Source organism: Macaca thibetana, chromosome 18, assembly GCF_024542745.1.
Source record: "Macaca thibetana thibetana isolate TM-01 chromosome 18, ASM2454274v1, whole genome shotgun sequence".
Taxonomy (NCBI): Eukaryota; Metazoa; Chordata; class Mammalia; order Primates; family Cercopithecidae; genus Macaca; species Macaca thibetana.
In genome coordinates, this window is record NC_065595.1 from 5826749 (window position 1) to 5970927 (window position 144179).

A 144179-nucleotide genomic window follows, 5' to 3' on the forward strand; every position below is an offset into this window, starting at 1 on the left:
GGGTACATCAGAGGTAACGAAAACAGAGATCTAGAGAGTTACACATCACATTCTCCTGTGGCTATATGGAAGAATCTCTTACAGATACCGAAATTTTTCCTTTTGAAAAAGTAATTTAGTTTTATTTTTAATTATAAAAGCTGAATTTTTTCTTTTTTTTTGAGATGAAGTCTTGCTCTGTCACTCAGGCTGGAGTGCAGTGGCATGATCTCAGCTCACTGCAACCTCTGCTTTCTGGGTTCAAGCGATTCTCCTGTCTCAGTCTCCCAAGCAGATGAGATTACAGGAGTGCGTCAACATGCCCGGCTAATTTTTTTTTTTGTATTTTTAGTAGACAGGGTTTCACCATGTTGGCCAGGCTGGTCTTGAACTCCTGACCTCCAGTGATCCACCTGTCTTGGCTTCCCAAAGTGCTGGGATTACAGGTGTGAGTCACTGTGTCTGGCCAAAAGCTCAGATCTTAAAGGGGCATGAGCATATTGTAAAATGGGAGGTACATAAAAATGAATCTAGAAAAAGCAAACGGTCTTAAGCCAAATGACAGGGCCATGGAGGGTGGCTAAATCCCCACCTGCCCTCAGATGCTGGGCTTCTTCAGCAAGCTACAGTTTGAGCAGGTCCTTTGAAGAGCAGGGCTGCTGTTTTGAGTTTAGGATAGCAAGTGGAACTTCTCAGCCTGTTAAATGTTGACATTTCAGTGAATACTGAAACTGAACATTCTATAGCAAAGGAAAAAATGATTAGGAGAGAAAGTCTAAGTTAAGGACTCATCCAGTCAAAGTGTGTTACATCAGGGAGACAAGAGGCTCTGCTATGATATTTTCTATACTCCTCAAATGTTGGAAATTTCATCTAAAACAAGCAGTCAAACCAAGAAACTAACTAAATTAAGTAGGGAGATAAAGTAAACAAGCAAGATAGATTGCCTGGAGGTCTCTCTATCCTGAATATCCCAAAATTTCAAGAACACATCTGAAATTCCTCTACAGACAGTTCTAAGGGAGATGGAACAAACACATCAGAGGGGATACCTCACAATGAAGCCACCACAGATAAACATGGTTCTAGACCCCTCCCAATGCACATAGGACTTATACAGATATGGAATTGGGATCTTGTAAGTGAAAGTCACTTTTTGCCAAATCTCCAGCAAATACTTCAAATAAAATAGAATCCCCCCCCCTTTTTTTTAAAGGGGGCCTCACACACATATTTGAGTATGTCTGTCATTCACTCCCATGCTCTTTTGGCAGTCAGAAGTATCAGTGCAAGCAAGTTCTAAATGGGATGAGAGCACTTCATGGCCGCCTTCTATGGTCCAGGCTTGTACCTCTCATCACACTGCCATCCTAACAACCCACACAACGGGGACGCCTGATGAGGCTAAGGTGCCTGCGCAGGCCCACACCCTGTTAGAAAAGGTGGGATAGGTGCCCAGGTCTACCCGACTTGGGAGTGTGTACTTTTCCTGCTATGTACAAGGCCCTTAATTCACAGAGGGGGAAATCTGAGTCAGATTCCTAAAACTCACACAATTTTGAAGAATGTATTTACCATCTGGTTCCCTATGGTCCTCAACCATTTTCACGTTTTTTTTTTTTTTTTTGAGACGGAGTCTTGCTGTGTCGCCCAGGCTGGAGTGCAGTGGCCGGATCTCAGCTCATTGCAAGCTCCGCCTCCCGGGTTTTTACGCCATTCTCCTGCCTCAGCCTCCCGAGTAGCTGGGACTACAGGCGCCCACCACCTCGCCCGGCTAGTTTTTTGTATTTTTTAGTAGAGACGGGGTTTCACCGTGTTAGCCAGGATGGTCTCGAACTCCTGACGTCGTGATCCGCCCGTCTCGGCCTCCCAAAGTACTGGGATTACAGGCTTGAGCCACCGCGCCCGGCTTTTTTTTTTTTTTTTTTTTTTTTGAGACGGAGTCTCGCTCTGTCGCCCAGGCTGGAGTGCAGTGGCGCGATCTCGGCTCACTGCAAGCTCCGCCTCCCGGGCTTACGCCATTCTCCTGCCTCAGCCTCCCGAGTAGCTGGGACTACAGGCGCCGCCACCTCGCCCGGCTAGTTTTTTGTATTTTTTAGTAGAGACGGGGTTTCACCGTGTTCGCCAGGATGGTCTCGATCTCCTGACCGCGTGATCCGCCCGTCTCGGCCTCCCAAAGTGCTGGGATTACAGGCTTGAGCCACCGCGCCCGGCCCATTTTCACGTTTATCTCAAGTCAGATTCCAAAGTATGTGGAAGGCAGCTGCTAACGACATATTTGTTAATTTTATTCTGCAGACATTATACAGTTCTATAATATAAAATGAATACAATACTAAAATCTATTTCCTTTATTTACATGGCATAAAATTTTCAATAACAAACATCTAATCATGAAAGATGGTGTTAAAGCAGAAATACTGTCATGATTGAGTCAATAGGAGAACATAAAATATGCTGTATTTCATAATTTTTCCATAAGAAAATGTCTAGTTTGTTTAAATGCAACAAATACTGTATTAGATTCACTTTATAAACCATACACTCCTTCCTGTCTTTTGAACACATTCTGGAAGACAGTTGTGAAGAACAGAGTAGTGAGTCCACGCCATTCAACATCCGTCAGAAACCTGCTTGCTTGCTTATTTTAATCATCTTGGGATCGATTATCTTCAATGATAATAGTTCTTCTAGGATAAGATTCAATTTCTACAAATATATATCGAAAATCATATTCACCACTTTCTCGGTTCTGAAAAAAATGTAGTGTTTCCAGGTATTATTTTCCTTTCCAGAACTTAAATAACACCGCGCTCAGAACCTCTGACCCCACGACCCACAATTCCCACACCTCTTTTACTTCCGCATACACCGTTCCTTGCTTCCCTGGCTCAGAGCCCTCAATGTAGAATTTCACACGTGTGTGTTTCAGCTCATCTTTTACATATTCAGTGAAACTGTCAAGAAAACGAAATATCAGTCTAAGTTCCTTTCATTTAAAAATTTCCCCAGAGCTTCCTCTGAATTCAAGCCACGGTACCTGACGTGCTGCCGGCGACCCCGCCTTGTCACCTCCCCATAGCCTTTAACAGGCTCACCAAAGACAGCGATTACCTGCAGAACAAGGACAGTGCTTTATTTTGTGTTATTTTTTAAGCTTACTAAAGAAATAATTTCTAACAATCCAAATGATTTTAGGAAAAAAAAAATCAGAAAGCATAGGACCTTTACAAAAATGACTACTCCTGGCTCACGCCTGTAATCCCAGCACTTTGGGAGGCCGAGGCAGGTGGATCACGAGGTCAGGAGTTCAAGACTAGCGTAGTCAACTAGGTGAAACCCCATCTCTACTAAAAAATACAAAAATCAGCCAGGCGTGGTGGTGTGCATCTATAGTCGCAGCTACTCAGGAGGCTGAGGCAGGAGAATCGCTCAAACCCAGTGGGCAGAAGCTGCAGTGAGCCAAGATCGTGCCACCGCACTCCAGCCTGGGTGACAGTGAGACTCCGTCTCAAAAAAAAAAAAAAAAAAAAAAAAAAAACAAACAAAAAATGACCACTCTAATAAGAAAACTGAAAAAAGGGTTATTATACAAAAATCATCCCATAAATGATTGAAACAAATATTTCATGCACACAGATTAAAATAGGTAGCTTTATGGTGTGACTTGTAGTTTCAGAACAATGTAGGTTGAAATGATGCAGTTCCTTCTCCCCTTATAGAAAACAAACATAACAACACAGAGTTCAGATGTTTCTCTACTAACCCCTTATGGTTTGAAGATAAAATATATGAATATTTTTAATGAAATTTAATTAATTAATAACATCTAACACTAAAATATGAGATAAAAAAATTTTAAAGTCACTAAACACAGTGAAGAAAAAGAAAACAGATAATAATGACATTTAAAATAAATCAGAGCTACAGGTGTGAATCCATTATTTCTAATGAGAAAATCCACATGAAGTAGAAATGTAGATTTTATTGAATTCAAAATGCAAATACTGTGGAACCCCCCAAAAAATATAAATTTGATATTAAACTAAAAAAATTTGACCCTCAACTCTATGAAATTTATCTTATTTTGTCCGTTTGTGGAGTATCTTCAGTATCACATTTTCCAGGATAAAAAGAAGTAATATGTAAGATGATATTTCAGAATTGTGTAGCACAAACAGATAGAACAATTTACTTTTAATCTATTAAACATATAAATATCAACACCCATCAAGATTTTCTGTTTTTCAAGCAGACACGGTACCCAGCAAAGAGAAGGGTACCCCTTAAAAATGGTGACAAAATTGTTAAAGTTTCATTATTATTTGTAGAGCTTTTTCAGGCAGCAAATTAAGGTATGACTTTAATAGTATCTCACTATTGTATATTCTGTTTGTTCAAAATGCTGAAAAAATCTATGAAAGGCTGAGTTTGTGAATAAAACAGCAACTCTTCATCTCTTTCCAGAGACGCGTCCTAACATTTAATAAGGTTACACCCATAGGTACTTCCGGAGTCTGTAAAGAATGTTTCTTGTCAGATATAATTTGGATTCCCAATAACTATCATGGGAACCTTCCTAATTTCCTGGTTTTCACCTCTGAGATACTTTACCCTCCCTGCCTCTTTTTCCATGGTTACCACTGACTGTCCAGAGTTCAATGAAGAGAAATCAGTGGATTTAAAAGGAAAGATGCCAGAGATCCTTAGCTTCTGAGGTTTCCACCCTGACATGATTAGAAAAACTGGTGGAACATTCAGAGCCAGGGCCCCAGGGCAGATCAGCACTGGGCTCTATACTGAGCACACTGTGGATTCAAATCTTTCTCCTCTTCAGGGGCTGCAAATGCGAGCTAGGATGTTACCCCCTGGTCTGTGTGAAGAACACCCCTAATATTTATGATGATAATGGCAGACAGTTACCGGCTGTTATCTTTCAATGTGAATGAAGTTGGATTTCAATGAGTAATATTTTCAGTGCTGAAGCTTTCCATCAGGGAGTAAGAAATCTGGCACTTCCCAGGCCACACGATCATGAGGTCATGCATCAGGCTTTAAAAAGACTAGAAACTTACCATGAGTTTGGTATTTTGGTGTATTCTAAGAATTTAATATCTATGAACAACCAGCAAAATGACTCTCTTGTACAATTAGCATGAAAACATCTGTACACTGAGTTTTGGGTTCTCTTAAAGAACAAAGACCTAATAATGTAATGATAAGTCAACCATTATGTATTATTATGTGAATTTCACTAGCGTGAGAACTGGTTCTTGAATTCTGCCCACTTCCTCCTCCCAACTCATCAGAGTTCATGTAACTCAATCTTGAGAACTAACCTCGGGATGTGATCTGCATTTTTCTAAGGCTCTCCCATATATCTTGCTAGGACTGGATGAAGAAAAAAGTTCTTTGAAAATCGTGTAAAACAAGCCACCTGAAATCACAGAAAACAAAGATGAAGCAAAGCAAGGACAACAGAAAAAGGCCAGCTGAAAAGACATTCAAGGGCTTATACTTGCTGTTTTTTGCAACCTGTAATGCTGATTCCAAAAAGCACCACTATTAAATAGGTAAAATCTCTTCCGGCTTCTTTCACTGTAAAGAGAAAACACCAATGGGTTACGTGTGCTGGCTGGGAGCAGGCGTGCTTGTATGCTGCTTTTTGCTTCTTGTGAGAGAAAGGCAGCCTCCAGATCAAAGCAAGGGCTCTGCGTGTGCTCAGGGGCAGCTGTTCTGAAAACTCCCTGTGTGTCGGCGCCTCAGCAGAATTCTCAGAGCAGGGCTTGGGAATCTATGTTTTAATTCAGGATGAAGAAATCCTTTTAACAAGTGATCCAGTTCACAACTGCCATAGGTTAAGCAACACTGAACTAAGGTCTGCCACTCCCAGATTAGGAAGAGTGTTGGCTTCTGTCAACCGAACGGGTAAGGGACTGAATGGACCAAAATGGGTGTCAACTCTTAACAGTCAGTAACTAGCTTGAATGCCAGTCCCATCCCACACTGACTGGTGCATGAAAACAGAATTGTGTTCGGAACAGGAATTTGGTTGGCCAGAAAGATTTATGAATTAAACTTAGAAAATGAAGAATATACACAGACCAGACATTTGTTTTCCCACACTAATAAAATACGTGCATATGGGTTAAACAGATGCACTGAGAGCTAGAGAAACTCAATCAAGACAGTGTCAGGGGACAGCGTATATACGTATGTATAGCTATAAATAAATGTATTTGTATTATACAGAAATACATATACAAATACCCTTATTTGTCCCTATTACCCAAATCAGGTCATTGGTCTCAACACCCTAGATTCCCGATTGTCCCTCCCAACATTTCATTCCTGCCTTGCTTAGCATATCAGATGAATCTTTCTATTTTTTCACTTACCAACAGCTACTGTGTATCTACTATGTGTATCTTCATATATATGCAAAGAGCTATAACATTACACTTACACTACCTTAACATTACAATTATGACTATGCTTTTCACTGATGCTGAGAAAGTGAGTCACCTCCTGGCATTATGTTTATAGACTAATTTATTCACCACATTAGCAATTCAGACTTCAGAAATATAAATCTTTAAAACATTTTTAAGAAAAAAACTTTTAGAAGAAAATTTTAACAGAGGTTGCTGCTATTTTCTATTCTATATAAAAAGCTTCTATTACGTTTATAAAACAAAATTGTTTAAAATAAGTCTTTAGCTAATACAACGCTTGTTTAAAAGTAGTCTTTAGCGTATCACGATCCTTCAAGTTTTCAGCAAGGTTCCCAACTTTGAAGACATTATTCAAAAAATAAAAAGACCTCATCTGCCAAAGTCTGTGTAATTCATGGGACTGACTCAAACAGCTGTCACAAATCCAATTTCCCTTCCGAGGTTCAGGAGTTGGGGCTCACTACTCATTCCACTCTCAGTGTGGAATTTCAATAAATATTACCTGCCAGTTATGTGCCAAGTCCCAGGTTGAGAACACAATAACAACTAATTAGTTCTCGTAAGTATCCTTATTTGTCCTTGTTACCCAAACCAGGTCACTGGCCCTAACACCTTGGATTTTTGACTGTCCGTTCCAAAAATTCACTCCTGCCTTGCTTAGGGTATCTGACAGGTCTTTTCCACTTATTTGGATAAACAACAGCTCCTGTATATCTGTTATATATAAAGCCCTGTGCTAAACATTCTCCATATTCTACACATTTAAAACATTTCTGTTTGTTACTTTATAGCTGTCTCCAACAGAAGCTGCTCACTGTCTAACTTTCTCAACCCTATCAGACCTAATAGTTTCATGCAAAAAACCCTCGTGCCATTTATTTGCTTCTGCAATTCTCTACCTCTCCTGTAGTGGGTGCTGTGGTATGGGTGCTCCCAGCTGCAGGGAACACTGGAAGCTGACAGTTGTCAGCTGAGGTCCTCTCTGGGCATTCCATAAGACAGCTTCCTCACTTAGGTCACGGCACATCCCTGGACCAGCCCACACTCAACGCCTGGTTGATGCAGAAGCATAAGACTCAGCCCCCACATTAGGCAGAAGGACAGTGACTGGCCAGCTCAGCCCCAGAGGTCCCCAGAGCAGCAGCTGAGGCCCCAGCTGCAAATGTACTTCAGCTTCTCCCTCTCCCCAGTCCGGCTTCCCTCACTCCCAAGATGTATTCTGAGAGCACTCCCTGATAAACCTCCTTACGTAAATCCCACTTCCCTGGGAAGCCAACCTACAACGGTGCTACTGGGAGTGGTAAGCAGCTCTCAATTTGGATTTTGGAGCTGGCTCGCTGGCCACTGGCTGGCAGTGAGGACCCTGTCCCCGGTGGTAGGGGGCTACTGACAGCACCTGTCATATAGCTGTAGGGCAGCTGATGCAGCTCTCACCAATGGGGACCTGGGATGGAACACTGGTGGAAGGGAATGTACTGGCTGGTGTGTTATTCTGGGAGTTTAGGGGGAATCAGCAATTTTAAGGACTTATATCAGATGGCTGTGGCTGGGGCCATGGATAATCTGGGAGAGGGACGGTGAGATGATGTGTGTAACTAATCATCAGTGAAGGTGAGTGCCAAGGGCAGGAGCCTCCTCTCGGCAGAACAAGACTCAAATTACACCCAGAGGGCAGAAAATGCGGGGGGTCAGGTCTGGGGCATAAGCGCTTCAGGGAGTTTGGCATTTCAAGCACATGAGACCTCCTACACCAAGGCCAGGGTCCTGATTTGGGAGGAAAGGCAACCTAAAGCTGGGTAGGGGGCCCTTGAGGTCAATGTTGTAAAAAAATCTTGAATCCTCAGATTCTCCTGACCCCTCTAGCCCTGAAGAAGCTGCTCATTGTCTGGTTGACACTTCCTCCATCTTGGAAACTGGGTGAGGGGTGGGTGGGGGCTTCTGCCTAGCAAGATACGTGCTGCTCTCAGGAGGTCTCTCCACCTCCCCCCCGGCCAAGTTACAACACAACCGGGCATGAGAAGGATGAGAAGGAACAATACTTGGAAGGAGCTGGAGGCCACCCCAGCAGCAGCCAGGGGAACATAGACCCCACTGCTTCTTAAGGGTGGTGTGTCAAGGCACAGAACACAAAAACGGCTGAGAGTTGATCAGCATGGGGCACACTCCTGTGATGAATTTAGCAAACAGGCAAGCACCCTGGGAACTGATATGCAGCTGGCTAGGTTTGCTCCTGGAAACTTCGAGACAGTGATGGTCCACATTAAGTAAAAGTGACAGAACAGCCATGGCAAACTAGAGGAAAGGCTCAACAGCCTCCAAGAATGGGGATGCTACCACAGATATAAGATATAAAGCCCGAAAACCCACCAGCTGACGATGTTCTTAGGAGCGACAGGAGGACACTGTATACCAAAGCCACAAGGAAGCCACAGTTACATCTTTACAGAGCAGGATGCCCTGACAGAAATGGAGATGAAAGAATTCTGAAGCAGAGACCAGGTTGGGGTGTTAAACAGAAGTCAAGATGGATGCCACCATCATAACTAACGGCAAGGCTGGAGTAGCAGTCGGGAGTGTCTGACTTACAGAGGGCAACAGAGCTGATGACTAGAACAGTGTTCTCAAGGGGAAGACTCAAGGGCAGCGGACAAGGCTGCTTCTGAATTACACAGTCATGAGAAATTAACCTCAGATGACTCCTGAGGCTGAAGGCAGTTGCTCTAATGCAAAGCTCTGAACATTGCCCCGGTTTCTGGACCTGAACCAGTTTTCAGACCTGGAACCCATTTACTGAAGGAAAGTGTATGTGACTGACTACCCCGGTCCTTCACCAAAAGGACCTATAGTTATCAACTTGGACATAGTCTGTGCTGACAGTGATATCCAAGGACCCAAAGAGTCATGATGACCCCCCGACCACTCCCCACCCCCCCGACAGCATGTAAGAAGCTCACAGCTGGGTCCAGGGACTTATCTGGTAATAATTTCCTTGATTTCCAAATGTATAAATCAAGGGGATGTACTGAGTAATTGGCAACAATAACTCCCACTTTAGTTCCTTTGGAAGTGGGTTAAGAGCTATCAGAGTGGGAAAAGTCAAATGGAAGCCTCTGAAACTGCCCCAGTGACCAAGGTAATAAATTAAAAATGGTATCACATCCATGGGGAATGGCAGAAAGAGTGCAATTCTTAGAGACCTTAGATACAGGCATGGTGGCCCCTATCACAGTCCCTTGTAATTTACCAGTCTTCCTTTACAAAACACAAATAGGCGCTGGAGAATGACAGTGGTTAACTGCAAACTTAACCAAGTGGCAGCCGGGGTACACATGCAATACCACACATGGTAACTTTACACGGCAGTGCATTAACACAATCTCATGGTATTGGCCATTGATTTGAAGAATGCCTTCTATTCAGAAGCAGCAGCAGGAGTAGTGTGTAGTAACATGAAACAGATAATAACAGTGTATGTTTATGATCCTGACCAGGATTTGCTAATTCTCTCACCCTCTGTTGTTACAGTCTTAAGGGAGTGAAACTTTCTGGATCTGGGCTGTCTAATACAGTAGCCACTCGCCACTCATGGGTATTTCAGTTCAATTTTAAATTAATTAAAATTCAGTTCTTCAGTAACATAATTTAGCAACATTTCAAGTGCTCAAAATAGCTACAAGTGGCCAGGAACTACCCAAATGGACAGCATAAATATAGGACATTTCTATGACTGCAGAAAGTTTTATTTGAATAATGCTGTTCTGGACATTCAGCAGAATATCACATTTGTCTACTATGTTTACACTATCGTGTTAGAGCCCAGAAGTAACAAGTGGCAAGTGTGTTAGAAGGCTTGGTCAGACAAGCTGCAAGTGTGAGAGGTGGGCCCAACAAAGATGCAGAGGCTCACCAACACATGAGCCGACCTCATGGGGCTACACTGGGGTGTGCCAGGACATGCCCTCCCAAGTAAAAGACAATTGTACCCTATACCTACTACCACAATGTTTCTTTGAATTCTGGACACAGCATATTCCATATTTGGGAATGTTGCTCCCATCCATTCATTCAGCAACAAGGACTGTCACCTCTGAATGGGGTGCAGATCAGGGAAGGGGTCCCTAAGCAGGCCTGGCATGCAGTGCAAGCAGCAGCACTGTTGCCTGAGCCAGATTACCTGACACACATGCTCTTTGCCACTTCTATGCCTTTCACCTCTGCATACGGATTGTTCCTTCGTGCTGAACTATTACGAATGAAAAACTAGGTTTTTGGCATATTCAGCAGATTACAAAACAATTGGTAGAATATGATTCAATTTTTTGGGTTAAAAATTATTAAAAGGTATGTGTATGAAAGTGCAAAATGTTAAAAATAGTCATCTTTGTGTGGTATAATCATGGGGTCTAAATTGCTTTGTCCTTTTTTTCCTACAAATCACATGCGAAATGAAGAAATTAAAAAAAAATCTTAAAATATCTGTGAACACATCTCTGACTTTCCCTGACAAATTACATTCCATCCTCCCTAGTTTATGTTTTTCTATTATTGCTGGTAACATACGAAAGTTTTCCCTATTGATTATGAGTCAATAATCTCTCTCTCTCTTTTTATCCTATCCAATTACTCTTTATTATATGTAACAGAGCCAATACAACTTGAGAAAAATTTCCCAAACATAACGAAAGAAAGTTATATCAAATTCAAGATCAACTTTCAAATCTGAGTTCCAATCTGTGAAGAAAACTGTAGGTCTATATGTTCTAGCTCTAAATTATGTTTAAACGGCTTTTAAAAATTCATGTTAATTGCTTTTTCACCTTTAGTAGTGAACTTGGTGTAAAAGAGCATTGGCAGCTCTTGTCACGTCTGTTGAAAGACCAATCACTGAAGTACTCCTTTTTACCTTTTTGTGATGTTGGGACGGCGGTTCCCTCTCTTTGACTCCTGTGTACAGACACTTGTTTGCTGCTACCCTCCTTTGCTTTCCGGGGGCTCGGTCCCTGCGTCCAGATGGTTTTCTGAGTGACTCCAAGAATACATCTAGGTCGCACTGTTTTCTTTTGATATTGAAGCCCCCATCTCAAACTGGGCTCTGTCTTCAAGCACGCTTTGTTAAGCACAATGTGGGGCAAAAGCAATCGCTTTGCCGAGGACCTGTGCAGCTTCTCCGTATACTGTATGGCTCGTAGAAAAGTACAAATCATGTTCACAGAAAATCGTTCCGCTTAGGGACGATGCTAACTACAATTAGGAAAGTTTTCGGGTTCACTACACATCTGGCCGGACACGTACTCAAACCTATACGTTTACATTACATGGCGTGTTAGGCAAAAACGTTGGCTTCAGCAGCGTAAATGAAAACGAAAAATCTCCAGGGAGAACCTGATGTCTACCTTCCCTTCTGTTTTCTTTGAATCAACACGCTCTGATTACCTTCTGGGCTGACATTCACTGTGTCCCCGCCATGTCTTCGCAAAGTCACCTGGGAAACCCCCCGTCTTCCTGGGAATAGTAGTTTGAAGACCTCGCTCTTAACTGGGATGCGGCAATGGGGCGCGCACAAGAGACTACATCTCCCACAATTCAAGGCGGCCAGAGCACGGCGCAGGCCGTTCCCGCGCCCCCAGGCGCTTCCGTGCCCAGCGCCTGCGCAGACGCTGCGCGTCCTTGGAGAGGCGGGAAGGCGGGGAGTTGGTGGGGTAATTGGTACCACAGACCCTACGTAATTCAAGCGGGACTTGCAAAAGCCAAATTAGCAGTTACACACTACGTGTTTTCCTTATCCTTCTAGAGTGGACTGTGCACAGTGGGAAGTACTCCCTCTGACTGTGGTCTTTTCTATTCCGCGTGGGCAAATGATTTCGTTTTTGCATTTCACTGTGTTTTCAGAAAAGCCGGACAAAAAAGAGTCAGCAAGTGGAGATGAACGAGGCCGCTGCAAAGCAGGCACCGGTTTCCTAAATGGTTAAGCCGAGGACTTGCTTAGCGCCCTTGGTGGCAGAATGTAGGGGTGGGGAAAGAAGCTGGGGCCCGGAAGTTTCTAGAAGCCCGCTTTGCGAGCGGCTGTCTGGCGCGGTGCCGTCTGCGCACGCGCCAGGCCAGCGGTACTTTTGTGAACTTGCGCATGGGCGTAAGGGGGTGTGGCGACGCGCGGGCGTGGGGGCGGTGCGTGCCCTCCTAGTTTCCGCCCTTGAGCGGGTCTATGGTGAACTCGTCTCCATGGCGACTGGACGCGGTCGGATCTTGCAGCAGCACTGGCTCGGCCTCCAGACGCTGCGCGGGCCCAGCAGGGGAGGTGGCGCGGCCCGGGGGCGCGCCAGGACCTTTGGGTTCAGGTGACTGTAGGGCCTGCGGGTGGGGTCCGCTGGCGGGAAGCCCCTCACTGCGCGGCCCCACTCTCTCCACCGTGTATTTTATTCGTCCAGCTTGGCACAAGGCCCGCGGCCCTCTTCAACGTGAGAAGGGTCTGGAAGAACGACCGGAGGAAATCCTTTCTACCCTGCAATGTGGGGTTCCCTAAGTTGTAACACAAGTAGAGTAGCCTCTCGGGGAAATATTTTTTCTCGCGGCGCCTGTGGTCGGGGTTACGCTCACTTGCCACGACAGCTGCCGGTCCAAGAGGTTGCTTCTCCGGGGTGCGTGCCATAGATTCACGTGTGCCCCGCCCCTGCCTTCGTATTTTTGCTCTTCTGTGACCAAGAATCTCCCTTCGTCTTTTTCATGACCTTACAACTTAGGGAAGTAGAGTCTGCTCATCAAAACCTTATAAATTTACACCCTCATCCCCCAAGCAGATACCTCTGGCAGGCAGGTTGGTCTGGCGGGTGGGGGGTCAGCACTTTGTCCACCTCCAACATCAAGGCCAAGTTGCCATCTACATCACCAGGTCTTGCTCAGCTCCTAGTCCCGTTCTGCCTGTCTTCCTGTCTACATGCAGGAGCCTGTGGTATTCTTATTCTGCTCCCTAGAGGGTCGTCTCTCCATTTCTCTTGGGGTTTCCTGGAACTGAAGCGTGGTCCTCTCCTACAGTGAGAGAGAAGGCAATTTTGAAGACTTAGGAAAGGAGCAGGAGGCTGCATCTGCTTTCCAGAAGCATCTTCAGCGTGAAGAAGTAAAATGATCCAGTGCATCAGAAGTATCAGCGTGCATAATGGTACCTTATGAAATCCCTCTCATTATATCGTGAGCTGTTCACTAGCTGTGGACCCATCTCTGCAGTTAGTTTACAGATGGAGGGATAATGCTAAGAATGGTTTACATTCTTGAGGATTATCTTTCTGCTTGTAAGACTCCTTGATTTATAAGTATGGAAAGTCATACATATTTTGCCTTCTAATAAATCAATGGTGTATGTTTTAAGCATACAAAGGGAGTCTATTATGTACTAGTTGAACTACTTGTTTTTTTCCCCCCTCAATCTCCAGAACTATGTCCTCACTAGGTCTCCATTACTTCCACTTAACTGTTTTCAGAAGCCCATCCCTGTTGCTTAGTGCTATGATAATAGTTCTTTTTTTTTTTTTTTTTTTTTTTTTTTGAGACGGAGTCTCGCTCTTTCGCCCAGGCTGGAGTGCAGTGGCCGGATCTCAGCTCACTGCAAGCTCCGCCTCCCAGGTCTACGCCATTCTCCTGCCTCAGCCTCCTGAGTAGCTGGGACTACAGGCGCCCGCCACCACGCCGGGCTAGTTTTTTGTATTTTTTTAGTAGAGACGGGGTTTCACCGTGTTAGCCAGGCTGGTCTCGATCTCCTGACCTTGTGATCCGCCCGTCTCGACCTCCCAAAGTGCTGAGATTACAGGCTTGAGCCACCGCGCCCGGCCCGATAATAGTTCTTAATTGAATACCTATAATGCTAGATATACCACAAATCTTGTCACAAATAGAATGGTGACAGTGCCTGCAAAAATTATTTCATGTAGGAGAAAAAGCAGGAATTTAAATAGGAAACTTGAACTTTTAATAAATTTGCTGCTGTTACTAAAATTAGTCTTTACATAGTGCTCTATTGGAGGAAGCAGAATGATTTTTATATGATGAATCTTATCCTTTGTAAGTTGAGTGAATTTCCTGGATTGATATAATTAGAGGGCCTGTCATCATGCCTGGAATGGGAACCTGCATTTCAAGCTGATTTGGAAATGTATGCATTATTTTTGGTAAAGAAAAGTCCACTGCTAAAAATAGAACGATTGGCTATGGTCAAAGCAGGTGGTTATTTTAATGTCTTTCTGTGGAAAATTAGATGTTGTTAAGAATCAGTGTTCCCTTTTTAACACAAAATGTGAATAAGTATAACTGTCACAAACTGTAAGAAGTGTAGCAGAAAGCATATTAAGTTGGCTTAATTTGTACCTGGTGTAATTTATTTGATTTGCCAGATATTTAAAATGAAGCACAGTCTTTAGGTTTTTAAAATATTGGACTTATTCAAAGCTATCAGACAAAACCTATCACTTGAAAGAAAGTATTTTCAAACTAAATTTATCTTGCTAAATGTATCAGTGTATGTCTGCACTTAACCTTGTAGATATACAGATCTGTATAGAAACATAAATGGAGCTTGCTGATTTGTTAATTCTGTGGCCCTTAAAAATGTGCAATTGGGGCCGGGCGCAGTGGCTCACGCCTGTAATCCCAGCACTTTGGGAGGCCGAGGCGGGCGGATCACGAGGTCAGGAGATCGAGACCATCCTGGCTAACACGGTGAAATCCCGTCTCTACTAAAAATACAAAAAAAAATTAGCCGGGCATGGTGGCGGGCACCTGTAGTCGCAGCTACTCGGGAGGCCGAGGCAGGAGAATGGCGTGAACCTGGGAGGAGGAGCTTGCAGTGAGCTGAGATCGTGCTACTACACTCCAGCCTGGGCGACAGAGTGAGACTCCGTCTAAAAAAAAAAAAAGTGCAGTTGGTTTATTTTATGGAGAAATAGAAATGTGTTTTCAATAGTGTTAGAAGGTACATTGATGAGATATATGATCTTATATAAGACATGGTAAAGAGAGCTCTGACAGGACATTAAGGAGATGAGGGTGTCAGAGACTGTCTTTGCTTCTAGCTGGTGACCTTACGTCCCTTTAGTTGCCTTGTTGGAGCCTTAGTCTTCTAAACTGAAATGAGGGACTCAATGAGATCCATTTTAATTGTGAAAAAACAAAACAGCAAGAAATAACTTTGACGTTTTAACAGTGTGAAAACATGTTTGTAATAAAATAGCGTTCATATTCCAATTAAATAAAGGATGAAGTGTCTTAAAGCACTTATACATTACCTTGTGCAGAGTGTATGACTAAGAAGTATTTGTAGAATTGACCTACAATAAGCCCTGTTCAATGTTTTAGTCAAAGATAGAGGCATATCCATTCGTTACTGAATTAGGGTTTCAGATTAGGGAAAAGGATTTGGTACTTAAAAAAATTAACTAGTACCAAACAGGATTTATTTGCTTAATCATTATTTTAAACTATCTTTGAATGGGGAGAGTTACAGCATGATTTTAAGGAAGTTACTAAGATAATTTTATTTACATATATTTTATATGCATATATATTTACAAAACAGGTGACTTTATTTAATATCTTAAATATCTTAATTTCTTAATATTTAATATCTTAAATAAATTTATATTTGATGAACTGCAAGAATATTTATGTTTGAAGTATATACATATAATTATTCATATGATGCTTAGGGTATGTGTGGACTCAGACTCTAGTACAGCCAAGCCCCACGCTTCTATGGGGTTAAGGGTTACAGGTTTGGAGCTCCTGATAGGAATTGTTATTATTTGATGGAGGAATGATAGAAATTCCCTTTATTCAAAGCTTAAGTGTTAGAATCCTCTGTCAATTGTAGATATTTTATCTTTGAATATGTAGCATAAGTCTATGTAGACTTTATAAGAATAATAACCATTTAAAAATGTCATGCTTTTAAATAATTTTAGAATGTATTACAAATTTGTTTACTGTGTTGACTAGTGACAGTAAACAAAGTGTATTATACCTTCTAAAAGTTATCTGTGTCCACCTGGAACCCCAGGATGTGACTTTATTTGGATATAGGATCTCTGCAGGTGTAACTAGTTAAGATGAGGTCATACTGGATGAGGGAGAGTCCTAAGTGCAATATGAATGATATCCTTATAAGAAGAGGCACAGAGACAGATATGCCCAGAGGGAAGATTGCTCTGTGAAGATGGAGGCAGAGATTGGAGTTATGCTGACACAAACTAAGGGATACCAGGGATTTCTGGCAACCACCAGAAAAAGGAATGATCCTCCCTAGAGCCTTCAGAGGGAGTGCGGTCCTGTTGACAACGTGAGTTTTGGACATCTGGCTACTAAGACATGAAACAATACATTTCTGTTGTTCTGAGTCACCCAGTTCATGAAGGCAGTCTTAGGAAACGAATGCAATTAGAAAATGATATTTTACTTCTGATTACTATTTTAGGACCACATTAATGGAGCCTAAGCTTTTCTCCTGTGGAAATCTGTGTTTAAACAAAATTTCCAACAGAAGTAGAAAAATACATAACACAGGCAGAATTATCTGATTAAAGGAAGAGAGGGTATTGCAAAAATTTCCAAATTAGCATTTCTTCCTGTCATTTCTCCCTGTCTTCCTGCCCTGCAGAGCACAGATTGAAAACAATTGGCTAGAAAGTCATATAAGACCAAAAGTACATTAAGCACCTTTTACTGGAGCTGGAATGGAAAGGCATGTGGAGGCAGCATTTTTTTTTACTTGGTGCATTTTTACTCTTCCAGGATCTGGAAAAGTTTACCTTATGCAACTTCTTCTTTGTTGAGATGCCAGTGGGGCAGCTGATCACTAGTATTCGTGGAGGGCCTACCCTGTACCAGCTACTGTGCTTTTTTCTAGAGAGAAAGATCTGCAAAGGGAAGAGGAATTTACTCTGTGGCTGCTCGGAAGCATGGGGGGAATTGTGCCTGTTGAGCAGGGCAGGCAGGTGCCAGTGGGTGCTTTGAGTGCCTCCTGGCGTATGCATATCATGATGCTGTCTTGCGGTAGGCTCCAGGCTGTACTATCACCTGGCCAGCTGAGGCCTGGGTAAGGGCTCCTTTTTCACCACTTGTGTCATCTAATAGGTTGTGCTTAGAGTTGAGGGTCATCCTCTGTGAAGACCAGTTGTGTGTGGATTTCATACTTCAGCTTTCTTCCAAGTTCTTAGGACACCTCTGTTTTGCTCCCAATTGTTGCCCTCCTCTATGAATGTTCTTTCAAATATATCTGGGGAATTAATGTGTTATGAAAAACTGAAGGTGGTCACTGCACAAAATACGTATTTGAAGCAATGGTGTTGGTGAACTGAGCGTATACCTAATGTACCCTCTAGGATTTAGCCACTTCTCAAATAGCACACCTAGAAGGAGGTGCGTCAATAACCAATACCTGTGTGTTGTACGTTGCTTAAAGCAGAAGCTTCCAAACCTTTCCTAGAGAAATAGTGTAACCACTCGTGACTCTCCGGGTGTGCTGTTGCCTAGATATGGAGGCTGTGAGCTGCATGATTTTCTGGTGTTTCGGATTCCCTCAAGGTGCTGTTGAGTACTGCTGGTTTTGAGGACTGATCTTAATAAAATTTATTTTAGGAACCTCTGAAAAAGACTCGCTGCATAAAAATATTATATGCTATTTCATTGAATCTATAAAACCATTGATTCTAAGATGTACTACTGTTTTCTGTACCACTAAAATAAAAAGATGGCCAGTGAGGTTAAAATGTAAAAGTCTGTGGATGAGTATTTGGTAGTTTGTCTGTGACTGCAAAAACTAGAGTTGGAACCCTCAAAGATCAGAAAAGTTGTAGATTATGTTGACAGTTCTAGTTCACTAATTTCAAGTTTTTTTTTTTTTTAAAAAAAAAACCTTTAATGGTTTCTGTTATATCCAAATTGGCCAATCAATACACTAACTTTATCCTTTTTGTTTCCATTAAATGTATCTGATAGCACCTCTTTGATATGTTGAAAGCCTATAATGAGAGCATATATTTCTAAACCTTAGGGTGAAAGCACATCAGAGTAAGTACGGTCTTCAGGTTTCCTTACCAGGACACTAAAGGTTTCACTGTCTCTTCTTTCCTTCTCCCTCCCTTTCTTCCTTACTTACCATCTTTCCTTCCTCCGTTCCTCTTTTTCTTTGCAGAAATGGAGTTTTTCAATGAGTAATCTTTGGAGTTTAGGAATCCTTTGGAATTCTGTAGAAGGGAATAGATAATTCACCTCCTTTGATAATTACATAATTTGAATTTCCCACATTTACTTTCAGAAAGGGGCCAGGGGTCAAGTGTTCTGCAGGCTCTGCTGCCCCGAGATGCCATGCCAGAGGCGGACGGCACTGGGAGAGCTCTTTCTCCTGCTGTTCTGGGGTCCTGGATGGGTAAGTAGCAGAAGTAGACTGTCTCTTTTGGGGGCCTCTAGGCATGGGGTTATTAGAGAAAGTTATGATGCTGTATATACCAAGTTGCTATTTTGAGCTTGCTAAGAATAGGATTGTGTGGGAAGACAGTACAGCATGGAGCGTTTCATGAGTCATGGGCCTGTCACCACTATCCTTATGAGATGAACTTTATGAAACGAAACTTCAAGAAGTGACAAGTAAATTGAATTTTCCTTTTATTAAAATATTCTTCAAAAATATTCACTTTTGAGTTGATAAAGACCCTTGAAAAAGGAGAAAGAAGATTAAAGTGTGTTTTCCTGAAAGCTTAAGAGCTCTGTTCATTTCTCAGCTTTCAATATCTGGGAGCCCATTTGCCATGGCAAGATTCTGTACTGTGACCCTCAGCACCAAGATCCACAGAAGCTTTAAAAAATTATTATTTGTAATTGATGCTCAGAAGTCCATAGATTTGTACTGTAGTAACATTTATGGAACACCAATTATATGCTAAGCATCGTGGGGAGCCTGAAAGCTTGAGACGATCACAGAGACATTTTACACTGCAGGAAGCTAGGCCCACGTAGTCTGCATATTGCAGAACTGTGTGATTCAGATATAAGTTGCCTGATTTCAAGTTCTGGGCTTTTAACACTGTATCATAGCTAGCTCAGCTAACAATGTATGTATTTGTATACAAATTTCAGTGTGTTTTAAAAAAGAAAAAGCAAAAAGGATTTTTAATTCAGGTCATTAATTTCAGCTTAAAACCCTAGCTCTGGGAATAGGCTGTTTTACAGTCATCTGATATGAGAAACGGAGCAAATATTCAGTTGGTTAGTCCATCCATTAAATATTTGAGGACCTGCTCTGTAGCAGATACCGTTCTTGGTACTGGGACACAAGTGGTGAGCCCCTCACATGTTCTCACGAAGCTGATGGTTAGTCGGGGAGGCAGATTTAAAATACAGTGAGTTGGGATACCTGTTGTCGAGAAAACAAATGGATCCCCAAATCCAGAATAATGGGGTGGCGTGGTGAGGAAAGACTTATTTGAGGAGGTGCATTTGAGATGAGAACTGAACATTGAGATTCGAGAGCTCTGAGAGGAGCTTGCCAGTGAGGGGAGACCACAGGTGTGGTGGGGGCTCCAGATGCTACAGGAGCAGTGTGGGAGTGGGGGAGCCCATCAGGCTTGGCTACCGGGCTCTGGAGAAGAGGGTGGATGTCATGTAATTTCCCAGATTATCTTGTTTACTTATTTACCTCTCTTCTCTAGAAGTAGGGAAGATGCAGAGACAAGTGGCAGATATATTTGGAGGCATAGCTGACATGGTTCGTTTATGAATTAGATGTAGGTGTGAGGGGGAAACAGACAAGTAGGAATCCGAAGCTGTTGGCTGAAGCAGTAGCACAGATTGAGGTGCTGTTAGCTGAGATGGAAGAGAGGTGGGGTCGGGGCAGAAGAGAGGGCCGTGATGGTGACTTTGGACTGGTTACAGCTGAGATGTCTGGGATGCGTTCGAAGGAGGATGCCAGATGGATTATGGATGTGTCAGTCTGGCTCAGGATGAGGCCTGGTGGGGTCAGCAGTCATGGAGCTGGGTGAGGTACTTAGGGAAAGGGTGGGGAAGGGAAGGCAAAGGTGACTCAGGAGCAAGCTTGGAAGACCCGGGGCAGTGAGAACCAACCAAGCAGGCCAGGGAAGAGCCCTGAGGTCCAAGAAATTGAGGAGAGGCTGTGTGTGAAGCAGAGGAGGAGACAGCCTGAAACACAAGAGCAGTCAGTGACCTGCGGCCTGGGGAGGCAGGGGGAGGAGGCAGCAGGGCATGGTGGCCCCTCAGAGCTGTTGCAGGTGAATGCAAGGGAAGGGGCTGGCCACTCGTTTTCATATTTGTGTGTGTTCTATTCCACACTGAAATGTAAAAAGCAAAAAAGGGGGCATGGAGGTGGAGGCAACAGGTGTAGACAACTGTTTTGTTTTCTTTTGTTCTTTCCCAGAGCTTGGCAGCGCGAGGGAGCCTAGAAATTAGGTGGTGGCTCCAGAGAGATCAGGGTGGGGAGAAGCAAAGGAAGAGTGTGGTTTCAGGATGAGAGATTCGGGGTGATTCAGAGGCTCATATCAACAGTGTGGAAGAGGGAGGCAGGAACCAGAGACTGAGGTCCTTGTGCAGAAACCGTGAGGACCTAGAGCACAGGTGCTTGGATGCAGGGAAGTGAGCGTTCTCCATCGGAATGGGGAAGACAGTGAGGAAAACAGGAATATTGGGATAGATCCACAATATGAAACAGGGACAAGGACGTGTTCACATTTGAATTCCCACAGTACTGAAAATGAACATGCACAAATTAACATTCTCAGGGAAGCTCGTTGGTTCAAAGCAGTTTCTTTGTTCTACATTTTGAACGGTCCTGCCTCTCACCTCCCCTTTCCCTTATCTCCCTATCATCCTCTCTCCTTACCCCATACAAAGTGAAATAACTAGAATCCAACAGAAAGCAATCCAATATGGGTATAAACATTGATTGTACCAGGTTAGAAGAAATTGTTTGAACAATAATTAAGAAGGCATTCTATCTCCACTGTCTTAACTGTAAAGTAGAGATCTTCTCCTTTTGCTAGGACACAGAGAAACCCCCTTTTCCTTAGGTTAGTCCAGTGGGGAGGAAGGTGAAAACCTGCTGAATGCCTGTCTTGAGTGGGATTTTATTCCAGTTAAATAATTCTGGTAGTTGCTGGATACTTTTCTGAAATGTCGTTAAGCCCAACTCTGGTTTTTTTTTTTTTTAATTGTACCGATTTAAAAAATAATAGATAGGAAGTTTTGGGAAGTAGTTAAATCAAAATATGAAAATTATATGCAATGAATAATCCAAATGGTCACAAAAATGTTTTCTTGCAACTTTGCTGTCTCTAGCATTAGAGACTTTTTCTCATTGAAAGTATCTAATTTACTGACTCTGAATGGGAGGGATTTGATTTGGGGGACTGATCTAAGTAATGCTTAAGCAAAGCTTTTTGTTTAAACTCTCAGAACGTCTCTGGTTAACTGTAGCTGGGGCTTTGAGCAGTGGGGACATTTACATGGTGATACATATCCAACAGGCATGGCGTTAACTGTCTTTTTTCTGAGAATCTGCTTTATTCCTTCTCAGTATTATCAGGATTTTGGGACTGATAACCTGTAACCTGATTTTCTTGAAAAAGAAACAAATTTAAAATCATAACAATCACAAGTAGACAGTATGGGCAAGCTCTTTTAAATTGGACAAAAGATTTCTCCCCTTACTCCTTTATCCCTAGAACTGCCCGCCACCAACCCTTGATACAATCTGTGGTAGCTCTCACCTGCCCTTTTGCTGAAGATTCATAGAGGCACACTCCTGACTTCTTGACACTAGTGATACTTTCTAGTCACTTTCAGATTATTACTGTGTTTTATAGAATTTTGAGGTCATAGAAATAGGTGGAGTATAGAGACTACATCTCAATATCATATTTAGGCATACAAATAAAACAGACACTTCAGAAAAAATTTATGGCCCTTGGTGTCTCCTTGAAGCCCCAGAGGAAGCAGTCAAAAGCCCAAGGGTGCTCAGAAGGCGACGCCTGGGATTGGTGTGGGCGAGGTCGGAATAAGCTGGTATTTCCCATTATACTTACTTTTCTGGGGAAAGGGATTCTGTGTTTTTCTTATTAATACCTACGAATATGTTATCTGATTCTCTTTATCTCACTAAAGAAACATACGTAGTTTAGTCCAGGTTTAGTGGTAACATGGTGAAACAAAAAATACAAAAAATTAGCCAGGCGTGGCAGCATGTGCCTGTAGTCCCAGCTGCTGGGGAGGCTGAGGTGGGAGAATGGCTGGAGCCCAGGAATTCAGGACTGCAGTGAGCCCTGATCATGCCACTGCGTTCTAGCCTGAGTAACAGAGCAAGACTCTATCTCTACAAAAATAATAATAAAAAAATACATAGTTTCATGGGGGACACTGAAATTCTGCCTGTTGATTCACAGTGTGTGAACATGATTAAAATGCGAGGAAGTTAGCTCTTCCAACCCTTGACTCTATTTATGGTTTATGTCATGAGAATTAGAATAACCAGAAAATTTCAATAAAGAAAATAATTGAAGATGAGGGTACAGTTTGCCTTTTGTACAGGAGGAGTCTGTCTATGGCCTTCTATTTACAGATGAGCAGCCAGTTGTTTTCTGGGTAATCTGTAGATTAAGCCCTGGTCCACTCTGGTGATTTGTTTTTCCTTTTTCTGTTTTTGCAGAATGCCTTCAGAAATCTTGCTGAAGATATTTTCCTACTTGGATGCTGTGAGCCTGCTGTGTGCTGGATGTGTGAGCAGGCGCTTTTACCATCTAGCCAATGACAAGTAAGCAGAAATCCAAGTCTCTGTTATGTTTTGATGACAGTTTGATGGAAGTCAGGAAGATTAGTAACTTTTTAACCATTTTTAAGAATTTAAGAGAATTCAGGAGTATTTTTGCACACGTGGAAATGTCGAATGCTTTAACTATGAAATTTTCAAATATTTGCATTTATATGCTTAAAATGAATATACTTTGCATGGAAAAAAATCAAACTTGTTATTGCTGTAGCTGTTAGAGAATGCAGCTTCAGGTCTGTTGTCAGGAGGTCTTGGCTGTATTCCCCACAGAATCAGACCTAATCACAGAGTCTCAGGCAGCACTGCAGGGACTTGCTGGCTTTGATCCTGGCGCTTCGTTTGCAGAGCAGAATGAGTGCTCTCTGCTGATGGCCAAGCAGATTCTAAAGAAAGAGAAGGAAGAGGCTAAGTTAGGTGTACTTAGCTTCTCCTCCCAAACATGCCAATCAAGTTAACTTACTCTGTGGGGAGAGCAAAGTGGACAGAGAGCGGCCAAGACTGTCCTCTCCTGGAGGCTGTACCCTTGGAAGCAGGGAGCCAAAAGTGAGGGGTTCACCTGTGGTCATCTGGGCTTGCAGGGGGCAGATCTAGGAAGGAAGGGGAGAAGCCTGTGCTTCTGTTTGTCACTGTAATCTTAGCCTGCATCTCAGAATTATATCTTGGAGGGAGAGGTGGTGAAATCTGGCTTTTTAGGCCCCTCTCTCATTCAGCATCAAAAGATCAGACAAATATTGTTCCTACATAGAACCTACATGTCAGCTGGGGAAATCAGCAAGATGAGAGGGAATGCAGGTTTTAACTGGTGGTTTTGTTTACTAGGTAAGGAGATGGAGAATGGCAGAAGGAGGGCTGTCATATTAGTTAACCCTGGAACATGGTGGGCAAGAATGTCATTTGGTGCAGTGGTTCTCAAATGCCATCCAGAGAAGACTACATATGAACCACCTGGGAAAGTTTAAAAAATTTCCATCCCTAGTCTGCATTTCTAGAGATTATAATTTAGTGCTTTGAAATCTGTATTTAAAAAATTCTCTGGTTGGGTGCGGTGGCTCACGCCTATAATCCCAACACTTTGGGAGGCCAAGGCGAGTGGATCATGAGGTCAGGAGATAGAGACCATCCTGGCTAACATGGTGAAACCCCGTCTCTACTAAAAATACAAAAAATTAGCCGGGCATGGTGGTGAGCGCCTGTAGTCCCAGCTACTCGGGACTTGGGAGGCTGAGGCAAGAGAATGGTGTGAACCCGGGAGGCGGAGCTTGCAGTGAGCCGAGATCGCGCCGCTGCATTCCAGCCTGAGCAACAGAGCGAGACTCCGTCTCAAAATAAGTAAATAAATTAAAAAAAAATTCTCCAGGTCATACTAATGAATAGTCAAGTTCTGAAATGACTAATCTAGTCCATCTTTGATGTTAGGTGTATGCCACTTAAGTGAGGAACTCAGAGTAAGCCCTCAGATCTCATTAAATCTGTCCTCAACCACTGTCATACTCTGAAGAGGACATACACTGTTCCCTAGTTGGAAAGGTGATTTTTCTTTTAATTTAAAGAGATGTTTCCTGTATGGAAGAATGTATGTCTGTCTATGTCAATACATGCACGTACACACACACACACACGTACATATCAAAGAATGAACTAATAATGTTCTTCACAGTAGTTACACAATGAATTAGAGCATTTTCTACATTTCCCTTACTTAATGATTGTTGTAGTTTACATAGTTGAGATTTATTTGTTTTACCAAGCCTCATGTGGAAATTTGATCCCCAGTGTTGGAACTGGGGCCTAATGGGAGCCGTTTGGGTCATGGGAGCAGATCCCTCCTGAATGGCTTGGTGCCTTCCTTGTAGTTCTTGCTCTAGAGCTGGTTGTTTAAAAGAGCCTGGCAGACCTCCCTTCCTTCTCTCTTGCTCACTCACTCTATTTCTCTCTCTCTCCGCCACGTGATCTCTGCACAGTTGGCTTGCCTTGGTTTTCTGCCATGTGTAGAGGCTTCCTGAGGCTTCACCAGAGGCAGATGCTGGTGTCGTGCTCCTTATACAGCCTGCAGAACTATGAGCCAAATAAACCTCTTTGCTTTACAGATTACCCAGCTTCAAGTATTCCTTTGTAGCAACACAAAGAGACTAAGACAATGATCTAATAAGAGATGAAGGTGGTCACTAAAAGAAAGCACAGCAAGGCATTTTTCAAGGAAGGAGTCAACCAAATGTCTAAAACTGTAGCATTCTGGGGGGTTCCCACTTTATTTAACGGTAGAATTCAGACTCTTCAGATAAGCTAATAAATTGTATGTTTCTTTACTGTCTCCGCTCTTCACTTCACCTGCATGGTGAAGAAACCAGGCCTGGAATCAGATTTGGAGCACAGCTGTAGTGATGTTTTTTGCATACTTTTAGTATTACTCGTGTGCCCTCCTCACTTTCTTGGAAGTTGCCGTTTGGAAATAAGAGCTTCTGATGAAATTGCACTCACATTTCTTTTCTTTTTCAAAGGACATATTTAATTGTGCTAAGTTGAGTTGCACTTTTTAGGTCCTGCAAAAGGACCTAAAGAGGCATAGTCTGACTCTTAAAGTCAACGTCTGATCATGAAGTCAGACTACAGAAAAGGATGTGTGATAATTGAACGAGTAATCAATACGTGTTTTTGAAAAGTTTACAGTGTATTCTAAGCGTTGCTTCTGAAGAGAGGGCAAGCACACATAGTGTAGCAAGTTACGCTCTGATGACTTGTGGGCAGACATGCTTGAAGGGCAGGGGGCTCCCCAGTGCCCCATCCTGGGGGGGCTACTCTCTTCTGCATGAGTGCCAGTCTCTGCATGGGAATAACAAGGATGTGTGGATGAGGTGGCCTCTGGTTTATCACAAGGGGGTTTTATTTGCCATGTACTCTGGCAAACACTATTTATCTGAACATTAAATTGGCCCCATTTTCTAAACAACTTGGTTGAGTTTCCCTGAGCCTGTTGGTAGTTATATTGGATAAATATGCTCTTGTCCTTGAATCTGACTAGGCCTTCTAACAGGATGGAGCATTTGGGGATCAAGAAGTAAATATGTTTGGGTTTTTGAGACTGTGAAAGGCATCTGAACCTTAACATTTGTGTATTATAAAAAATCAAGGGGAACCATCTGCAATATAAAATGTTTTTACTTAGGTTCATTTACAGTAAGTAATATATGATCGTGTGTGAACATAGTTTATCATAGGAATGTTAGGTGTGGTTATTGTTACTAGCTTCATGTGGAGTTTATGCTGTGATTCCCATCTCTGCAACAGTGTTTGTTTTTGCAGTTGGTAAGTGCTAACACATGTAAAAATAGTATCAGAGGTTGTTTAGATAGTGCTGATGTGAGGAATTCAAGGCTCCATAAAGGTCCTGCTAAAGGAATACTTACATAGAGTGAAATGCTGAGTAAAATAAATGTGAAGAAAACACAAGCAAGCTTTTATGCAAAGGAAGTTTTAAAAGTGTCTATTCAAAGGATTTTGGTGAAACAGTTTCAGCTTTACTTAAATGTACTCAACTCATCATCACATTGCATCTATCCGCTTACATAGGAAAGTCTAGAAATTTCTGAATTGAAAACACTGACACTTTAATATAAAAGCTGGGCATGAAGTGATTTTTCGGATTTTTCAGAGTGAGAAATGACTTGAGAAACCCACACTAGGAAGAGAATTCAACCAGGGTCTGACTATGTGTGAGCTTGCATTTGTTGGGAAGTCCATGTAATGTCTGAGTCAAGGAGGTGGCGTTCTGAAGTCATGTGTTTGAGAAATGGTCCTTTTCTGCTGCAGTTAAGGCAATAGTCCTGCCTCCCCAGAGCACCCAGGCTTCTCCCCAGGGGTCCTGCTGCAGTTCAGGACCCCCGCTCTGTGGGAGAATTGCTTTCTCCCTGCAGCCTCCAGGCCATTGACTGCTTCATCCCATACTGCTCTGAGTAGTAATGTGGAGACATAAATGAGCAAATCATTCATGTTTAAAATGCAAAGTTTGCCTTTCAGGTAAGGAATTGATTTTAATCCCTGACTCAGTTTTCCCTGTGTCTTCCTTCTCTTTCCTGGTGGTGGTAGAGAGTACTGGCTGAGAGGGAGGAGCCCTCAGGCCAGCTCACTGCCACCACTCGTGGGGCTTCTCCCGGCCTCTTAGAAGAGATGAGTGGAAGGAACAGACTTTGAGTCAGAGCTGAGTTTGAATTCCCAGATTGAGGCTTATTGACTCTCTGAATTTGGCGAGCTTATTCAGTTTCTTTGACCCATTTCTTTGTGATTGAAGAGGCAGTGAAACCCAGGTGATAACAGTGTGAGCTATGGTTCAGATCCCAGCTTCACTATACACTTGAGTGCACATACCTGGGCCAGCTCACCTTGCATCTGAGCCTCAGTGACAGCATCTGTGCAGTGGGAACAGGAATACCAGCACCTCTTGGTTTCTTTGTGAGGAATAAATGAGTAACGTATAATACATAAAGTGGTTAAACAATGCTTGACACATAGTAAGTGTTGAAAAAACTTAATGTTAACTATTGTTTAGTTGTTACCATTAAAAAATCTTCACTTTTTTTTTATCTTTGTGAAAGCCTATTCCTTGTTGAAAGTTAAAAAATAGCAAAAAGAATGTACAATTCCAATGTTCCCTATTGAAATTTCTTGGTGTGTGTACATACATCCTTTCTGATTTTTTAAAAAGCATGTATATATTTAAAAACAAGAATCATATTACATATACTTTCTGTTACTTTTTAAATACTAGATTTCCTATTCCATTACTGATATAAGAGGCAGTGGTTTTTGGTGGTGTTTTTGGTGGTGTTGAATTTAAAACACTAAATCTGAAACTGCAACTCACTTTAACAGATGAACGTTCAACTGTAAATATTCAGCTTGACTTATTCATGGAATTGGATTTTTTTTTTTTTTTTTTTTTTTTTTGAGACGGAGTCTCGGTCTGTCGCCCAGGCTGGAGTGCAGTGGCCGGATCTCAGCTCACTGCAAGCTCCGCCTCCCGGGTTCACGCCATTCTCCTGCCTCAGCCTCCCGAGTAGCTGGGACTACAGGCGCCCACCGCCTCGCCCGGCTAGTTTTTTGTATTTTTTAGTAGAGACGGGGTTTCACTGGGTTATCCAGGATGGTCTCGATCTCCTGACCTCGTGATCCGCCGGTCTCGGCCTCCCAAAGTGCTGGGATTACAGGCTTGAGCCACCGCGCCCGGCCGGAATTGGATTATTTGAGAATATTATGCATCTCTAATTTGATATATTATGACTAAGGTAGGTGACAGTGTCTCTTAGTTAACATATTTCCTCTTTTCCCTCCAGTTTTATTTGGATCAGAATCTACTCAACCGCATTTTCACCTACAAGATCAAATTGGAAAGTTAATTCAGTAGAGAAGATAGCTGTGTCTGTGAGCTTTCTGTCAGTTCAGGATAAAGAAGCTGGTTATTGGAAGAAAGAATATATCACAAAACAAATAGCATCTGTAAAAGCCGCACTAGCTGACATTCTCAAACCTGTCAACCCTTACACAGGCCTTCCAGTTAAGACCAAAGAGGCCCTCAGGTACGCAGTGTGTTCCAAAAGAGAATGATGGCATCAGCTCAAAGTATCATGTACATAGGACATATGTGCAATTTAGATTGTGTGGGACCATCTCTAGTATTTTTGTGTGTTTTGTGCATCTATAAAATATGTAGCATTTTCCTATTCCACATAGCCTTCTGCATCGCCAGTTCAACCAATTGCAGATCATAAGTATTGGTAGGGGCGGGGGGAACCTGAAACAATAATATCAGTGTAAAATACAAATAAAACCAGTACATTATACATAGTAACAGTTTGCACAGCATTTACATTGTATTAGGTATTATCAGTAATCTCAACATGATTTAAAGAATACGGGAGGAGGAGCTTAGGTTATATGCAGATACTATGCCATTTATATAAGGGATTTGAACGTCCACAGATTTTGGTATCACAGGGGTCCTAGAACCAATTTCCTGTGGAGACAGAGGGATAACTAGTAAATAGCCTAAAGTTTTAATGAACAGCAGAAGTAACCGACTTATCTGCTGTAGTACAGTGAGAATGTTCAAGGTCTCTTTTCCGGGCAGAATCTTTGTCTTATTTATATATTGCCGGTACCTGGAAGATCATGGATGTTCAGTGGGTGTTAGGTGAGGAGACAAAGTCTGAAGAGAGTACTATTGTTGAAATGAAAATTGAACTGGGCATGTTCTGAGAATTTTGACTTTGGATTTTGAGGAACTAGATGCTTTAGAGAAGATACGTGAAATTGCCTTTAGAATTTTTTTTTTTTTTTCCAATGAGGCAAACATTGTTAGTTTTTTTTCTTTCTCCAGAATGTTTGGTTTAGGTTGGGCAATTATACTGAAAGAAAAAAGTGGAAAAGAATATATCATGGAGCATGTTGATCTTTCCGTAAATGACACATCAGTTACTGTTATATGGTATGGCAAAAACTGGCCATGCCTAGCGTCATTGTCAACCTTAGATTTATGTGGTGTGACACCAGTTTTTATGGACTGGTATAAAACTCCCACCAAACATAGGTAAGTACCAATCAGCAGAACTGTTGAGTGAGAGCATCTTATGTGTAAATATTACTTGGCATTACTTTTGTAATTAAAAAATAAGAGCAGTGTTTTTAAATTTTATCACATATTAAATGTACATTCTGCATTACTGTAGAAGAGGAAAATAATGCATTTTATCACATTTCTGATTAGGTCTAAATTTAAGTTCCTCATATCTTGGTTGTCTTTAATGGTAGAGAATGATATTCTAGTTAACAACATTTCCTGGATGATTGATGGCTAACCTTTGAGGTTTTTCATTTTAACCATCTTAACAGAAAGATATGTGGTATCTTCCTTCTTTAGTAAATGGAATACTAATCGTAGTCTAAATATGAGGAAACCAAGTCATAATGATCAGTTATTTTGTCTGCCTTCTGTTGAACTTACTAGATATGTGATCTTGTGCAAGTAATTTACTCTTTTTATGTCTCCATTCTCTCCTCTCTGAAATAAGATGATCATTATACTGGCATAGTATTTAGCATATATGACTGCAGTGAATAAGACTGATCAAAAGATATCACTGTAGAATGTGTAGATAGCTAAGTGTGCAGCACATGGGTAATGCTTAGTGAGCCCTTTACTATTCTGTTGTCAGGTGGCTTTGCACTGAGTCCATATTCACTATGAGGCTGGCATCTGCCTTTGAGCAGCTCTCTCAGGCTCTCTTTTTCATCATTGATTGCTTCCTCCTGAAAGCTGGATTATGGCATGCTTAGCATCCTCATCTCTGGAGCAAGCTAGCATAGCTTTATATAAGATATATTGCAAATATAAAGGTAATGCCTGCCTTCTTCCACGTTGGTTTCCTGCCCTCCCAATTCCTTCACTGTCTCAGTATTCTTTGACTTTTCAGGAATATTTACCATGTTGTTTTCTTACCATCCTTGCATGCTGCAGTTGCACCCACTGGTTTCTCTCCTGTCTGTCCTTGCTATGGAGGATGCTGTGATATCTGACATTAGTGCCTGCCGTCTCCATGGAGGGACAGCATTCTTTCATGGTTTCTCTGGATACAGGCACTTTTCTTTTCTTTTTTCTTTTTTGCAGCTCTGTAACTGGGGACCCTGTTTTTGGCTCCTCTCCATGGCGCCTGCTCTTTGAGCACTGTTTTAGTGATTACTGAGCTCTCTTTCCATGCTCTGAATGTAAGACTTTTCAGACCTCTTGGTGCTGGCAAACCCAGGTTTTATTGTATTCTAAAAATATTCTTGACATTATGACAACAAATGAATTATTCTTCCTGAATATATTATGGAGAATACTTTGGAAACAGTTACCTTTTTAAAAAATTGTACTTTTATTTGGATAAATTTTTGAAATTTCTTGTGGTATCATGAAGGAAGTCAGCTTTTTCTAATGTGGTAATTAGACTTTATGCATTTCAAAATTACGTTTGGAGAATAAGTCCACAAACTGTACTAGTTTTGCTAAACAGTATGTTACTTGGCATATCATGAGATGTTATTTACAGATATTAGGACAAAATGGCTAACACTAATTCAAATGATCCTGAAGAATTAAGTTAAATGGATAATGTTGAGTTATAAAGCTCAGTTAAAGACAGTATTTCCCTAAAATGGTCATCAAGGTCAAAAGTAATCGATACTGTAGACTGCCAAATGCTAGAGTTCATTGGGAAAATTCATTTGATGTAATTTATTTCCATGGGACTTCAATGGACTTCAGCCAGCCTTTGATAAACTGCGATAAACAAAACTAAAAGTGTTTTTTAGGAATTTGTTTTGATCGGCACTTTTATTGCAAGTTTGTAACTGAAGCTTTCATCATGCAGGAATATAAACCCTTGTACGCGTCTGTGTGCCAGCCCAGAAGAGACTCTGTGGTTTTTATTTGGGTCTTTCTTGTTTCCTCTATGAGAAGTTTTTCAACAACAGTGAAAGCCTTATTGATGTAATTTGGATTCCCCTGTAATTTATACCTTTCTAGTCAGATTCTCAATTTTCTTCCTTGCCAGCATTTTCTGCTCTGCAGCTTGTGCTATCCCACCCTAAATTTGTGAGAACTGCTGGGGAAACTTCAGCCTTAGTTTCTGTGTCTGTGGCTGTGAGGCCAAGCACATGAGGACTCAGCACATTCTCAGAGTCTATTTAATAAGTACCTCTACAGCCAGATTTTCAGAGAAGAAGGTTTCTCACATCCCCACCCAGCTGCCTCTGTCCACACTAATGATACTAGCAGGGACTGCAATTTATTGAGCACCTGCCCCACACCCTGTGCTCTCGTCCCCACTGAGCAGGCTGGTGATTTCATACACGAAGAACCAGCCTGTGATAGTCACAAAGTCACTGTAGGTTGAAGCTAAGGTTTTACCTCAGGTTTCTCTGACTCCATGGTGAGGTTCCTGACCCTGCATTTATCCTCCTCCAAGTGTATTCTGCATTTTTGCTGGGTTTATTTCTAATTTCTACATCACACACGCTCACCGACCATCTCTCCTTACCCAGCTGTGGTTCTCTGCACAAGAAGTTATTTTGAAAAGTTGAACATGGGACTAAGGTCATGTGGTAGCTGCAGATCTGGTTTTGATGCCTCACAGTCCCTTCCACTTTGAAACAGGACTGCAGCTGGTGTCCTTTTTAACTCGCTTATTTAATGTACCTTTGAATACCTATTGCCTGCTGACTGTGCTTGAGGTGCTGGGCACCACCTGTTGAATGAGATGTGACCCCAGCTCCTTAGGGATTTCAGTTTAATGCTGTATTAGTGTCTCCTTTATGAAAACACTGGTGATTTAGTTTCAGTTTATTTCTGATGTGTCAACTTTCACCTTCTCTGAGTTATCCTTGATAATAACTGTAAAAGGCCCATCTGCTTTCCAACCACCTCCTGAGACCACCTATTCTTATGTCACTTGAAATAGTGTATCTTTGCTTCTGTGGCGTTTCACTCACTTGACTAGGAATGCACAGTGAGTGTCTGCTTTAGATTGTATTGTGCTGGGTTTTGAGGGAATAGAACAGGAGACAGTTCTACCACTTCACCACTTTCCTGATACTTCAGCTTCCTCCTGGCTGGGTCATTGAGTTGACAGTAAGAGCAAGATGGAGGGGAAGAAAAACCGATTTGGGTTGGAAATCTGAATGTATCCATTTGCCTTTTATTCATTTGTGTCCCCACCCTGCCAACGTGCCACTTAGTTTGAGCACATCATTAACATGCTCTTCAAACACATTTGTGATACGCTAAAGAGAACTGGCAACACTATAGACAGGAAAGCTCACTTCTCTCTCTCCTTTCCTTGGCATAACGTTCAAAGACTCCGATGGCATTCTTTAATTGCAAAGTACAATCTGAGTCATTTGACCGTATCTACCATGATTGGCTGTGACAGACTCATTCGGATCTTCTGCCTGCACCCTGGCCTCCTGGTGGGAGTGTGGAAGGTAAGACTTGAGTGCCTGTATGTACTGTGTCATTTCCCCATCACAATACCACGTTTACTTACCATTGTGTGTGACATCAAATGTAAAATGCTTTAAGTCTTTTCACTAACTGCAATCCGTTTTACATCTCACCAACCTCATTTTTCCAAACTAACCTGGCCCTCTGCTCCACCGAGGCTGTTCTGCTACTCTGGTATCATAGACAACTGTGCTATCTGTTGTTCTGCTGTTCAGCTGTCATAGACAACAACCTCTTCCTGCCTTCATGTTTTCCTTCGTGTTACTCCTTTAATGTCATGTGGCTTTCCCATTTCCAATCAGTCCATGTTCCTTCTCTTCCTTTCATGCTCTTTCTTTGACAGCGTCTCCCCTTGCTATGTGTTCAGCACGCTCGTCTCCCAAGCACGTTTCTGATCCTGTAGGTGCGGCTTTGAGTGAAATCTGCTCTTCAGGGTCAGGTGTCTAAGATGTTATCCTTTCTCTCTGCATAAGATTTCTTGTTTCCCCACGTCTGGCTGATATTTTAAGATAGTAGTTCACAAATCTGATTCTGCATTGGCATTATGCATTGGTTTCCAATGACTAGATGGAATTAAGACCCCAGCTTCAGACAACGCAACCCTCTAGTCCCTTTTCCTTTCCTCAGCCGACTGTGGCCGTCCGTTTTTCTTTCCGTCCTCCCCTTTCCGTGTGAAGGTGGCTTGTGGGTGAGACTGCAGCTTGCCTGCTCTGCATTCTGTGACTCGCATGCATTCAGCTGTGTCGGGTGCAGAGTTGTGAGCACTCTGGTGGCTTCGATTGTCCTCTGCCTGGCTACTGGAGAGTGGCACCTTCGGATTTACCATTTGGGGTCACCTACGCCCATCAGTGTCAGCTGTGAATCTGGGGAGAAATAGAGGTCAGTCCCCAAATAGTCGCATTTTCTGCTATTCAACCTGATGGACAAGTGAAGAAGTTGAATCTAATCATTCGCACCACGTTGGCCAAATCAGGCAGTTACTTGCAAGAGGAACGTTGTGTCAGTGAAGTTCAGTATTTGTGAAATTAATATGGTATCTGTGAAGGTCTTTGAAAAGAGTTTGAAACAGCCTGGAACTAACTGCGTAGTTTCACAACTGTCATATACATCTTTTGATATTTCGCAAGCTCTGGGCTGTGAGTTCTTTTGGTCCTGTGTGCTCTGCATATTTGGGTGAATTGTGGTCCTGCTGTCAATATGAAATGTAAGTCTTATTAGAGAGTAATAACATATTAGCAGTAATAATGCATTAGCACTGTGGTGATCTTATGGTTGGAAGAAACTGCATCTATCTGCAAGATGAATGTGCTGTGATCTTCACAATGACCTTGTGAAAAATTTAAACATTTTGGTTGAAATATATATTCTTCTTAATTAACTTTTCAGAAGGAGGAAGAATTGGCTTTTGTTATGGCAAATCTTCATTTTCATCACCTTGTGGAGAGAAGCACATTAGGCTCGGCCACTATGTATGTATTTATATGTGGGTGTGTTGAATTTTTGTACAGTAAATATAAAGTATTAGAAGTTGATGCCATCTTAATATCCTGAGAATAGCTGCAGAGATATTCTGTTTTTAATCAGTAAACACAAACCAACAGGCATAATTATTTGGCTGTTGCTAAAATAATTGGATTATTCACAAGTACATATTTGCTGTATTTATTCTGGGTTAAGGAATTTATACCTAGTAGGATGTTATTTATATGGGTAGGACAGCTTCATTACTTTAAGATGCCACTACTGTCCTTCAAGTTCTTGCTCTTATGTGAATTTTCACATCTCGTGAGGCACGTAGATGCATGGCCCTTGGGCTGACCCTGGCCTGCGGATGATTCTGTCTGGTGTGGACAGTGTGTGTCTTTCAGTGAACTGTGTCTTTAGGTGGGGCACAGGCTTCCCATTTCACTACAGCTCTCACCCTTTTCCTGTGGACTTACACTCTTCCTTACTCACTGTTGTTTTTTTTTTATTACCTGAGAAGCTCCTGAATATTTTTGAATTTGTCACCTTATGTAGTCATGTTTTTCTTGTTGAATAAAACTTTGTGTTGGCTTTGGGTCTGCCTGGATGTCTGTCTGTCCTGCAGATCGGTGTTCAGTGCCTTTTCCTGCTGAGCGCTTCTGTCCACTGGACACTGAGAACAACATGGGGGCAGAGTGGCCTTTGTAGAGTGGCCATCCTGGGATCAGCTGCAGAAACACGTGCACCCGTGCTGGGCTGTGGCTGCCTACAGAACTCACATCATTGCCTGTTGTTACAGAAGTTGGTAAAAGGAACATTGAGCAGTCTTTTAAGTTCCTGGTACTGAAGATTATAGGGAATCCTATGGTGTTTCATTTGTAGGAGGTAGTGCTTTCATATGGATGGTAATTTTTTAAAAAGTGTTTTCAAACCAAGAATTTTGTCCCTGGCACTGACAAATTTGCATGTTTCTTTTGTTTTGCTTTTCAGTCCCTATGAACTACCTCCACATAGCCCGTTTTTGGATGATAGCCCCGAGTATGGACTGCACGGCTACCAACTCCATGTTGATCTGCACAGTGGTGGAGTTTTCTACCTGTGTGGTACATTTCGCAATCTCTTCACCAAGAAAGGTGACATTAATTGAGTTTTTATTTTATTATGAAATTAAAGGTTGAGATGAGGGAACCAATTTTTATGTCTGAGTTAAGAATTGCCCTCACTGGTCACTTTATAATTTTTTGGCACCAGGGTCCTCCTAGACCCGTGTGTCATCCCAGGGCTTGTGAAAGTCCTCACCGGACCAAGTCTCTTCAGCGCTGGCTCTGTCTCCTTCACCACCGTCACTCTCAATGCCACCTCCTGCGGGTAGCCCCTACTCATCTTCTCTACCGTGTCATTATTTTTCCATGCAGTCTGCTTTCCCCAGACTTCTTCCCTTCTTTCTCAAAGGAATGTGGTAAATTTGCCAGCAGGGCCTGTGCCACTCCAGGATGAGAGTAAAGAGAAACCTGCCTTTCTCCTCTACATACTGCATTGGTGTTTGCCAAGCCTGCCAAAGCCAGGACGGAGGCTGGGCAGACAGAGAAAAGGAGGGGGCTTAGGCCAAGCAGGAAAAGAGTCAGAATGCCCCATTCTGACTTGTCTGATTATTTCCTTTTGGTTTCATTCATCTATAGCCAAGTTTCTTACATGAAACTTAGAGTTTCATGTAAGAACTTGGTTAGATTCAAGTTTAACATTTCTGGTAAAAATATTTTAAAAGGGAAGTTATGTACTTCATTTTGCATTATATTGAGAGGTATGTCATGTCAGGTTGTCCCATTATTACTAATGCCAGGTTTTATCATCTGGTTAAGATGGTGACCACTAGATGTCTTCATTATTAAAAGTATTCTTTTCCAGATACCCTGCTCCTCCGAAGTCTTTCATCTAGTGGACTTGACACCCATTAATGATCTTTGCCTAAATCAAATATTTTGTTTAAAAATGTTGATTTTCTAATTATGTCACTATTTCTATATTTATCCACTGAGCTTTTGTAAATAACTTTCTCTTATCCCCTGGGTGAACTTCTAAAAAGGCAGAGAAAATGCTTAATTCTTTCCTTTTAACTGCCAATTTTCAGATGAAGAAATTGATGTTACAGAGCAAAAGGGGCTTGCTGCCCGATGTGCTAGAACCCAATGCTGTGACACCAGGTTTTTGAGAAAAGAAAAGCTTTTTATGGCTGGTCCACTAACAAGGAGACAGGAGTCCAGCTGAAACCTATCTCCTCATGCTGGCTTTAACGCAAGAATTTTTTTAGAAAAGGTTTAGGGCGTGGATTCTGGGATTAGTAGGTGATTCGTGGAAGGAAAGGGGAGGTCCAGAAGGTCCTCAGGCATGGTGCAGTTATCTCTTCATGCCCTCATGGGTCACTTGCAAATTCAGGAGGAGTTAATATGAAACGTGGTGGGAATTCGGGCTGTGATGTCAGAAAGCTCCATCTGTGAAAACTCCAGTTGGCCATATTGGTTCCGACGGATTTCAGCTAGTTTTGTCTTACAAGTGGAGGGAGTTTTAGTATTTCAGTAAGTCGCTTTTTTTTCTTATCTGCTATCTTGCAAACTCAAGCATTTCTGTCAGTCATTAGTTTCTTTAACTCTGTGGAACATGGTTTCATTGATGCAGTAGTCATCTACTGTGGTAGAAAAAATTTGAGCTCTTCTTCTTTCCTCCTCGGCCCCACCCTTGTTTAGTGTCACTTTGGACTCTGGGATATTTACTTATTCAATAATCTATAGTCAGTTATAGACATTTCTTTTTGCAGTTAAAATTGTCCCCAGCTTTTTGGGTGGGGTCTGCTTCAGGCTGCTCCTGTGTCCTATAGATAACCCATTTGCCTTTGAGTCTTCCTTGCTTTTTGGCTCAGGAAGATTTCTAGGTTTTCTTGTGTTTGTTGGCATTTTTATCAGAATTGTTCAATTCCATATATTAACCTGAGGTGTATTAACATCTTTGTTGCTGAATTGTTCCATCCAAGAATGTGGAACGTCTTTCAGTTTGTTTAAAAATACTTTTATGTCTTTTAGGAGTGTTTCAGAATTTTCTTCATACTAGTTTTGTACATTTCTTGTTAAGATATTTATGAAGTATTTAATTCTTGTTACTTCTCTTTTGTTTTATCTTCCAGTTGTTTTGTAATTTCTTTGTAAGGTTTTGGTCTCATAGAATGAGTTAGGAAGTATTCTTTCCTCTTGGATTTTTTGGAGGATTTTTGCATAGAATTGGTAGTATTTCTTCCTTGTTTGGTAGAATTCATCTATGAAGTCATCAAAGCCTGGACCTTTCTTTATGAAAAGATGTTTAACTACAGTTTCCTTTTCTTTCAAAGAGATAGAGCTATTTAGGTTATTCATTTCTTCTTGAGTGAGCTTTGGTATTTTTTTGTCTTTTAAGGAATTTGTCCATTTTATCTAAGTTGCTGAATTTATTGGCATAAAGTTCTTCATAATAGTCCCTTATTATCTTTTTCATGTCTATAGAATCTGTAGTGACATGACGTGATTCCTGATATTGGTAATTCGTGTATTCTTTCTTTTTTTCCTGATCAGTGTGATTGGAAGTTTATCAATTTTATTGATCTTCTCAGAGACCTAACTTTTGGTTTTATTGACTTTTTTCCTGTATTCTGTTTTGTATTTCATTGAATTGCATGTTGATTTTTATTCTTTCTACTTTTTTTCTGCTTATGTTTTAATTTGCTCTGTTTTTCATTTCTTGAGGGAGAAGTGGAAATTATTGATTTGGGAACTTTCGTATTATATTAAGATGTTTGATGCTATGAACTTCCACCTAAGTACTGCTTTAGTGGCATCCCACAAATTCTGATATGTTTTATTTCATTTTTATTCACTTTAAAATACTTTCTAATTTCCCTTTTATTTCTTCTTTGATCTATGGGTTAGATAGAAGTGTGTAATCTAGTTTCCAAATATTTGGGGATTTTCTGGAGATCTTTCTGTTACTGAGTTCTAATTTAATTCGATTGTGGTCAGGAAGTATGCTTTGTGTTGCTTGAATTTTTTAAAGTGACTGAAATCTGTTGTATGTTCCAGAATATGATCTCTTTTGGTCTATGTTCTGTGTGTACTTGAGAAGAATGTGTTCTGCTATTGTCAAGTAGCGTGTTCTACCATATTAATCAGGTCAGATCGGTTGAGAGAGTTGATTTTTTTTTTTTTTTTTTTTTTTTTTGCCTATCAATTACTGAGAGAGGGGTGTTGAAATCTCCAACTCTAATAGTGAATTGTTTGCTGTTTTATCAGTTTTTGCCATGTGTATTTTGAAGCTCTGTTATATTCATGAACATTGGAGACTATGATATCCCTTTGACTAAGTACACACTGTGTACACTGTTGAGGGTGTCGCCAGTGTGCCCCAATGCATGCCAAGGGTACAAACGCTGTGCCTTATATGCCAGTATTAGCTGAGAACTGAGTCTCTGCTCTCCATGTCTGCAACCCTCATAGAGTGTTGAATTGGGCATCTAGCCTGACCTGTGCCACCACTGTGAGCAGCTGTCCTGGGAAATGGGGGAACAAGATGCAATTTCCACAGCGATGAGGTGAGATGGCTGGCTGGTCCCAGCCACAGCTGCTCCTCAGAGCTCTCCTTCCCCTTTAAACCTTGTGAACCATTATGGAGCCCTGTGTGTCCCCACTTTGCCTCCCCCGCCTCAGCCCACACTGCTGCTGTTCCCTCTCTGGCCTTATCCCTTTCTGTCCTCACCACTCTAGCTCTGCTGCAGCTTTAATGAGTTCCTCTCTGTTCCTTGACTGTGTCAGGCCTGCTGTGGCCTCAGATTCTTGGTGTGCCCCTCTCGCCTGCAGTGTTACTGCCCTGGATCTCAGCATGGGTCCCCGGGGTCGTGTTTCTCTGAGCCTGATTCACTGACTGCTTCTCAGTGAGGCTTTACCCACTTTGCTACACCTAGAAGCCCTCAGTTTCCCCATTTCTCACCTGCCCGGTTCAATTTTTCTCCATAGCACTATCTAACACACAGAGTTTACTTATTTAGGTAGTTTGTATGTTTAAGAGAAGTAACTTGAACAAGGCAGTATTTTGGTTTATTTTGTTCAGGACTGTCATGGCACATAGTAGGCATGCACATAAATATCACAGAGAATGGGTGGCTCCCAAAGGCCACGCAGTTGAGGGGCTCTTAGATAGACTCTTCTGGGCCTATTACCTTAAAGCTCTTTCTGTTTCTTTGGCTAAAGGATTCTCAGCTGCATTGGCCAGGATCTTTTTGGTCAAAGCTCTTGCAGTTCTCTGTTGCCTCTAGAGGCAAAGATGCAGCTTCAGGATGCTGCAGAGCAGAGCTGCAAGCTGGCCCTCCTTGTAGGACCAAAGCAAGGTCAGCGAGGGCCTGAGCCTCTCCACCAGGAGAGAGAAGCCCTGCCTCATCCTGCCTCTCAGGGTCTGGGGAGGCCCCAGGAGGCTGCTGTGTGGTTCCAGATCTTCCACTGCTGGTCTTCCTCCACTGCCTTAATTCCTTTTCTTTTACAACCCAGAGGAAGGGCATCAGAATTCCCCTTCTAAAGTACATGACTGTGTACTTCTCTCTGTAAAGAAAAAGCCTCACAAATTCAAGGTCTGGCAGAATACTTTCTACCTTTGTACCTATGGTAGGTTACTTGGCTAGACAAATAAAAATGAAATTTGTGTTTAGGTACTTAGTGTCTGTATCATCCTCTCATTACAAGGCAAACATCAGGAACTTGTGCTGTTTCTCATCTGAGATGGTTTATAAGACATAGCTTTTGCAGTATACCAACTATTCTATAAAAATTGCTTCCAAGATACTAGTTATATTACTTTCAATTTTTAAAATGTTTATTTTGAAATAATTTTACATTGTACAAATACAGAGAACTCCTGTACAGTCTTTATACAGAATTTACCAAATTACAACATTATTTGCCATTAAAAATCATTTTTTCTTTCTCTTTCTCTCTCTCTCTCCCTTTCTCTGGGTGTGTGTATAATGTTAATAGACCCCTTGATGTTTATATGACTTGTGTGTATATACATATATATACACATACACACATATATACACATACATATGTATGTATATATAAACACACACATATATACACATACACGTACATACACGCACACAGGTCATAAAATCATCAAGCGGAATATTAGCATTATTAACATTACGAATCTCAAAGTGCTATTACAAGCATGAGCCACCACACCCTGACCTACCTTTATGTGGTGTGGTGTGGTGGCTCATGTTTGTAATCCTAGCAATTTGAGAGGCTGAGGCAGGCAGATCACTTGAGCCCAGAAGTTCCAGACCAGCCTGGGCATCATGGTGAAACCCTGTCTCTACAAAAAAATTCAAAAATTAGCTGGGCATGATTACATGCGCCTGAAGTCTCAGCTACTTGAGAGGTTGAGGGTGGGAGGATCTAGAGTTCCAGGGTGCAGTGAGACATGATTGTGCCCCTACACTCCAGCCTGGGCAACAGAGCAAGACCCTGTCTCAAAAAAAAAGAAATATATATGTAGAAGTTGTATGTTAGAATCCATATACATGTAGAATTATCCCATCACTCTATTATTGAGGAGTTAGGCTGGTTAGGTGCTAGGTCTGTCTCAGGGGAATATCTAGAACTGCAGAGAAGAGGACCCGCCATTCATTATTGCATACAAATACAGCATAACATTGATTAATTTTTATATTGCATTCCTCATACCTAAAATATGCCCGTAATAATGATGAATATGATAGTAATAGGGAACATTTATGAGCACTCATTATAGGTTTCTGCTAAATGTTTCGTGTAAAGTATTTCACTTCCTCTTCATAGCAAGCCTGAGCCGTGGGTACTCTTACCTCCCCATGTTATTGATGAGGAGTCAGAAGCTGGTGGTGAGTCAGGTCTCTGTTCTGTAAAGCTAGCAGGTGGCACAGTCTGCGCTCAGGTCTGTGCGACTCCAGAGCTGGGTACGTCCTGCTTCCTGCAATATACTTCCTGTATATTTTTGCCTTTTAAATGATGTACTTTTAGAGTATATCTTCTTGTGTGTGTGTGACTGTCAGTGTATTTCCAAAGTTTTGGCATTGTGAGTGTGGTCAGGGTAGGCTGCTGACTTGCTGGAGTAATATTTAAGCCAATTTTGTGTTAACGTGAATAAACCCCTTGATGGTTATATGATTGTTATAATGCATAAGAGGTTAAGTTAAATGAAGGAGAATGGGAAACTGAGATAGGAATAATTAGCCTTTTATGATTTCCCCCCAATAAAAAGATGACAAAGTAGAATTTCCAAGGTGGGCTCAAATATATTTCCAGTTCCCATGGTTGCACTACTAGAAGTCAGCAGAGGGCGCTGTTGTCATCAGAGTGTCTTCGTAACATTTTAAAAAGTATTATACAAATAGAATGTCCTCTGTAGTTTTTGAGAAACTCTCTTGTGGTACCATGTGGTATATTTAGTAAATTTCAGCTATGTCATTGCATTTGGGGATAAAGCACTTTGCCCCCATTAAAAAAAAATATTTTCTTCCTATCAAGGATAAAATGTTCTATCATCACGTCTCTGGAATGTGGGTGGCTCTCTGCTCTGTTCATCCTCCGTGAGACCTGAGAAGCCTGGCTGGACGCTAACCAGGCAGGCTGTAGGGAGCTGCGGGAAGTAAAGGGATGCGGCTGGGTGGTTTGGGGTTCATTCATTAACAAACAGTTACTGAATGCAGGAGATGGGCCACGCAGAGGGAAGCCCCGCCTTCATGTGATCCCTGCCTGATAGGGTTAGGGACAGAGAGAGGCTGGAATCCAGGCACAGACATGAGCAGGGAGGGGTGGCATAAAGGATTCCTGGAAGGTTCTGAGGAAGGGCACACCAGGAGGAGGTGGGGTGGAGATGAAGTGACCAGTTGCAGTGTCCAGACAGGTTACTGGGGAGGGGTCCAGGCCTGGGTAGTAGGGTCGTGTGGTAGTGGAAAGGATAAAACTTCAACTATGACATAATTTATTAATAGAGCCAGAATTTGGTCATTCTGTATGGACATTTCCAGGATTCTATTTTTGAATAAGGGATTTTATGACTGCTCCAATTTAGTCCACCAAGTCATTGCAATCCTATTAAAAATCCCAATGGAAATTTATTAGCAAACTTGCAAAGTAGAGTCTAAAATCACTTTGGAAATGCACATATGCATATTAAATGGCTGAGAAATTTTGTTTTAAATTTTTAATTATGAGAAAGTATAATCTTTTCTATGTATACAGGCTACAGAAAAATAATACAATAAAAAACCATGTAGCCACCACAGTTTAGAAATAGGCCAGCACCACAGACTTTGAAGCCACCTGCGTGTCCCCAACCTCCTCTCATCTGCTTCTTTTCCTGCCAGAGGGAACCACCATTCTGACTGTTAATTGTTCCCTTGCTTTTCCTTTTTTTGTTTTGGTAATTAAACATCTTTGTATTGTGAAAAGACACACAGAGATATGCGTAAGACATTATTGTAAAGAAAACACCTGTGTGATCACCATCCAGGTCTTAAGTTTTGAAAATGAATTGAGAGGGGGCTGGCTTAGCAGATGTTAACCACTCTGAAACTACAGTAACCAAGAAAGTGCAGTATCACTAAAGAAATAGATTCCCGGGGGAGTGGAGCAAAATGTCTTTCACATCTTTTGCAGTTCCAGATTTTTCTGTCAAATTATTTTTGTATACATAAATCCTTTATTCACATTTTAATAAATATTAGACTCATAAAAAAAGCAATGAGTATCTATTTTGATTATACATTATGCATTATGATATATCTACATACCAGTGTTTATCTTCATCCTTTAAAAGATACATATGTATTTCTTTAGAAAGTATAGAATGCACTGTGTAGAATAATTTGCCTTATATGGCTAAAAGGATCTCTAGAGTTGTATATGTAGAGAATGCAAATAATCAAAGGATTTGTGTTTGTTTTCAGACAGAACAATCCCAATGAAGCATTCAGAGTGAGTTCTGGCAGTTTAATGTCGTCTACCTCTTGGTCACGATATTTTCTCTGAACAAAATATCCCTTTGTTCTATTTTCTTAACTCTGTCCCATGAACTTTTTGGTACAAGGTCCTTTGAGTTTTTTTCAATATCTGTTACTAAAAACAAACCAGAAGAAGCCCGTTAACTCTTGGTGCCTGGGATTAGGTTCTCAAGTCACAGAGTGGGAAGAGTATTTCCAAACTGACTCAGTGGTAAATGCTCAGAAATAAGCGTCACCTCATTGGCTGACCAGCAACATCTCCCAGCTCAGCCAGCGCTGCAGTCATCCATTTTGAGGCAACAGCTTATGTCTCTTAGCTTTGAGTTCTGACATGTCTCCAGTGGGCTCAGCTCCCAGGCCAGTGGACACTAAGTCTTGCTCTAGTTTTCTTCCTCTGTTGTCCTTTCAGATCTGAGGATGTTCTATTTTGGCGTGGTTAGGAGGACCCTAGGTCCTCTAATTCCATAAAATATTGCTCATGCTTCTAGGCATTATTTTCCCTCAGTAAGAAGCTGTGTCTAGGGAAAGGCTTTTTGACCTGTCTGCATCACCCGATAGTGAATAAAAAGGATTTGTGTCCTTTCTTTTTTCCTTATAGGTTTATGTGACTGCTTCTCCTTGGAACTTTGTCATACTCCTCCCCCAAGGAACTGGGAAGTGTCCTTTCTTTGTATTTTTATGTGTTCTGCGACTTTGTCAAGTCATGGCTATATTGAAAATTTTAAAAAGGATCCATCTAATTTCTTCTCAAAGAAAAATGTATAATCCCCGGACTTGCACATATTGTTACCTGCTTCTTTGTGTATTGCCACTAAAATTAAGCTAAAAGGAAGTTTAGATGAAGAAATATTTTGCTATCTGAATTGGATTTATGAGGGGAAAGAAGGAATGTGCGTAAATAGTGAAGGAAATACTGAAAGAGTAATTTGTAAATGAAAAGTTAAGGTGAGCTTTTAACAGTGCCTGTGGGTTTTTCTGTATAACTTTTGTTTTCTGTACTTTTGGGAATGTAAATAGGTGACATTGGCTCCCTAATTTCAGTGCTTCACTAGGAGGACTCCCAGGACTCAGGATATGGTTGCATTATCGGCTAAGATTTATGACAGTGAAAGGATACAGAACAAAGTCAGCAAAGATAGAAAGGGCATGGGGTAAAGTCTGCAGGAAACCAGTGCAAGCTCAGAATCCTTCCCCATGGGGTCGACACAAAGTGCTCTTAATTCCTCCAAGAATGAGTTGTGACCAGACGTGTGAAATGTCTATCATTAGACAGCTCTAATGAGAGCTCATTAGAGACTCAGCACCCAGGGTTTTTACTGGGGGCTTGTCACATTGGCAGTCTCTGCCTGGCACTGGCAGAATTCCAGACTCTCAGAAGCAAAGAGGATGTTCAGCATTAACCACGTTATACAAATTGTTTAGGTACGGGAACCACCCCTACTGGTTAGGGAATGGTGGGTGAGAACACTTCTGAAATCCAAATGCTTAGACCACATCCAAGGGCCAGGCTTGCAAGCAGATCTTCCTAAGAATTGACAGTGTGAGGCCTGCTGTGTGAACTCTTTTCAGCATAGCTGTCCATGAGCACTTTGATGAGGTGATGGTGCCACCACGTGAAAGAGAAGACAGGAAATAGTCCAGTTGTGTCTTTGAAGTGTAAATAGAGCTTGCCAAAGGGGCCTGATCAGCAAGGCAAAGTATGAAGAAATGTATATTTATTTGATTTTTGTATCAGGCTAATTATTACCAATTTTCAGAAACTGAAGGAAAAAGGTTTTGCATGGTGCAGTATATTGTAGTATTTTTATCAGTATTGAGAGGAAGAGGAATACTAAAGAATCTAAGGGAGGTAAATCTTAAATAACAAAGTATGCTGCTTCTGTCATTTGAGTTTTTCTAAAAATAGACTGTACTTTTTAGAGCAGTTTTAGGTTCACAGCAAAACTGGGAGGAAGGTACAGAGATTTCCCATATAGCTTCTGCCCCACAAAACCATAACCTCTTTCATGATTAATATCCCACACTAGAGTGGACAATGTTGGCATATCATAATCACCCAAGGTCCTACTGTAGTTTATGGCAGGGTTTACTCTTGGTGTTATACATTTAATGAGTTTGGACAAATATTAATGGTCCGTTTTCACTATTATGGTAGTATACAGAGCAGTTTCACTACCCTAAAAATCCTCTGAGCTTCACCTATTCATCCATCCCTTCTCCCTAATTCCTAGCAACCACTAGCCTTTTTGCTGTCTCCATCCTTTTTCCTTTTTCAGAATATCATATGATTGGAATCTTACAGTATTAAGCTTTTCAGACCAGCTTCTTTCACTTAGTAATATGCATTTAAGTTTTCTCCATGTCTTTTCATGGCTTGATAGTTCATTTCTTTTCAGTGCTGGATAATATCACATTGTCTGGATGTACCACAGTTTATTCATCTATTGAAAGACATCTTGGTTGCTTCCAAGTTTTAGCAAGTATGCATAAAGCTGGTATAAGCATCCATGTGCAGGTTTTTATGGACACAGGTTTTTAACTCCTTTCAGTAAATACCAAGGAGTGTGCTTGCTGGATCGTGTGGTACGAGTGTGTTTAATTTTGTAAGAAATGGCCAAACTGTCTTCCAGAGTGACTGTAGTATTTTGCATTGCTATCAGCCATAAATGAAAGTTACTATTGCTCTGCATTCTTACCAGCATTTGGTGTTGTCAGTGTCCTGGATTTTGGCCATTCTTTCAGATTCTTTTGGATTTTCTACCGAGATGGTTATGTCATCTCTGAACAAAGAGTTTTATTTCTTCCTTCCCAATCACGATACCTTCTATTTCCTTTTCTTGTCTTATTGCATTAGCTAGGACTTCCAGTATGATGTGGAAAAGCACCGATGAGAGGAGTCATCCTTGCTGTGTTCCTGATCTTAATGAGAAAGTGTCGAGTTTCTCACCATAAAGCACAATGTTAACTACAGCGTTTATGTAGCTATTCTTTATTAAGTTGAGAAAGTTCCCCTGTATTCCTTTTTTTCCCTGGATTTTGTTGAATGCTGTTTCTGTATGTGTTATGATCATGTGATTTTTCTTCTTAAGCCTGTTGTGTGATGAATTACATTAATTGATTTTCAATGTTGAACCAGCTATGTTGACCTTGGAGAAATTCTACTTGATCATAATATATAATTATTTTTCTACATTGTTGAATTTGACTTGCTGATATTTTGTTGAGGATTGTTGTATCTTTATTCATGAGAGTTACTTGTCTATAGTTTTCTTCTCTTGCAATGTTTTTGGTTTTGAAATTAGAGCAAAGCTGGCCTTATAGAATGAGTTAGCAAGTATTCCCTTTACTTCTATCTTTTGAAAGAGATTTTAGAGAATTGATATAATTTCTTCCTTAAATATTTGGTAGAATTTACCAGTGAACTCATTTGGGCCTGGTGCTTTCTGTTTTACAAGGTTATTAATTATTGATTCAATTTCTTTAATGGCTATAGACCTATTTAGATTATCTATTTCTTCTTGTGTAAATTTTGGCAGATGGTGTCTTTCAAGGAATTGGCCCATTTCATCTAGATTATCAAATGTGTGGGCATAGCTTTGTTCATAGTATTCTCCTATTATCTTTTTAATATCCATGGGAGCTACACTGATGTTCCCATTTTTCATTTCTGATATTAACAATTTGTAGTCTCTCTTTTTCTCTTAGTTTACCTTGCTAGATGCTTATTGCTTTTATTCTTATTTCCAAAAAACCAGCTTTCAGTTTCATAGATTTTTCTACATTGATCTTCTGTTTTTAATTTTACTGATTCTTCCTTTAATTTTTATTCTTTTTTTCTTATTAGTCTGGATTTAATTTGCTCATATTTTTCTAGTTTCTTAAGATGTGAAAGCTTAGATTGTTGATTTTAGATCTTTCTTCTTTTCTGATATATGAATTTAATGCCGTAAATTTCCATTTAAGCACCGCTTTTACTGCCTCCCACAAAATTTGTTAAGTTGTGTTTTCATTCTCATTTACTTCAGAACATTTTTAACTTTTTCTTGGAATTTCTTTTTTGACTCATGTGTTATTTAGAAATCTGTTATTCAGTCTCCAAGTACTTTGGAATTTTCCAGCTAACTTTCTGTTATTGATACCTTGTTTAATTGTATCAATTTGCAGACATTGTATGATTTCCAGTCTTGTAAATTTGTTAAGGTAAGTTTTATGTTTTGTTTTTTTGTTTTTCTGAGACAGAGCCTCAGGTGATCCACCTGCCTCAGCCTCCCAAGTGCTGGGATTACAGGTGTGAGCCACCGCGCCTGGCCAAGGTGTGTTTTATGGTTTTATGGCCCATAATGTGGTCTGTCTTTGTAAATGTTCCACGTGAGCTTGAGAAGAATGTGCATTCTGCTCATATTGTATGATGTAGTCTATAAATATCCATTATACCCAGTTAATTTATGACATTGTTGAGTTCACTTACGTCCTTACTGATTTTCTGCCTGCTGGATCTGTCAATTTCTGATAGGTGTTGATGTCTCCACCTATAATAGTGGGTTAGTTTATTTCTCCTTGCTGTTCTATTAGTTTTTGCTGCAGATATTTTGATGTTCTGTTGCTAATCACATACACATTAAGAATTGTTATAGCATTTTGGAAAATTGATCTCTTTATCAGTATCAGATGTTCCCTCTTTATCCCTGGTAAGTTTCCTTGCTCTGAAGCATGCTGTGTCTGACATGTAGCTACTTACGTTTTCTTTTGATTGGTGTTAGCGTGGTTTATTTTTTTCTTTCCACTTAATTTGTATGTATCTTTACATTTAAAGTGAGTTTCTTATTGGCCATATATAGTTAGGTCTTGTTTTTTTCTACCAACTCTGAGAATCTCTGTCTCTTAATTGGTATATTTAGACCACTGGTGTTTAAAGTTATTATCAATACAGTTGGAGAGGTATATACTGTATTTGTTATTGTTTTCTATTTGTTACTTTTGTTCTTTATTCCTATTTATGTATTCTATGCTTTTTCTGCATTTTGTAGTTTTAATTGAGCATTTTATAAGATTCCATTTTGTCTTCTTTTTAGCATTTCACTTATACTTGTTTTTAAACTTTTATAGTGGTTGCTCTACAATTCACCACATTTACCACAAATCCATTCACTTTCACATAACACTCTGCCACTTCACAGGTATTGCAAATACCTTACAATAACAAAATAATCCAAATTCTTCCCTCCCAATCTTTGTATCATTGCTGTTTCTCCTTTTGCTTATACATAAGCATATATATATATATGCACACATATGTATATGTATTTGAATATATTATTACTATTATTGTTTTGGGCAAACTGTTATTTGTTAGGTCAATTATGAATAAGGAAGTGAAAGCTTTTATTTTTTCGCTTATTCCTTCAGTGCTCTTTATTTCTTTATGTAGATCCAAGTTTCTGACCTTTATCATTTTCCTTTTTTTTTTTTTAATTATTATACTTCAAGTTCTAGGGTACATGTGCACAACATGCAGGTTTGTTACATAGGTATACATGTGCCATGTTGGTTTGCTGCACCCATCAACTTGTCATCTACAGTAGGTATTTCTCCTAATGCTATCCCTCCCCCAGCCCCCCATCCCCAAACAGACCCCGGTGTGTGATGTTCCCTGCCCTGTGTCCGTGTGTTCTCATTGTTCACCTCCCACCTATGAGTGAGAACATGTGGTGTTTGGTTTTCTGTCCTTGTGATAGGTTGCTGAGAATGATGGTTTCCAGCTTCATCTGTGTCCCTGCAAAGGACATGAACTCATCCTTTTTTATGGCTGCATAGTATTCCATGGTGTATATGTGCCACATTTTCTTAATCCAGTCTATCACTGGACATTTGGGTTGGTTCCAAGTCTTCGCTATTGTAAATAGTGCCACAATAAACATGTGTGTATGTGTCTTTATAGCAGCATGATTTATAATCCTTTGGGTATATACCCGGTAATGGGATCACTGGGTCAAGTGGTATTTCTTGTTCTAGATCCTTGAGGAATCACCACATTGTCTTCCACAATGATTGCACTAATTTACACTCCCACCAACAGTGTAAAAAGCATTTCTATTTCTCCATATCTTCTCAAGCATTTGTTGTTTCCTGCCTTTTTAATGATCACCCATTCTAACTGGCATGAGATGGTATCTCATTGTGGTTTTGATTTGCATTTCTCTGATGACCACTGATGATGAGCATTTTTTCATGTGTCTGTTGGCTGCATAAATGTCTTCTTTTGAGAAGTGTCTGTTCATATCCTTCACCCACTTTTTGATGGGGTTGGTTTTTTCTTGTAAATTTGTTTAAGTTCTTTGTAGATTCTGGATATTGGCTCTTTGTCAGATGATCATTTTCCTTTTCTTTTACAAGGCAGGTCTAGAGGCAACAAATTCCTTCAATATTTGTTTTTCTTTTCTTTTTTTTTTTTTGAGACGGAGTCTCGCTCTGTTGCCCAGGCTGGAGTGTACTGGCGCAATCTTGGCTCACTGTAAGCTCCGCCTCCCGGGTTCCCGCCATTCTCCTGCCTCAGCCTCCTGAGTAGCTGGGACTACAGGCGCCCACCACCACGCCCAGCTAATTTTTTGTATTTTTAGTAGAGACAGAGTTTCACCGTGTTAGCCAGGATGGTCTTGATCTCCTGACCTCATGATCTGCCAGCCTCAGCCTCCCAAAGTGCTGGGATTTCAGGCGTGAGCCACCACTCCTGGCCAATATTTGTTTTTCTAAGAAAGTCTTTATTTCCTTTTCACTTTCGATAGATAATTTTGCAGGGTAGAGAATTCTACGTTGGTGGATTTTTTCTCTCAACACTTAATGCTTCAAATGTTTTACTCTGTTCTCTTCTTGCTTGCCTGGTTTCTGAGGAAAAGTCAGATGTAATTCTTATCTTTGCTCCTCTATAGGTAATGTGTTCTTTTCCTCTAGTTTCTTTCAGGATCTTAAAATTTTTGATTTTCTGTAGTTTGAAGATTATACACCTAGGTGTAGTTTTGGGGAGCATTTATCCTGCTTGGTGTTCTCTGAGCTTCCTGTATCTATGGTTTGATGTCTGACCTTAACTTGGGGACATCTTCAGTCATTATTGTTTCAAGTATTTCTTCTGTTTCCTTCTCTTTCTTCTCATTATGGTATTTCCATTGCATGTAAATTACACCTTTTGTGGTTTTCTTGTAGTTGTTGGATATTCTGTTCTGGTTTTTTTTGTGTCTTTTTTTTTTTCTCTTTGCTTCTCAGTTTTCGAGGTTTATATCAAAGTATCCCTAAGTTCAGAAATTATTTACTCAGCTCTAGCCTACTAATAAGCCCAACAAAGGTATTCTTCATCTCTGTTACTGGACTTTTAATCTCTGGCATTTATTTTGGGTCTTAGAGTTTCTACTTTTCTGTTTACATTGTTTACCTATTCTTGCATGCTGTCTTTTTAAAAAAAATTTTTTATCCCTTACAGTCCTTAGTCTGTTAATCTTAGTTGATTTAAACTCCCAGTCTGATAATTCCAACATCCCTGCCACAGCTGAGTGTGGTTCTGTCGCTTGCTCTGTCTCTTCATACTGTGTGTTTTGCTTTTTAGTATACCTTGTAATTTTTTCTTGATAGCTGGACATGATGTCCTGGGTAAAAGGAACCACAAAAAACAGTAATGTGGTGGTAAGGTGTGTGTGTGTGGTAAGCATTTTCTAGTCCTTTGGTTAGATCTCAGTCTTTGAGTGAGCCTGTGACCCCAGATTGTGAACTTCACAGGCGCTGCTCTGGTCCCCCACTTTACAACATCCAGAATGGCTGGAGGGATGGGGCTGCGGTTTAGTGTTTCTCTTCCTTCGGGTAGGTTAGGCTCGATAACTCCCCTAGTAGGTTATTCTCTAGTTAGTTTCTCCTGAGGAAAAGCCTCGTTAAGTAGCATAGAATGCTCTGGTATATTTCGGTGTTTCCTTTCCCCTTCATTTTCCAGGGGAGTGGAGGAATATTTTTCTGATACTCACTGTGAGAACCAGGTGAAGCTCCTAGAGGTAAAACTCGCATAAATGTGCCCACACCCCTTGACTGGGTTCCCCTTAAGTTTTTAACTCTCAGACTTGCCCACACTGAGTCTCTAGCAGCTTATCATTTACAGCTCAGGTTTCCCTTTTTTTTGGTACTGGTTCTTATGGAGGTTTTGGCTCAATGGAGCTACGACTCTCTGTATTCTCCTGTCTGTCTCTCTAATTTTGGGACAGTGGTTTGCCCTATGACTTTACTTTTCTTACAGATCTAACAAAACTTGATTTTTACTTGTTGTTAGGATGGAGTGGTGACTTCCAACGTTTTTAAAAATGAACTGGAAACCAGTCACATTTTACTTTTTATCTGAGTTGCTATTAAAATACTAAGAAAATGTGGCACATATACACCATGGAATACTATGCAGCCATAAAAACGGATGAGTTCATGTCCTTTGTAGGGACATGGATGAAGCTGGAAAACATCATTCTCAGCAAACTATTGCAAGGACAAAAAAACCAAATACAGCATGTTCTCACTCATAGGTGGGAATTGAACGATGAGAACACTTGGACACAGGAAGGGGAGCATGACACACTGGGGCCTGTCATGGGGTAGGGGGAGGGGGGAGGGGTAGCATTAGGAGATATACCTAATGTAAATGACGAGTTAATGGGTGCAGCACACCAACATGGCACATGTATACATATGTAACAAACCTGCACATTGTGCACATGTACCCTAGAACTTAAAGTATAATAATAAAAAAAAAACTAATGTCTTCTTTGACTTCAGCTTTTGAAATTCCACATATAAGTGGGATCATGCAGTATTTGTTTCTCTGTTCTTTGGTTATTTCACTGAACATAATGTCTTCTGGATTCATCCATATTATTATAAATGATAGAATTTCTTGTTTTTTTTTTTTTATAGAATATCACTGTGTACCCCATAAATATGTTTAATTATTGTCAATCAAAAGTAAAATAAAACAAAAAACAATTATCTTTTTGATTATGAGATTTGAAAATTCAGAATATATAGAATTTATAAAGAAGCAAATAAAAATCATTCAAGGACAACTATTGTTTATGTTTTGGTTCATTTTCAAATATATAGCTCTCTTTATATCCTTAGAGAACATTATATGAACAATATTACATTCTTTCTCCTTTTAAATTACATTGTGAGTGTTTTTCAAATGCCACTAAATAGTTCTTGAAAACTTGATTTTGAAAAATTGTATAATATTCCATTGTTTGGCTTTTTTATGATTTACTGACCCATTCTCCTAATGCTGTACATTTAGTATCCACTTTTCATGATTATAGCACTGTTATCATGACCATTATTTTGAAAAATATCTATTGATTTGAGAGGTGAAAAGGACATCTGATTGTTTTAAATTTGCATTGCCTGAATGTTAGGTTGACTATTTTAAAAATTGACTATCACAGAGGTTTATGGTTTTTATAGCAACCATATTGCAGGCTGTTTAAGGGGCTTCTTCTTAGGATCTGACTTTAGTACCACCTCTTACTATGTGTGTAACCTTAATCAATTACCACAGTGTCCTTGCTCACAAAATAAGGAAAACATTAGTATCTCCCTTATGAGGTACTAAAGAATGCTTCAAATGTGCTTGGTGCTGTTATTGTTGTTCATTATCATATTTCTTTTCTAATTGAATATTCATTATTCATATTCAATTGGTTCCATTGTTTTAAATGTTTATAAGATTCATATGCATTACATTTGTTGAAAATCTTTTCCCATTTTGTCTTTTGCTTTCTAATTTTGTACATATTGTTTTGAATCTCAGAGGTTTTTAATTGCATGTCAATAATTAATGTTGCATCTTTCAAATTTTTGTAGATATGGTAAGTTCTGCTCTTGAATAAAAGGCAAATACTCAACTATATTTTCTTTAGATTGAGTATTTCTCCTTTTTCAACCTATGCTTCCTTTTGATTAACATAAAAATTACACATAGCTTACAGATTCCTGTACCCTTACCTGTTAGGATTATTCTTGTCTGTTAAGAGTAAGTACACCTTCTTTTATCTCTACCGGGCAAGAAGATACTTCAAGCTTTCCTTGTTCAATTTGTTGTGAAAATATGTTCCCTAGCCCATTATAAAATTTTTTACTAGTGAACTTTGTCAAAGATTTCTTGATTATTTTTATCCATTTATGCTTTTAGATGTTTTTAATATTCACCTGGCCAGATTTTAAAATATCTTCTTTGTATTTTGAGCAGATTCATATGAAATCTGTATATTTATTTGGAATGGATTGATATATTTTTATTTGGAATTTTCATCTATCCCTCCAACTACAGACATACCTTGCTTTTTTGTGTTTTGTTTTATTATGCTCATACATACTGCATTTAAAAATCTTTTGAGGGCCAGGCACAGTGGCTCATGCCTGTAATCCCAGCACTTTGGGAGGCTGAGGTGGGCAGATCATGAGGTCAAGAGTTTGAGACTGACCAACATGGTGAAACCCCACCTCTCCTAAAAATACAAAAAAAAAAAAAAAATATGAACTGGGTATGGTGGCATGTGCCTGTAATCCCAGCTACTCAGGAGGCTGAGGCAGGAAAATCACTTGAACCCAGGAGGCTGAGATTGCAGTGAGCCACGATCACACCACTGCACTCCAACCTGGGTGACAGGGTGAGACTCTGTCTCAAAAAAAAAAAAAGTCTTTTGGGAAATAATTTTTTAAAATTGATGCCTAATAGATGTACATATTTTCAGGATACATGTGATAATATATTTATATAACTTTTGCAGATCAAATAATATACTTGTGATGTTCACCATTTTAAGGGTTTTTATGTTAGAAACATTTGAATTCTTTAATTCTAACTATTTTGAAATATATAATAGACAATCATAAACTGTAGTCACTCTACTGGCCTAACACTAGGTTTTATCTCTTCTCTCAAACTATATATTTGTACTCATTAACTTCTCCTCATCTCTGTCCTTCCTTACCTCCAGTAATGACTAATCTACTCTCTGTCTTCATGAGAGACACATTTTAAGCTCCCACATAAAAGTGAGAACATGCAATATTTGTTTTCCTGTTCTTATTTTATTTAATATAATTACCTCCAGTTTCATCTATGTTGCTGCAGATGGCAGGATTGCATTCTTCTTAGTGGCTGAATTATATTTCATTTTGTATATATTTCACATTTTCTTTATTCATTCATCCATAGATTTACACTTAGATTAATTCCATATTTTGGTTATTGTGAATAGTGCTGCAGTAGACATGGTTTGGTGCAGACATGTTAAAGCACCCCTACTATTACTGTATTATATCCTGTCCCTTCCCTTAGATCTATTAATATTTGATTTATATAATTGGAAGCTCTGCTGTTGGTTGCACAGGTATTTATAATTGTTATATCCTTTTGCCAGATTGACCCCTTTATCATTATTTAGTGACCTTCTTTCTCCATTATTACAGTCTATTTTATCTTGATTTGTAGTTTATTTTACCTGGTAGAAGTACAGCTACACTTTTTCTTTTTTGGTTTGCAATTGTATGGAATATCTTTTTTTAACCCTTTTATTTCAGTGGATGTGTGTCTTCATAGGCGAAGTGGGTCTCCTGTAGGCAGCATATAGTTAGGTTCTGTTTCTTTATCCATTCAGCCACTCTGCCTTTTAATTGGAGAGTTGAGTCAATTTACATTCAGTGTTGTTACTGATAAGGAAACATTTACTACTGCCACTTTGTTGCTTGTTTTCTGGTTGTTTTGTAACCCTTCTATCCTTTTCTTCCTGTCTTTTTTTATTGTTATATTATCTGGTAGAATATTTTAATTTGTTGCTTTTTATTTTTAGTCTATTAATAGGTTTTTTCATTCTTGTACCATGAGGCTTATAAAAACATCTTATAGATATAACAAGTTATTTTAAAGAGATGAAAACCTAGAACACAAACTAAAGAATAGACACAAATAAAGAAATGAGAAAAAAATTACATACTTTAATTACCACTCCCCACCTTATGTTTTGACCTTTAGTTGTCTCAGTTTACATGTTTTTAGGTTACCTATCTCCTAACACGTTGCTGTAGCTATTATTGCTGATAGATTTGTCTTTTGGGCTTCATAGTAGAGTTATGAATGGATTGCATACCACAGTTACAGTTTTAGAATATTCTGAGTTTGTGTGCTTAATTTTACCAGTAGGTTTTCTATCTCCCAGTGTTTTTTTTCACATATTAGTATTTATTTCTTCCAGACTGAAGAACTTCTTTTAGCATTTCTTTTAAGATAGGTCTGGTGTTGGTGAATTCTTTCAGCTTTTGTTTGTCTGGAAGATACTTTATCTCTCCTTCATATTTGAAAGACAGATTTTCCAGATACAGTATTCTTGGATGGCAGTTTTCTTTTTCTTCCAGCACTTTGAAAGTGTCATTTCACTCCCTCCTGGCCCATGTGGTTTCTATTGAGAAATCTATTGCCAGATGAATTTGTGCTCTTTTATGTTATTTGCTTCTTTTCTCTTGCTGCTTTTAGGATCCTGTCTTTGTGCTTGGCCTTTGAGTATTTGATTATTATACGTCCTGGAGTAGTCTTATTTGAATCAAATCTGTTTGGTGTTGTCTAGTATTCTTGTACCTGGATATATCTTTCTCAAGTTTTGGAAAGTTTTCTGTTTTTATTTGAGTAAGTTTTCTACTACTTGTTCTTGCTCAACTTTGAATCTAACACCAATAATTATTAGATCTGGCCTTTTGAGGTAATTTTCTATATCTTATAGTCAGTCTTCATTCCTTTTTCATTCTTTTTTCTTTTTTCCTCTGAATAGGTATTTTCAAATAGCCTGCCTTCTACCTCACTGATACTTTCCTTTGCTTGATCCATTCTGTTTTTGAGAGCCTCCTATAATTTTTCAGTTCAGCAAATGTATTCATTAGTTCCAAGATTTCTGTTTGACTTTTTACAGTTATTTCAATCTGTTTGCTAAATTTCTCTGATAAATTTCTGAATTGCTTTTCTTTAGATTTATTTTGTATTTCCACAGGTTTTTTGGGGAACAGGTGGTATCTGGTTACATAAGTTATTTAGTGGTGATTTGTGAAATTTTGGTGCACCCATCTCCTGAGCAGTATACAATGAACCCAATTTGTAGTCTTTTATCCCTCATCGCCTTCCCACCCTTTCCCCTTGAGTCCCCAAAGTTCATTGTGTCATTACAGCTTTGCATCCTCATAACTTAGTTCCCACTTATGAGTGAAAAATACGATGTTTGATTTTCCATTCGTGAGTTACTTCACTTAGAATAATAGTCTCCAATCCCATCCAGGTTGCTGCACATGCCATTAATTCATCCCTTTTTATGCTGAGTAGTATTCCATTGTTTACATATACCCCACAGTTTCTGTATCCATTTGTTGATTGATGGGCATTTGGACGAGTTCCACATTTTTACAGTTGTGAACTGTGCTGCTATAAAAATGCATGAACAAGTATCTTTTTTGTATAATGACTTATTTTCCTCTGGGTAGATACCCAGTAGTGGAATTGCTGGATCAAATGGTAGTTCTACTTTCAGTTCTTTAAGGAATCTCCACACTACTTTCCATAGTGGTTGTACTAGTTTACATTCCCTTCAGCAGTATAGAAATGTTTCCTTTGTGCCACATCCATGCCAACATCTGTTACGTTTTGATTTTTTGGTTATGGCCATTCTTGCAGGAGTAAGGTGTTATCGCATTGTGGTTTTGATTTGCACTACCCTGATCATTAGTGATGCTGAACATTTTTTTGTGTTTGTTGGCCATTTGTATATCTTCTTTTGAGAATTGTCTATTCATATTCTTAGCCAACTTTTTGATGGGATTTTTTTCCTTGCTAATTTGTTTGATTTTTTTGTAGATTCTGGATGTTAGTCCTTTGTCACATGTATAGATGGTGAAGATTTTCTCCCACTCTAGTTTGTCGGTTTACTAACTGTTCTTTTGCCATGAAAAAGCTCTTTAGTTTAATTAAGTCCCAGCTATTTATCTTTGTGTTTTGCATTTCCTTTTGGGTTCTTGGTCATGAAATCCTTGCCTAAGCCAATATCTAGAAGGGTTTTTCCAATGTTATCTTCTAGAATTTTTATAGTTTCAGGCCTTAGGTTTAATTCTTTGATTCATCTTGAGTTGATTTTTGTATAAGGCAGGAGATGATGATCCAGTTTCATTCTCCTATATGACTTGCCAATTATCCCAGCACATTTGTTGAATAGGGTGTCCTTTCCCCACTGTATGTTTTTGTTTGCTTTGTTCAAGATCGATTGGCTGTAAGTATTTGGGTTTGTTTCTGGATTCTCTATTCTGTTCCATTGGTCTATGTGTCTATTTTTATACCAGTACCATGCTGTTTTGGTGACTATAGCCTTATAGTATAGTTTGAAATCAGGTTACTGTGTTGTCACCAGATTTGTTCTTTTTACTTAGTCTTGCTTTGGCTATGTGGGCTCTTTTTTGTTTCCATATGAATTTTAGGATTGTTTTTTCTAGTTATGTGAAGAATTACGGTGGTATTTTGATGGGAATTCTATTGAATTTGTAGATTGCTTTTGGCAATATGGTCATTTTCACAATATTGATTCTACCCATCCATGAGCATGAGATGTGTTTTCACTTGTTTGTGTCATATATGATTTCTTTCAGCAGTGTTTTGTAGTTTTCCTTGTAGATTTTTATTGCGTTGAGGTATGTCCCTTGTATGCTGATTTTGCTTAGAGCTCTAATCATAAAGCAATGCTACATCTTGTCAGATGCTTTTACAGCATCTATTGAGATGATCATGTGATTTTTGTTTGTAATTCTGTTTATGTGGTGTATCACATTTATTGACTTGCATCATGTAAAACCATCCTTGCATCCCTGGTATGAAACCCACTTGATTGTGGTGGATTATCTTTTTGATATGTTGTTGGATTCAGTTAGTATTTTGTTCAGGATTTTTGCATTTGTATTCATCAGGGATATTGGCCTTTAGTTTTCTTTTTTGGTTATGTCCTATGCTGGTTTTAGTATGAGGGTGATACTGGCTTCATAGAATGGTGTGGGGAGGATTCTTTCTTTCTCTATCTTGTGGAATAGTGTCAATAGGATTGGTACCAATTCTTTGAATGTCTGGTAGAATTCAGCTGTGAATCCATCTGGCCCTGGACTTTTTTGTTGGTGGTAATTTTTATGTTACCATTTCCGTCTCACTGCTTGTTACTGGTCTGTTCAAGGTCTCTAATTCTTCCTTATTTAAGCTAGCAGGGTTGTATATTTCCAGGAATTTATCCATCTCCCCTAGGTTTTCTAGTTTATGTGCATAAAGGTGTTCATAGTAGCCTTGAATGATCTTTTCTATTTCTGTGGTGTCAGTTGTAATATCTCCAATTTCATTTCTAATTGTGCTTATTTGGATTTTCTCTCTTCTTTTCTTGATTAATCTTGCTAATGGTCTATCAATTTTATTTATTTTTTCAAAGAACCACCATTTTGTTCTTTTGTATTTTTTTTTTTTTTTGTTCAATTTCATTTAGTTCTGTTCTGATCTTGGTTATTTCCTTTATTCTGCTGGGTTTGGGTTTGGTTTGTTCTTGTTTCTCTAGTTCCTTGAGGTATGACCTTAGATTGTCTATTTGTGCTTTTTCAGACTTTTTGATGTAGGGATTTAGGGCTGTGAACTTTCTTCTTACCACCACTTTTGCTGTGTCCTAGAGGTTTGATAGGTTGTCTCATTTTGTCATTCAGCTCAAATAATTTTTATATTTCCATCTTGATTTTATTGTTGACCCAGTGCTCACTGAGGAGCAGGTTATTTAATTTCCATGTATTTGTGTGGTTTTGAAGGTTCCTTTTGGAGTTGATTTCCAGTTTTATTCCACTGTAGTCTGAGAGAGTACTTCATATAATTGCAGTTTTCTTAAATTCGTTGAGACTTGTTTTGTGGCCTATCATGTGGCCTATCTTGGAGAAAGTTCCATGCACTGATGAATAGAATGTATATTCTGTGGTTGTTGGGTAGAATGTTCTGTAAATATCTGTTATGTCCATTTGTTCCAGGGTATAGTTTAAATCCATTGTTTCTTTGTTGACTTTCTGTCTTGATGACCTGTCTGGAGCTGTCAGTGGAGTATTGAAGTTTCCCACTGTTACTGTATTGCTGTGTATCTCATTTCTTACATCTAGTAGTAATTGTTTTATAAATTTGGGAGCTCCAGTGTTAGGTGCATATATATTTAGGGCTGTGATATTTTCCTGTTGGACAAAGCCTTTTATCATTACATAATGTCCCCCCGTGTCTTTTTAAACTGCTGTTGCTGTAAAGTTTGTTTTGTATGATATAAGAATGGCTACTCTTGGCCGGGTGCGGTGGCTCAAGCCTGTAATCCCAGCACTTTGGGAGGCCGAGGCGGGTGGATCACGAGGTCAGGAGATCGAGACTATCCTGGCTAACATGGTGAAACCCCGTCTCTACTAAAAATACAAAAAATTAGCCGGGCGTGGTGGCGGGCGCCTGTAGTCTCAGCTACTTGGGAGGCTGAGGCGGGAGAATGGCGTGAACCCGGGAGGCGGAGCTTGCAGTGAGCCGAGATCACGCCACTGCACTCCAGCCTGGGAGACACAGCGAGACTCCGTCTCAAAAAAAAAAAAAAAAAAAAAAAAAAAAAGGAATGGCTACTCTTGCTCGCTGTTGGTGTCCATTTGCATGGAATATATTTTCCCACCCCTTTACCTTAAGTTTATGTGAGTCCTTAATGTGTTAGGTGAGTTTCTTGAAAGCAGCAAATAGTTGGTTGGTGAATTATCCATTCTGCCATTCTGTATCTTTTAAGTGGAGCATTTAGGCCACATTCAATGTTAGTATTGGGACTTAAGGTACTATTCCATTCATTGTGCTATTTGTTGCTTGTATACCTTTTTTAAAAATTATATTTTTGTTTTATAGGTCCTGTGAGATTTATGCTTTTAGAGGTTTTGTTTTGATATGTTTCCAGGATTTGTTTCAAGATTTAGCACTCCTTTTGGCAGTTCTTCTAGTGCTGGCTTGATAGTAGCAAACTCTCTCAGCGTTTGTTTATCTGAAGAAGACTGTATCTTTCTTTCATTTATGAAGCTTAGTTTTGCTGGATACAAAATGTTTGGCTGATAGTTGTTTTGTTTAAGGAGGCTTAACATAGGGCCCCAATCCCTTCTAGCTTGTAGGGTTTCTGCTGAGAAATCTGCTGTTAATCTGATAGGTTTTTATAGGTTTCCTGGTGCTTTTGCCTCACAGCTCTTAAGATTCTTTCCTTTGTCTTAACTTTTGTTTTTTTTTTCTTTGACATGAAGTCTCGCTCTTTGCCCATACTGGAGTGCAGTGGCGTAATCTTGTGCAACCTTCACCTCCTGGATTCAAGTGATTCTCCTGCCTCAGCATCCTGAATAGCTGGGACTAAAGGCATGTGCCACCACACCCAGCTAATTTTTGTATTTTTAGTATAGATGGGTTCTGCTATGTTGGCCAAGCTAGTCTTGAACTCCTGGCCTCAATTGATCTGCCCACCTCGGCCTCCCAAAGTGCTGGGATTACAAGTGTGAGCCACCGTGCCTGGCCTACATTTTCTTAACTTTAGATAACCTGATGGCAATGTGCCTAGATGATGATCTTTTTGCGATGAGTTTCCCAGGTGTTCTTTGAGCTTCTTATATTTGGATGTCTAGGTCTCTAGCAAAGCCCGTGAAGTTTCCCGATTATTCCCCCAAATATGTTTTCCAAACTTTTAGATTTCTCTTCTTCCCCAGAAATGCCAATTATTCTTAGGTTTGTTCATTTAACATAACTTCAAACTTCTTGGAGGCTTTGTTCATTTTTTCTTATTCTTTTTTCTGTGTCTTTGTTAGATTGGGTTAATTCAAAAACCTTGTCTTCGAGCTCTGAAGTTCTTTCTTCTGCCATGTTCAATTCTATTGCTGAGGCTTTCCTGAGCATTTTGCATTTCTCTAAGTGCACTCATTACTTCCTGAAGTTTTGATTGTTTTTTATTTATGCTCTCAATTTCACTGAAGATTTCTCTCCTCATTTCTTGTATCTTTTTTCGGTTTCCTTAAATTGGGCTTTACCTTTCTCTGGTGCCTCCTTGATTAGCTTAACAACTGACCTTTTGCATTCTTTTTCAGGCAAATCAAGGATTTCATCTTGGTTTGGATTTATTGCTGGTGAGCTAGTGTGATTTTTTGGGGGATATTAGCCTTGTTTTGTCATATTTCCAGGATTGTTTTTCTGGTTCTTTCTCATTTGGGTAGGCTACGTTAGAAGGAAGGTCTAGGGTTCAAGGCTGCTCTTCAGGTCTTTTGTCCCATGGGGTGTTTGTTGTACTCTCCCAATTTTCCTAGGGATGTGGCTTCCTGAGGGCCAAGCTGTAGTGATTGTTATCTCTCTTCTGGATCTAGCCACCCAGCAGGCTTACCTGCTCTGGGCTGCTACTCACGGGACAGGGGGGCTGTCTGCACAGAGTCCTGTGATGTGAACTGTCTGCAGGTCTCTCAGCTGTGGATACCAGCTCCTGTTCCAGTGGAGGTGGCAAGGGAGTGAAGTGGACTCTGCAAGGGTTCTTAGTTGTAATTTTGTGTATTGCACTATTTTTGTGCTGGTTGGCCTCCTGCCAGGAGGTTGTGTTTTTAAGAGAGCATCAGCTGTGGTAGTACAGGGAGGATCAGGTGGTAGGTGGGGCCCTAGAACTCCCAAGAGTATATGCCCTTTGTCTTCACCTACCAGGGTGGGTAGGGAAGGACCATCAGGTGGAGACAGGGCTAGGCATGTCTGAGCTCAGACTCTCCTTAGGTGGGTCTTGCTGTGGCTGCTGTGGGGGATGGAGATGTGGTTCCCACATCAATGGAGCTATGTTCCCAGGAAGATTATGGCTGCCTCTGCTGTGTCATTCAGGTTGTCAGGGAAGTGGGGCAAAGCCAACAGTCACAGGCCTCACCCAGCTCCCATGCAACCTAAAAGGCTGGTCTCACTTACACCACACCCCCCCCACCCCTCTAATAGCACCAAGTCTGTTTCCAGGCAATGGCTGTGCAGGGCTGAGAACTTGCCCCAGTCTACCTGCCTCTCAACTGTGAAAGCAAGGAGGGCTTTCGTGCCTCCCCACCTGTGGCGTCTGCACACGGGATTCACACCCTCCCCCAAGTTCTGGCCAGGAGACATTGTGTTCAGTTGGAGTTGTTACAAAGTTTAGCTGGAGGTTTCCTTTTCCTTTTGGTCTTTTCCCAGTTCCTCTGGCAGCCCTCCCCAAGGATCCTTCCTAGGCAAGACAGAAATGACTTCCTTGTGGACCCAGAGAGCCTGCAGGGCTTTTCCCGCTGCTTCCTCTGCCCCCGTATTTCACTCGGCTCTCTAAATTGACAAAGCTCCAGGTAAGGACCCATGAATCTTCTCCCGTGATCTAGACCTTCAGGTTCTCCAATGAGGGTGTGTTTTCGGGGTGGGTGATTCTCCTTTCCTACTTCCATAGCTTGGGTACTCACAGTATTTGGAGTGTGTCTTGTGTCCTGCGGGAGTAATCTGCTTCCTTCGGAGGGTCTGTGGCTTTTCTCAGTTTATCGACATGTTTATTTTCCTGAATTGCTTTTCTGTGTTATCTTGGAGATCACCGAGTTTTCTTAAAACTGCTATTTTGAATTCTTGGTCAGAAAGCTCTTGTTAGGGTAACATATCGCCATCTTGTTAGGGTCAGTTACTGGTTTTTTGTTTGTGTTTTTTTTTTTTTAACTTTGGGAGATTATGGTTCCCTGTTTGCTCTTCTTTCTTGTGGATGTATGGCTGTATCTTTCCGTTGAATGATTATTTATTCCAGTCTTCTCTGTCTGGTTTCTTTTTTTTTTTAATGGGATATATTTGCTTAGCGATTCTTTACTGCCAGGTTGCTGGCTCCTTTTTGGCTCTAGGTGGTGCCTTAAGCCCATTTTCACCTTGGCTGTAGGAACTAATTGGAGTACTGCTTGTCTCAGATGCAGGAGGCCCCAAAGAGTATATCCTGGCAGTATGAGAAGGCTGGCTGGGGGTTTGTGCCCAGGAGTCAGTGGAACATCCATCCTGTGGTGTGGTGCTACTGAACAGCCACAGTGATTTGGTATCTCCTTTGGCTGAGTTACTGAGCTGCATTTCCAGGGCTGGGGATGATAGTCTCACCTCCCCACTTTGACTTTGCCTGTCCTCAAGGATATTTCTCTCTTCAGGCACTCGCAATACTTCCCATGGGTTAAAGTAGGGACAGGTCTCCTGCCAGGGAACCCAAGATGGTGGGGAAGCTGGTTGTCCACCTTAATCTCATGTTTCCATTGTGGATACCATGAGTTGCAGGGAAATTTTCTACGCCCTTGGTTATGGGTAGAGTGGGGGAGGGGTGTCACAGATGTGAAATCCAATTCTATTACCATCTGCTCAGGGTCTTTCACTTCTCTGTGGCCTCAGGAACTGCCTCATTCTCGTATTTGAGTTCTGGAATATTTCTGGTGATAATCTTAGCATTGTGCATTTGTTTTGGTTTTCTGTTGAGGGAAGTGAATCCAGCTTGCTTGTATGCTACCATGTTGGATCTGGAAGTCTAAGATACTGTAGTTTTTACAACTTGAAAGTTTGTGGCACCTCTGCATGGAGCACGTCTGTTGGTGCTGGTTTTCCAATAACGTGTATTCACTTCAAATTTCTGTGTCACATCTTGGTAATTCCCAGTATTTTAAACTTTTTCTCTGTTCTGGTGATTTGTAATCAGAGATCTTTGATGTTACTATTGCAACTGTTTTGGGGCACCTCAGACAGTGCCCATGTAAGATGGCAAACCTGATAGATAACTGTTGTATGTGTTCTGACTGCTCCACTGGCCAGGGATGTTCACCCATCCCTCTCCCTCTCCTCAGGCGCTTCTATTCCCTGAGAAACAAGAATGTTGAAATGAGGCCAGTTAATAATCCTACAGTGGCCTCTAACCATTCAAGTGAAAGGAAGAGTTGCATGTCTCTCACTTTATATCAAAAGCTAGAAATGATTAAGTTTAGTGAGGAAGGCATGTTAAAAGCCAAGAGAGGTTGAAACTTAGGCCTCTTGCACCAAACAACCAAGTCATTAATACAAAGGAAAAGTTTTGAAGGAAATTAAAGTGCCACTCCAGTGAACATACAAATGATAAATCAAAACAGCCTTATGGCTGATATGAAGAAAGTTTCTATTGTCTGGGTGGAAGATCCAGCTGGCCACAGTATTCCCTTAAGCCAATACCTAATCCAGAGCAAGGACCTAACTCCCTTTTATTCTGTGAATGCTGATAAAAGGTAGGAAGCTGCAGAAGAAAAGTTTGAAGCTAGCAGAGGTTGGATTATGAGGTTTAAGAAAACAAGAAATATCCGTAGCATAAAAGTGCCAGGTACGGCAGCAAGTGCTGAGGGGAAGTTGCAGCAGGTTTTCTGGAAGATCGAGTTAAGAACATTGATGAAGGTGGCTCCACTAAACAACGGATTCTCAGTTTAGATGAGACAGCCTTCTATGGGAAGGAGCTGCTATCGAGGACTTTCATAGCTGGAGAAGAGAAGTCACTGCCTGGCTCAAAGGACAGGTTGACTTTCTTGTTCGTGGCTAATGCAGCTGTTTAAGTGCAAGCCAATCCTCTTTTACCATTCTGAAATCCTAGGGATCTTAAGAAGGCTGCTAAATCTACTTTGTCTCTGCTGTATAAATGGGACAACACAGCCTAGATGATAGCATATCTGTTTATAGCATGGTTTACTGAATAAGTCCACTATTGAGACCCACTTCTCAGAAAGCAAGATTCCTGTATATTAGTCTGTTCTCACATTGCTATAAAGAAATACTCAGGATTAGGTAATTTATAAAGAAAAGAGATTTTATTGGCTCGAGGTTCTGTAGGCTGTACAGGATATAGAGTGGCATCAGCTTTTAAGGAGGCCTCAGGAAGCTTACAGTCATGGTGGAAGGCGAAGTGGGGAGTATGCACATCACATGACAAAAGCTGGAGCAAGAGAAAGGAGGGGAGAGGCCACATACTTTTAAAGAAAACCAGATTTTGCAAGAATTCACTCACTATCATGAGAATAGTACCAAGAGGGTAGCACTAAAGCATTCATGAGAAATCTGCCCCCTGATACAATCAGCTCCCACCAGGCCCTACCTGCAACATTGGAGATTACATTTCATCGTAAGATTTTAGCAGAGGTACATATCTAGACTATATCAATTTCTTTCAAGGTATTACTGCTTATTGAGAATACATCTAGTCATGCAAGAGCTCTGATGGAGATGTACAAAAAGATTAATGTTGTTTTCATGCCTGCTAATGCAGCATCCATTCTGTAATCCACAGATAAAGGGTAATTTCATCCATTAAGTCTTATTTAAGCAATACATTTTATAAGTCTATTGTCTTATAAGTCTTTTTACAAGTCTATAGTTTTATAAGTCTATAGTTTCCATAGATGGTGATTCATTTGATGGATCTGGGCAAAGTCAATTGAAAACCTTTCAGAAAGGATTCGCTATTCTAGATGCCATTAAGAACACACATGATTCAAGGGAGGAGGTCAAAATATCAACATTAACAAGAGTTTGGAAGAAGTTGATTCTAACCCTCATGGATGACTTTGAGAGGTTTAAGACTTCACTTGAAGAAGAAACTGCAGATGTGGTAGAAATAGCAAGAGAACTACAGTTAGAAGTGGGGCCTGCTGTGACTAAATTGCTTTAATCTTATGATAAAACTTGAGTGGATGAGGAGTTGCTTCTTACAGTGAGCAGGGAAAGTGTTTTCTTGAGATGGAATCTACTCCGGGTGAAGATGCTGTGAACGTTGTTGAAATGACAACAAAAGATTTAGCATATTCCATAAACTTAGTTGATAAAGCAATGTCAAGGTTTCAGAGGCTTGATTCTAATTTTGAAAGAAGTTCTACTATGGGTAAAATGCTATAAAACAGCTTCACATACTAGAGATAAATGTTTCACGAAAGGAAGAGTCAATTGATACCGCAAACCTTATTGTTCTCTTAAGCAATTGCTGCAGCTAGGCTGACTAGATGCAGCCAGGAGGAACATACGCCACCGAGGGACTGGGACGTGGGGAAGACAGGGAAGACTGGTGCCCTCTGAGCAGATCTTTGGAAGGAAGGCATTGAGAGTGGATGGAGGGAGGATACACATGCCGGGCTGCAGGGGAAGGGAGCTGGGGACCCTGCATGGGGCTACTGCACACCATGACATGTTGTTCCTGGCCCCCAACAACTCCTGGGGAAGGGGTGAGTTGAGCAGACGAGGAGTGACCTACGCTTTCCATGGGCCTCTGGAATCCTGGCAGCAGGAGATCTCATGACACCCACAGACACTTGATCTGGCAGGGAGAGCTGCTTAGAGGGATGATAGGGGCAGGACACTAGCCTGTGTGGAGCTGAGAAGGTTTGGTGTGAGAATGGCTGAGAAGGTTTGGTGTGAGAACATCTGCAGGGGAGCATGGCCAGGGACACCTACTCCCCAAGGCTTGCCAAGATTCTCTAGGAGACTCTAGCCTTAGGGGAACTGCTGGACCGGAATGGAGCAGGGTGATCTTGCCCATGAATTGAGGCCAGTCTCACCTGAGCACCCTTCTGTCTGCTGGCCTCTCCCAGGGCACCAGCTTGGCTGTGCCTGCTTGCAGTGCTGCCTTGGAAACCCAACCATGGCTTAGACCCACATCATAGCTCCTGCACTGGCAGACCACACCTGACCATCAGAGAGCTCCAGCAGAGTGGCCCTCGCTGACACGCACCAGCTGACACACACCAGCCCACATGCATTCATTCCTCATTGCAGACTACCCTATGCCACTTTGCTAGCATGCACTTGTCTGCGACCCCCCCCCTCATTGCTTTGCCGGCACACATGTGTGAGTGAACCTTGCAATACCTTTCTTTCCAGCATGTGGGTGTATGTGCGCTCCACCATGCTATTGCTGCTGGCATGAGCACACCCCCCACCTGTTGTCCATGTGCATTGCTGGCACAAACATGTGCATGGACAACAGCAGGCCTGCCCCCACCCTGTGTTGCCACTTCTGCTGGTATGAACACATGCATGGAGGTCGCCAGCTCTGCGCCTGCCAGCACCCTGCCCCTGTGCCAACACAGCTGTGGGTGTGAATGTGTGTATGGACCCCAGCAGCCTGCCCCCTTCTCTGCCCCACCACCCACTTCTCTGGGCCCACCAGCCCTGTGTCTCAGGTGACAAGCATGCACCCTGCTGTGCTGCTGCTGCTCGCCCATGCAAACAAGCATGGATCCTGCTGCCTCCACATGATGCTTTATCTGGCACCACCCATTAGAGTGTTGTGACCAGCATTCTGGGAACACTGGCTCCTCTCACACAGCAGGTTTCCATCCTCAGGGGTGTCAAAGAACAAAGCTGGGGTCCTGATATCAGTCTTCCAGAGTTAAAACATGCGGCCTAGGGGTGCTGAGCTGAGCGTTGGCCCCCACAAAATCTACCAGAAATGAAACCAGTCAACTCAATCTACCTTATGTCACAATCAAACCCCCAGGGACGTCAAAGATAAAAGCAAAAACATACACCTATCCAAAGGACAGCAACTTCAAAGATTGAAGAAATATCAGCCCACACAGATGAGAAGGAACTCGTGCAAGAACTCTGGCAACTCAGGAAGCCGGAGTGTCTTCTTACCTCCAAACGACGACCCTAGTTCCCCCACAATGGTTCTTAACCAGGATGAAATGACTAAAATGACAGAAATATTATTCAGAATATGGATAAGAACAAAAACCATCAACATTCAGAAGAATGTCAAAACCCAATCGAAGAAATCTAAGAACTACAATAAAATGATACAGAAGATGGAAAATGAAATGGTCATTTAAGAAAGAACTAAACTGAGCTGGTGTAGCTGAAAAACTCACTTCGGGAATTTCAGAATACAATCACAAGTAATAACAGAATCAATCAAGCTTGAGGAAGGAATCTGAGCTTAAAGACCAGCTCTACTGAAGAATTCAGTCAGACAAAAATAAAGAAAAAACAATGAAGAAGAATGAAAAAAATCTCCAAGAAGTATGAGATCAAAGAGACCAAATCTACTATGCATCAGCATCCCTGAAAGACATGAAGAGAAAGCAAACAACTTGAAAAACATATTTTATGATAAGGTCTGTGAAAATTCCCTCAATCTCTCTGGAGAGGCCAACATTCAAATTCAGGAAGTGCAGAGAACACTTGTGAAACACTACACAAGAAGACCATCCCCAAGACACATAGTCGTCAGATTCTCCAAGGTCAGAATGAAAGAAAAAAACATCAAAGGCAGCTAGGGGGAAGGGGCATGTTACCTACAAAGAGAACTTCATCAAACTAACAGTGGACCTTTCAGCAGAAACCCTACAAGCCAGAAAAGAATGGGGGCCTTTAGTCAGCATTCTTAAAGAAAGTAATTTTCAACTAAGAATTTGATATCCAGTCAAATGAAGCTTCATAAGTGAAAGAGAAAGATCCTTTTCAGACAAACAAATGCTAAGAGATTTTGATGCCACCAGACCTGCCTTACAAGAGGTCCTCAAGGTAGTTGTAAACATGAAAGACTATTACTGTCCACTACAAAAACACACTAAGTGCATAGACCAGTGACACCGTAAAGCAACCACACAAACAAATCTACATAGTAACTGCTAACAACATGACAGCAACAAATCTAGACACATCAACACAAATCTTGAATATAATCAGGCTAAATGGCACAATTAAAAGGCACAGAGTGGCAAGTGGATTTAGAGAGGCAAGACCCAATGGTTTGCTGTCTTCAGGACACCCATCTCACATGCAGTGACACCCATAGATTCAAGGGATGTAGAATGACAAAAATCTACCAAGCAAACAGAAAAGAGAAAAAAGCAGGGATTACTATTCCAATTTCAGACAAAACAGACTTTAAACCAACAAAAATCAAAATAGAGAAAGAAGGACATTACATAATGATAAAGGGCTCAATTCAACAAGAAGGCCTAACTGTCCTAAATATGGATGCACCCAACACAGGAGCACCCAGATTCATACAGCAAGTTCTTAGAGACCTATGAAGAGACTTAGATAACCAAACAATAATAGTGGGAGACTTCAGTACCCCACTAACAGTATTAGATCATCAAGGCAGAAAACTAACAAAGATATTCAGGACCTGAACTTGACACTTGACCAAATGGACCTAATAGCCATGTACAGAACACTTCACCCCCAAACAGGAGAATATATGTTCTTCTTATCTGTGCATGGCACATACTCCAAAATCAACCACACAACCAGACATAAAACAATCCTCAGCAAATGAAAATAAAGGAAACCAAAATCATACCAACCATGCTCTTGGACTACACAGCACAATAAAAATAGAAATCAATATTAAGAAACTATAACTCAAAACCATACAATTACATGGAAATTGAACAACTTGTTCCTGAGTGACTTTTTGGGAAATGATTGAGGCAGAAATAAAGAAATTATTTGAAACTAATAAGAACAAATATACGATATATCAAAATCTCTGTGACAAAGCTAAGGCAGCATTATGAAGGAAGTTTATAGCACTAAACATACACATCAAAAAGTTATAAAGATCTCAGATTAACAATACAACACCACAACTAGAGGAACTAGAAAACCAAGAGCAAATCAACCCCAAAGTTTGCAGAAGACAAGAAATAACCAAAATCAGAGCTGAACTAAAGGAAATTGAGACGTGAAAAATTGTACTAAATATTAATGAATTCAGGAGTTGTTTTTTTGAAAAAATTAAGATAGACTGCTAGCTAGAGTTATAAAAAATAGAAAAGATACAAATAAATACAATCGGAAATGACAAAGGGAACATTACCACTGACCCCAGAGGAATACAAAAACCCTGAGACTATTATGAACAACTCTATGCACATAAAGCTAGAAAATATAGAAGAAATGGATAAATTCTTGGACTCATACACCCTCCCAAGACTGAACCAGGAAGAAATTGACTCCCTGAACAGATCAGTAATGAGTTCAAAAATTGAATCAATAATAAAAAGCCTGCCAACCAAAAGAAAGCCCCAGACCAGAAGGACTCACAGCCAAATTCTACCAGCTGTATAAAGAAGAGCTGGTACTATTCCTAAGGAAACTATTCCAAAAAATTGAAGTGGAGGGACTCCTCCCTAAGTCATTCTGTGAGGCCAGTGTCATCCTGACACCAAAACCTGGCAGAGACACAATTAAAAAGAAAACTGCAGGCCAATATCCTTGATAAACATAGATGCCAAAATCCTCAACAAAATACTAGCAAACTGAATACAGCAGCACATCAAAAAGCTAATCCACCATGATCAAGTAGGTTTTATCCCCAGGATGCAAGGTTGGTTCAACATATGCAAATCGATAAATGTGACTCATAACAAATAAAACTAAAAACAAAAACCACATGATTATCTCAATAGATGAAGGAAAAGCTTTTGATAAAATTCAACATCACTTCATGATAAAAACCTTCAACAAACTAGGCATTGAAGGAACGTACTTCAAAATAATAAGAGCCATCTATTTCAAATCCAACATTATACTGAATGGGCAAAAGCTGGAAGCATTCCCCTTGAAAACTGGAACAAGACAAGGATGCCCTCTCTCACCACTCCAACATAGTACTGGAAGTCCTGTCTAGAGCAATCAGACAATACAAAGACATAAAGGCATCCAGATAGGAAGTCAAACTATCCCTGTTTGCAGACAAAATGATTATATGACTAAAAACCCCCATAGTCTCTGCCCAAAAACTTGATCTGATAAACAACTTCACCAAAGTTTCAGGATACAAAATTAATGTACAAAAATCAGTAGCATTTCTGTACACCAACAACATCCAAGCTGACAGCCAAATCAAGAACACATTCCCATCCACAAACGCCACAAAAAGAATAAAATACCTAGGGGAACAAAACACACTGGGGCCTGTCGAGGGGTGTGTGTGTGTGGAAAGAGAGAGCATCAGGATAAATAGGTAAGGCATGTGGGGCTTAATACCTAAGTGATAGGTTGATAGGTGCAGCAAACCACCATGACGCATGTTTACCTATGTAACAAACCCGTACGCCCTGCACATGTATCCCAGACCTTAAGAGAAAAAGAATAAAATACCTATGAATAGGAATACAGCTGACCAGGGAGGTGAAAGACCTCTGTGAGATTTATTTTGTAATTCTGTGAGAATTACAAAACACTCCTCAGTGAAATTAAAGATGACACAAATGGAAAAACATTCCATGCTGATGGATAGGAAGAATCAATATTGTTAAAATAGCCAGACTGCCCAAAATAATTTATAGATTCAATGTTATTCCTATCAAACTACCAGTGAAATTCTCCACAGAATTAGAAAAAACTATTTAAAAATTCATATGGAACAAAAAAAGAGCCCAAATAATCAAGGCAATCTTAAGCAAAAAGAACAAAGCTGGAGGCATCACACTTCCTGACTTCAAACTATATTACAAGGCTACAGTAGCCAAAACAGCATGGTGCTTGCATAAAAACAGACACATAGATCAATGGAAGAGAATAGAGAGCCCAGAAATAATGCCACACACCTACAACCATCTGATCTTCAACAAAGAGACAAAAGCAATGGGGAAAGGACTTCCTATTCAATAAATGATGGAGGGATAACTGGCTAGCCATATGCAGATGATTGAAGCTGGACCAATTCCTTACACCACATATAAAAATCAACTCAAGATGTATTAAAGACTTAAATGTAAAAACTAAAACTATAAAAACCCTGGAAGATAACCTAATAAATACCATTCTGGATATAGGACTGGCAAAGATTTCATGATGAAGACACCAAAAATAATTGCAACAAAAACAAAAATTGACAAATGGGACTTAAATTAAAGAACTTCTGTACAACAAAAGAAACTATCAGCCAAGTAAACAGACAACCTATTCAATGGGATAAAACATTTGCAAACTCTGCATTTGACAAAGATCTAATATCCAGCATCTGTAAGGAACTTACAAGCAAAAAAAAAAAAAAAAAAAAAAAAAAGTGGGCAAAGGACATGAACAATTTTCAAAAGAAGACATACATGCTGCCAACAAGCATATGATAAAATGCTCAACATCACTAATCATTAGAGAAGTGCAAATCAAAGCTACAGTGAGATACCACCTTACACCAGTCAGAATGGCTATTATTAAAAATTCAGAAAAGTGACACAGGCTCACAAGGTTGTGGAGAAAAGGGAACACTTATACACTGCTGGTGTGAATGTAAATTAGTTCAGCCATTGTGGAAAGCAGTTTGGCAACTTCTCAGAGAATTGCAAAGAGAATTACCATTTGACCCAGGAATCCCATTATTGGGTATGTTCCCAAAGGAATATAAGTTATTCTACCATAAAGACACATGCATGTATGTGTTCACTACATCACTATTCACAACAGCAAAGACGTAGAATCAACTTAAATGCCCATCAGTAGTAGACTGGAGAAAATGTGGTACATGTACACCATGGAATATTATGCAGCCATGTCCTTTACACCAACATAGATGGAGCTAGAGGCCATTATCTTAAGTGAACTAATGAACAGAAAACAAAATACTGTATGTTCTCACTTACAAGTGAAAGCTAAACATGGAGTACATATGAACATAAAGAAGGGAACAACGGATACGACCAGGTCCTCTTTGAGGGTGGAGGGTTGGAGGAAGGTGAGGATCCAAAAACTACCTATTGAGTACTATGTTTATTACCTGGGTGATGAAATAATCTGTACAAACCCCTGCAACATGCAGTTTACCTATATAACAAACCTCCACATATACTCCTGAACCAAAATAAAAGTTTAAAAAAATGCCACAGCCGCATTCAGCAACCACCATCCTGATCAGTCATCGGTCATCAACATCGAGGCAAGACCTTCCACCAGCAAAAAGATAATGCTTTGCTGAAGACTCAGATGGTCATTAGCATTTTTTAGTAATAAAGTATTTTTGAATTAAAATATGTATATTATTTTTTAGACATAATGCTATTGCACAGTTAAAAGAGTGTAGTATAAACATAACTTTTATATGCGCTGGGGAACCAGAAAATTTATGTGACTTGCTTTTTTTGTGATATTTGCTTTATTCCTGTGGTCAAGAACCAAATCTGCAGTACATCTGAGATATACTTGTTTTTAAGTTTCCCTCTAGTACCCTGGAGAAATGCTTTTATGTAGATCCTGCATCTTTCTCCATTTATTAATACTTATTTTTGTGTTGCCTTTGTGAACAAATTCTTATTTATGATGTTTCCATATTTTGTTAGGTTTGCTCTATATCCTATAGACTTTCTGTAATATACTTTCTATTAAAATACCAATTAAAAACTATTCAGTGCTGGCTGGGTGCGGTGGCTCATGCCTGTAATCCCAGCACTTTGGGAGGCTGAGGTGGGCGGATCACGAGGTCAGGAGATCGAGACCATTCTGGCTGACATGGTGAAACCCCATCTCTACTAAAAATACAAAAAATTAGTGGGGCATGGTGGCGGGCGCTTGTAGTCCCAGCTACTTGGGAGACTGAGGCAGGAGAATGGCGTGAACCCAGGAGGCGGAGCTTGCAGTGAGCCAAGATCGTGCCACTGCACTCCAGCCTGAACAATGGAGCAAGAATCTGTCTCAAAAAACAAAAAACAAAAACAAAACAACAAAACTGTTCAGTGCTTACTCTGTAAGACACAATAGAAAATGTCAAGGGTATGAAAACAAGGTTATGGGCCTTAGAGGTATGAAATTGTTCAGCTCTTTAGCAGCAGAACCTGATATGTGCAGGTGATCTCGTTATGAAATCCTTCTTTAATGTTTTTGGGTTTTTCTTCAGTTATTTTTGTATATATCATGTTATCATCTTTTTATTGTTGTAATTCCAAAAATAGGTGACTTTTTGTTCTTTCTTGATATTAACAAGTTTCTTGATATTAATTTTTTTTCTGTGTCTAGTTCAGGTTATACTCCCCAAGAATTTATAATAGGTAAAGCATTAGAAACAGTATACTCCTTTCTGAGTGGTAATTACCTAGAAAACTCAGAGCAGATAATTCATTATAGCATATTTATTAGTACTTGTTAGTACGTGTTTTCTTGGTTTGTACATCTGATGACTTGTTATGAAAGTAAGTGTTACAAATTAGTGTTTCTCATTTGATGAAATCTAATCAATTTTAAATTTCCTGGTTGTTTTTTCCTGTTTTAAAACTTTTTCTATCCCAGGTTATAAAGATATTCTTCTTTGTTTTTCCTACCATTGTTATGGTTTCAGCTTTTGCATTTTGGTTTGTTATCTGTCCTTAACTGGTTTTGTGTAAATTAGAAGATAGGTTGATGTTCTTTCCCAGTGTGGATGTCCAGTTGTTTTTGTACCATTTGTGAAAAGACTTTCTTTGCTCATCGAATCATTTTGATGACTTTGTCAAAAATCAATTGCTTGTAAAAGTGTGGGTCTATTTCTGAACCCATCTATTCCATTTTATTGATCTATGTGTCTTTTTTTGTTGTTGTTTTGAGACGGAGTCTTGCTCTGTCACTCAGGCTGGAGTGCAGTGGTGCCATCTTGGCTCACTGCAACTTCTGCCTCCTGGGTTCAAGCGATTCTCCCACCTCAGCCTGAGGGATTACAGATGCCTGCCACTGTATTTTTAGTAGGATGGTGTTTCACCATGTTGGCCAGGTGGGTCTCAGACTCCTGCCCTCAGGTGATACGCCTACCTCGGCCTCCCAAAGTGCTGGGATTACAGGTGTGAGCGACCACGCCCAGCCAATCTGTGTGTCTTTTTTTTTTTTTTTTTTTTGAGACGGAGTCTCGCTGTGTTGCCCAGGCTGGAGTGCAGTGGCCGGATCTCAGCTCACTGCAAGCTCTGCCTCCCGGGTTTTTACGCCATTCTCCTGCCTCAGCCTCCCGAGTAGCCGGGACTACAGGCGCCCGCCACCTCGCCCGGCTAGTTTTTTGTATTTTTTAGTAGAGACGGGGTTTCACCGTGTTAGCCAGGATGGTCTCGAACTCCTGACCTCATGATCCGCCCGTCTCGGCCTCCCAAAGTGCTGGGATTACAGGCTTGAGCCACCGCGCCCGGCCAATCTGTGTGTCTTTATAAACACAGTCCCACACTGTCTTGATTTCTGTTGCTCTATAGTAAGTCTTGAAGTCAACTTTTTTTTTCCTTTCCTAGATTGTTTTGGCTATTTTAGGTCCGTAGCATTTTCATATGGAGTTTAGAATCATCTTGCCAATATCATTATTTATGTAAGTATTAATTATTTGTAAACAATTTTCTCAAGTACCTGTTGGGATTATGCTTGTGACTGTGTGAAACTATAATAGATAAGTTTGGGTAATTGGACATCTTCACTATATTGGGTCTTCTGGTCTACAAACGTGGCACATCTCCACATTCTGCTTGACAATGCACTTGGCAGTCTTTAGACAGAATATTATTATTGAGATAAAGCATAGAGGGTACTTAACACACTTAGCTTGGCATACATAATCAACTACTGTATAATGTTAATATTTATTACCGGTTCCATTCATCCTCACAAAGCCTTATCAAGTGCTATTTGTATCCGTATTTTACTGAGTTTGGAACTTGACCATGGTTATACAGTTAGTAAATGGCTGAGCAGGGTTTGGAATGGGTCTTTATGAGTCTAAAGGCCATGCTTACAGGTACAGTGTCACTGGAAACCAAGGATGGTGAGCCTCAAATTGTATTTTGCTGAATTTTGCAGATGGTCTTGTGTATTGGTAAGTTAAGATTAGAGTCTCCAAGAACAGAATTTATTCTGAATGACTTAAGGAGCACGGGAATTTAATAAAGGATATACTTGCTTATAGTCGGTCTAGGAGAGCCACACTCTGTTTGTAGATGCAAAGCCGTGCTCTGTGGTTTGTCTTGTGAAACTGTGACCACTATAGTAACCACTAGCAGCCTCTGGACCTCTGCCCCTGCCAGCATGAGGAGCAGGCCGCTGCCACTGCCTCTGCCAGCAGACGGCTCTTCCCATTCTGTCCCTTCTCTCAATGCTCATTTCTGACCCCAGGTTTGCAGGAACACATGTGTCTCATGGAAGGAGCCTGCATCACCAATGACCTGCTTATAAGGAGGGCTGGGAGCGGAGGCTGAGCGTGGTGCTCACAGGCTGAGCCATTACCTCGAGTATCGGGAAGCCGTGGCGATTCCACGGTGCATTCTGCTTGCTGATTTCTAACAGACATTTCTCTTGGGAGTAATATGAAAACAAACATGACCATCTGAGTCTGCATTATAAATTCCTGGCTAGCAGATAATTACTTAGTGTATGTTTCACATATTTCTTACTCTGTTGTAACATAGACTCTGGACACAGAACAGGGTTTGGATCGTGTTTCTGCCATTGACCTTGGGCAAGTTACTATTAATCTCCCTGCATCAGTTTTATCACCTGTGAATTCAGAAAATTATAATGCCCAATTAATATTATTATTTGAGGTGTTAACGTATTCTTCTAAGCTATTAAGTGTCTAACTCTGTGGTTGGTATACAGTAAGTACTCAAAAACACACCTATTTTATATACACACACTTTCACACATCTGTTCCATGTGCAGATTGTTTAAATGTAGGAAGAGCTTAACCTTTCTCTGTCTTGTAAGTGGTTACAGAGGGTTGGCGGAAAGAGCTCTGACCTTTGGAGACACCACAGTGTTATAATTGTTCTGAAGTGGGAGAATACCTGGTAATAACAAAATAACAGTCTCTGCTTCCTACAGGGATTTGATGTTTATTAGCTCAGACAGTTGCCATTGAGACGTTAGTGGCTGCTACACTTTGGAGTGCATTTTCTGCCGTGTCCTGGGGACAAGCTGTGTGGAAGATGAGCTCCTGGTTTTCTGTAGGCACCGTCGGCTGCCTGCCTTTGCTGCACCAGTCGGAGGCCTCCCTTGATTTTGCACATGGCTGCAGTAGTGCAGGACAGAGCAGAGTCACATCTGGTCCATTCAGAATGTGATTACTGTGCCTCCACTGAGGCCTCGCTTTTCATACACTTCCTCCCTGCCTCCGTGAAGCCCTGCTGAGGTGACGAGGTGATGAGGTGACGGTAGAGCTGTTACCCGGGAATGGTCCGTGTCATTTGGCATTTCTTCCTGCTCCTGGGGAGAGTGGAAGGGAAGCTACACAGTTCTTGCTAATTACTCAGCAGTAGAGAGGAAAATGTGGGCTGCCTCTGTCCTTGGAACAGAAATAAGACGAGGAGAAACCAGCAGCGTGGCATCTGGGCGAGGAGCTCCCGTTTGCGGGCCTGGAAACCCTGCCTCTGTGTCGTCTCTCACTTAGAGGCCCCTGGCAAAGCGTGGGCTATAACCTGGTGACACTGAAGTTGGAGAACACTGCATAACATTTCTAGAACAGAGCTTTGGCTCCCAAGACAGCTTGGCTTTGGTTTTATTTTGTCTCGTGAAATAATCAGGCCAGGGCTGGAGAACACTTGCTCTTTTCCATGATTTTTCCGTCTGCTTTGCCCGGTGACTTGCACCTTCCCTTTGTTCAGACATCCATCTCTGGAGAACTCTCGGGTATGAGTTGTGTTGCTGTGCCTGACGGTCGCTTCTCGGGGTGCATTCAGACAGAACCAGGAAGCTTGTGTCTGTGAAGCCGAGTGGTGCCGCGGCTCTCCCTGCCACAGGAGGCCTAGGGCAGCAGGGCTAGCGTGCTGCGTGGGTGCGAGGGCTCCTCCATGTGGCCAGGCTGCCGTAGCTGGCTTGGAGCTGGCAGCAGAGGGCCACAGGGTTTGGCCTCCAACTAGGTGGGCATGTGCACGGACTCTCACTCAGTTACAAGCCTGTGCAGAGGTATTTTCGTGTGAGTTTTTTATTTCATATGAGTTTCTTCCATTCCTCTTCATGTTCGGCTGCTCTCCAGCCCCCTTGTTTCTTTGCCATTTCTCCACCTGCTTTCTTGAGCTCTGTAATTATAGATACCGGTTTCCAGCACTGTTGGCTTACCCATATCAGAAGAACCCTTTCTTCCTTCAGCAACCACCTTTCCATCAGCGACAGGTGGCTATCCAGGCTCACCTCAGCTGGCTTCCCCTGACTCACCTTTGACATCACCTTTCTGGGTACTTGTTAATGTTGCTGTCTCTGGGACACAGATGCATCGCTCTGGCCTCAAGCCGGAGGCTGGGATTGCTGTGCCCATGTTGTCCCCGTCGGTGAGGCCAGGACTTACCAGGGTGAGGTATCCTCATGAAGTCACTGACTGAACGTGCTTGGCTTGTTGTCCTGCATTGGAAGACAGTGATTGAAACAATCTTATGTCTTTTCAGGAAATATTGAAAATGGACATGTGAAGCTCATTGTTATACATTTAAAAAATAACAGAGAACACCTACCTCTTATTGGAAAAGTTGGCCTCTCGTGGAAAACTGATATTTTGGATGGCTGTATAAAGGTAAAAAACAGAACCGTTTTCTTTTCTTCAAGTAACTTGATTTCTATGTAATAAAAAGTCTGTTTATATGTGTAGATGATATAATCATATACGTATGATGTTTCTTTTATAGTTCTGGATTTATTGTTCTAGTTTCTGAAGGTTGGTGCACATTCTGTTAGCCATTGACATCCAGTGGATTCACTCATGAGATGCTTATTGAGGACCTTTCATGTGTCACTGAGAGTTGGAGGGGCAGATAGTCTGCAGCAGCATTTCAGAACACTGTTGATTACAGCCCCCTACTCCCTCAAAGCACCTCTGTTTTGTGGAAAGAGAGTGGAACTGAAGGTTGGACCAGGCAGGCAGCATCTACTCAAAACATCTTGATCATCCATGTACCAATTTAAAACTTTTTGCAGTTATAAATTCATAGTCCAGGATATAGGGATTTCCTTGAACTGTTATATAAAAGATTAGCCACATGGGTGGGAGAGTTGATTTAGTGGTTGGGAAGTGGCAGGGAAGGAGGGAGGAGGAGGAACAGGAGAAAGATGTTCTCACAGTTTTGCTGTCTTCTGTCCTTGTGCCCATGGCTGCTCCTGGTTCTTGTCACTCTCCGTCTTTATTTTGTGGGATGAACAAGATATTTATGGTCCCGGGGACCAGTGGGATCGATCTCCTGTGACTGCGGGGCCTTCCTGTAACATGGCTTTATTCTGCGCTGTGCGTGGGCACCTTGTTAGAACTGTTCGTGATGACGACCGGGACCAAGAGTGGTGTTATCCTGAAGCGCTGTCCCTTGAGCCACTTGATATTTGATACAATGAGATATTTTACAAATCCTATTTATTCATAGCAAATGTTTAAATTTTGGTAAAAATTATGTTTATCACACACCATATTGTTTCATGCCTTTAAGAGAACAGACCTACCTTCTTTCTTTGTCTTCAGATTTCAATAAAGCTTATAATAAAAATAGGTACTAAGATAAAATATTCACATCAAATAGACCTTGAGGATCAAGAAAGGCAGAATATGAATGTGGCGGTCTTTGAAAGGGTCAGCATAATTTTTAAAAATAAATTTATTCTGTGTTTTCTGGTAGTCCAGAGCGAGATGAGAGCAGTCGTTTAGTTCTCATTGGGAGAAAAAGGGGAAATGTAGTAATTATACAAAGAAAGCTTTATCCCACTTCTGATCATTAAAAACAAAATCTCCAATGGGACTTTATGTAGGGCAGACTAAGCTACATAATGGACTAACCCTAAATAGCATCTTAGCAGCAGATGCACTCACAGATTTCTCATAGAAGTTCTCAGAGAAGCTGAAGATACAGCTTCAAAATTGGACTTTTACATGAGCTCCAAGCAGTGATTCTGTAGGTTGCTAAACCAGTGTGACTCAGGTGCACAGGTTTTTAGAAAAACAGCTTGATCTGAAAGCAGGATTTTGAGTTTTTAAGGTAGGGAATGGATTGAATGTCCCTGGACAGTTTTCCCCATAAATTCCTCCTCTCAGATGGGCTTTGGGAAAAGATAGCGAATAGCTCAAAGGCTTGCACCTTCTCCCTTGGGCCTGGAGGGAAGATGTGGTTTATTTTCTGTTTGCCTTTTATGCTCTTGGGTTCAGTATTAAGACTAAGCTGTCCTCAGAATTCCCAAAAGAATAAAAAGTCAGATCAGTGATGTCATATTCCTTGTATTTGCTGTGCAGCTCAGATATTTCTCTCCAGGAGTCTGATCACCCTAAGAATAGTGAAATGATAACATATATTTTAAGAAATTGCTTGGAAGGAGTTAAAAACTTTTTTTAAAGCATGGAAAAGCTTAGAAAGTTTCTTAGGTACATATGACTTTTAAAAAAATGTAAAATAAAAACCCTACTCCTTCTGGAAATTGTAGACACAACCTCTGGTGAGGAGCTTCTACTACATAGTTTACGATGCCTGTCAGAGCATAGGCTACTGAGAAAGTGCATCACCCAAATATGATGCTGCTGGAAGGACAGAGAAGTGAGAAGATATTAACGATAATGACGGAGGATGCTGCCTGGTTGGGTCGTGTTGTTTGAAGTGATGTGCGGTCATGAAAGGACTTCTGATGTCCTTGGGACCTGCTGTTCCCATGAGAATCTCCGCCTTCCTCCAACCTCAGAGTTGAGTGACCTCCAACACTTAGTGCTGTGGAGGTAATTCAGGTGGAAAGTATCTTTAGCTTGAGTTTCTGGAGCAAAAACTCAACAGATCATACGTTTAATGTGGTAAATTATTAAACTTTAACATTTTTAAAAAATCACATTATAAGCAGGTCAGTTTTTTATTCCTTTTTTTAAAAAGTCAAGCTATGATATCAAATATACTTTAAAGATGCTTTCAGTGGCCATGTGTTAGTACTGAATCCATGCAGGACACTTGCTCTATAAGTGGTTACCATGCTGTTTTACAAAGTCATGTTGAACAGCTAGGCTATCCTCTCAAGGTAACCTTGCTGCGGTCTTCAGTATAAGTCAGGTAATCAAAGTGAAATACTCTCCTGCTCTGTCTCCTCCCAGTGCCTATCAGAATTTCAGACGGATGGATTTTCTTTTGGTGAGGCTTTTCCCGTATGTTTCTTTTATGTTTTTCTTTCACTCCTTGGCATCTTTGATGTTATTTTAATGTTACTTCTAAATCCGTATGGAGATTGGCATCAATTTTTATTTAGACTAGATATTTCAGTGGAGTTCTGTGGTTCTGCTTTGTGTAAGAACAGTTGAGTTCAGTAGAGCCTGCTGTGGGCACATCGTGGCTCAGCATGTTGTGGGTGGCCGTGACCCATGAGAAAGGCACCCTGGCCACTTTGCTTGACAAGTCCTGCAGCTGCATGGCTGATTAGCTCAGGAAGAACAGGACAGTCCCACATGTGCAAGTGCTGCCCTCTCCCCAGACGCTGAGTTTTGAGCCTGGCGTAGTTCACTGGTCCGTGGGGGCGCCGGTGAGCCCCAGACGCTGAGTTTTGAGCCTGGCGTAGTTCACTGGTCCGTGGGGGCGCCGGTGAGCCCCAGACGCTGAGTTTTGAGCCTGGCGTAGTTCACTGGTCCATGGGGGTGCAGGTGAGGAGAGATTTCCTCCTGCAAGGAGGGTGAGGTCTGCCGACTGCTCAGATGTGTGCCTCCTGGACTTTCAGGGTGCGAGGGACTGATTTAGGAGAGGACTGAAAACAAGCTCTGCGAGGAGAAAGAGGAAAGGGCCAGTGGGAGGAAGGCTCGTGGGAGGTTCTGACATGCATCCGCCTCCAGAAGATTGGGAGTGATTTCTTCTAGAGAAGGAACCCAGTGGAGAAAGAGATGCTTCGGACAGGATGGGAAATAAGGAGCGAGGTTCTAGAGGTGAGGGGCAGCTGGCCCGGGGAGGGGTGCGAGACCCATTGTGCCGCTGCAGCTGGTGCTGAGGTGGGCCTCTTCCTAGCTGGCTGTCCTGCCTGGGGTGGGCTAGTGCTCAGGGACAGGAGTGAGAGTGATTGGGGGGCATTGGAAAGGCTGCTGGGGCAGGTCAGGAGGGGCCTTGAAACCCTCAGGAAAGAATTTGGATTTTGGTGTATCTATGGATGTTGTTAAAGAGTTTGATGTGCGTATCGTGTGCTAGGCCATGTTTTAGGTTAGGAGGGAATTGGAGAACGCTGGACTTTGAGAACTAGGAGGGCTTCAGAAGAGAATCAGCTCCCAGCTCTTGATCTGGCAGCAGAGGGATTGGGAGAGCAGAAAGACTGAGACACCCACTGACGGCTTAGGGCTGTGAGCCGCGTCCTCACCAAGGAGCCCATGTGCCCCACCGGCTGCCCCTTCCTGACTTCTGCCAGCGTTTCTCCTCCGCAACCTTCTTGCAGGTGATGGGACCCAGGGCTCCACCTCCTTCCTCCCATGGGATCTAACCACCATCTCTATGCTGGTGGGTTTGGTGAGGTTGTAAGTAACACAGTCAAGTGACTGCTAGCCCAGTGGCTAAGGTTGTGCAGGGTGGTGGGGTGTGGAAGATGGGTGCACCATGCAGTCCCACCTGCTGTGTTATCTCAGAGGTGCTTAGGCCTCAGAGCCTTCTCTCTAAAATGGCCACAGTGGTAATGCCCATTCCAGGAGGGCTCCCGCTGCCTGCCAAGGACAGAGCCATCTGCTGGCCCTCAGTATTGGCTTCGACTCCCCCGTTCTCAGCCTCAGTGAGGCTGCAGCACAGGGTGTTTTTTCTTCTTCCCCACCTGCTCCCCACTCTGGTGTTCTCCTCGCAGCCCAGGCTCTGTGTGTAGTGGTCCCATCATGCAGGAAGCAGTGGGTGCTGTGGAACAGGCTGTGTGGGGCTAGGCACTGCTGTTCCAGGACCACTGCAGCTGATCGCCTGGGAAAGGCATCAGGGAGCAAGGTCAGGTGTCTGAGGGGTTCCTGGGTGGTCTCACTGTGTAGCTTATCTGACGTGAGGGGCCTTAGGCTCTGGCATGCACTCTCCCATCAGGGATTAGGATGTTTCATGCTGGCTGGTGCTTCGCTCGGGTCTCCTGCACAGATAGCAGCCAGTTCATGCCAGTCACTTATTAAACCATCTCATTTTTTCAATGTTTGGAATGTCTTTTTCTCCTTCAATTTCTCTAAGATATACATTTATTGAGTCGAGACCCTTTGACCTGATCATACTGAGATCTGAATGGTCAGCATTTTTGGCCACATCTGATTAGTTATAACTTGTGAAAGTAGTGGTATATAGTTGCTCAGTTTTTGCTGATATCTAAGAGTAGCATTTATATTACAATTAATAAAACATGAATATGGGGCAGAAGTCATGGCATGTAATGAGCCATCCTGAAAAGATAAGCGTTAGAAGATTTTATCCTTGATGTTACTTCTTAGCTTCCTTAGAATTAAATAAAATAGTGAATGTAAACTACTATTTTTCTAGAACATACAACACGTTAAAAACATGGCTCACACCATCTACCCTCATTGATAGAGGCGTTAATCACAGTAGCCAAAAGGTAGAAGAAAACCAAGTGTCCATTTGCAGATAAGTGGATGAACATGCTGTAGTCTATCCATGCAATCAAGTATTATTTGGCCTTAGGAAGGAAGGAAATTCTGACGCATGCTACAGTATGGAAGAACTTTGAAGACATGATTCTAAGGGAAATAAGCCAGTCACGAAAGGACAAATACTGTATGACTCCATTATTGAGGTTCCTAGAGTTGTCAAATTCATGGAGACGGGAAGTAGAATGGTGGGTGCCAGAGGCTGGAGGAGGGGAAGTGGGGAGTTAGGGTTTAATGGGGACAGAGTTTTAGTTCTACAAAATGAAGAGTTCTGGAGATGAGATAGTAGTGATGGTTATACAACAATGAGAAGGTATGTAAGCCACTGAAATATAGAAGACAAGTGGTGAAGGTGGTAAATTTTATGTTTATTTTACCACAATTAAAATATAGCTCATTCATAATATTATTGTAATAATTATCAGTATCTCCAACTGTGCCTCCTCCCCTGACTCAAGCCCCCACCTAGCTATATCTGTTCACTTGGTGGATTTAGTGGCTTGGGTTCCTCATGGACATTGTGGATTCAACATGTCTAAAATTTGCACGTTTGTTCTTCCTCATATCATCTGCTTCTGTAATGGATAAGCAAATGATTAGGAGACAAAACCTCCGTTCCTGTTACTCCCCCATTCAGATGTGAGATTCTGCTCTGCTTACCTCGTCAGTGTCTCTTCCATTTCTTCTTTCCTGGTGTTTGCTGCCCCTGATGCATTAGGGCTCCTGCTGTCCTACCTTAGTGTTTAATAACAACCAGCATCTCTATCACTACTCTTACCGCCTCCCTCCCATTTTATCACACTCATTCGTTCATTCGGCACATAGTGGCTGAGCTTCAGTGACGGTGTGCATATGCAGGTGGCCAGGGACACGATGCTGAGCTGAGCTGGCCTAAGTCCTGCCCTCGTGGTGCTTAGCATCCATCTCTACCTGCTCTGGCCGGGCCCAGTCGGTTTCAGCACTGCAGCTGCATCAAGTTCTGCATTCAACACACTGGTGTTTCTGCCCATTGGGTACATGGTCAGTTGAGATGAGAGTGTCAGGGAAACTTCCCCAAGGGACTGGTATTTGAACTGAATGCTGAGATGGACAACGAGAAGATGGGGAGAGGAGCTCTCAGCAGGGGAGTCTGGGTGGCTCTTTGTCAGCTGGGGGCATGGTGTCTTCAAGGGTGAAGGGTCAGTGTGGCTGGAGCACAGATGGCAAGAGGTGGCATTGTGTGCAATGAGGTGGGATGGGCAGATGAGGCCAGGCCAGGCCTTAATGGTAGCCGGAAGGCATTTGGTTCTTTCTTGAGAGCCATGGAAAGTTGTCTCAGGGTTTTAAGCTGTGGGTGGCATGCTCAGACTCATGTTTTGTGAAGGTGTGTCTTCTGAATGTGGAGAATGAGTGGGGGATGAGCTGGATGGCTGCCTTCTTAAAGGAAGAGCAGTCACTTGGTGTCTTAGTCGGCCTGGCCTGAGGTCACAAACCACCGTCAGCTGGGTGGCTTTTAGCACTAGAAACTTATTTCTTACCGTTGTGGAGGCTGAAAGCACCAAGGTCAAAGCATCAGCAGATGGGTGTCTGGTGAGGGCCTGCTTCCTAGTTCCTGGAGGCACCTTCTAGCAGTGTCCTCACCTGGGGGAAGGAGCGAGACAGCTCTGTGGGCCTCTTGTATAAGGACCTCAGTCCTATTCATGAGAGCTCTGCTCCCGTGACCTAATCACCTCCCAGAGGCCCCACCTCCTAAAAACAGTCACATTGGTGATCAGATTTTAAGACACGGGGTTTGAGGGGCACAGACATTCAGACCATAGCACTTGGATTAGGGCAGTGGCAATGGAGACGGACAGAAGTAAAGCTGTTGGAAAGAGAGGTAAGAACTAACAGGACTGGGTGAGGGTTGGCACGTCAGGGCTAGGAGGGAGTCCCCTAGAGTGACGCCCACATTTCAGGCGTGCACAGCCAGATGACTGATGATGGTTTCACCAATCCCTGGGATGAGGAGCACCAGGAGAGCTTTGCTGGGAGAGTCCTGAGTTTGGATGTAGTCCTGCTGGACTTGAGGGTCTCTTGAAAGATCCAGAAGTTGAGTATGCACTTGAATATTTAGGTCTTGAACTTGGAAAAGAAGTTCTGCTGGAGATAAACTTTTGGGAATCACAGGCACGTTGGTGATAGCTTAGGATGTGGATGTAGATGAGTTCCACTTATGGGGAGAGATTCCATAGGGTGAAAATAGGACCTAGGACCAAGCTGTAGAAACCTCAGCAATGGGAGTGGGTAGAGAGCTACAGGGCTTGTGGGTTCTGGATGCATTTGGGGAGGTGGAATTACTCTTCATGTTTTCTTGAAAAACTAAACACTGCTGAGAGGCAGACTGACAGATGGTCACTAGATTTAGTGGCCTTATCAAGAGATGTTCGGTCAGATGATGGAGAAAGGATACCAGGCCAGAGTGGTTTGAGGAGTGAATGGGTATTAATGGACAAATCCAGCGGAGACAGCTCTTTGGAGAGGGCTGTCTGGGAAGCGAGCAAAGAACAGGCATCTATGGGGCCCAGGGAGGCTGTTTCTCTCTCTGTCTCTCTAAGATGGGAGTTACTTGAATGTGTTGAAGGCTGAAAGCTGATGGGAGGACAGAAGTAGTCACTTGAGAGAGGGACGTTGTGCCTTTGCGAGATGGGCTGTGCTGCAGCAGGAGGTTACTGGGCCACACCCGGGAGGAGCAGATGAGAAACACATGCGAGGAGAGGTGGGTGCAGAGGAGCTGGGCTGTGGATCTGCAGTGGGAAGTTGAGGAAAACATCCTTCTCCCCTCTCTGTGAAGGCCGAGGTCCTCTGCAGAGAGCAGCCTCCTAGCAGCATGCGGAGGGCTGAGGAAGGAGGTGAGGCATTGTTCCATGAGGCGGAGAGGGAGCCACCCAGAGAGCCAGGGTGGGACCCTCAGGCCATGCTGAGGATGGTGCGGCTACATGGGCACCCAGCAGCTCTGTATGCAGCCCTCCCGCTGTGCTTGGTGCTCAGGTCCAGACAGATAGAAAATAACTGGGCTCCTCCAGGGCTGGGGTTTTGCTGGACCTGGACCTCAGTTGTGATGCAAGGGGAACAAGGGAGGTATGTGCATTGGCAAGAGTGTTATTCTAGCGAAGGCCCGTGAAATCTAAAGTGGAAAGGAAGAAGTGGGAGAAGGAAGGGCTGGCCGGTGGGTGGGCTAGGTCCATGGGCAGTGCTCTTCAGGCCTTTTTACATATCCACTGCGTTATGGGCATATACAAACCACACATTCATGTGCAATGAAAACAGCGTTCATGAAATGACGTTTATGCTTACTCTGTGCAATGCATGCTGACTCTGTTCTCTTTCATCTTGTTTCATTTTATTTTGACAAACAGTTGTGTCCTGCTAAGTGTCATTCAGGATGCATTAATAGGTCGTGGCTTGCAGGGTGCAAACACTGAGTGAATCTGAAGTACAGTTGTGGTGGAAATCGTCCGGTGAGTCAGCTGGAAGACGAAGGTGGCAGTTAGAAGACAGGGTGCCTGAGGCGTTGACAGTGGTAGTGGACCACTTCTGGGAGGTGATGTGTCGGCGGTGTGACTGTGGGAGTGAGTAACTGAGGTCAAGTCGAGGAGGAGGTCATGGAGTCGAACAGCTCAGGAGTTGAGAGTCCAGGATACTGAGGCTCCACCAGGGTCCCCACGGATGTTGGGATCACTTGGGATGACAGTGAGACTTGGAAGACTTGGGAGAGAGTGAGAGGGAGAGGCAGGCAGCAGGACTGGCGCCAGAGTCCTGGAAATGAGAGTGGGCACACAGGAGGCTGGCACATGTCAGAGATGCGCATGGAGCAGGGGTGCCGAGCTGAAGTTCAGAGCCTCGGAGAAGCAGGAGGCCTCTCAGAAGAGGGGAGGGGACGGCCTGGTGGTGGCCGTGAAGACCCGGGCACACAGCCACACTGCTTTTCAGAGTGATGCCGCCTCACGCTCGGAAGCACTGACTGGTTGTTGGTGTGATTTGTGTCACATCTGTAGCCTCTGTACTTTAAGTTCCACGAGGACAGGGACAATATCTGTGACACATTTCTCTGAGCTCCCAGTGCTAAGTAAATCCTAAACTGAGCCCTATGAGTGCTCCTGTGTATATTTGAGAATGAATATTAAGCGATGAGACACAAGCCCAAGTATTGTCTAGGTTATGAAGTAGGCCATGGAAAACCAATGACAGTATTCTGGATTTGGATGCCACATGCAGCATTTCTAGTCAGTTTTACAGAGGCACGATTTTCTGTGAAAATCAGGTCTGACTGACCTTTTTATCCTTGTCAATCTGTGTTTATTTTGCAGAGTTGTTCCATGATGGATGTGACTCTTTTGGATGAACATGGGAAACCCTTTTGGTGTTTCAGTTCCCCGGTGTGCATGAGATCGCCTGCCACACCCGCTGATGGCCCTAGCTTCTTGGGACAGACGTACAGCGTGGACTACGTCGATGCGGAAGGAAGAGTGCACGTGGAGCTGGTGTGGATCAGAGAGACCGAAGAATACCTTATTGTCAACCTGGTCCTTTACCTTAGTATCGCAAAAATCAACCGTTGGTTTGGGACTGAATATTAGCAGTAGGTGGCAATTTATTGTTGTTATCTAGTTGTTTATTTTTGACTGGCTTTGTTCTTCATGTTGAAAGTTAAAATAAAGCAAATCTGCAGAGTGCTGTGTGATGCCTTTCATCTCACATTAGAAATTACGATTTATGGGTCATTTTTAAGTTAATGTTTGAAAGATTCAGTTAAATTTTAAAAATAAAAATAACAGTGAAACTTCATATAAAAAGAAAAAAAGGTATTTACTTCTCTTCCGCCCTGCATTAAAATCTAAGAACTTCTGCTTAAGCAAATGATCATGTGATCACTGTGTGTGTGTGTGTGTGTGTGTGTGTGTGTGTGTGTAGGGGTATGTTCTTATAACGGTTTTTCTTTTTCTTTATTGGTAAGAAACTCAAATGAGAAAATATATGTAAATATTAATATAAACTTCGTTGTATTCACTAGAATTAGAAAGTGCTACATTCATGACAGTCAGCAGCCATATTGGTATTTAAGAAAGTGAAATAGACCAGTGGCCTCATTCACAAGGAAAGATGTATCCGAGATCGTAAGGAAGTTATAGCTTAAAAGAGCAAGGCACGGTACAAGTCCAGTGGGGACACCAGCTCTGTGTGAGTGGGGATGGAGACGTATGAGTTACCGAAACTTCCTCTGCAGAAATATTTTAAGAAAATTGACAGATGATCAGGATTCAAGTAGGGGTGATAAGTATCTAAGCCTATGTTATTTTAGGGCATTTGGTTCTACGTTTGTTTTAGATTGCGTTGGTTGCTTTGATTATATTTTTATTCCCCACTTGAAAGTTCCCCTCCAAGGTGATTTTCAACATCCTGCCATGTTCCTTCTCCTCAGGCGTGCATGAGCACATGGCCCGTCTCTGTGTTTCATTCTTCTCCTGTTTAGTGACTCGGCCACTTTCTCTCTGGAGGTGTGTGTATGATGGTGAGCGTGTGAGAGTATAGAATAAAGAGCCTGAAGACAGCAATCAAGTGAAGATGGGGAACAGATATTATGTTCTTGCCCCAAAAAACGTGAGAGTAAAAAGGATTTCTGCTGCTGACACCGTCCTCTGCACTCCTGTTCTCCACGACCTTGGGCCAAAGTCCTAGGGAAGAGAGGAGTCTGAAATGCGGTCAGATGTTGTGAGCACTGGGCTGTGTTATTTCATGGTGTCACCAGTGAGGGAATGTGGAGTGTCTGCCCCAGCTAAGTGAGCATCAGGGGAGGGAGGAGCCACTGGCCTGAGCACTGAGCCCAGATGAGGACCAGGAGTCAGGAGAGGCCAGGGATGCCGAGTGCCACTTACAGAACTGCGTTGGAATACAACCACGAGAAAATGCTGGAGGCCCCCTGAGCCCCCTGGGTTAAATTGTGAGGGACTAGGTGTCCTGACAGTACTGGAAACATAGTAGAACCAGAGAAGGAGCCCTGTTCTCTACCCCCTGTTTAATGATGTTTGGATGGAGGAGGGAAGCCAGGACCTCCAGGGATGGCAGAGTGGAGCTCTGTGGACGTGAGCGCCTGCCTTCCCTGCCAGACTGCTAGTCCTGTGAGAAGGGACAATGACCACTCTGGTTCACTGCTTCATCCCCAGCACCTAGGACCATACCAGGTGCTCCATAATTGATACTCAATAATGACTTGTCGAATCAATGGAAACTGTTATAGGGATATACCAGCAGCTATGGGAGCACAAAGGAAGCAGGGAGCAATTCAGACTCCGATGATTCTGGGAGTCCCTTAATCTCAGGTGACATCTGAGTTCACCCTGGAAGGGAGGTTTACTGGGCAGCAGTGGGGAAGGGTGAGGCGGAGGAGGCAGTGCTCATAAAGCCTTGGTGCTTTTAAGAGTCTCATCAAAACAGGTGTGCATGCCACACACAACCAAAAGATGCCAGCAGATACCCCTGTCCCAACGTAACTTACACATATCTGAGATATTAATATTCAGCTTTTAAATCTGTCTCATATTTGCCTCTGTATTTCTAAATATATTTAAACATATCAGATTATGAATTCCACTTTTTGTTTCTCCCAGGACACTTCAGCCCTGGAGTTCCATCTCTTTGCTGTGAACTGCCTGTTCTCCAGCCTTGCTGGGCAGCTGTCATTCTGGGGTTCCCTGCATGCATCCTCCATTTTATGGAATCCTGTCTTCCTCTTTCCTGGTTCATATCCTTTTTTTCAGTGGTACACATTCTCCTGCGGCTTTCTAAGAAAGATGACCGGAAGATACATTTTGAATCTATGAATTTCTGAAAAATGTCTGATGGATAGTTTAATTGGGTACCAAACTGTAGGAAGAAAAATGTTTCCACTGGGAACTTTGAAGACAGGTGTTATCATTGTTGCTGTGTCTCATGCCACTTTGCCTTTTCTTCCTCTCTCTGTGGTCTTCTCTCTTTCTCTGGTCGCTGGAAGCTTCTAGGATTTACTCTTCTCTCCTGGTATCTTAAAATCTCAAGATGATGTGCCTTGGAATAGGTTTTTGCGTTCATTATAGGTCATTTTAATCTGTGAACTTGTGTACTTAAGTCTTGGATTTTTAAAAAATCTGACAGTACTTTCTTTGCTTCTTTCAGTTTTGTTAATGAACTGTGATTCTTTCTGGATTAATTCTCTCAAATGCCTTATCTTTTCCATCTGTTCTTCTGTCTTTTAGTCTTTCGTTCTGCTTTATGGAATATTGTATCATTTTTGTATTTTATTTTTTATTTTGATGGTCAGGGTTTTACTTTGTAAGAACTCTGTTTTCTAATTCCTTCTGAAGCATTTGTGTCTGTTTTATAAATGTGATATTTTCTCTAAGGCAGGTGTTGGCAAACTTTTTCTGCCCAGGACCAGATAATAATTGAGGCTTTGTGGGCCATATGGTGTCTGCTGCAACTCCTCAACTGTGCCATTGTAGTGTGAAGTCAGCTATAGATGGGACACAAATGGGCATGGTTGTGTTCCAAAAGGACTTTATTTATAAAAACAGCAGCTGAATTTGGCCTTCAGGCTGTAGTTTGCCAAGTGTAGTTCTGCACACATCTCTAGGTTATTGATTTCAGTTTTCAATAAAGTTTTTATCTGAACCATTTGGCAAAACCATAGTAGTAATAATAGTCTTAGGCAAGAATCTTCAGTAGATACTAAAATATGTGGGTAAAAGTATGATGAGAAAGGAGATATCGACATAGTCTCAAAGATTTTGCCCCAAAATAATATTAGTTTACAAAGGAAAAAATAGGAAGTTCACAGTGAAGGAGCCTAGGACAGCACCTTAACCAGTGCTTAGCGGCGTCAGCAGTGGGCAGATGTTGCCTCCTGATCATGCCATGAGAAAGACACCTTATCATTTTGTGGCATTTTATCAAAAATGTGTAACAAGGATGATACATGGGGAAACATCAGACAAATACAGGTTGAAGGAAACTCTGCACTTATATTTGCACTTGTAGTCTACATTCCCCTTTAAAAGTATCGGGGTGGTAAAAGGCAATGTCTCCTCGACTGGAGGGGGCAGATGAAAGCAACACGTGATCTCAGATGGGACCCTGGATCAGAAGATGGCACTAATGGAACCACAGGTGAAATGTCAAGAGGGCCTGTAGATTATAGCATGTCAATGTTCATTTCCTGACTTTAATATCAAAATGCGATGTCAACATTTGGCAAGTCTGAATGAAGGGCATATGGGAAAGCTTTGTTATATTTTTGCAACTGTTAAATAAACCTGAAATTGTTTCAAAGTAAAAAGTTAACATAAAAAAAGGTTTTCACATCTTCCCATGCCCTTTGTTTTGTGGAATTCAGGCTGTCTTTGTCAGTCTATTTGCCTTGCTCTCAGGCTTGCCTGTTGGAGCCTCTGCTGTCTGCTCTTATTTAAGACTGAAGCCCTCAGAAACGCAGCAGGAGGTCTGCCGAGGGGACCCACTTGTCAGTTGATGGCTACACTGGAGTAATTGGACCTTGCACTGCGTTTGGTACTGGGACCTCCAAATATGAGTATTAGGAAGCCTGTTCTTTAGGGCTGCCAGTTTCTTCACAGAGTTCTCCCATTTCACAAGAGCCCAGGGTTGCGCAAGTGTCCCCCGTGTAAAGGACATGGAGAGGGGCTTGCTGTGGTCACAGCCCGGGGAAGGTAAACCTGACACAGCTTGGGCCGTGCTGAGAAGGGAACAGCATGTCCAGATAGAGTTGGACTTGATTCTTTACATAACAGGAAGTTTTTAAATGTTTTGCTTTGTTTTCATATACAGAGGTAATACATTCAAACAATAGGAAGATATAAATCAGAATATAAACAAAAATTTTGTTTCTAAACTACTCCACCTCCATCTGGCCAAAGTGAATTGTCATTGGTTGGACATGTGGTTTCCACACAGATGGGAAAGGATGGACTGGAGCAGGAGAACATGAAGGCAGGGATAACAGGTGGGAGGTCGTGGTGGGAATCTGAGCAGAAGTAACATTTGTGTGCTGTTGGCCTCCTATAATTAAGGGTGTGAGAAAGGGAAGTGGACCAGGACACGGAGCAAAGGATCTTAGGGGAAAATAGTTTACCCTAGTAGTATTTAGGTGGTCAGAGCTTTCCAAACATTAGCAATTCGAAAACAACAGGTAAATCTACTTTGGGATACACTTAAAAATGTCTTTCTCCAGGTTCCTAAATGACAAGACAATATATATATTTTTTTAAATCAAGGGGTTCAGTTTGATATTTATGTTTAGTATTTTTCTTTTGAAGCACTCTCAAACTTACACAACTGTTACAAGTGCAGTTCAAATAACTCTTTTTCTTTTTTAAATGACTGAATCATTTGCGAGTAAATTGCTAACAGGTTGCACCATCACCTCTCAGTACTTTAATGTATATTTGCTACAAACAAGGATAGTCTCCTAATAACATAATCACAGCCACTACAAATCAGGAAATCAACACAACTGATTCTGATGATCTCATACTTAGACGCCCCCATTCACGTTTCCCGAGTTGTCCCAATAATGACCTCATAGCAGAAGGTCCAGTTCAGGATCAGGTGCTGTGTTTGGTTGGCCCGTGGCTCTCCTCCCTTCATTCTGGAGTGGCTCCCCAGGCTTGCTGACTATTACAACCTTGACGCTTTTGAATGTCACAGGTCAGTTATTTAATAGAATGTCCCTCAATATGAGCTTGTCTCATGTTACGTATTTGATATTGTTTGGCTGTGTCCCCACCCAAATCTCATAATGAATTGTAGTTTCTATAATCCCCACGTGTCGTGGGAGGGGCCTGGAGGGAGGTAATTGAACCATAGGGGCGGTTACCTCCATGCTGTTCTCATGATAGTGAGTTCTCATGAGATCTGATGGTTTTATAAGGGGCTTCTCCCCGACTTCGTTCTGCACTCTCCTTGCTGCTGCCATGTGAAGAACGACATGTTTGCTTCCCCTTCCACCATGAAGGTAAGTTTCCGGAGACCTCCCCAGCCATGCAGAACTGTGAGTCAATTAAACTTCTTTTCTTTATAAACTACCCAGTCTCAGGTATTTCTTCAGAGCAGCATGAGAACGGACTAATACAGCATCTTTGTCAGAAATATTGCAGAAGGGGTGCTGTATTCTCGCTGCGTCCTATCAGGGTCATAGGATTTCAATTTGTCCCCTTACCAAACTGTTCCCGGCAGCCGCTGGATGACAATGGTGTCTGGCAGCTTCTCTGAAGTTACTTTTCCCACCTTTGTGATAATTATTTTGTGGGAGATACTTTGAAACTAGGTAACTCTCCTATTCATCAGCAAACTTTTAACATATTTATTTCTGTCAGTGTGGAATCATGGTTTTTTTTTTCTCATTGGGTTGTAATCAGTTACCATTATTATTTATTTCTGTGCTCAAATTTTCTCAGATCTGGCTGGCAGAAGCCCTGGTGAGCTGGCTTCTGTGTTCTCTGATATGTCCCCCACCACTCTCCGGACACTTCCTTTCTGGAATAAGGTGGTTCAGACTCATCCTGTACTTTCCCTGCCACAGCCCTGGAATCAGCCTTTCTTCAAAGAGTGTGCCTTCCTTCTAGTGGAGAGTATTTGGAAACAAAGATCTGGGTGCCAGGCATGCTCATTTCTACTGAGGTGTCACTGCCTCAGTTCCTCTCCAAGAACAGCATCAGGAATGTTAAGTATTCCCCCTCATACGTACGCTACACGTTCACTTATATCCTTTCTATTAGGTTGGTGCAAAAGTAATTGCGGTTTTGACATTTAATGGCGAAAACCGCAGTTACTTTTGCACCAACTTAATATATCCGCAGATATTGAAAAGCATGAATTCACCCCTATATCTTCAGTTTCAATACAGCACCACGAGTTCATTCTTGTTTTCTCCTTTGGATGCTTGGCGCTCCCATGCCCACCTGACTCCCATCATCCTGAATCTCTTTCCTCCTCGGGGCATCCCATCCCATCTCCCATCACCCCTCTCCTGCAGATGCCTCGCTTCCTCTCCTGGGCTCTGACAGATTGTGACGAGAGGCTCAGGCACAAGGAGACCCTCCGCACTACGCCAGAGCCCCACCCCTCATGCCTCAGGGCACCCACTCCTGTTTGTGCAGCCCTCACACCCACTCAGGCTCAGAAATGTCACACTCAACCACTGACCTGTAGGATTAAAGATTCTTTTTCATGCCCACAGCATCCTGGCATTCGGATGGATGATGGGCAGAACTCTTGGTTACTTACAGCTCTAAATAAGGGAAGGCTGCCAGATAGGGCCACTTGGGGGTTGCTCCTGGGGACAGGGTAACAGCAAGCTGGCATTGCAGGGGCAGCCTATTAATGGTGAGCTGGGTGTGGAGGGAAGCTAGCTAGGTCTCGCAGCCTCCCTGTGGATTGGCTAATTTGAATAATTCTGTGGTCATATCCTAGTTGTCTGGTACCTGGCCCCAGAGCTATTAAGGCTGGTATATAGTGGACATTGACGATGAGAGCCTGATAAGGGAATTGGTTGGGGTGTGGACTTAATTAACTGCTCAGAAAGGGAACTGACCAGCCTCTATCCTCAAAATCCGGTCAAGCATTAAATGGATACAGCATTAAAAAAAACTGATATGGTTTGGATTTGTGTCCCCACACAAATCTCATTTCAAATTGTAATCCCCATATGTCTGGGGAAGGTTCTGATGGGAGGTGATTGGATCATGGGGCCAGTTTCCCCCATGCTGTTCTCGTGATGGTGAGTGAGTTCTCACGAGATCGGATGGTTTAAAAGCGTGTGGCACTTAACCCCCCTCGCTTTCTCGCTCTGACTACGATGTGAAGAAGGTCCTTGCCTCCCCTTCATATTCTGGGAGGCCTCCCAGTCATGCTTCCTGTTAAACCTGCAGAACTGTGAGTTAATTACACCTCTTTTCTTCATAAATTACCCAGCCAGTCTCACGTAATTCTTTATAGCAATGTGAAAATGAACTAATACAATAACAAACCAGTTTCCAGCCACTCCTTCTAAGCCCTGCCTCCTCTACCACACACCCCAATCACTCCACCTGGGCCTTAAGGAGTGCTTATTCCACCAGCTTCAGGTGCTGCCTTGCTCTGCTCCACTTAATGTCTTTAGGAATCAACAGTGGGTGAAGGGGAGATATTTCTATAGGATTAAATATGCTAACATCATGTAAGTTCTGTGTGTCATAAACGTTCACAGATTATACCCAGTAGAAATACTAGCTTTTTGCGGGGACTGACCATCTTAATACTGTGTGTGTTGAAATGCAGTTGTCAGACACATGAAAAGAAAGCATTTACTAATCATACTCCTTTGTCAGAGAGAAAGCTTTTTGTTTGCAAAGCAAGAGGAATTATTGTGCTGGGGTATCTTGACTACAAAGAAAAAATCACGAGGCAGGGCTTGTTGAGCTGAATCAATTCAAGAAAAGTAACAGGTGCAAACTCTTAATCATGCAGTTGGCAAAGAAAATAAGTTTGAGTTACAAGAAAGCATACCTACCACTAGTGTGGAAAAAAAGGACATGTTTTTTATTTCAAGTAAACTCCAGATGCAAAATCTTGTCTGATTCAAAATTAGGTCAGAGATCTGACCATCCTTTGGAAAGTTGACTTTTATATGTAACTTCATAGTTGTCTCTTACTTTCATGAACATCCACCTAAGTTTAATGATCATAACTTCTTCAGAAACAAAATGTTCTCATGGGAAAATCTATGGAAACTATTTTCCCAATGCTTGTAATGGAAAGAGGTTGTGCCTTTAACACATTGGATGGTTTCAGGCACCTGTGAACCTTTGGTGCGTGGAATGTCATGGCATTTACCTGCAGGCTAGGGAGTGTTGTGGTCTTCTGTGGCTGCAAGGAATAACCCCAGGTTCCTGTGAGCTATGGGGAATATGAGCCAGGTCACTGCCAGGTACCTCTCGAGCTGCAAAAGCCCCTGGGGCTGCGAGGCAGGCTCACTAATCACCGCTCTGGGAATTCAACACAAGGCAAGAAAGGAGGGGGGTGCGTAGGACACCCAAATAAATGAGGGCTGCTATGGGGAAATGAAAGGCATGTTCGAGAGCAGCTGAATGGCAGCTCTACTTTGCCCACTGCAGCCATGGAGGTCCACCAGGCTCCCAGGGAAGAGCTTAGCAGAAAAGGCTGGGCTGCGGGCAAAGCGGGTTAAAGGTGCAGCCACAGACCATGTCAGGTCCCCTGCCACCAGCACAACATGCAAGCCCCAGCAGGGATGCAGGATGCTTGCTCACACACCCATCACTGCAGCTGCGCAGGACGTTGTGGGTGTCAGTTTGTTCCTGAAAATGACATGCAGAGATGAGTGCATGCCCTGAGAAATGTGTAAACACTGGGGATTTGTCAGGTTTTAGAGTCACATGGGGTGGGGCACACAGGTCATCAGCCTCTTTCTCCTGCCTCAGCCTGGACAGCGGGTCTGTGCCAACCCCCTCACTTTACCTTCTGGCCTCCTGGCGATGATAAAAATGAACTCTGAGAGGTGCTCCTCGGGAAAATGCGTGTTTACCGCTTGACATACAGTCACATGATTGAGTTAGTGAAATGGCTATAAGAAATACATGAATCTTTGGGTGTTTGGTTCAGAAAAGTGCCCAGAGATGCAAGATGAAACACCTGTGATTTCTCACTGACTTAATCTTGGGAAAGGAGAAAGTGAAAAATTCACCATGGAATAATAGTAGCTTTCATTTTTAAAAGTTGGAACCTTATTGTGTACCAGGCATTATGCAACAAGCTTCACCTATATTTTTTAAAATCCTCCCAAAACACTATGGGCAGTTGGTATGAAAAGCGGCATTTACAATGAGGAACTGAGCAGAGAGGTTAAATACCCAGAGGTACATATCTGGTACTAGACAAAGCTAGGATTGGCCTGGACAAAGCTAGGATTGGCCTGATTCTAAAGCCCACGGCCTGTTGTCCCATATCTCCACCTGTGCACCCATGGTGCCGGGCGGTGGATGATGGATTATGAACATTTCACACAAGAAAAGGTCGTCATGTAGGTATTTAGCAGAGCTTAAATAAACACATGCAGTAAAGCTCATTCTGTCTAACAGGGATAAGGCTGTTTGAAAGAACTATGTCTTAAATCAGTGAAACTGGCATATACTAACACAAAGAACTGAGAATAACCAAGTCACTTTGAAGACGTGGAAGGTGGCAGGGCTTGCTCTACCACATGGGAAGGCTTTCTGTAACGCCACAGGAAATTAGAGTGCCCTTTGGTGCAAGAAAAGAGTAAACAGACAAATGGGGCAGAACACAGAACTCAGAAACAGACGCACACCGAAGGACAGCTGTTTTATGGCAAAGGTGGCATCTCAGAGCAGTGGGGGAAGAATGGACATTTTCATAATGACGCTGGGACAATTATATAGCCATCTGGAAGAAAGAAAAGTGGACCTACTTATACCAAGCCCTAAATGTGGAAAGCAAAGTAAGGAAGTTTCAGGAAGACAATATGGGCAGTATTTCCACGTTCCGTCATCTCTGACGGGCACTCAAGTTGGGAACCATTCTTTTACTTTTTTAGAAATAGGACTCTCACTTTTCTTAGGAAACATACTCTCTCTTTTGATAACTCTTGCTGGAATATTCCTCTCCAAGTTGAATCAGCCCAGAGGCGACACCTGCCCATAAGTAACCTTCAGAAAAGTATGACTCATTGGTCTTATTTCCCCCCACTGGGGGTTCGTAGAAGTCTAACCCTGACTGGCCTCACCTGAGTTTTTAAAGGGGAAGAGGCGATGGGCCTCAAAGCATCAACTAAAAAAGCTGGAGGAACATTCTATGTTGCATCGAAGCAGACAGTGCTCTATCTTCTCAGGGCTATAAGGGACATCTTAGTCATCTACAATCAACTCGGAAAAACAAAAGGAAAGTTTTATTATGTAATGTATATATAAAGAGAGCAGGGCATTTGACTCTGCCATTTTAGCCACAATGATGTTTGTTGGGTGCATTATTTTAACAAACTAGACTTGGTGGAAATAACATCTAAAATAAAACTCAGAGGAGTTAAAACTTCACATAAGAACATTAGCCTGGGAAGAAATAATGGTCATTTCAGAAAATGCTCAGGGGCAGACAATTTGATAGGGATCAAAAAAATCAATGAATCAAATTTATATTGTGAAATTTACATGGACAAGAATTGGTCCCAATGAGAAGGAAAAACTGAAAACAGTTCACTTACGCAGTCTTGGTAATTAATCAAACGATCAAGTTGCTTTAATGGCATTTAGTCTTGCTATAATTCTGAGAAAAATATTTTATTGATAAATAGAGCCTAAACATCCTCAGGGTTAAAATAGTAAGGTTAAAACATTCTAAACATTCTAAACATTCTATATTAATTTAAAATATCAAGTACCTCTTAACTGCACCGTTCTTTAAGCAAAAGTTAGGTATTTTAATAACAGACTAGAAGTAATAATGAACAAATAAATGCAATTTGATTTGTCGAAGTCACGAGATTCTAAGTACAGTTTATTTGTAATTTTATTAATGTTGCTATAGTAAAATATTTTAAAATGAGAAATTTAGTTCACGGTTACATTAATTCCACTATTAAACTCTGATGTAACTAGACTCGAGCCAGCAATAAAAATGATTGGATCTTTTATTTACATGTAACCTACATCCCAGCAGTCTTATATTGGCCCCAATTCTTGTGTTTGTGCAATGCACGCTGATCTTTGCACTATTAGGGCAAGAATTGCTGTTGTCTTGGAATAAGATACTAAGTGACTGTCTGCTTGCTTACAGATTTATAGACCCCATCTACCCATTTTCCCAGAACAAGATACTTTCTTTCCATAATAAGATTCCGTTGGCCACTGTTTTGCAGCTAAATTGCGAATTTGTTCTATTATTGGTTTCGCTTAAGTGGAATGAATGGCCATGCCGGAGAAATGCGCTTCTGTGGCAGCCCTGTAAAATGACTATGCTGATGTATCTGTTTAGTAAGGGCTCCATGGACAGCTGAAATAGACCTGTGTGATGCCTGACCTGAAATTGTAGGCGTTTGCTCTTCTCTTTCACAAGGAGATAATTATGGTACATCTATAACTGTTGTAAAAAGAGATTCTCAAAGCTATATTGTATAAAAAAGTCCCCAGTCCCCAGATGGTAAAACTTTGTTTCACGGAGGGGCAAAAACGGAAAACCTGCCACACTGCCATTAGGAAAATGTTGAAAGTTTTATTCTGGAGGCAGATAATGCATTATAGTCTCATGGTTTATATTCCCATCGCTTTTATTCCTCAAGGGTGTTATTAGGAAGTATAACCATGCATTTTAATCACTATGATTTAAGAAAATCCTAATAGCAACAGTGAATATTACTTCTGTGTACAGACTCTCCCCTGTCCCCATCTGTGGATGTGAGAAAATCGTTCCCTTAGTTGTGAATATGGGTTTGAAACTTGTTCCTGTATCAGGAGTTAAATATGGCTTCTCGGACAGAATACTTAGGATTGCCTTCAATTATTTTAAATACTCGAGTCTCCCCATGAAAATGGTGAGAGGATCGTGTAGCACATGAATGTGAGCCCTTTGTTTCAGATTTCAGCATGAGCTCCGGATTTTAGATGTACACATTCTCTGTGAGCCACAGCTGATACTTCACACTTAAGTAGCAGGCTCTTGCTCACACTTCATGCCACTCATTCTAAAACTCAGGCCAAGAAAACTGTTCTTCCCCTAACAATAACAAGGGACCCTCAGAAGGAAAGCCAGCAGGCATTTATTTTGTGCTTCTTCAGCACAAGGCAACACCCTGGCTACTTTGGATTCCAAGAGGAAAGGACATGGACAACCAGAGAAGCAGACCATGACGTGTGCCATGTCCCAGTTCTGTGCTCTGTGCAGGGAAGAAGGGGAGATGAGGTCTGAGGAGGGAATGAAAAAGTCACCATGGACCTTTGATGCAGGGCAGGTGAGCCCCAACTTGGGGCCTAACCCAGGAGGGTTCCTGGCTTCAGCTAGGAAAGAATTTAAGGGTAAGCTGGTGGTAGAAGAAAACAGGTTTATTAAGGTGGCAGTTACAGCTCCGTGACTGCACCTGCAGAGCAGGGCTACCCACAGGTGGTGCGCTGAGAATAGCTGCTCAAAGGCCCTTCTGCAGCCGTATTTATACCCACTTTAAATTACATGCAAACTAAGGGGCAGATCGTGCAGACATTTCTAGAAAAAGGGTGGTAACATTTGGGTCACCAGGTTGTTGCCATGGAAAGGGGCAGTGGCGTCTGCATGTTACTATGGCAATGGTAAACTGACATCCACACTGGTGGGCGTGTCTTAGGAGAGGTGTATCTGCCTCTTCCTTGTTTTAGCTAGTCCTCAATTTGGTCTGGTGTCCAAACTCCACCTTTGGAGTCCAATTGTGCTTCCTACCTCATCTTGAAATACGGGTTGATTTTTGTTTTGTAAAACTGAGGTTATCCAGGTAGGGAGACAAGCATAAGAAAAAAGAAAAGGGAAGAACATGTGGGGAAAATGCAGCTTCCTTTTCAGTGTTCAATAGACCCAATTTTTAAACTAAGTATTGAGTATAACAGTTGATCTCAAAGTGCAGCAAGTGCTCAACAAGTGTGTGGAAAGGAGAAGGTAGGAGATAAATCACAGGGCCGGGAGAGAGGTAGGCAGAGGAGGAGGAGAACTGGAGAAAAAGAAAGAGCTGGGGTCGGGCTTTGGGTAGAGGCCAAAAAGACACCAGGCAAGGTGGCCTGGAGCTGAGGAGGGCCCAGGGGAAAGTGGAATGGGCAGGCTGCTTTCTCCCAAGGCCCAGTGTTTTCCTCTTCTTTGCCTACATAATCCAAATATTTTAATATTCTTATTACAAAGTCTTTTACTCAGATATTTTTGATATGGGTATAACATTTTAACTTTGTTGTTTGTCAGTGTTTGTCAGTAATACCAGTATGATTCTTTATTTTTTCAATCCATGCATGCATACATAGTCTATACATTATCTACTGGCACTCTTTTTTTTTTTTTTTTTTTTTTTCTGAGACAGTCTTGCTCTGTTGCAGTGCAGTGGTTCGATCACGGCTCACTGCAGCCTCAACCTCCTCAGCTCAAGTGATCTTCGCACCTCAGCTTCCTGAGTCGCTGAGACTACAGGTGGATGTCACCACCTGCAGCTAATTTTTCTATTTTTATAGAGATGGGAGTCTCCCTATGTTGCCCAGGATAGTTTTGAACTCCTGAGCTCAAGCAGTGCTCTTGGCTCGGTCTTCCATAGTGTTGGGATTATACGCGTGTGCCTCCACACCTGGCTACTGGCACTCTTTAGTTAGATATTTTCATAGATGCCATAAATACTTGGTGTATGTTGCCAGAGGCGATGACGCATTTCTGAGTTCTATACAACAGGCAGAAAGGTTCATGTCCACCATTTCAGGAGCACAATTTTGGGAAAAAATATTAAAATACTATATATTTTATATAGTTTGCTATAATTTCTTTTTCTAAATAAATACATGACCACATCCAGCTTAATTGATTTCACACATGAATCACCTCAAACCTTCAAGTTTTCCCTTTTTAGATGACCTCAAATATGTACCCTTCATGCTATATAGGCCACACAGCAGCCTCTGTAAAAATAGAGTGGAAACATGTTTTTGTGCAAAATTCAAATGCTCCGTCTTCTCTGTTAGGGCTGCAAGGGACGTTCCTGGTCCAGGAGATATTCATGGTCTGGGAGGCTTCCTGTCTCAAACTCTGGCTTAGAGGTCAAGGCTGCCACTGACTGTCTGGGCCAAGCCAGGCTCTGCCTTTCTTTGGCCCTGTGATGTCAGGTGGGTTCCTTCAATTTTCTGTGTCCCAGTTTGCTTGTAAGTGAAGTTGCCATGGCAGAAGAACCTCATGGGGTGTGAGAGGAATAATGGGGCTAAGCACCTACACCAGTAACTGACTCCCATGTCCATCTGGGAGGCCAGCTGACCAGATGTTGAGGTGAGGGAAGGAAATCACTGCCTTTGCAGTACTGAGAACCTGTCAGCTGAAGCTGTTGGTCTCAGAGTGCGAAGCGTTGTTCCCTGTACCTTGGAGGACGTCTGTGAAAGGGCCACTTGGGAGAGCTGTGGTGGGAGAATGTTCGCTGGGCCCCACAGCAAGAGAGCATCGCGCTTTGCCCACAGGTCAGTGGCAGACACCCTCATCCGGGCCGCAGCCTGTGCTCGTCACCCACTCTGATCTGCAAACCCTCGGTTCCTGCATGGCACACTGCAGGCACCGGCGGTCCCAGCCTGTCCCCAGCCTCCCGAACGCAGCTTAGCGAAGGATCCTGGGGCTGGTCAGAGTGACTAAGTGGGGCCCCAGACGATCTCTTGTCATTTGGTTCAACCCCAAAGCTTAGAGCCAAAGGGAAGCCCAGGATAAAACAGCGAGGGAGGGACATTTAAGTGTTTAACAGCTAAGCGATGAATGATCAAGATCCAAGGAGGAGCCACGTCCTCAGGAAGGCCCCCCTCTTCTCCCACCCAGAGCCACTGCACTGTGGTCGGCGCTGTCTGTCATAGCCACAGGCCATCCATTGGCCACAGCGTCAGCAGTCTCTTCTGCTCTGGTGTGATGGAGAAACCAAGGCACTGACTCTGCAGATAGATTGTGGATGCAGCCAGTGGGGAGGTGGCTGTGCCACTGACTCACGCCAGACACAGTAATGGGCAGTCACCGCAGGTCACGAGGCCGCTGGCAGTCATCCTAGCAGTGCATCCTCATCTGCTGGGACACAAGGGCCAGCAGGGTGTGTGGCTGATGGGGCTGAGGCTTTGCTTTCATTGCTCAGATGGAGATTTCACCTCATCTGTGCCTGTCATATTTCCTACCTGGTACTTCTGTCTTTGTGTTTGTCTCTATATTCTATTTCTCTCTTCTTCTGTCCCTGTCTCTCTGATTCTGTATCTGTCTCTCTGCCCCCCACTTTTTGCCTCTGTCTTTGTTTTAGTCCCTGTCTCTCCGTTTCTGTTTTTCTCTCTTGTTTTCTCTGTCTCTTCCCCCATCCTCATCGGGGACACAGAATTCTGGCTGACCACACTGATTTTAGGGGTGGGTTTTAGGTGGAATCTGCTGTATGTTGACAGGCCTCTTCTGTGCAGTGCAAACACCAGGATGAGTGGAGAGCTCATTTCTTACCGCTGTCTGGGTCTAGGAGGCTAAGTGCAGAATGTGTGGTGAAACCAAACCAGCACAACTCTGTGGAAGTGGCTGTGAGAGGATTGTTAGCCGATTAAACACCAAGACCTTAGATTAATTTAATAATGCCCATGTTTTGATAGACTTCAGAGATGTTTGAAGGCAACAGCTCAACTGATCCCAGGAAGAAGATGAAGGGTGATGGAAAATAATAGTGGAAGACCTCATGAGAGCATCAGGATGCCCCGATCTGCTGAGGCTCTCCTCTGTCAGCCCAGCCACCACTTTTAGGCTGATTGTTTTAGGCTTGATGGTTTAAGAGATTAAAAAAGAAAGGGGGGTGTTGAGAAAGACCTGATCCTGCTCCTCTCCCATCCCAGCCTTATCTTAGCCACCTGCTAGTATTTACCTTTGCTGAGTGTGGGAGTCAGTCACCTGCTGAGCTTGTTACAGCACAGCTGTGGATTCAGCAGGGCTGGGCTGGGCTGGGGCTGGGATTCTGCAGTTCCAAGAAGCTCTCAGGAGATGCTGACTGTGGGTCTGTCCAGGGACTGCGCTTCCAGCAGCAAGGGCAGGAAGTCGAGAAGAAGCTATTCCTGTTACCCAGAGCGAAGGACATTGGCTGACACTCATTTTACTCAAAGTCAAGATTACGGTGCCTTAAAATTCAGAGCCCGGGGTTGGCACCTCTTTTCTTTTGTGCTGCCTGCCTCAGAAACAGACGGGATGTGGCTTTTGGGAAAAGTCGGACCCTGCATCCTCTCCTTTTTTTAGGAGACTCTGCACAGACAGTTGAGCCGGTAAGTAGGACAGGAAATATTTCAGAGCTGGTGTTTTGTATCCCTGAACTTGATCTCAAGCCTGGGGGGGAGGCAGCAGATCCCACGCCCAAGCCACATCCTGCAGCTGAGCACACACACCTCTCAACTGCCACATGGTCGCGTTGTATCTTCAGACAGTTTTGCTATCTAATTGAACTTTGTAGCAAGAGCATTTGTTTTATTTTTCAGATTTTGCCAGGAATTTCAGGAAAGGGAATTTCCTCCAATGTAATTCAACTATTTTTGGGGTAGGAGAGATTCATGTAATTAATTAAACTATTAGGCATATTAATAAAAAATAAAATATATTAATAAATATCAAACTTAGATTTAGCTAATAATTAGACAAATGACCTTCAAGTCAGAGATTCTGCCTTATTCACTGAATATCCCCAGTGCCTAATTTAGCGTCTAATAGCTGCTCAAGAAATACTGACTTCAATTCCTAGTGCAGGTGTTGCTGTGGACTGAATGTCTGTGTTTCCCCAACCCAGGTTCATACGTAGGAGCTCAAATCCACAGCATGATGTGATTTGGAGATGGGGCCTTTAGGAGGTGAATAGGTTGTGGGACTGGAGCCCCCTGATGGGATTAGTGCCCTCATATGAAGAGACACCAGAGAGATTCTCGCTCTCTCTCTCTCTCTGCCATGTCAAGACACAGAGAAAAGGTGGCTGTCTGCAAGCCAGGGAGAGAGTTCTCATCAGAAACAGTCAGTGGGCACCTTGGTCAGGCATGGCAAACTTTCAGAAGTGCGAGAAATAAATGTCTGTTGTTTAAGCCACCCAGCCCCTGGATTTTTTCTACTGCAGCCCAAGCTAAGGCAGGTAGCAAAATGGATTGATTTCATGTGAGCTTCTAGCCAGGTGTTCCTGGGGTGAGACCTTATGAAGAAGCATCATACTTCTGCCTTTGTGGAGGTCTTGACAGTCCGTATCCAAGGACTTGGGTGTCCTGGAAATTGCAATCTTAGTTGAACTGTTTTATCTAATGCTGGTCCCCGGAGAACTTTTGCATAAGGGAAATCTGTCTTTGTTGTGTGCGATGGGTAGCTTTATGTGTCCACTTAGCCAAGCCATCGTACTCAGTGAAGTTATCAAACATGAATGTAGGTGCTGCTGCTGCGAAGGCGTTGTGTGGATGTGGTCACAGTCACAGTCAGCTGACTCAGCAAAGGAGATGCCCCTCTGTAATCTGGGCTGCGTCCAGTCACTTGAGGGCCTCAAGGGCACAGATGGAGGTTTCTGGGAGGAGAAGGAATTCTGCCTCAAAACTGCAGCATCCGTTCCTGCCCGAGTTTCCATTCGGCAGCCTGCCCTATGGATTGTGGCCTTCCTACCCCACAAACATGTGAGCCAACTCCTTCAGGTCCCTCTCCTGTTGGATCTGTTTCTCTGGAGAAGGCCGATTGACACCATGTGCTCTACATTGTTTGCTGAGCCCCCGCCTCTGGCGTCCTTCCTTCCTCTCTATGCCCAGTGGCCTCTCGCTGTCACCTGCTGTGTGTCCCCCCTACTCAGATGCACTCTTCCAGTAGGCCCACTCCGTGCTCCAGAACTGACCTTGTTGCTCAGGACCATGTGTCTCGACCCAGGGAGCTCTTGGGAGGTTGTCAGGAGAGAGACAGTGGATTAGGGCAGTGGTCCCCCAAGTCCAGCTTCCTGTGAGTCACTGGAGTCAGTTAACATGCAACTCGCTGGGCCCCACCCCCAGAGTTTCTGGCTCAGAGCATCTGGGTTGGGGCCATGGAATCCGAATTTCTTTTTAAAGAAATTTTTTAAATTATACTTTAAGTTCTGGGATACATGTGCAGAACATGCAGGTTTGTTGCATAGGTATACATGTGCAATGGTGGTTTGCTGCACCCATCAACCCATCATCTACATTAGGTGTTTCTCCTAATGCTATCCCTCCCCTAGCTCCCAACCCCCAGCATCACACACATGGGGCCCTGCAGTGTGTGATGTTCACCTCCCTGTGCCCATATGTTCTCATTGTTCAACTCCCACTTATGAGTGAAAACATGCAGTGTTTGGTTAGCTGTTCCTGTGTTAGTTTGTTGAGAATGATGGTTTCCAGTTTCATCCATGTCCCTGCAAAGGACATGAACTCATCCTTTTTTATGGCTGCATAGTATTCCATGGTGTATATGTGCCACATTATCTTTAACCAATCTATCACTGATGGGCATTTGAGTTGGTTCCAAGTCTTTGCTATTGTGAATAATGCTGCAATAAACATATGTGTGCATGTGTCTTTATAGTAGAATGATTTATAAACCTTTGGGTATATACCCAGTAATGGGATTGCTGGGTCAAATGATATTTCTAGTTCTAGATCCTTGAGGACTCACCACACTGTCTTCCACAATGGTTGAACTAATTTACACTCCCACAAACAGTGTAAAAGCGTTCCTATTTCTCCACATCCTCTCCAGAATCTGTTGTATCCTGACTTTTTAAATGATTGCCATTCTAACTGGTGTGAGATGGTATCTGATTGTGGTTTTGATTTGCATTTTTCTAATGAACAGTGATGATGAGGTTTTTTTTTCATTTGTTTGTTGGCCGCATAGATGTCTTCTTTTGAAAAGTGTCTCTTCATATTCTTCACCCATTTTTTGATGGGGTTGTTTTTTTCTTGTAAATTTGTTTAAGTTCTTTGTAGATTCTAGATACTAGCCCTTTGTCAGATTAATAGATTGCAAACATTTTCTCCCATTCTGTGGGTTGCCTATTCACTCTGATGATAGTTTCTTTTGCTATGCAGAAGCTCTTTAGTTTAATTACATCCCATTTGTCAATTCTGGCTTTTGTTGCCGTTGCTTTTGGTGTTTTATGAAGTCTTTGCCCATGTCTATCTCATGAATGGTACTGCCTAGGTTTTCTTCTAGGGTTTTTATGGTTTTAGGTCTTAGGTTTAAATCTTTAATCCATCTTGAGTTAATTTTTGTATAATGTGTAAGGAAGGGGCCCAGTTTCAGTTTTCTGCATATGGCTAGCCAGTTTTCCCAACATCATTTATTAAATAGGGAATCCTTTCCCCATTGCTTGTTTTTGTCAGATTTCTCAAAGATCAGATGGTTGTAGGTGTGTGGTGTTATTTCTGAGGCCTTTGTTCTGTTCATTGGTCTATATATCTGTTTTGGTACCAGTACCATGCGTTTTGGTTACTGTAGCCTTGTAGTATAGTTTGAAGTTGGGTACTGTGATGCCTCCAGCTTTGTTCTTTTTGCTTAGGATTGTCTTGGCAATGTGGACTCTTTTTTGGTTCCACATGAACTTTAAAGTAGTTTTTTCCAATTCTGTGAAGAAAGTCAATGGTAGCTTGATAGGAATAGCATGGAATCTATAAATTACTTTGGGCAGTATGGCCATTTTCACAATATTGATTCTTCCTATCTATGAGCATGGGATGTTTTTCCATTTGTTTGTGTCCTCTCTTATTTCCTTGAGCAGTGGTTTGTAGTTCTCCTTGAAGATGTCCTTCACATCCCTCATAAGTTGTATTCCTAGGTATTTTATTCTCTTTGTAGCAATTGTGAATGGGAGTTTACTCATGATTTGGCTTTCTATTATTGGTGTATAGGAATGTTTGTGTCTTTTGCACACTGATTTTGTATCCTGAGACTTTGCTGAAGTTGCTTATCAGCTTAAGGACTTTCGGGGCTGAGACGATGAGGTTTTCTAAATACACAGTCATGTCACCTGCAAACAGGAATAATTTTACTTCCCCTCTTCCTACTTGAATACCCTTTATTTCTTTCTTTTGTCTGATTGCCCTGGCCAGAACTTCCAATACTATGTTGAATAGGAGTGGTGAGAGAGGGCATCCTTTTCTTGTGCCGGTTTTTGAAGGGAATGTTTCCAGCTTTTGCCTATGCAGTATGATATTGGCTGTGGTTTTGTCATAAATAGCTTTTATTATTTTGAGATACATTCCATCAATACCTAGTTTATTGAGCGATTTTAGCATGAAGGGGTGTTGAATTTTATTGAAGGCCTTTTCTGCGTCTATCGAGATAATCGTGTAGTTTTTGTCATTGATTCTGTTTATGTGATGGATTATGTTTATTGATTTGCATATGTTGAACCAGCCTTGTTGTGTCTCTGCCAGATTTTGGTATCAGGATGATGCTGGCCTCATAAAATGAGTTAGTGAGGAGTCCCTCTTTTTCTATTTTATGAAACAGTTTCAGAAGGAATGGTACCAGCTCTTCTTTGTACCTTTGGTAGAATTCAACTGTGAATCCGTCTGGTCTTGGGCTTTTTTGGTTGGTAGGCTGTTAATTGCTGCCTCAATTTCAGAACTTGTTATTGGTCTATTTGGGGATTCTACTTCTTCTTGGTTTAGTCTTGGGAGGGTGTATGTGTCCAGGAATTTATCAATTTCTTCTAGATTTTCTAGTTTGTTTGTGCAGATGTGTTTATAGTATTCTCTGATGGTAGTTTGTATTTCTGTGGGATCAGTGGTGATATCCCCTTTATCATTTTTTATTGTGTCTATTTTATTCTTCTCTCTTCTTTATTAATCTGGCTAGCAGTCTATTTATTTTGTTGATCTTTTCAAAAAACCAGCTCCTGGATTCATTGATGTTTTTGAGGGGTTTTTCAAGTCTCTGTTTCCTTCAGTTCTGCTCTGATCTTAGTTATTTCTTGTCTTCTGCTAGCTTTTGAATTTGTTTGCTCTTGCTTCTCTAGTTCTTTTAATTGTGATGTTAGGGTGTCGATTTTAGATGTTTTCTGCTTTCTCCTGTGGGCATTTAGTGCTATAAATTTCCCTCTACACACTGCTTTAGCTGTGACCCAGAGATTCTGGTACATTGTGTCTTTGTTTTCATTGGCTTCAAAGAACTTATTTATTTCTGCCTTAATTTTGTTATTTACCCAGTAGTCATTCAGGAGCAAGTTGTTCAGTTTCCATGTAGTTGTATGGTTTTGAGTGAGTTTCTTAATCCTGAGTTCTAATTTGATTGCACTGTGGTCTGAGAGACTGTTTGTTATGATTTCCATTCTTTTGCACTTGCTGAGGAGTGTTTTACTTCCAATTATGTGGTCTAATTTAGAATAAGTGCGATGTGGTGCTGAGAAGAATGTATATTCTGTTCTTTTGTGGTGGAGAGTTCTGTAGATGGTCTGCTCTATCCAGAGCTGAGTTCAAGTCCTGAATATCCTTGTTAATTTTCTGTCTCGTCATTCTGTCTAATATTGACATTCGGGTGTTAAAGTCTCCCACTATTATTGTGTGGGAGTCTAAATCTCTTTTTAGGTCTCTAAGAACTTGCTTTATGAATCTGAGTCCCCCTGTATTGGGCGCATATGTATTTAGGATAGTTAGCTCTTCTTGTTGCATTGATCCCTTTACCATTATGTAATGCCTTTTGTCTTTTTTTTTTTAATCTTTGCTGGTTGAAACTCTGGTTTATCAGAGACAGGATTGCAATCCCTGCTTTGTTTGCTTTCCATTCGCTTGGTTAATCTTCCTCCATCCCTTTATTTTGAGCCCATGTGTGTCTTTCCACATGAGATGGGTCTCCTGAATACAGCACACCGATTGATATTGACTCTTTATCCAATTTGCCAGTCTGTGTCTTTTAATTGGGACATTTAGCCTATTTACATTTAAGGTTAATATGATTATGTATGAATTTGATCCTGTCATTATGATGCTAGCTGGTTATTTTGCCCATTAGTTGATGTAGTTTCTTCATAGTGTCGATGGGTCTTTACATTTTAGTATGTTTTTGCAATGGTCGGTACCATTTTTTCCTTTCCATATTTAGTACTTCCTTCAGGAGCTCTTGTAAGGCAGGCCTGGTAGTGACAAAATCATCCCTTAGCATTTGCTTGTCTGTAAAGGATTTTATTATTCCCTTCACTTATGAAGCTTAGTTTGGCTGCATATAAAATTCTGGGTTGAAAATTCTTTTCTTTAAGAATGTTGAATATTGGCCCCCTCTCTCTTCTGGCTTATAATCTGATGGGCTTCCCTTTGTGGGTAACCCGACCTTTCTCTCTGGCTGTTCTTAACATTTTTTGTTTCATTTCAACTTTGATGAATCTGATGATTATGTGTCTTGAGTTGCTCTTCTTGAGGAGTATCTTTGTGGTGTATTTTCTGAATTTTGAATGTTGGCCTGTCTTGCTAGGTTGGGTAAGTTCTCCTGGATAATATCCTGAAGTGTGTTTTCCAACTTCGTTCCATTCTCCCTGTCACTTTCAGGTACACCAATCAAGCATAGGTTTGGTTTTTTTACATAGTCCCATATTTCTTTGAGGATTTGTTTATTCCTTTTCATTCCTTTTCTGTAATCTTGTCTTCATGCTTTATTTCATTAAGTCGATCTTCGATCTCTGATATACTTTCTTCTGCTTGATCTATTCAGCTGTTGATACTTGTGTATGCTTCTTGAAATTCTCGCGCTGTGTTTTTCAGCTCCATCAGGCCATTTATGTTCTTCTCTAAACTGCTTATTCTAGTTAGCAGTTCCTGTAACCCCATATCAAGGTTCTTAGCTTCCTTACATTGCATTAGAACATGCTCCTTTAGCTCAGAGAAGTTTGTTATTACCCACCTTCTGAAACCTACTTCTGTCAATTCATCAGACTCATTCTCTGTCCAATTTTGTTCCCTTGCTGGTGAAGAGTTATGATCCTTTGGAGGAGAAGAGACATTCTGATTTTTGGAATTTTCAGCCTTTTTTGCACTGTTTTTCCCTCATCTTCATGGATTTATCTACCTTTTGGTTTTTGATGTTGGTGACCTTCGGAAGGGGTTTTTGCGTGGTTGGTCTTTTTGTTGATGTTGATGCTATTCCTTTCTATGTGTTAGTTTTCCTTCTAACAGTTAGTCCCCTCTTCTGCAGGTCTGCTGGAGTTTGCTGGAGGTCCACTCCAGACCCTGTTTGCCTGGGTATCACCAGCAGAGGCTGCAGAACAGCCAAGATTGCTGCCTGTTCCTTCCTCTGGAAACAGTCCCGGGGGGCACCCGCCAGATGCCACCTGGAGCTCTCCTGTATAAGGTGTCTGTCGACCCCCGCTGGGAGGTGTCTCTCCGTCAGGAGGCACGGGGGTCAGGACACACTTGAGGAGGCAGTCTGTCCTTTAGCAGAGCTCGAGTGCTGTGCTGGGAGATCGGCTGCTCTCTTCAGAGCTGGCAGACAGGAGCATTTAAGTCTGCTGAAGCTGTGCCCACAGCCACCCCTTCCCCAAGGTGCTCTGTCCCAGGGAGATGGGAGTTTTATCTATAAGCCCCTGACTGGGGCTGCTGCCTTTCTTTCAGAGATGCCCTGCCCAGAGAGGAGGAACCTAGAGAGACAGTCTGGCTACAGTGGCTTTGTGGCCCTGCGGTGGGCTCCACCCAGTCTGAACTTCCAGGTGGCTTTGTTTACACTATGAGGGGAAAACCACCTACTCAGTCCTCAGTAATGGCAGATCCCCCTTACCCCACCAAGCTAGAGTGTCCCAGGTGGACTTCAGACTGCTGTGCTGGCAACGAGAATTTCAAGCCAGTGGATCTTAGCTTGTTGGGCTCCGTGGAGGTGGGATCCACTGAGCAAGGCCACTCGGCTCCCTGGCTTCAGCCCCCTTTTCAGGGGAGTGAACAGTTCTGTCTTACTGGTGTTCCAGGTGCCACTGGGGTACGAAAAAAAACTCCTGCAGCTAGGTCAGTGTCTGCCCAAATGGCCGCCTGGTTTTGTGCTGGAAAGCTAAGGCCCTGGTGGTGTAGGCGCCGGAGGGAATCTCCTGGTTTGTGGGTTGTGAGGACTGTGGGAAAAGCATAGTATCTGGGCTACATAGCACTGTCCTTCACGGCACAGTCCCTCATGGCTTCCCTTGGCTAGGGGAGGGAGTTCCCTGGCCCCTTGCACTTCCAAAGTGAGGCGACGTCCCACCCTGCTTCTACTCACCCTCTGTGGGCTGCACCCACTGTCTAACCAGTCCCAATGAGATGAACCGGGTACCTCCGTTGGAAATGCAGAAATCACCCGCCTTCTGCATTGGTCTCACTGGGAGCTGCAGACCCGAGCTGTTCCTATTTGGCCATCTTGGCTGGGAATCAGAATCTGAATTTTTAGCATGTCCCTGGATGGTGCCACTGGCCGTCAGGCCCAGTGCTGAGAACCCTGGAGTCTCCCATCAGCGTCTCACAGCTCAGGAGTCACCAGAGAATCTGGAACCATAGCAGAGGAAAGGTCAAGAGGGTGTCCTCACTTTAGGAAATAGCTCTTCATCCACATATAGGGTGAGAGGAGTGGGGTGGGGCATAGTCAGGAGGATGGGGGTCGGGGGATGGTGGGGAGTCCAGTGAGAAATGGCCCTGCGAGAGCCTAAACCAGGAGGGGCAGAGGCTTGGGGAAGAGGGTTTATACCCTGGTGCAGGATGGGGGGGGTTGTATTCACCATTGTGTCCCCAAAACATGTTCCTTTGCTCATGAAAAAGACTTACTCAGAAAATGCTCATTGAAATAGATTAATATCCCCCTTTGAAAGTCCTGACTAGATGACAGACTCCAGGGTAATGACAGATATTTGGTCAGGGTGGGAAGATTTTTCCCTGTTTGTATCTGCCCTGAATCAACCAAGTGATGTTTATCCATCTCCCTGAGAAACTGCAGCTAGCAGAAGGAGCTACACAGCAGAAAATGTGTCTGAGAGGTCTACATTCATGCGTTCATTCATCCATGTACAAAACTCTCATTAAGTTCCTAGGGTATAAAAGGCATTGTTCTGTATATGCGGGGGACAGCCCAGATCTTCACTGCCTTTAAGACTCACACAACCTAAGCCAGGGACTGTTGAAACTGTGATCTCAGTGTGGGCAGAGGCAGCACTCTGACCGAGCTAAGGAGTCTGTTGATCTCTTAGCGGGTCAGATGGAGCAGCACTGACTGCAGGACAGGAACCATCCTGCCTTGGACTTGGGAATATGCTGCCTGCCTGGGGGACATTCCAGGTGCTCAATACCAAAAGGTTACTGCTGTTTATCCTGGCATTCCATGCTGAACAACGACATTACTCTCTGAGCAAGCAACTCTACATTTCTTAATATGATGACAATCTTCATGTCCCACAACCCACAATGGAATTCTCCGAAGAAATCAATGAGAGATGAAAGTAACAGTTTCTGATGTGGTACAAGTAGAATGCAACTCAGCAGCACTCGTCCCTATATAAAAACTTGCAGGGTGATAGAGTGTGGATTTAGTAGCTTGCAATGACAAACACACAGTAACACTCTTAATACACAAAGATATATTGTGTCTGCACACTCCCTCTCTCCTCTCTTTCCTCCAGAAACATTAACAGGGCTAATTTTCTGGGAAAATATTCCATAAGCGTTCTGAATCTTAAATCAAGGCCATCAGGACTTCACCCTGAGGTAGATAATTGTGTGCTCACTCTCCCATTGGTGCAGTGTACAGAATGACAAATCACATCGTAATGAGAGGAGAATCCCTTGTGGGGCTAATGCATGTCCTTAGAAAGTCTGGTGGAGGACAGGGCTCGATACTGAAAAACACAGGAGAAACTACAGCTGGGAGCCAGTAAAAAACTGCTTTTATTCACACCCCTTCCCAAGGTATTACATTCAATTCAACAAATAGTTACTGAGTACATAACAGGTGTAAATTATTACCTGTCTCCCTACAATGTTTACTCTATTATGATCCATAATAAGATCTGTCTGTGATTCAATAGTCATTTCCATGTTTTCAACCATCAGTGTCTATTTAACTTGAAGATAACGCCTACATTTTCAGAGCCCAAATGAAAGTTCCCGGGCAACTTGTGGCGAGAATATAGACACTTTCTATGAATTAAAAATGGGTTCATGACTCTGTTTTTTTTTCCACTTGCCATGTTGGAGTCTTAGAGAAATGGCTCCACATGAGAGGAAGTCAGCGATGCCTATCCTGGGATCAGAAATCCAACGTATATATAACAAGCAGCTGCAGATGGTGCTGGATGCCGCAGTGTAGTTCTTTCCCTCCTCCTCAGCAACTCCCCTGGCATGTGTCTAAAGGAAGACGGTGGATGTGTGGATGAGCAAGGCGGGATGCAGCTGAAAACGTTCAATTTTAGAAAGTTACAAGCATTGTGACTGCATGGAGGTTAGAGTGTTTATTGTAACCATCTGGACACTGGAGAGGGACTTGACGATGTTATCTGTCCTGCTTCTAACTTTGAGGTTCACTTTCAGAAAGACCTTTAGGATGTCATTGAGAAGAGAGTCTTGCTGACCAAGTTGGCATGCTAAATAAAGCCCACAAAGAGAACACGTTGAATTGATGAAGCTTCAGACTTCATTAGAGTTTGCCAAGGGAGAGAGATTGCAGTAATGAACTGATGTCATCCTTCACACAGTAGACAGTCAACAGATGTGAAATCCAAGCAAGTTTGTGGCAGTGAATGCAGCTACACATCTTCTCCTGACTTGACTCAAATAATTAAGCCGCTAATATCCATTAGAAAAGCAGTGCTTTGTTTATGTAATTAGGCAAGTTATTTTTAGAGACAAATGAATACTAGAAATTGTGCCCACATCTCTGCCCGTGGGACATTGTATAGCTGCCTGTGTCCAGAGAAGTTAACAGCTTAGTTTTGGGGATGTAGCTTTAGTGTAATTCCTCAGCCAGAGCTGAGATCTCTGAAAGACCTGTGTAATTGGGATGGAATTCACCTAAGAAACAGTGGGATAAGCCTCCTTTTATTAATCCATGAATCTTACATATGATGTTCCATCTTTTGTCATTTGTAGATTTACCTTCCAATCCACCAACTCTGCAGACAATGTGGAGCAGGGAAGAAGGGATGATTAGTTAGCTAATCTGTCTTATGAGCAGTAAAAATAGAAATTGATAGTTATATCTGACCTGTGAGGATGACAGTTTTCACTTGTTTGCTGTACAATTTAAAATACAAGATAAAGGCCAATTGAGACCATGTGGTAGTAGTATTTAAAATAAAAACTGAGATGCAGCTAAGCAGCATGGAAAATATAAAGTAAGGTATTGATAGATGACTCCTGGCTAAAAAAGCAAATAATTTTCCTAATACATTGCATTCCTACATTCTTTCACAGAATATTAGAATTTGGTGACAATAGTTAAATCCACTTTCTTTCCATTGGGGAAGTGACTTTTCTAAATATGTTGCCAAACATTTTATTCCAATACCGAGATGAATTATTTCCATAAAGATGAACATTATGCTGACTTTCAGGATATTACATGCTTACTTTTCTTCATACTTTTCTTTTCTTTTTTTTTTTTTTTTTTTTGAGACAGAGTCTTACTCTGTTGCCCAGGCTGGAGTGCAGTGGTGCAGTCTCGGCTCACTGCAACCTCTGCCTCCTTGGTTCAAGTGATTCTTCTGCCTCAACCTCCTGAGTAGCTGGGATTACAGGTGCATGCCACCATGCCTGGCTAATTTTTGTATTTTTAGTAGAGATGGGGTTTCACCATGTTGGTCAGGCTGGTCTCAAACACCTGACCTCATGATCCACCCGCCTCGGCCTCCCAAAGTGCTAGGATTACAGGCATGAGCCACCGCGCCCAGCTTCTTCATGCTTTCATAATCTTAGTATGCATTCCTAAGTGTTTCAGTTTCTTCTGTTTGTGAACCTTATATAAATGGCTTGGATGGAGGTCGTGGACAGTGCAGGAAGTTTGGAAAGAGAAAAAATGAATAAGAATTAGAAAGCGGCAACTAAGCTATTATTTGCAAATGATGTGATTTTCTACATCGACACCCCAACTAACCTATTGACAAATTTTAAAATAAGAAAGTTCAGTAGAACCTCTGGATAAAATATCTATGTATGAAAATCAATTTAATTCTGTTAAAAACTCACCAATCAGAAAGTTAAACGAAATAATATGTTATTTATAATTGCCAAAAAGCCTAACTGAAACTCCATGATACTTGGGAACAAGTTTGACAAAGGACATATAAAAACCTATATGGAAAAAATTTACAACTTTCTCAAAAACCACAAACAAAAATGTAAATAAATGGAGAGTTACCATTTTCATAGATGGAAAGGCTCTAGCAATGTCTGTTCCCACTAAATCTCCAAATACAATATCACTGCAATCTAATTGCTAAAGAATTTTTTTATTTAATAAGTGAATTAAAAAACATGGAAAACTACAGGGCTAAGAATGGAGAAGACGATTCTGAAGAACAGTGGAGGGGCATACTTTCAAGACGTAGCTTGAGGGTAAACGTTGCTTTATAAACAAAGTCATGCATAATGCAAACAATTTACAGCAAAATAGCATTATCAATTAGATGGAAATGATAGACCATTTAATAAATTGGATATCCATATGAAAAATAATAAAATTAGACTTTTACTTTACACCATATGCCGAGATACATTCCAGGTAAAGATATAAGCAAAATTTCAAATTTGAGATGAAAATACTGGAGAATATCTAATCCCAGTGTAGGGAGGGATTTAAATAAAGACACAAAAAACACAAGCCCTGGGAAGAATGCAGATCAAATTGTCTATATTTAAAACAAAAATTTCCATACATAAACTACAGAATGAGAGATATTTGTAAAACATATAACTGATAAATGATTGGTGTTGAGAATAACTTAAAAAACCCCAAACTCCTTCAAAGCAGTAAGCTGCAGACCAGAAACTCACTAGGAAGATGATAAAGAATATGAACAAACAAGTCACAGGAGATGAACCAACATGAAAATAATCAACATCACTAGTCCTCAGAGAAGTTCACATTAAAACCCAAGTGAGATACCATTTCACATTCTTCAATTGGCAAAAATGTGAAAATCTGACAATTCCAAGGGTTAGTCAGGATGTGGAGCATAAAAACTCACATGCCCTGTGATGGGAGTACAAACTGGTATAACCATTTTGTAAAATAATTTTGCATTCTCTAATAAAGTTCAAAATGTGCATAATCTACAATCTACTAATTCCATTTCCAAGTACATGCCAATGGAAACTTGTGCACATGTACACAGGAGAGATGAAAAATGTTTATAAAAATATTGTTATAGCAAGAAATGGGAAACATCCTATATATTTCTCAACAGGAAAATGAATAAATTGTGCTATATTCATAAAATTGTAATATTATACAGCAAAGTGAATGTGCCAGAGCCACATGCATGAATATGGATAAATCTAAAAAACAGAGCATTGCAGTATGATATCATTTATGTAAGACTCTAGGACCTTCAAAACCAACACTCAATATGTTTAATGAAAACATGCATTTATAGTAAAATCATTAAAAATATGAATGGAGATGATAAACATCAATTCAAGTGAGAGATTATGTTTGGGAGGGGAGGGAGAGAGGGTTAGTGGGACTGAGAATACTTTAAAAAGTGATATAAAACCAATATGGCAAATATGAAAAAGCAATGAAGAACGATGGTATGCTTGAAATATTTCACACAGAAAGGAAAACCATCAGTATGTACTATCATCTCACTGTGCTCAATTTTGATATCTAAACAGTGTTCCTTAGTAAGGTCATATCATAGACATATTGAATAGCAATTTCATGATCATACTTATATATGCATATAAAGTTTAGATTGATTTAAATTTTTAGAAACCGATATAGTTAAATAAGCCCAAATATGCAATATATAAATCATATACACCTACAAACTCATTTACTATAATTAGCAATTCTCAAGAACATCACATTAAAAAAAAAAGTGGATAGATGTTGTTAACCTCTGACCTCCTTCCAACTCTTCTCACTCAGCCCTTCCATGCCAATCCCCTACACCTGAAGGCCTGAGGAAAAGATACTGTCAATGCAAGTTAAACCTGAGATGTAAAAGTGGGATCTAGGAAGCATCTGCAGAGTTTTAAAATATTAATGTATCAGGCCAACAAAAGAGTGATGTGATTGCAAATGTTTCCATCACTTTCCTTGATGTTGTTTTCTTTATATGCTAGATTGACAGCCATTAGACTACACTAGGAGTGACCCAGTCTTTGACTGGAAGAGAATTAACTCTGTGTAACACTAGAACTGATGCAAAACAATGGGTAATTTCTGCTGTGAGAAAGTAACCAGTAATGTGCGACTGTGTAATCTAAGCTCTGCGGTAACTTACAGATTTAAATGGGAAGAATGACAAAATACCACTGTCTTAATTTCTCAGGCAACGACACCAAAATACCATTTATCAGGTGGCTTCGACAGCAGACATTTATTTCTCACAGTTCTGGGAGCTGGAGGTCCAAGATCAGGTTCCAGCTGATTTGGGCACCCGCCTTCTTGCTGTGTCCCCACATGGCAGGGGAAGGAGAGAACTCTGGAGTCTCTCTTTATAGGGACATTAATCCCATCAGATCAGGGCTCCATCCTCATGGCCTCATTTAACTTTAGTTTCTTCCTTACTCCAAATACAGCCACACTGGTGGTGAAGACTTTAACATACAAATTTTGGAAGGACACATAGGTCCATCCGTCCCATATTACCAACTAAGGCAATTGTCCTCAAGCCACCTGGGGCCATTTGTTATTATGTATCATTTGCACAACCAGTTAGGCGATGGATACATCAACTGGGCTTGGTTTTGAGTGCTACTCCGTGTACTTCCTGCTGCTCTCTTGTTAGGAATGAATATCAAAGACATTGGCATCAACTTTGGGCTCTCATAAAGGGGTTTGAAAAAATAGGACTATGCTACCTTTCAGAAAAAAAGATGGAAATTTAGATGAAAATTTTCAAAAAGATCTAACCTAATAGCTCTAACCTAATAGCTCTTATTCAACTGCTGGATGAAAGATTGTTCTGAATAGTGGAGACAGACGAAATATTTGGGCTTCTCGTTCCTCCCTAGAGCACTGATAAAACACAGTGCCTGGCACACGTCAAATACCCAATGAAAATGTAATTTACACAATGAACAAATGAATGAAAATTCATTAATGTTTTGCCACCATAGCCCAACTTGGCTTAGGGAGTGACTTGTTAATGGCTTATATTTCTGAATATACCACACTGTCTTCTTTGCTATGCTTGGCAAGTTCCTTAACACTTCTACTTTTTTGTAGGTCAAGGAGATAATTGCTACTTAATATTTAAAAGCAAATTGATGTCTTGGCTAGTGAAGGACAGTTCTGAGGCTTTTTATTTATAGCTGTATCTCCCATGTCCCCATTTCATTCTCTGACTTGTCCTTTTGGTTCTAACCATTATTTGCTTGGTGTGAATCAGAAAGCCCTAAAGAAGCTGCAAAGAATAAATGATATATCCAGTGGGCAAGTGCTTTGGAGATGATACAATGAAACACTGTAAATAAAATGTTTGGCCTTATAATTTTGATGACTTTTTTTTTTTTGCAGTGATAGAAAATAGGGGACGGGCCACCATCCTTTGGTTTTGGTTGCCAGGACCTGCAAGGTGGCAGGCATTAGGAAGAGGGCAGGAGTTCTGTTGGGCCGGAGAGAGCACAGAGAGGCCAACGGGCAGCTGGGTCTGAGGAGGCTCTGGCCAGGTAACGCTCTGATTAAAAGGCACTAATTTAGGAGCTTTCGGCCCCACAAGAAATTGTCTTCACCCCCACCTTTGCACTTTGGCTACCTCTGTTGGCTATATTGAAATAAAGTCACTTTAAAAATCTGAGTTACTGGCCGGGCGTGGTGGCTCAAGCCTGTAATCCCAGCACTTTGGGAGGCCGAGGCGGGTGGATCACGAGGTCAGGAGATCGAGACCATCCTGGCTAACCCGGTGAAACCCCGTCTCTACTAAAAATACAAAAAACTAGCCGGGCGTGGTGGCGGGCGCCTGTAGTCCCAGCTACTCAGAGGCTGAGGCAGGAGAATTGCGTGAACCCGGGAGGCGGAGCTTGCAGTGAGCCGAGATCGCGCCACTGCACTCCAGCCTGGGTGACACAGCGCGAGACTCCGTCTCAAAAAAAAAAAAAAAAAAAAAAAAAATCTGAGTTACTTAGAGAAACTGCTTGATAAACTTGTCGAAATAGGAGATGACGTGGAAAGCATGAGCACTTGGAAGTTGGACCAATCCAGATCCCAGTCGTGGCTGTGTCAATGACTAGAATGTGATCTGGGTAACATTTTTAAGTTCAGATCCTGAGTTCTCCATCCATCGACAGGAAGCAACACCTGCCTGTGGCAGTGGGTTGTTGCAGAGCGAATGGGAGGAAGGCAGCTGGCCGTGCATCTGCATGTGGGAGGCACGGGTGCTCCTTTCGTTCCTTTGCCATTCCAGGTGGAATTTGGGAAATCTGAATGGACATGAAGCCAGACGAGCAATGTAAAGTGGAGAACTAAGACTTCTTGGGAGCTGCCAGTGGCCCAGGGTTGGGCCAAGAGCGTCACACCCAGAGGAGTTGTGGGCATGTTTCTGTGATAGAATATTGGACGAGCACACTTTAAAACTCTGACTTTGCTTTTTTCAGTTATATTAGAATGACACTTGATGGTACTGTGTTTTTATCATATGCTCTGGACTTCCACATATGGTTTCTCTTGTGTGATGTGGAAGTGACAAGCTTGTGCCTTAAGGGTGCAGGAGGAAAGGGAGACCCTGTGCTGCCCCCCCAGGCTTGAGGGATGTAGAGGTGGATACGGGATTTATGCACGGAGTCATACAACAGCCTCGGTTGGATAGACGCTGTAATTAGCACATTTCTTAAAATATATTTTATGACGGCTATTTATACTGTGGCATTTAGTGTGGTTTGCCTGTCTTAATTTGCTAAACTGCTTCTTGTTTCTTTTTAGACAAGAAAATGAAAATGGGGGGAAGTCATAAGGATAGGTCTTTGTGTGTGTGCGCATGTGTGTAAGCAAGAGAGGACGAGGGAGAGAGAGCTTTTTAAATTTAATTTAATGTGATTTTAAGTTCCTGGATACACGTGCAGGATGTACAGGTTTGTTACACAGGTAAACGTGTGCCATGATTTGTTGCACCTATCAGCCGATCACCTAGGCATTAATCCCTGCAAACATTAGCTATTTATCCTGATGCTCTCCCTCCACCACTACCACAGGCTCCAGTGTATGTTGTTCCCTTCCCTCTGTCCAAGTGTTCTCATTGTTCAGCTCCCACTTATAAGTGAGAACATTTGGTGTTTAATTTTCTGTTTCTATGATAGTTTGCTGAGGATAATGGCTTCCAGCTCCATTCATTTCCCTGCAGAGGACATGTTCTTGTTCCTTTTTATGACTGCATAATATTCCATGGTGTACATGTGCCACATTTTCTTTATCCAGTCTATGATTGATGGGCATTTGAGTTGATTCCATGTCTTTGCTATTGTGGATGGTGCTGCAATGAATATACGTGTGCGTCTATCTTTATAATAGAATGATTTATATTCCTTTGAATATATACCCAGTAACGGGATTGCTGGGTCAAATGGTTTTTCTGGTTCTAGGTCTTTGAGGAATCGCCACACTGTTGTCCACAATGGTTGAACTAATTTACATTCCCACCAACAACATAAAAGTGTTCCTATTTCTCTGTAGCCTCGCCAGCATCTGTTGTTTCTTGACTTTTTAATAATCACTATTCTGACTGGCATTAGATGCTATCTCATTGTGGTTTTGATTTGCATTTCTCTAATGATCAGTGATGTTGAGCTTTTTTTTCATATGTTTGTCGGCTGCATGTATGCCTTCTTTTGAGAAGTGTCTGTCTGTTTATGTCCTTTGCCCACTTTTTAGTGGGGTTGTTTTTTTCCTGTAAGTTTGTTTAAGTTCCTTGTAGATTCTTTGTCAGATGGATACACTGGAAAACGTTTAAGGAGAGAGAGTTTAATAGGAAACATTGACGCCTTCAGAGAAGAGAAGGAAATATTTAAATGTTTTGAGAGAAAAGGCATAATTAAGTTGAAAAGGTTGTCTAGCCTCCATATAAACATCCCCCCCAAGTTTTTAGAAAAGTTTTATTATTATTATTATTATTAAGATAACTTTATTTTGAGATTTTGGTGTGGTGATTTAATAGCAGAGAATAAAGAAAAAAATGTGATAGAGACCAGATAATTTAAAAAGTTGAGGAGTGTTAGTCTGTTAGTCTCTTTTGCGGTAAATCACTACTAGTCTTTCAAATTCAGTTTGCATTTGTTTGTAGTTGGCCTTCAGGGTGGAGCCGTGAGGACGATGGCTAGAGCGTTGCTTTATCCACTGGAGCAGCTTTGTTTCTGTTCTGCGCTTTGCTGCCCATTAATCGAGTCACCTTGTATGTGTGATTTGGTTCTCTGGGTCTCACTTTTGTCATTTGTGAAATGTCATCTGTGTAATGACAGAACATGTCTCATAAGATTGCTGTGTTAAATAACACAGGTAGCACCTGGCCCATAATAAATGTCCAGCTAATACAGTTATCATTTCTGTGTTTCTACTGAGCAGTGTATTACAGAGAATTATGTCTGTGCGTATTATTTAGCAGCATGGCTGAAAAGGAAAAAGTGGAGCAGAACTGGGACTCAGGTACAGAGACTTGGAATTTACTGCAAGAGTTGGCATTATTTCTTTTTGCTTTGTTTCTCTTCCTATCCTGTTGAATCATGTCCTTGGAAAGCTGAAATTAACCTCGTCCTAAAATCTGAAACTGCTAGTATAATACATACAAAATACATACTCTTCTCATAGTTTGCATTCCTTCTGATTTAAAATAAGTTATTATTGAAATATTTGTTTTCTTTTTCCAGTTCATTTATGTGATCATTTCAATGCACTTTTACTGGCTTTCACAGTGTGGTATACATTCTGCTGAATATGAGCCAGAAAACTGAGAAAAGAGGAAGAAAAATTCAAAGAGGAAGAGTAGGAGAAAGCTTTGGTCTGGGAAGAGCTTGCAGACCTATGGGGCAAGTGGTCCTGAGGGCGGTCCATGTGTTGCAGTCTATGGGCAGTGGTCTTTGCATGCTGTAGTCTCCACATGCAGTGGGCTCCGCCTGCTGTGGTCTCTGCATGCTGTGGCTTCTGTGTGCTGTGGTCTCTGCATGCTGTGGCTTCTGTGTGCTGTGGTCTCTGTGAGCTGTGGTCTGTGTGTGCTGTGGCCTCCATGTGCAGTGGTCTGTGTGTGCTGTGGCTTCTGTGTGCTGTGGCTTCTGTGTGCTGTGGTCTCTGTGAGCTGTGGTCTGTGTGTGCTGTGGCCCCCGTGTGCAGTGGTCTCTGCATGCTATGGCTTCTGTGTGCTGTGGCCTCTGCGTTCTCTGCCTGTTGTGGTCTCTGCTTGTTGTGGGAAGGCCTCCACAGGAGCCACGTGGAGCAGGCCTGCTGCCCTCTGCTGGCGGAGTGAGGAGGCATTACAGAGACTGTTCTGTGGTGGGAAAAGGAAAGTTGTAGAAGAAAAATTTCACCAGAGGCCTGTTAAAAATGGCAAGAAAGACTTTACCCAAGACTATTGCAAAAGGAGAGAGAGAGGGAGGGAGTAAGCAAGCGCTAGAACTCAGCTCTGTTGAGATGAAAAGCAGGAGTGGTTTGAAGGGTGGAAAGCTCTAAGTATGTCAGGGCAGAGGCTGGTCATGGGATTAGGAAACCTAGGCTTGCTAAGTGGCCTTTGTTTTCAAGGTTCCTACCTTCCCATAGAGACTGAGGAATAAGGATACTATCTTTCTGTCTTTCTTTTCCTCCAGCTTTATTGAGGTATAAGTGACAAATACAAATTGTATTTCTTTAAGGTGTACTTTTTGGTGTCTTAATATCTGTGTGCACTGTGAAATGATCACCATAATCAAGGAGGTATCGTTCTTAATGGTTATATTTCAAAGTGATGGCCCCCAGGTTCTTGAGGAAGACAATCCTGGGCTATAAAACTGGCTAGAGGCTGGAGGAAGCTTTACATCTCAAAGGGGCAGATAAAGGAATCACAATGGCAAGTTTTCTAAAGTAAATGCTCTAGGAAAAGGGAGATCAGGCTCTACAGTCAGGAGGAAGCCTGCCTAAAGTTTAGCGCAGCTGAGGGGATAGTGAGGCCCTGTGGATCACAGTGAGGGGGCCAGGGAAGGATACGAGGGAGGACAAAGGGGCTTAAGGCCCAGAGAGGCTATAGAGTGAGAATGCCCAAGCCATGGCTCCAAAAGTCACCTGCTGGCTCCAAATCCAACTCCCCCACTTCCTAAGTACGTGACAGAGCCAAGTGACTTGAGCTCTTGGGCCTTGACTTCCTTTCACGTAAAATGGGCATATTGTTAGAAGGATTAAATCAAGTAATTCCTGTGAATGCTTAGCCAACTGCCTGGCGTGTGCTACGGGGTAATGTAAGGGTTTTATTTGACACGATTGCATAGAGATCCCAGGCAAAGAGTGTGCTTTTCTTGAGTGGCAGGGGTTGGAGCTGAATATCTTCACCGGGCCAGGATGGGAGGGCCTGTGTGTGTTCCTAAGAAGTTCAGCTTCAGGGGGGACATGAGAGTTTTAAGCAGGGTTGTGACATGGTGACATTTAGATTCTTAGGACAATCTGTTGTTCATGAAGAGGGTATGTGTGTTAGTCCATTGTCACACTGCTATAAAGAAATATTTGAGATTGGGTAATTTATATAGAAAAGAGGTTTCACTGGCTCATGGTTCTGCAGGCTGTACAGGAAGCATAGTGGCATCAGCTTCTGGGGAGGCCTCAGGAAACTTAAAATCATGGCAGAAGGCAAACGGGCAGCTGTCACTTCACAGGGCCAGGAGCAGGAGGAAGGGGGAGGGGAGGTGCTACACACTTTTAAACACCAGATCTTGTGAGAACTCTATGGCAATACAGTACCAAGGGAGGAGGATGCTAAACCATCATGAAAACTCCGCCCCCATGATCCAGTCACCTCCCACCAGGTCCCACTTCCAACACTGGGGATTACAATTCGACATGAGATTTGGGCGGGGACACAGATTTAACCATATCAGTCCATTACATACACAGAGCAGTACTGTTTTTCTGTTATTTTTGGGAATGAGAATTTTTTTTTTTTTTTTTTGAGACAAAGTCTCTCTCTTATTGCCCAGGCTGGAGTACAATGGCATGATCTTGGCTCACTGATTCAAAGTTGATCACATGAATACGTTCTGAGAGGATATTTGACACATGTCCCACTGTATTCATCATGTGTTTTATTTTCTGTATTTTTTGATGCTTCAGCATCTTGGGAGCTTTGGTTGTTGCGGTGAGACAGCCCTTCCCAGGGTTGGTGAGTTCCTGGAGACAGCAAATGACTGCCCTGAGAGTGCGCCTTTCATATGAAAAGCAACAACCCAAAGCCTGTACCCTGTCCACTTCCTTGATCTGCCTCTCACATCCGCAGCCAGTGTTTCCCCTGCCTTGAACCACCCCAGGGCCAAACACTGAACTGAGGATCACCTGCCCCTAAAGTCCGCTGAATAACTCAAGCTGTCCAATCCTAGACTTGCTCACACTTGCCTCTCCTGCCACACCCACTCCTTCCTGTGGCCCACACAGTGTGGGCATGGGACCATCCTGTCCTTCCACGTCTGCTGCCTCCTGACTGCCCTGGTGCTTCCTTCCACCCATGGCCCTGTGCTGCGTGTCCTGTGGCCCCTTGCCTCGGGAGCTGTAAGACAGAATCCTTCCTTCAAGGGCATTGATCTGTCTGTCTAGTGCAGTTACCTCTGCAGATTAAATCTTGGTGTGATGGACCATATGCCTCACCCTTCTGTTCTTCTCCTGTGCTGCCATCTCCTTTCCTCTTCACAGGCAGCTGTTGGCCCTGGGTGTTCCCTGGCACCTGCCTGCCTTGATGGTTCTTCCTGCTTCCTGGTGGGCTCACATCCTCCAGGTTTAATGGCCCACGGCACACACTCAGCAAGGCTCCAACCTTCCTGCTCTCGTGGGTGCATGGCCAGTGTGGAGATAGGACATCTGCCTATGAACCACAGCCACTTCAGAGAGCTCGCGACCTCTGCTTCTCCCCGAGACCTTCTTCAGTTCAGAGACAGAGCCTTCTGATTTTGTGTGCATTTTAGCTATGAGGGTTTATTTCATGCCTTGCTTGTTGGATGGATGCCAAGCCATTTGGGCAATATGCTGGGCCAAGAGGAACCGGAAAAGAGGGATGGCTCAGCCAGGAGGGGAAGCAGAATCAGAGGTAGGCGGCTCATCTTCTTTGAAAAGCGACAGCTATTTGTGTTTTGGGGGCAGCGATGAGAACACTGTGGGACTTCTTTAGAGTCCTTACCCAGTCTGAGCAGGGGTGACGACATCCTTCTTTCTCACTGAGGGTCGGGGACTCTTCAGGGAGTGAGGGCAAGGCTGGAGAATGTCTTTCCAGGGAAGGCAAGCAGAGCCTATGACAGAGGAGTGAGTGGAAGAGGCCACCCAGGCTGCAAGGACAAGTGAGGACATGCAGAAACACACAGGGAGGTCATTGCAGAAACAGGGAGGTCATTGCACAGTGAGAGATGTGAGGACATGGGGCCAAGAGACATCAAAGTCCTAATCCCCAGCACCTGTGCATGTGACCTTATTTGGACATAGGGCCTTTGCAGAAGTGATCAAGTAAAGATGAGGTCGTTGAATGGAAGTTTACATGATCATGATCATGTTCTTATAAAATGGAAGTTTACATGATCATGATCATGTTCTTACAAAAAAGGGAATTCTGGACACAGAGACAGACAGTCCTGGAAGGAAGACGGAGGAAGACGGAGAGAAGACACAGGGAGAAGATGGCCATCACCAAGCCAAGGAGGGCATCCAGATCAGGTCCTTTTCTCATGACCTTCAGAAGGAACCAGCCCTGTGACACCTTGATCTTGGACTTCTGATCTCCAGAACTGGGAGAGGATATATTTGCATTGTTTTCAGCCAGGGGTCCCCAACCTCTGGGCCACAGACCAGTACCAGTTCATGGCCTGTCAGGATCTGGGTTGCACAACGGGAGGTGGACAGCAGATGAGTGAGCGAAGATTCATCTATATTTACAGCCACTCCCCATGGCTCACGTCACCACCTGAGCTCAGCCTCCTGTCAGATCAGCAGCAGCATTAGATTCTCATAGGAGTGCAAACCCTGCTGTGAACTGCACACGGGAGGGATCTAGGTTGCGAGCTCCTTATGAGAATCTAAGACCTGATGATCAGTCACTGTCTCCCATCACCCCCAGATGGGTCTGTCTAGTTGCAGGAAAACAAGCTCAAGCCTCCCACTGATTCTACGTTATGGCAAGTTGTATAATTACTTCATTACATATTATAATATAATAATAATAGAAATAAAGTACACAATAAATTTAATGCGCTTGAATCATCCTCAAACCATCATCACCAACACTGATCCGTGGAAAAATTGTCTTCCACAAAACTGGTGCCAAAAAGCTTGGGGACCACTGTTTTAGGCCACCCTGGTGTGATATTCTGTTCCAGGAGCCCCAGGAAGTGAATGTGCCTTGTTGAGGGTTAGCAAGCTCCCTCTAGCATCTCTGGATATTCCTTTCCTCAGGAAGATGTCTGAAAAACCAACTAAATCAAGGGGAAGTTTACCAGCAGGACCCTGGATGTCCTAGGAATCAAATGAAGAGGGATACAGCCCCACCCTGGCAAGACCAGCAGGAGTGGACCACAGGCTGCCAGCCATGAATCAGAGTGAGAAGAGCCGGGGTGGGGGGTGCTTTTTCAGCTGTTTTCTTTTCTGTTTTTCCTGTCCCTGCTTGTTTTCTCAACCTTCTCAAGCGTTGGGGGATAGAACTGCTGGCCTCTTTGAAATCACAACCTTGGGACTCCTCAGCAAGACACAAGGCAAAATTTTCTCCCTTTTCAGGTAATGCCCTGGGAGGGGCCATCCCTGGCTGATGGCAGGGATGGAGGCAGGGGCAGAACTCTGATGGGCAAGTGGAAGAGGAACCGTTCCCAGAGTAGGGTGGTCAGCTGGCTGGCAGGCAGAAGGGAGGGCTGGCTCTGATGCATGCTGCCTGCCCCGTAGCCTTCCCTCAAGCCCCAGTTGGCATGGGAGGAACGCTGCGCTCCATGAAGAGGGCACGGGCCTTTCTCTAAGTATTTATTTCTGTGGCCTCTGGGGCAAGTTTGTGTGTTTCACCCATTTGGTCTGGTTTCCAGCTATAACCCTTTGTTCTGGGTTTCTGCTGCAAGTACCTCCCTGGACCATGTCATGATCGGACAACTTCAGCTCCAATATATACACAGCTCCTGTCTTGATTCCTGCAAACTCAGCCAGTTCCAGCCTTCAGTGTTTCACTGATTTTATTGAAAGTGTGAGAGTGAAGGAAGGCCCTTGTGATTCTGAAAAGGAAAATGTAAAGTTCATTAGAAGCTCCCAGAGAACCTGGAATCGGTCATGATCCTTCTTGAGGGGGAAGATCAAGCTGTTCGTCCCTAAGCCTTGCTTTTCCACCATGCTGGAAGAACATCGTTTGCTGCTCTCGAAGATCAGTTTCTTCACTTCTCCTCTCCCCTTCATAAGAATCTTCATCCTCCAGAGAGAAAGGCCAGGTCCTCCTTGATACCAATCTAAGATCAACTTCATTTCTCCACCTCCAGATGAATAAGAGGAGGAACACCCATTTTCTTCAGTGTCAGATTGGCTTCGCATGACACAAGGAAGATATTCACAATGCAATCCACTTCTCAAAGTCTGAGCTATGCAATAGTAAATGCAGAAGAAGCCCCTGTACCTGAAGTACTCCAATATTTGGACAGTTAATTAAAAGAATCAGTTAAATGGGGAATCATAAGGAAATGCTGCATGCATGCCTGAATTTATTTTAACTTCAAACATAAGTATGTGGTTTCATTTGCCAATCTTTAGATGAAGAACCAAGGTTAATTCTCTGAGTATAGTGTTTAATTCTGTGTCATCTGTCTTGCATAAACCATGGCCATATTTCATCATCTACTGTGTTCAACTTTGCTTTCTTGAAAGTAGTATAAACCAAAACTATCTGAGACAGGTCTCAATCAATTTAGAAAATTTATTTTGCCAAAGTTAAGGATGTGCCTATGATACAGCCTCAGGAGGTCCTGATGACATGGGCCCAAGGTGTTTGGGGTACAGCTTGATTTTATACATTTTAGGGAGACATGAGATGTCAATCAAGGCATGTAAGGTGTACGTTAGTTCAGTCCAGAAAGGGAGGACTACTCAAAGCAGGGGCTCCCAGATCATAGGTGGATTTAAACATTTTTCCAATTAGCAATTGGTTGAAAGAGTTATTATCAATAGAAAGGAGTGTCTGGGTTATGATAAGGAGTTGTAGAGACCAAGGTTTTATCATGCAGATGAATCCTCTAGGTAGAAGGCTTCAGAGAGAATAGATTTCAAATGTTTATTATCAGACTTAGAGTCTGTTCTATCAGTATTTCTAAAAGGAAAGGGGGGTACAAATGAGGTATGTCTGGCTCCCCATTCCCATCATGGCCTGATCTAGTTTTTCAGGTTAACTTTGGAGTACGCTTGGCCAAGGGGAGGGATCCATTCAGATGGTTGGGGGACTTAGAATTTTATTTATGGTTTACAGTACAGTGAGGACTTAAAGACGCTTGCAAAGGAATCTGAGTTCAGAATCCCTTTAAAAATATATTTTTGATTAGTTGTAGAGAGTGGGATTAACCTGATTCTTCAGGTCATAATGGACTTGTCATAGGCTCCTGCAAGGGTCCTGTCTTTGTTATGCTGTATTATGAAATGAGATTACATCGTGTCATGTTATATTATGCCACATTGTGGAATTTCTACTCTTCCTCACCTGTCTTGACTCCTGCTGCCCTCCCCTAGGTTCCCATTCTTGTTGATTACCCTTAAACAGATGTGTATCCTTGTAAAGTGGATGGTGAATTTTTCTGTTTTCAATTCACCAAAATGGTGTTAATTTATGAATCTCATTCTTACTCTTTTTTTCTGTTCACTTTTTTTTTTGTAGACTATTCATACTGCTAAATATATACCTAGTTTGGTTTTTTTTTTTTTTTGACCAGAGCATCATAATCCACAGTCTATATTTTTCCACATGTTTCTTATTCATTTCCCATAATGATAGCACAATTATTTCTTGCTGCATCACAAAACGCCTCAAAGGTTTGTGCCTGAAGATGATGCTTTACTTGCTCATGATTCTATGGGACTACGGTTTGAGAACTGAGCAGTTCTTCCAGCCTGGCCCCGGATCTCTCATATGCCTGTGGCCATCTGGTTCCTTGGCAGGGGTTGGATCATCTCAGGTCCCAGTACCATGTCTGGAGGCAAGTGCTGGCTATCTTCTGGACTCTGTGTCACCAGTGTCTAGCAAGTAGCCTTGGTTCCTTTACAAACCCCAGTGTACAAGAACTTTCAAGCCTCTGCTATATCATGTTTGCTAATATCTTATTGGCAAAAGCAATTCAAGTGGCCAGCCTGAGAGTGCGTGAAGATGGGTGTGCATACAGGGAGGCGCGATTCATCGGGAGCTGTTGCCGTAACGACCTACCACAGATACTGGGATACCTTGACATCCTGTTACCCAAACAGATGGATAGGCTCGTACATGAGTCTTACAAATCTGTTTGAGTTGGGGTGTGTGTGTGTGTGTGTGTGTGTGTGTGTGTGTTTTCTGGGAATTATAGGTAGGAGTGAGACTACTGGATCCTGGAGAGAGAGAGAGAGAGAGTGTGTGTGTGTGTGTGTGTGTGTGTGTGTGTGTATATATATATATATACTTTCTTTAACAAAATTGTACCACTTTGCATTTCAGAGCTGTGATAACAGTTTCCATTTCACCAGTTGTGCACAGAGTTTCTACCTCCCTACTTTCTCACCTATATAGTGTATGATATTATCTGTCTAACTAAAATTTTACCATTTTGGTGGTTGTAAAATGATACACTATTTATTCCATATTTCTTTGATTACTTGTATGAGACCAATGAACAGTTCATATATTTCTTAGGCATTTGGGCTTCTCTTTCTTTGAATTGTATATTTCTATCCTTTGCCCATTTTCCTATTAAGTTTATTTTTCCTTGTTGATTTGTAGGTGCTCTTTATATATCATAGGAATTATATTTTGCATTCTCTCATCTGCCAGCTTTTCCCTCATGGTTTGTGTTTTTGTACTTTTAAAGAAGTTTTTCTCCTCCCCACCCAGATCATAAAGTTATTCCAGTGCATTTACTTCTAGTAGCTTTTTAGTTTTACACTTTACATATAGGTCTTTAATTTGTATGTGGTGGAAAATAGAAATCCACCTGTTTTTCTCCTTGCAGAGTATGTGAAGTTTTCCTATCATTAATTACCTGTTTGTTTTCTATTTTCCTTGTAAAATTACAGGCAAATCTGTGAGCTCTCTCTTTTATCCCATGGGGATCTGTCTCTGTCTCTGTGCTAGTACAATACTACTTTTGTTACCCTAATCTGTAGTATGTCTTAATATCACATAGGGAGAGTCCTCTCTGCTTACTCTTCTTTTAAAAAGTTTACTTAGCTATTTGCAGACCTTTATTATTCTTTATGTATTTTAATATGAGTTTGAGAAATTCTTCAAAAATTTTCTTCTGGAATGTTGGTTGGGATTATATTGATAATTTATAGATTATTTTGGGGGGGGGGATTAACATCACACAAGCCCAAAATAATGAAAGCACAATGATAGCAGCAAAAAACCTAAGAAAATTTGAAGCAGTAATTATAGCCATTACCCCCGCATTCCTTGATCCATGGGTGAGCTTTAATAAACTTTCAAACACACCTATTCTGTTTCATCATGCACTAATTTTGTCATTTTATATTTTTATAAAAAGTTATAGTACAAAAATATATAAGTGTAATTTATTTTTGTATAGTGATTTTGGGTTTCATGACTTTGATAAACTCATTTATTTGTTCTGATTGTGTGTGTGTGTGTGTGTGTGTGTGTGAGAGAGAGAGAGAGAGAGAGAGAGAGAAATAGAGAATTTCCTTGGGATTTTCTGTGTCCAAGGTCATAGATAGTTTTACTTCTTTATTTCCAAATTGGATGACCCTATTTTTCCTAACCATTTCTTTGGCTTTTTCCTCTTCACTCCTCCTCTTCTTCCTTTCCTTCTCCTCTCTCTTCCTTCTTCTTCCACATCTCTTTCTTTCTCCTTCTTCTCCTCTTTCTTTTTATACTTATCTTACTGCATTGACTAAAACCATTCAGTTCAGTGTTCAATAGAAGTTTCTGATCTTGTTCGAAAACTTAGGAACCAAAGCAATCTGTCTTTCAGCAATAAGTACGATACTAGCTGTTGGTTTTTCATAGATATCCTTCACCAGGCTGATGAAGTTCCCTTCCATTCCTATTTTGTTGAAACTTGTTATCATGAATGGATTTTGCATTTTGCCAAGTACATCTCCTGCATCTATTAAGATGATCACGTGTTTTTTTGTCTTTTTGTCTATTAATATAGTTTATCGCAGTAATTGATGTTCAAATGTTAAACCAACCTTCCATTCTTGGGAAAATATCACTTGATCAAAATGTATATTCCTTTTTATATGTTACTGGATTTGGTTTGCTGATATGTAATAAGCATTGCTGTGTAAGTTCATGTGGAATATTGATTTGTAGTTTTCTTGTCCTGGGATGTCTTTTTATGGCTTTGTAATGTTGGTAGATAATAGTAGTATACCAGGAAGTACTACACATTAAATGATTTGAAAAGTCTTCTCTATTTTCTGAAATTGTGGGGGATTGGCATTATTGCTTTAAATATTTGCTAAAATTGGACAGTGAAGTCACCTGGGCCTTGGTTTCTCTTTGTGGGAAATTTTTTATGACCATTTCACATTATTTTCTTGTATTGGCTTGTTATTTTCTTGTTATAGACTTATGTTAGAATATAAATTCTTCTTGAGTCAGTTTTGATAGTTTGTATTTCTAGATTTTGCCCACTTCATCTCAGTTGTCTCATTTGTTAACATATCATGGTTCCTATACTCTCTAATAATTGTTTAAATTTCTCTAGTTTCCTTAATGACATCCTTTTTCTTTTTCCAATTTTGCTAAGTTTTGTATTCTTTATTTTCCTCCTGGTCTTGTTGAAGGTTCGTTTTTGTTTTTTTTTTTTTAGATTTGTGTGTGTGTGTGTGTGTGTGTGTGTGAAAGAACACACTTTTGATTTCATTGATATTTTCCTGCAGTCTGTTTTCTATTTCATTGATCTTTTTGATCTTTGCTCTAATTTACTACTTAGTTTCTTCTGTTTACTTTGGGCTTAATTTGCTCTTCTTTTCCTAGTTTCTTAAGGTAGAAGCTTAGGTTATTTATCTGTTACCTTTTTCTTTTATGATATAAGGTTTAAAGCTCTAAATTTCCCTGTAATTACTTCTTTAGCTCCATCCCATAAATTTGATATTTTAAAAACTTGTATTCATTTCAAAGTATTCTCTAATTTCCCTTATGATTTCTTTGACTTGTGGGGTATGTAGAAGCATGTTGCTTAGTTTTCCAATATATAAAGATTTTCCAGATTTTCTTTCTATTGCTACAGACAATTTTCTCTCCAGTATTAATACCATTGTAATTTGAGAACACACTTTGTGTAATTTCAAGCTATTTAAATTTTGAAAACTTGTTTTTTGAACCAGCATATGGTGTGTGCTGGAGAGTGTTCCGTATGTGCTTGCAAAGATTGTGTGTTTTGTAGTTGTTGTGTGGCATGTTCTAGAAATGTCAATGTGATGGACCTAGTTGATAGTGCTTTTCACGTCTTCTGTATTCTTGATTTCTGTCTTAATATTCTAATAATGATTGGGAGCAGGATACTGAAATCTTCAACAATTATTGTTGTTGAAGATTCTAATCATTACTAGAGTCATCCCTGTATTTGTTTCAATTCTGTCAGTTTGTATTTCATGTATTTTGAAACCTTGTTATTAGGTATGCATATGCTGTTATATCTTCCTGATATATTGGCCCTTTTATCATTATAAAATGTTTCTTTTTATCTTTAAAACTATTTGTCTTAAAGTCAATTTAATATGAACATAGCCATTCTAGCTTTCTTATAGCTGCAGTTTGCATTGTATACCTTTTTTTTATCTACTTATTTTCAGTTTATTTGCATGTTTGAATTTAAGGTGTATCCTTTGTAGACAGAATATATTTGGATCTGTGTTTTTTCCAGTTTGACAGTGTCTTCCTGTTAATTAGGGTTTTTGAACATTCACATTTGATATAATTGTTGATACAGTGAGATTTACACTTGACATTTTACTGTTATTTTCTTTATGCCTTCTGTCTTTTCTGTTTCTCCCGTCTTCCCTTACTGTTTTATTTTGTGCTAAGTATTTTTAATGTATAATTTTAATTCCTTTGTAGATTTAAAAATAATTTTTGTTTTTAATAATTTTGTGGTTTTTGAAACAGGTGCTCTATGAATTAAACTATGCATTTTACTTTATTGCAATCTACTTCTTACTTAATTCTGGCAAAATGAGAAACTTACTCCAAGGTAGCTCCATCACCACCTCCTCTGAGCCATTGTTGTCATATTATTACATATAAATATGTTAGGAACCTAACAATATAATATTACAATGATCACTTTAGGCAATTTCATGTCATTAAAGAAGTTAGAAGAAGAAATGAGAAGAAATACATTTGGCGTTTTTTATATTAACTTACATATTTACCATTTCCAGTGTTCTCCATTTCCTTCATTTCCTATGGATTGAAGTGACCATCTGGTGTGATTTCCTTTCAGCTTGAAGCTTTATAGTTGTTTTCTGGGTCATTTCACCCAGTTGTTTTCAGCCATTTTTAGTTGGCTGTAGCCAGAACCTATCAACCAACTAACCAACATACTTCCCTTCCTTCCTTCCTCTCTCTCTCTTTCTCTCTTTCTCTCCTTCTTTCCTTCTTTCTCTCTTCTCTTCTGTCTGTTCTGTTTTTCTTTCTTTCTTTTTTGGTCCTTGTATTTTAACTCTGAGTTGGATACTTAGTCTATTTGTTTACAAATAGTTTTTTTGTGTCTATTTGTTTACAAATAGTTTTTTGTAACTATTTGTAATGAGTTTTTGATACATTTATTTAAAGTTATATATTTCCCTATAAATAATTGCTCTTTCTGTCATCACAAAAATTGTTATGTAATATTTTCAAGGTATTCAGTTTAAATAATTCTTTAATTTTTCTTTTCATTCTTCTTTAACAAAATATTGCTTAGTAGTATGCAACTTGTTCCTAGGTGTATTATTTATTTATTTATTTACTTTTCAGTTTGTTATTTCTAATTTTAAAGCAATACAATTACAGAACAGAATTTTATAATGTTATTTTTTTGGAATTTATTTGAAGAATATTTTGGGGATTAATATTAATCATTTTTGTGTATGTGTGCGTGTGTGTGTGTGTGTGTCTGTGTGTGTGAATATATTAAATGCAACCAAAAGATTATGTGCAATGTGCAGACTTGTTAGATGTATATTATTGGAAGTTTACTGCGTTATTTAAAATTTCAATATGTCTGCTTCTGTTTCATCCAGTTGTATTTATCATTTTGAGAGGGGTATGATTTAAAAATTACAAGGTCAATTTCTTTAAGTATTTGTTGCTTCCCATTTTTTGACAGTTGTTTTATAAATTTTAAAATCTGTATTGTTACATGTAGATCTGTTCATAATCATTTTTTTTATATACTGCTCCTTTTAGCAGAAGACAATATTCCTCTTAACAATATTTAGTTTTCTTTGCATTCCATTTCTTCTGTTATTAAGTTTGTTACCTCAATTGTATTTTAGTTAAAATAAAATTTGGTGTCTCATTTTCTTCATGTATTTTAAACTTTTATTTAAATTTTTTATGCATGATATAGTACTAGGTCTAGTTTTTCTGGGTTTTTTAGGTTTAATCTTAGAATTTCTATCTTTTGATTGGCTAATTTAATCCTATTTTATTTATCATGACTACTAGAATATTAGGAATTATTTATGCCTTCTTAATTCCTATTTTCTATGTATCAAATTATTTTTTTCTGCCTTTCATGGGATTAAATTTATCTTTCTATTGTCATAAAAACCATGAACTATATTCATTCTTTGTTTGGTTACTCCCAACTTATTGTACTTATTATCTTTTTTTGAGAGAGGATCTCACCCTGTCACACAGGCTGGAGTTCAGTGGCGTGATCTCGGTTCACTGCAACCTCTTCCTCCCAGGTTCAAGTGATTCTTGTACTTCAGCCTCTAGAGTAGCTTGGATTACAGGCATATGCCACGATGCCCAGCTAATTTTTGTATTTTTAGTAGAGATTGGGTTTCATGTTGTCCAGGCTGGTCTCAAACTCTTGGCCTCAAGTGATCCGCCTACCTCGGTCTCCTAATGTGCTGGGGATTACAGGTGTGAGCCACTGTACCCAGTCTATACTTATTATCTTAAACTTATTAATTTCAGTATTACTTCTTTAAATAGGACAAGTGATTTAATATGACTGACTTTTCTCTGGTTCCCTCTACTTCCATCTCCAAGATGCTGTCCTCATTTAAAAACAACAACAACAACAACAACAACAAACCACTTTTAGGCCAGGCGTGGTGGCTCACGCCTATAATCCCAGCACTTTGGGAGGCCGAGGCAGGTGGATCACAAGATCAGGAGTTTGAGACCAGCCTGGCCAATATGGTGAAACTAAAAATACAAAAATTAGCCGGGCATGGTGGCGGGTGCCTGTAATCTCAGCTACTTGGGAGGCTGTGGCAGAAGAATCGCTTAAACCCAGGAGGCAGAGGTTGCAGTGAGCCGAGATCGCACCACTGCACTCCAGCGAGACTCTGTCACAAAAAACACCACCACCACCACCACCACCACCACCAACAACAAACCTGTTAAAGTATGATAAATATACATAAAATACACACATCGTAAGTGTATAGATAAGTGAACGTTCACAAACAATTCACACGTGGGTGCTGCAGGCACATCTACCAGCAGAACACAACGAGCATTCCAGACTGCTGTGTCCTTAATGCACCTTCCTAGTTATTACCTTGCCTCCACCACCCAAAAGGACGCCTAACAGTTCGGATTACTTTTGTTTTAGTTCTTCACACAGATGGAATCATGTTGTGTCATCCACATTGTTGCACTTAGTTGTAGATGATTATTTCCTGCTTTTGTTTAGTGTTCCATTGCATGCCTATACAGTTTATTGATTGATCCTGATGTTTAAAGACATTTGGGTTGCTTCCAGCTTTTGGTATTGCAAATATTGCTATGATGAACATGGTGGTGCCTGTCTATTGGGGTTTGAGCCTATGTGAGGCTTTATTTTGGATGTATGCCTTGGGAATGGAATTGCTGGGGCATAGGTTATGCACACATTTAGCTTTAGCAGATGCTGCCAAACAGTTCTCTGAAGTGGTGTTCTCATTCACATTCCCACCAGCACTTTATGAGAATTTTAATTGTTTCACATTCTTATCTATACTTGATACTTTCCTTTGTTTCCATTTTAGTTATTCTGGTGGTGTGAATTGCTATTTCATATTCCTCCAGCTTCTAAATTCTGGGTTGTTATAGATTCTCATCCTCGCTCCCTTCCTCCTTTACTTTACTTTTTGTTTTTGTTTTTCTTTAACTCTTTTTAGCTTCTTCTTTTCTTAAACAATAGTAAACCCTACTAATTTATTTACTCATCATTCCCATATATTTCATTGTATCCTCCTGTATACATCTATCAAGGGTGTTTTAGGATCATTGTATGATAATCCTTCTGAGTCTGTATGCCTCTGAGAATATATTTTTTGTTTACTCACCTTTAAATAATTCAATTGTACCAAAATCATAAGCTTGATATTCTTTTTCTTTAATTCCTTTACAAAGTATAATTTTTGAAAAGTTAAAAACAAGAATCACATGCAAATAAGAAATGAGCACATACCAAAGATTTTATGCAACTTATTAATTAATGAGGAAACCATCAAGATTCAAGAGTATTTGAAGAACACACACAACACATATGAGTTAAGCATTCTGAAATCAATTTGCGAATAGATGCACCCTTATAGGGGAGTAAAATGTAATGTGTGGAGTTATCTTTTCTAACCAGAAGAAATTAATTTTATCTCTTCCAGATTAATTTTTTTGCATAACTGTGGGCAACGACATTTGCATTTCTCACAGTTTTCTACAAGCAAACTTCTACCCCTGCGGAGTTGTAAAGGAAATCATTCAATAGATAATCAATCAAAGATACATGTCCCTATAGGAACAGTTGATCCCAGAGGCTCTGTGAATGACATCCTGCACTGTACTGAAAGGATGCCCATTGCCTCTTCTGCTTATGTTCAAGCATTGGAGATTTTTTTTTTTTTTTGATGCTTTGAAAATACTACCTCATGGTTTATTCAAAGATACTTTTGAGAAGCCTGATGCTAACTCATTTTTTTTTAGCTTTGGAGCAATTTATTATTGTTGACCAGCCCTTCTAGAATTTTCTTTTTAACCTTAATGTCCTTAAGTTTTATTATAATATATTAATATCTAGGTGTGAATTCTCTTTCTTGTTTCTGCTGTCATTCCAGAAGTCTTTCACCTTTTCTTTAACTCAGGACATTGTCAGGGACTATTTTTCCAATATTTTCTCTCAATTAATTTTTTTCTCTTTCTCTGATATGTCTCTTATTAGTCCACAAACACTTTTACTTCTTAGGTCACATAACTTTTATGTATTCTTTTATATTTTCTGTCTCTTTATTCCCAATAATGATTGGTAAGTTTCTTTACCTAATTGTTCAGCTCCTGAGATTTTATTTACCTTTATTCAGTTTATTTATTCCATCGACTGAGTTTATTATTTCAAACCCAATGATTTTTCTTGTTAACTGCCTGTTCTTCATTTATGTTATTCATATCACCTTCTATCTCTTTGTCAAGCTTATTTTACAGTCTCAATCTGGCGGTTCTATCATTTCTAGTCCCCACAGTGCTGATTGTTTCTTTCCACCACTGAGGGTTTTTCTCCCTTGAATGTAGTAGCCCAATGTTCCCTGTGAGGAGGGAGGGGAGGAAAGGGGCCGCAGGGGCTGGCCCATCCACCTGCATTTCTTTCCTGTCACTCTTCACCTTCCTGGGCTCTGGTGAGTCACTAGCAATATCTGTAGCATCTGTGGCATGGGGTGGTCTGCTAGTTTTCCAGGGCTGTTGCAGCAAAATACAGTCATACACCACATGACATTTGAGACTGCATATGCAACAGCCACCCATAAGACTGTCAGCCATCATGGGGCTGAAAATTTCGTATCATCTAGTGATGCTGTAGCCATCGTAATGTTGTAGTACAGCATATTACTCATGCGCATCCACGACAGAAAAAAGAAGCAAACCAAGCAAACCACCCTGAACACATTTCAGGAAAGGGCAACACCTCCTTAAGAAGAGCCTCAGGCAGGTCCTTCAGGAGGGTGTCCGGAGAAGGCATTGTTATCACACAAGAAGGCGTCATGCATGTTATGGCTCCTGAAGGACCTTCCTGTGGGACAAGATATGAAAGTGGAAGATAGTGATATTGATCATCTTGTGCGTAGACCTGCACTAATGTGTGTATGTGTGTGTGTGTCTTAGTTTTTTAATGAAAGAAGTTTGAAAAGTTAAAAAATAATAAGCAATTTCAAAATTAGAAATAAGCTTATAGAATAAGGGTATAAAGAAAGACTTTTTTGTATAGTTGTACAATATGTTTGTGTTTTAAGCTGAATGTTATTACAGAAGAGTCAAAAAGTTTTAAAAAATTAAAACATTTATAAAGTAAAAATGTTACGGTAAGCTAAGGTTAATTTATTATTGAAGACAGAAAATTAAAAAAATTTGTTTAGTGTAGCCTAAGTCTACAGTGTTTACAAAGTCAATAGTAGCATATAGTAACGTCCTAGGCTTTCACATTCACTCACCACTCACTAATTTACCCAGGGCACTTCCAGTCCTGTAAGCTCAGTAAGTGTCCTATACATTTTTCATCTTTTATACCATATTTTTCCTGTACCTTTTTAATGTTTAATTGTTTAGATGCATAAATACTTACCATTCTGTCGCAGTTGCCTGTAGTACTCAGTACAGTAACATGCTGGTCAGCTTTGTAACCTAGAAGCAATAGGCTATACCATGTAGCCATGTGTGTAGCAGGCTTTGCCATCTAGGTTTGTGTAAGTGCACTCTGATGTTTGCACAGGGGCAAAATTGCCTAAAGATGCATTTCTGAAGTGAGCCATTACTGTACCACAAAAATGCTTAAAACAATAGAAATGTATTCTCTCACGCTTTGGAGCCTAGAGGTCTAAAATCAAGGCATTAGCAGTTCCATGCTCTCTCTGAAGGCCTAGGGGAATGTCTTAGTCCATTTTGTCTTGCTACAAAATAATACGTGAAACCGGGTAATTTATAAAGAAAAGAGGTTTATTTGGCTCACAGTTCTGCAGGCGGTACAAGAAGCATGGCACCCACATCTGCATCTGAAGTGAGGGCCTCGGCTGCTTCCCCTCAACGGCAGAAGGTGAAGGGGAGCTTGTGTGTGCAGACATCACATGGGAATAGGGGAAACGAGAAAGAGAGATGGGGAAGGTTTCAGGTTCTTGATAACAACCAATTCTGAAGGGAACTAATAGAGTGAGAACAGACTTCCATGCCCCTCCAGGGAGGTCATTAATTTATTCATGAGGGATTCTCTCCCAGGACTCAAACCCCTCCCACTGGGACCCCCCTGCAACACTGGGATCAAATTTCAACATGAGGTCTGTGGGGACAAACATTCAAACTTACAGCAAGGAGGATCCTTCCTTGTCCCTTTCAGCTTCTGGTGGCTCCCAGCAATCCTTGGCCTTCCCTGCTTGTCAGTGGATCACTCTACCTCTGTTATCCTCTGGCATTCTCCCTGTTTCTGAGTCCACCCTTACCCTTTCTTCAGAAAAGGACACCCGTTATTGCATTAGGGCCTGTGTGAAGAATCAAAGATAATCATTCTGCATTCATTTCCTAGAGCTGCTGAAACAAAGTGTACAAGCTAGGTGACTTATGACAGAAATGTATTCTCAGAGTTCTGAAGGCCAGAAGTCCAGAATCAAGTTGTTGGCAGGGCAGTTTCCCACTGAGGGCTCTGGGGAAGACTCTCTTCCAGGCCTCGCTCCCAGCTTCTGGAAGTTTTCTTGCAGTTTTTGGTATTTCTAGCTTTCTTAAAGCATCACCTTGACCTTTGTCATCACCTTCTCCTGGTGTTCTTCCTGTGTGCATGTCGGTCTCTGTTTCCAAATTTCCCCATTTTATAAGGACATAGTCGTATTGAACTCAGGATTACTCTGATCCAGTGCAACCTCATCTAAATTGATTACTTCTGTGAAGACCCTATTTCCAAATAAGGCTGCATTTTGAGGTTCTGGGACTTAGGACTCCAACGTATTTTACTGGGGGACACAATTCAACCCTCAAGAGGAAGTACTGCTGTTTTCTAATCTTATGGTGGTCGGGAGTGGGGGGTGGTCTGTCAATAGCCTTCCCAGGGGAATGTGACAGGGAGCAAAGAGCTCAGAGGGGAAGCCTTCCTCCCAGCTCCTTTCCACTGCCAGTCTTTGCCCCCCGGTCATCACTCTCTTCCACACCTGCTTCCTCCACGACCCAATAGGTTACATAAAAATAACTTAGATAAATAAAATAAAATAATTAAGTAAAAGTCATTTGTTTAAGAAAAGCTATTTATTGTGGAGTAATGACCAGTCCTTTCTGGTTTACCAAGAAAATTCATGAGAATTTATGCCTTTAAGTTAGCAAAAAAAAAAAAAAAAAAAAAAAAAAAAAAAAGGGGGGGTGGAGAGAGATATAAAATTGAATATTATTACCAGGGCCAACAATTTTTAGTATGACATCCTGTTAGAATGTCAAGTTTCTTAAATGGGCACACAACACACCAATAAGGACTGACTATGAATGTCATACAAGATTTCTTTGCTAGAAATAACATTTGTCAGGGCAGTTTCATAATGCGTAATATCTGAATTTGTTTAGTTGAAGGAATAGAAGCAGAATTTTCAACTTCTTTTGCTGAGATTTCTTTCATGTGCAGTTAGCACCTGCATTTTTTTGGCCAGACACTAGAATTATAATAGTTAAACCTCTGGGTGGGTTGCAGGGGTGGAATGTGTATGGTTGAGAAAACAAAAACTTGCAATATAGAAGGAAAAAAGCAAAGCGGGATGAACAGTTGGAAGTAGGGCATGTGGTCTTTTGCATCGGCATAATTTTCATTTTATTCTTTAGGTCCTGTGTCTTTCTTGTCACTTGCGTGGGTTCTCTAGCATTGGACGGGAGGAAGGAACCGGCATTTCATGCTAATTTACCATCTTGCTGGAGACTCAAGATCATCCCTATAGAATTTTAGATACATTTTCCTCAACATTTTATTATGAAAATGTTGAAACTTACAGAGACACTGAAAGAATTTTATAATGAACCTGAATAGATGCAGGACCAAAATTCTTTAATTCATTATTTGCTAGGTCTCTTCTTTGGATTTTGTTATTCTTCCCCTTAAGCTATTTTTTGTTTTTTTTTTAAATGGAGTCTTGCTCTGTCACCCAGGGTGGAGTGCAATAGCACAATCTCGGCTCACTGCAACCTCCACCTCACGGGTTCAAGCGATTCTCCTGCCTCAACCTCCTGAGCAGCTGGGATTACAGGTGCATGCCACCATGTCCGGATAATTTTTGTATGTTTTAGTAGAGTGTGTTGGTCAGGTTGGTCTCGAACTTCTGACCTCAGGTAATCCACCTGCCTTGGCCATCCAAAGTGCTGGGATTACAGGTGTGAGCCACCACGCCTGGCCCCCCTTAAGCTTTTACAAGT

The 144179-nt window shown here is 41.5% G+C and overlaps 2 protein-coding genes across 3 annotated transcripts; one reads left to right on the plus strand and one right to left on the minus strand.

Annotated features, from left to right (window-relative positions):
* Positions 1 to 2315: 2315 nt before the first annotated feature.
* Positions 2316 to 11955, minus strand: TIMM21 (translocase of inner mitochondrial membrane 21). Its single transcript, XM_050768248.1, has 6 exons — positions 11338 to 11955; positions 5515 to 5577; positions 5319 to 5416; positions 3020 to 3093; positions 2831 to 2936; positions 2316 to 2731 (listed from the first exon to the last, which is right to left on the minus strand). The coding sequence occupies exons 1-6, from the start codon at positions 11636 to 11638 to the stop codon at positions 2627 to 2629; spliced, it is 747 nt and encodes a 248-aa protein (XP_050624205.1). The 5' UTR covers positions 11639 to 11955; the 3' UTR covers positions 2316 to 2626.
* A 678-nt stretch (positions 11956 to 12633) lies between these two features.
* On the plus strand, positions 12634 to 89061 carry FBXO15 (F-box protein 15). 2 transcript variants are annotated; one of them, XM_050768253.1, is made up of 10 exons: positions 12634 to 12769; positions 18730 to 18840; positions 23125 to 23229; positions 28572 to 28814; positions 29615 to 29824; positions 33132 to 33258; positions 34664 to 34746; positions 35732 to 35874; positions 79215 to 79339; positions 88699 to 89061. In XM_050768253.1, the coding sequence occupies exons 1-10, from the start codon at positions 12654 to 12656 to the stop codon at positions 88966 to 88968; spliced, it is 1533 nt and encodes a 510-aa protein (XP_050624210.1). In that variant the 5' UTR covers positions 12634 to 12653; the 3' UTR covers positions 88969 to 89061. The 2 variants fall into 2 exon arrangements, 1 of the variants encoding a protein (XP_050624210.1); XR_007721348.1 differs by lacking the exons at positions 12634 to 12769; positions 18730 to 18840; positions 23125 to 23229; ... (4 more) ...; positions 35732 to 35874; positions 79215 to 79339 and adding an exon at positions 82804 to 83184.
* The last annotated feature ends 55118 nt before the right edge of the window (positions 89062 to 144179 follow it).

Excerpts from the sequence above, each read along its gene's own strand:
- TIMM21 (XM_050768248.1), bottom strand. The coding sequence starts at position 11,638 with ATGATTTGTACTTTTCTACGAGCCATACAGTATACGGAGAAGCTGCAC. Across the intron at positions 2,937-3,019 it reads GGTCGCCGGCAGCACGTCAG|TTTCACTGAATATGTAAAAG; the intron begins GTACCGTGGCTT and ends TTTTCTTGACAG. Across the intron at positions 2,732-2,830 it reads TGTATGCGGAAGTAAAAGAG|AACCGAGAAAGTGGTGAATA; the intron begins GTGTGGGAATTG and ends CATTTTTTTCAG.
- FBXO15 (XM_050768253.1), top strand. The coding sequence starts at position 12,654 with ATGGCGACTGGACGCGGTCGGATCTTGCAGCAGCACTGGCTCGGCCTC. Across the intron at positions 33,259-34,663 it reads TCCTGGTGGGAGTGTGGAAG|AAGGAGGAAGAATTGGCTTT; the intron begins GTAAGACTTGAG and ends TTAACTTTTCAG. Across the intron at positions 79,340-88,698 it reads TTTTGGATGGCTGTATAAAG|AGTTGTTCCATGATGGATGT; the intron begins GTAAAAAACAGA and ends TTTATTTTGCAG.